This window comes from Ursus arctos, unplaced genomic scaffold, assembly GCF_023065955.2.
Source record: "Ursus arctos isolate Adak ecotype North America unplaced genomic scaffold, UrsArc2.0 scaffold_5, whole genome shotgun sequence".
In the NCBI taxonomy this organism is placed as follows: domain Eukaryota; kingdom Metazoa; phylum Chordata; class Mammalia; order Carnivora; family Ursidae; genus Ursus; species Ursus arctos.
The window spans coordinates 16563668-16707497 of record NW_026623067.1 but is presented as its reverse complement, the minus strand read 5'-3'; the positions used below and the strand labels follow the sequence as shown (position 1 = coordinate 16707497).

General features: G+C 43.3%; 2 protein-coding genes and 1 long non-coding RNA gene across 4 annotated transcripts; all 3 read left to right on the top strand.

Moving 5' to 3' along the window:
* Positions 1-39041: 39041 nt before the first annotated feature.
* On the top strand, positions 39042-69607 carry CCDC112 (coiled-coil domain containing 112). 2 transcript variants are annotated; one of them, XM_026507780.4, is made up of 10 exons: positions 39042-39291; positions 49594-49715; positions 53197-53318; positions 56909-56998; positions 58772-58847; positions 59250-59640; positions 63705-64118; positions 66404-66499; positions 67470-67588; positions 68170-69607. In XM_026507780.4, the coding sequence occupies exons 1-10, from the start codon at positions 39175-39177 to the stop codon at positions 68210-68212; spliced, it is 1590 nt and encodes a 529-aa protein (XP_026363565.1). In that variant the 5' UTR covers positions 39042-39174; the 3' UTR covers positions 68213-69607. The 2 variants fall into 2 exon arrangements, with proteins under 2 accessions (XP_026363565.1, XP_026363566.1); XM_026507781.4 differs by lacking the exon at positions 66404-66499.
* A 1894-nt stretch (positions 69608-71501) lies between these two features.
* On the top strand, positions 71502-120741 carry PGGT1B (protein geranylgeranyltransferase type I subunit beta). The gene is made up of 9 exons (XM_026507779.4): positions 71502-71666; positions 80648-80766; positions 93565-93632; positions 94610-94761; positions 96164-96296; positions 101930-101975; positions 109962-110146; positions 115167-115275; positions 119310-120741. The coding sequence occupies exons 1-9, from the start codon at positions 71527-71529 to the stop codon at positions 119489-119491; spliced, it is 1134 nt and encodes a 377-aa protein (XP_026363564.2). The 5' UTR covers positions 71502-71526; the 3' UTR covers positions 119492-120741.
* Positions 120742-133188: 12447 nt separating this feature from the next.
* LOC130542736 (uncharacterized) lies at positions 133189-141292 on the top strand. The gene is made up of 2 exons (XR_008957494.1): positions 133189-134074; positions 139242-141292. It is a non-coding gene; the product is annotated as an uncharacterized LOC130542736 (long non-coding RNA).
* Positions 141293-143830: the final 2538 nt, after the last annotated feature.

Below are 143830 nucleotides of genomic sequence, written 5' to 3'. Positions count from 1 at the left end.
TGGTTTAGAATAAAGTTCAAAAGCTGATTATCCGCAAAGGGGATGATAGGCTCACCCCTAAGGTTAGTGGGAGGGAGGACTTGCTCGCTGGGTCAGAGAGAGTGGATTTTAGAACAAAAGTCAGAATACGCTCGTTGTCAGTGTTCTCTGGTGAGGACCCAATGAAATCACATGGTCCGTTACTAGAACAGAGTTTGGTTCCCTGACTCACACTGGGTGCTCAGCAGATAGCGGTTAGCAACGTTCAAAACAGTCATAGTGGCGTGACTGTTGTCAAGAACTGTGAAGGGCCTGAGATGCCACACCACTTGCAAGCTTAACAAGTTCGCCTGCCATCGTTTAACGGATCTTGGCAAAGGACGCCACGCTCGAGGGGCAGACCCACAGAATCTCACTGCTGGTAGCAGTAGCCAGAGTATCAGCATTTTCCTGAGTTAGGTCCTTGAGACCCAAGCCCCACAGCATGATTCCAAGAAGAGCCGGCGACCCCTCCATGTGCAGGGAGTTGCATTACAAGAGAGGAACCCTGAGCTTAAGAAAGCCCAATATTTCACACATGGTGCGGGCAACATTCCTGCCCTTTGCTCTGGAGGGAGACAGGATCTCTGTTCTCCAAGGCTGTTCTCTCTACAAACACCCCTGAGAAGCTATTTCAGAACAAAGGCAGCCAGTGCCTCTTTCCACAAGGCACGCAGCATTTTGAGAGACCCCAGGGAAAATTATCTCCCAGCAGTTGTCGTTGGGTGGTAAGTGAGTAGAAAAGTTGGACTATTTTTCCGTAGCAGGAAAGGTTAATTTTTCTTACTTGGAGCGTTTGACGAGTGCTCTGTTAGAGTAAGAATTGACTGTGTATGATATGTTGGTGGGGGACCTAATGTTCCAGGGCCCATATATTAGAAGTCTTTCTTTTTTTAAGATTTTATTTATTTATTTGAGAGAGAGAGCACGAGCAGTGGGAGAGGGAGAAGCAGACACTCCATTGAGCAGGGAGCCCGATGCAGGACTCGATCCCAGGACCCTGGGATCAAGACCTGAGCCAAAGGCAAACTCTTGATGGACTGAGTCACCCAGGTGCCCCTCAGAAGTCTTAATAGATGAGGTGAGCTTATTATGTATAATCAATGTCATGTGGACAACTCACAGTGACGTGCTCACCGATCCCTGGGGCAGCTCTTGCTGGCCTGTCATACAAATGACACAGGCTAGTAGAAACTTGAGTACAATACCCACCTACAACCAGATAATGTCTCCTCCCCTTAGATTAAATGGACATTGGAGAGGTTGGATGAATCTGCAAAGAGGAGGATTGGCTTGTCTGGGAAAAGAGAGCAAGACAGAGAACGTTCAACAGAAGTGATCCGTGGCTACTCAAAACTATTATTTAACAATAAACGAAGAGATAGAAGGTTTTCTGTAGACGTACAACAGCACCAGACCTCTACTCAGTCTCGCGATGAACTTTGCTGCATTGATCCTAGTTCTCAGGACTCGAGGGGACTTTGGAGTCCAACAGACATCCCAGCCTCTGCGGCGTGCCAGCTGTGTGAACGCACGCAGGCTCCACACTAAGGAACATTCCTGTTCTTTCGCTAAAACATAGAACTGATAGCTCCTACCTCATAGGCCATTTTGAAGCGTAAATTCTGAAATTAAGCGGAGCCGAAAGCCAAGCGCACATTATCAGTAAATGGTGGGTGATATGCTTGCTTAAAAAACTTTACCGATGGGGATGCCTGGGTGACACAGTCGGTCAGGTGTCCGACTTGGTTTTGGCTCAGGTCATGATCTCAGGGTCGTGAGATCGAGCCCCGAGTCCAGCTCAGCGCTGAGTGGGGAGTCTGCTTGAGGATTCTCTCTCCCTCTCCCCCTCTCCCTCTGGCCCTCCCACTCCTTTTTTCTCTCTTTCTCTCAAATAAATAAATCGTAAAAGAAACAACTTGACTGGTGACAGTTTTAATAATATATTCAAAAAAACATGCCGTGTCCTTCATCTGTGTTTCTCACCAGACACGTGTGGGACAAAATGGCCATTTCATAAAGCGCGTACCCATGGGGGGCTTAGACTGGTCATCAGAATGATGAGGCATCCCCGAGACTCAGTGCCACCTGTGTGCCACCGTAAAGTCTCTCCGGGTAGTGCATCTCTCCATTTCCCGGACTCTGCATCCGCAGAGCCAGCTCCCAGCTCTGGGAGGCGGGCGTAAGGCTCAGCGATCAAATTCTAGAATGTTGGGTATGCATCACTGTAAACGGATCACCTCGACAAAGAGTTGTAATGCTTAAATAAAACACGTTTATTTTCTTTTTATAAAAAGATTTTATTTATTTATTTGAGAGTCAGAGTGCGTGCACGTGGGCATGCACGTTGGGGGAGGGGCAGAGGGAGAGAATCTCAAGCGGACTCCCCACTGAGCGCAGGGCCCGAAGCGGGACTCAGTTCCCATGACCCTGAAATCCCGACCTGAGCCAAAACCGGGAGTCCGACGCTCAAACAACTGCACCACCCAGGCACCCTTAAAACACATTTATTTTTAACTAGCGCAATTTCTGGCACATTTTACACACTCAATAATTATTCCTTTCTTCCCATCCCTATGAAAACAGAACAGATGTTTTTCTCCAAGAACTTGTCACGCTGTCACTTTTGGGTGGCTAGAAAGGAGCAACCATTTCAGCAAATCTTAAACTCCTTAAATGTTAGGAAGCAGAATCACGTGGGAAGCTAGTTAAAAATGCGTGCCGGCAGGCCCATGCACAGACATGTTGCACGGATAAATCTGGCGCGGTGCCCAGCAGTCTGCATTTTGAGCAGACCGTCCGGGGGGATCCTTCAGGTGTCGGCGATCTGTGGACCACACCTGGAGAAACACTGTCTCTGATGTACCAGACTGTGTGGGGCTCAGAGACCTACCTAGTGTTGCTAATGTCTATTTCTTTCTTTCTTTTTTTTTTTAACCATATTACACAATAAATTTACATATTACACTTTGCTTTTCAAAGTGAGACGTAGAGCCGTGGTGGTGGGGGGCGGGGACCCACCAGGATCAGGGAAGGCCGCTCTCCATTTCTATTTTAGAGTCCTTGTTTGCCCCTCAGGACCTAGAGGTGACCCTGTAGATAAAAAGTGGATTTTCCCATGGTTAGGAGACTTGATCATGGTTGGAAAGAAGAGCAGTGGAGGAGTGTTCTCATTGTAAGTGCACAGAAAGACACAAAAGTAAGGGGTTGTCCAAGACTAACGGAAAGGATTTTCTCAAACAAGAAGAACACAGTCCGGGGGCGCCTGGGTGGCTCAGTCGGTTAAGTGTTCAATTCTTGATCTTGCTCAGGTCTGGATCTCAGGGTCGTGAGTTCAAGCCCCGCGTTGGCCTCTGTGCTGGGCGCAAAGCCTACTTAAAAAAAAAAGAAGAAGGGGGGAGCCTGGGTGGCACAGCGGTTAAGCGTCTGCCTTCGGCTCAGGGCGTGATCCCGGCATTACGGAATCGAGCCCCACATCAGGCTCCTCTGCTATGAGCCTGCTTCTTCCTCTCCCACTCCCCCTGCTTGTGTTCCCTCTCTCGCTGGCTGTTTCTATCTCTGTCAAATAAATAAATAAAATCTTTAAAAAAAAAAAAAAAGAAGAAGAAGAAGAGGGGCGCCTGGGTGGCTCAGTCGTTAAGCGTCTGCCTTTGGCTCAGGGTGTGATCCTGGCGTTCTGGGATCGAGCCCCACATCAGGCTTCTCCTATGGGAGCCTGCTTCTTCCTCTCCCACTCCCCCTGCTTGTCTCTCTCTCACTGGCTGTCTCTCTCACTGGCTGTCTCTGTGTCAAATAAATAAATAAAATCTTAAAAAAAAAAAAAAAGAAGGAGAAGAAAAAGAACACAGTCCATTAATGTGGTCAATGAGTATTTGGGTTATTGTACGGATGAATGTAGGAGTGGTGGTTATGATTTTTCAGGAGTGAACATAGAGCCTCAGTGCCTTACTCTGTTTCTCTACAACATCGATATCTCCTATACTTGAGAAAAATCATATGCAGATAAAGTTGGTAATAAATACCCCACCCTCTTTTAAGATATAATATTGCGTCTACGAGTGCCTGATGGGGAATGGCTGTCCTTCCTTCCCTACAACACGGGCCTTGGGACAAATGGGGTATCGTGCCCTCTTCTCAGCCGGCTCTTTCTAAGAAATGAACCATTTCAGGGACAGAGACTGCGTTCCTGAGGGAAGTTCCCTATTCATTATTCAAATCCATACACATCCCGGGATGAGGCTCAGCAACAGAAGATCCTTTGCTCTAGGATGGGGAAGTATAAATAATTCCGTGGGACTGAATGCCCGTATCATCTCTTGATATCGAAGGCTTTGGAGTGTAGCTGTGACGCAGGTTTCAAGCTGTCGTACCGTTTCTTGAGGGGGAAAATGACTTTGATTCATCCCTCCAAGGGCTAATGAATGTAATTACTTATATTTTGAGCGTAGCTCCCAACAGTACACCCAATTAACCTGGCTATGTTTAAGGGGGGGGGGCAGGAATCATCAGGTCAACTATGAAGGCAACGCTCAGAAACACAAAATGGAAAACAGTTGCTGAAGCCAGCTTTGGAGAGGTGTGGTGACACGGGGAGAAGTGTGACATCTCCAGGCGACCCTCAATTTGAGAGTGACCGTGGACACGGTGATACGGAGTGACTGATTTCCTTCACAGCGCAGAGGGGAGAAGCTGTTTCGACTCGGTCTCTGAAGCAGACGATCCCACACCCCTCTGGCGTCCAAGGGGAGAAACGCCTTCCTCCAGCACCTTCCCAGATTCCATCACAGACGACAGACAGTGCGTGCGCGGTGCTGGAAACAGAGCGCTGTCTGCCAGGCGTCTTCGATCTCTGAAACAACCCCGACTTTCCCTACATACTATTTTGCCCGTGTCCTTAACTTGGATGCGGCTGTCCAGCTGTCTGTCCATCTCCTCCCGTCCACTCAGCATCGCTGTTCCGAGATCTCGCTCCCAGCGCTTTCCCCGTGGTCACTAACATGTCTAACTTCCTGTTCCCACCGTCTGAGACTTATCAGAGGAATGTGACGAAGCCCAGGGGCACCTGCTTCTCTGTGTGTGTTTATGCAAAGCCACGGTGTTGGGACATCAAGCAACGATCACCAGCTGATAAGTTCGGAATGCCTGTCACGTGCCCAGCCTTGTCCTAATGTATTTAATCCTCACATCAGGCCTGCGTTTCTTTCTTTCTTTTATTAAAGTTTTTTTTAAATTTATTTGTCAGAGAGAGAGGCAGAGAGCTCAAGCAGGGGGAGCAGCAGAGGGAGAGGGAGAAGCAGACTCCCCACTGAGCAGGGAGCCCAATGCAGGACTAGATCCCAGGGCCCTGGATCATGACCCGAGCCAAAGGCAGACGCTTAACCAACTGAGCCACCCAGGTGTCCCAGGCCTGCGTTTCTTATATCTGTTTTCCAGAGAAGTAAAGCAAGGAAGGGAGAGGGAGTGTCGCTTGCCCAGGGCCACAGTCTGCAAGGCTCCAACCCAGGCCTGGATTCCTGGATTCCACTATCCACAGGAGATGAAGCGACAAGGTTCGCTCAGCCCTGTTTTCCCGGCCAGACCTGACGTGGACCGTGGATTGTGAACCGTGGACCGTGGACCGTGTGACTTGAAAAAAAAAGCTGGGGAAAGAGAGTGCCATGGCTGCTCCTTAGAGTCAAGAGGACTGACTTGGCTCCCGCCTGAGAACCCCCAGAGGAGGCAGACCTGGGGGTCTGGCAAATAGACATCCTTCTTTCCAGAACACACAAGGCTCTGGAAGAGCACCTTTCGCTGCACTGAGCAGACCTGCTTCTAAGAAGAAGGTTCCATTTCCCTTTGAAGGGTCTAGAACCCCGTCATGCATTGAGGGGGTGGGGAGGGAAGGTCACCATCTTATGTCCTGGCTCAGTGGCCCTAACCCTGCTCAGCTTCATTCCCCAGAGCAGAGGGGCTAGAACTCCCCCTCCAGCGCCCCTGTGGCTGGGCAGTGGTCTAGAGCTGGGAGGCCTTGCTGGTGCAGGGGGAGGATTTCCCTTCTGTGAGCACACGGGCCCCCCCAGGCCCGGTGTGGCAGTGGGAGGGGCTCCCCACACTCACGGGGCCCCCCCGCGGCCCCCACATTCCCCTTAGTTCATATGTCCCAGGGTCAGATTCCGAGCTCAGAGGAGCACGTTAGGCTCTAAGTTACGCCTGTCTCCATCACTTCAGAGATACAAACGCTCAGAAAAATCACTACTTGGGGGGCGCCTGGGTAGCGCAGTCGTTAAAGCGTCTGCCTTCAGCTCAGGGAGTGATCCCGGCGTTCTGGGATCGAGCCCCACATCAGGCTCCTCCGCTATGAGCCTGCTTCTTCCTCTCCCACTCCCCCTGCTGTGTTCCCTCTCTCGCTGGCTGTCTCTCTCTGTCAAATAAATAAATAAAATCTTTAAAAAAAAAAAAAGAAAAGAAAAATCACTACTTGTTGGCTTGCCTGTCTCTGCCTTTTCTTCTCCCGCACAAGGAAAGCCGGGGGTGCCTTCCACTGTGTGCACTCGCCGTTCACCCCCTCCGTGGTGTTTGTCGTCGTAGCACTTCCAGTAATTTCCAAACCGAAACACGAGGCAAAGCTTGCTTATTTCGGACAAGGAGAAAAGCAGTTTTGCAGAAACAGAACCAAACAAAAAAATGCCTATGTATGTTTTGTCCGACGTTTGCATTGACGTGGAGGAGACGGGGGACGAGAACACACCCAGATCACGAACGGTGGTCACCTCGGTGGTGGGGGCAGGGGGTGACAACAGAGACATAATGGGTGGAGTATGTGTGTATATTTTTTTGGTTTTCTGTATGCTTCTTTTTATCATTTTGTTTGTCAGGGTAAATGTATTATGTTGTAAATGAACTCAAAATAGAGAACATTTTTTTCAAAGATTTTATTCATTTATTAGAGAGAAAGAGAGCGGGAGCAGGGGCAGAGGGAGAAGCAGACTCCCCGCTGAGCAGGGAGACTGACGGATGCGGGGCTCGATCCCAGGAGCCTGGAATCAGGACCTGAGCCGAAGGCAGACGCTTAACCAACTGAGCCACCCAGGCGCCACTTAAAGCTTTTTAAAAACACGATATTATGTACTGCATACTCACACGTGATATTTACAGTCCGTACAGGGTTTTTTTTCCCCCCACCGTGACAAATATATCACACAATTATATCATAAATCAGTCACTCTCTTAAGGGACACATTGTCCATGCTCTTTATACAAGTGTACATGTATTTTTCTGGGGACAATATCTAGAATCGGAATTTCCTGATTGAAAATCCTGCACATTGAAAGCGTTGATCCGGGGGCCCCTGGGTGGCTCAGTCGGTTAAGCATCTGCCTTCGGCTCAGATTATGATCTCGGGGTTCTGGGATCGAGCCCTGTGTCGAGCTCCCTGCTCAGCGGGGAGTCTGCTTCTCCCTCTCCCTCTGCCTGCCGCCCCTCCTGTTTGTGCTATCTCTCTCTCTCAAATCAGTAAATGAAATCTTTAAAAAAAAAAAAAGATTTTAAAAAACGAAGTGTTGATCCGTTCTGCCACACGATTGTCGGTGAAGCCTGTACTGATGTATCCTCCCAGTGGTATGTGTCCCCTGTCCCCACATCTAGAACCCAGCATCTCCGAGCTGAGAGCACTGGGCAGAACAGCTACCACCCACCCCTGCGGCAACCTCTCCAGCAGTGTCGCCTGTCAGTCCGGTCCTGTCTTCTTTCTGCCTCCCGGGCAGTGTGCAACACGTCCTCCACGTAATGGCAACTCTTGTCTCCTAGCATTGCTGTAGTACTTATTTTTAAAATCTATATCCTGTTAATTGAAAGGATTTGGAGAGGTGGGCATATGGGCTCAGTCTGACATCATGTTCTCATCTTCCAGCTCTACCAAACAGAGGGCGAGTGGTTCGGAATTGTCAAAAGAGAGAGGCTTGCTCCGAATCTTTACATAGAAACTCTCTAGGAAATTTTCCTCTTTTGGAAATCTCTGACCCTGAAATCCGCCCGTGGGCTCTGTGAAACATCATCTGTACTGTTAGTTTCTCTGGTGAATGCCTCTAGCTGTGGGTCGTGCCGCCGAGGACAGAGATTTTTATATCACCCTAATGGATTAATGGCTGGAAAGCAAATGCTGGCAGAGTATCAAAGGCTCACATCACAACCGCAAGGGTAAAAGTTCTCTCTTGAAAATGTAGAACTTTGAGCTTGTTTTTTTTTTACACTGAGTAGATTTATCATATTCTTTTAATCTAAGAACCCAAAAGAAAACCCCACGGTGCCAGAGAAAGAAAGCCGCCAAAGAATAAAGAATAATTTTTGGAAGCAATGAAATCTCCTTTAAAAGGTTTGCGTGTTTCAAAGAGCCGCTAAATGACCTCATGCTCCATACAAAATTCTCGAATCCGGACACAGGCGTTCTGTTTTCTATTTAAAGTCCTGTACAGGAGACCAAGCAAGCGCTTTGTCCCGCTGGTGTCCTACTGTGAGCTACCACAGGATTTCACCTGCTCAGATTAGCAGGAAGGTTTCTGGCCACAAACCCCACCCTCAAGGCTGGATCTCAGCAAAGCTGTGAAGCAGAGATTTTTTTTTTTTCTTTTAGCACCCTGGTTTTCCAGTTTGGGCAATCTTTTTCTTCTTTGTGTTTTCTTCCGTCTCCCAGCCCTTAAAAGCTTTCAGATTCTTTATTAGATTTAGGTGCAAACGACTGCCATTAGCTGAAACTTTGTGCTTCTTGGAAAATACCCGCGTGTTAACATACGTGCTGTGATTATCGAAGCCTGGGGTGAGCGAGCAGGTGCGGCGGGACTAAGTGGGCACCGGCACGTTCCACGTGCGTGGGCCGGTGAGGAGTGGCTCCTTCAGCTGCACGCCTGGGGGCCCCTTCCAGTGTCTCACCGGGACATTCATCCAGTTGTGGCCAAAACAGGGTGATGCTTTTGTGCCTCTCAGGTTCAGAGAAGAGGGAGGAGGCAGCAGGGCTTCGAGAGTAACTGGGGAAAGACGCCTCCAGGGAAGGCAGGTGGTGAGAATGCGGGGGACACTTAACCAACTGAGCCACCCAAGGTGTCCCTCTCCTCTACCTTCTTCTTCAACCAAAACAATTCCTTGGTTTTTTTTTTCTTTCAGTGTAAAATGTTGAAAAAGGGAGTTCTGTGTCCCAATAAATGTGGAAAGCGAAGGTGATCATGTTTCTGGAATGGAAAAGGGCCCTGCTTCCTGCTTCCTGGAGCTCAGGTGGGTTCTGTATGCAGTGGCTAAGATGACGTAAGTCTCGGTCAAAGAAGACTTTGGCCAAAAGTCACATCGGGCCAAAGGAGATTGTGGCCTACAGCTCCCCCCCCCAGCTCAGGCTGCACATTTGTAGGGAGGGGGCCTGTGCCTTCGTTCTCAGGGCAGGAAAGATAGCGTAGATGAGAGACATTTTCAGTGACCACGGAAAATCAGCCTGTGGCAAATGACATGTTGTATTGTAACCAACTCTCCAAGCCTCCGTGTCCTCATCTGTCAAATGGGAATGAGGACAGGCACCTCGCAGGGCTGTGGGGACAATTGAACAAGTCATATGTGCAAAGTTCTCTGCCCGGCGTTTGACCCGCGGTCAGTGCACATGCGGGCTGTTGTCACTAAACACATGCTGGCCTGTGTCCCTCTCCTGCGTCTTCATGGGGGGACCACGTGGCGCCCGGCTGGACAGGAAGTGCTTGGATAGCATTATTCTTCGCAGCCTACGTCCTGTGTCCTCCCATCTCCCCACCCAGCAGTGTCGGGCATATAGTGAGTTCTCAACAGAGACTTGTCCACTGACTCATAAGCTCTGCCTCTGGGCTCAGGCACCCCCTTTTCTCCCGCAGTCCGTGAGCTCCTGTGGCCCCCCTCCCGCTGCCCTTGTTTCTGTTTGCTCTTTTATAGAGAATGCCACCTGCTTCTAAGCACTTTCTGATTTTTTTCTTTTTTTTTTTTAAGAAAAAGAAGTTTCTGCAATTTGATCTTTTGGTCTACCTACATGAGGTAGAGGGAAAGAAAGGAGAAAAATCAAGTGTTCTGTGGCTTTTTAAAGTGTACCTTTTGAGTCAACCCAGTAAGAGCTTGTTTTTCCTGCTCTTAAACTGTAGGATATTGGGGGAGAAAATTTGGTTTCACTTTGCATTATATTCTCCACTTGTAGAAAGAAAAGGAGAAGATGTTTTTGAATGCAGTGGCGATTGCCTTGTTTTTATAAGATGGTCTCAGTAAAGAGCCACTCCATAAAGCGTATTCAGTAGTAGGGACAGGAAGAGGACACCTTACGTTCTCCTCGACCACTGGCTGAATTTTAAGTTAAAAGTGGATCTGATGTAAGGTGAGTTTTGTAGTTTATCAGATAGCAAAAGACATCATTGAATGAAATATTAAAATATGCATAATAGGTATTACAGTTAATGTTGAACCCACAAAGGAGTTTTCATGTTTAACATATACTTTATTTTTTAAGATTTATTTATTTAGTTGAGGGGGGAGACGGAGAGGGAGAGAAAGAAACCTAAGCAGACTCTCTGCTGAGCGTGGAGCCCAACGTGGGGCTCGATCTTACGCACCTGAGATCATGACCTGAGCCGAAACCAAGAGTCAGATGCTTAACTGACGGAGCCATCCAGGAGCCCCAGTTTAACATATACTTTAAAGATAAATCAAAATGAAATCGTATAGTCACTTGGGAATACACTGTCAGTGTCCTGAAAACGAAACATGCACTTTGCGTCATCTAGCAATCGTGCTTGTGGGTATTTATTCCAGAAAAAAATGGAAATTTATGTTTACACAAAAACTCGCCCATGCATACTCATCCTTGCTTTATTCACAATATTCCCAAACTGGAAATAAACCAAATGTCCTTCCACGGGGAACGGTTGAACAAATCACGCTACGTCCATACCGTGGATCACTCCTCAGCCATAAATAGGATGAATTCCAGACACGTGCATCAGGCATCTCGTGGAGGAAAGAAGCCAGTCTCAAAAGGTTACGTACCGTCTGACTTTACTTATGTAACATTCTTGAAATAACAAAATTACAGAGATGGAGAACAGAGATCACTGGTGGCCAAACGGGAAGCAGAGAGCTCTTAGCTCTAGAAAGGGAGCAGGAGGGAAGCCTGGGTTGAAGAAGCAGTTCTGTATTCTGATTGTGGTGGTGGTGACACTGACCTACACCTGTGATACAATTGCATAGAACTGTACACACACACACACACACACACACACACACCACAGAACACTGCTAACACCTGAATAAGCTCTGTGTCCTCTGCCAACGTCAATGTCCCAGTTTCGGTGTTGAATTCTAGCTCTGCAAGGTGATACGGTTGGAGTAAGCTGGGTGAAGGGCACGTGGGACCTCCCTGCGTAGATATTTTGCGACTTCTTGCAAATCTAATTCTTTAAAAAAAAAAATTTAAAACAAAAATACAAAAAGGAAAGACAGAAAGTTCTGTGCAGAACAAATTTCCATTGCAGACATTAGTCTGTGTCCATTGACACATCTTTTTTTTTTTTTAAAGATTTTATTTATTTATTTGACAGTGATAGACAGCCAGTGAGAGAGGGAACACAAGCAGGGGGAGTGGAAGAGGAAGAAGCAGGCTCCCAGCGGAAGAGCCTGATGTGGGGCTCGATCCCATAACACCAGGATCACGCCCTGAGTCGAAGGCAAACGCTTAACCGCTGTGCCACCCAGGCGCCCCGTCCATTGACACATCTAAAAAGGGAGCCATGTGGTATTAGAAAAGATGTACAGAACGTGAGCCTTGGGGACTCCTGGGGGGCTCAGTCGGTGAAGCGTCTGCCTTTGGCTCAGGTCGTGATCCCAGGGTCCTGGGATGGAGCCCCACAGGCTCAATGGGGAGTTGAGCTCGGTGGGGAGTCTGCTTCTTCCTATCCCTCTGCTCTCTCTCTCTCTTAAATAAATAAATACAATTTTTTTTTTTAAGTGAGATTTGGGGCTTAAAAATGTAACCCAACAAACTTGCTCTTTGACTTCGCTTGTGAACACAGATGGAGTCGATGTGACCGTAAAAAGTTCGCTCTCCAACATAACAACCACATTTAAACTCCCAAGGATTTTGATGAATCTCTTAAAAATCCAGGAGAGCTCCCAGCATAGCTGGTAAAGAACACACACGCTTGTCCATATTTTCAGAGCAAGAACACGAAGCGTAAAGGTTCTCCCTGTATGCATACTCCATACTACAGAATTGCTGTTCAAAGTCCTTATTCTCCACAATCCTCTGTATTTCTTTCTCTTCTGTTTGATCCTTGTAATAATTGCTTGAAGTATGTGGAGGAAAGAACAGAAGCAGAAGAATCCTAGGCTGCTAATACGACCGTTCTTCTGTGCGCTGCCCAGGTGATCACATGTAGCCAGACGCAGGTGTCCTCAGTAACTCAGAGACTGCCTCCCCCCCCCCCCCGGGTATCCCTCACATATTATCCCAAAAAGGACACAAAAATGTGGACTGACTTGACACCTCCTCCAAAACACTGTGCCGGTGTGAACACTGTACTGTCGGGTCCATTCCCTTCCCCAGCATTTTATTCTCCTTATCATCCTGCGAGGGAGGCATCTTCCAGATAAAGAAACCACGTCACTCATAAATTTGCAAGTGAAGCCTGGAGGTGACTGGGTCTGGGGCTCGTCCTGGCCCAGCCACACTCACAGTGACCCGGCTGTCAGCTTCTGGAACCACGCTGCGTCGGTGTGAAGCTCAGCTCCGCCATGTGTGAGTTGTGCTGTCCAGGCCCATGACCTCTCTGTGCCACAGGTCCCCCTCAACTGTAAATTAAGGGCGATAGGAACAACCAGGGCTACGTAAATCACTTAGTCAGGAGTCGACAAGCTATCCAGCCCGCTGCCTGTTTTGGGAAATTGAGTTTTATTGGAACAGACCCACACTTATTCCTTACGTGTTCTCTGTGGCTGCTTTCTCACTCTAACAGCAACATTGAGCCGTTGTGACAGAGATCATGGCCCCCAGAGCCCAGGACATTTGCTAGCTGGTCCTTCCCGGAAGAAGTTTGTCATCACCTGATTTAGTTGAATATGTGACAGAAGTTAAGTGCTATTATCCCTGTTGCTATTAACAGTTACCACTGAAGGCTTGGAGAACAGACTCCCCCACCCAGTGAGGGCCCGGCACAGTTCATACTCCAAGTGATGTGTGTTCCGATCATAATTCACTTACAGTTCCAGTCGGCCACGTCTTAGGCCTGTGTCACGAGGGCAGCCTCCTGTTAGAACAGGTCTCTCCTTACTCAGAAAACTGCAGTCACTTTAGTTAATCTTTGGGCTTTTTGGTTCTTGGGGTTTTTTGGTCAAAAAATCTTGGTTTGGGGCATAGTTGCAGCATGACTTTTCCAGGTCACACCAACCAACGCATTTGCAAGAGAGCATGAGAGAGTGGACCGCTTCACCCCTCACCCCCGCCATGCTGGGTCCCCATGGTCACGTTCTCTGGGGAGGGGAAGCATCATTACCTAAAAGGCCCTGCTGTTTCTGGAGGACAGGTCTAAAGCTGAGGAAGAATAAAGGGGAGGGGTCATAAACTCATCTGGATTTGCAACAGATGGAAAATAAAACTCGGAATCCTGTCCCTGGCCCGGGTGGATCTCCTAGCTGAGTTTGCATCAGCCCCATTCACAAGGCCAAAACAGATCTACTCTTCCCAGGGCCTGCAGAGTGAGCTATGAAAGCACAGGTCAGATTATGTCCCTCCGTTGAGTAAACCCCCTGAGTCACCCACTGACTTCTCATTGTAGCCTATGATCCAAATTCCATGACCCTGCTCCATCTCCTTCTCTGACCTTAGTCTGCCATGCCTCACTCCCCTGGGCTGACCACGGAGGCCTTCTTTGGTTGCTAACCCTTGTGCCTGCTTTGCACCCTCTCCTCCCTGGTTCCTGCTCATGTTTTGGGTCTCAGCCCCAGCCAACTTTCTCTGCAGATCACCCACTCACATTTTCCAGCATTTCTTCCTGTTTGACGTCATTCGTCACCCTCATCACCAGCCGAAAGGATCTTGTTGATTTGCTTGCTGACTCGATAACAGTCTGTTTTCCTGCACTAGCACGTAAGCTATGGGAGAGGCAGGAATTTCTCATAAAATCGACACTTGATAAATAGTTGTTCAGTGAATGAATGAACTGGCAGGGTTTTTAACCCCACAGCTTAAAAAAAAAAAACAAAACAACCTGGCCGAGGTGGAAGATAAGAACGCTTCAGGGAACATTCATTTAGGTCAAGGAGCAGTGTGTGGTTGGAGTGCAATCAAGGGACAGAAGACTCTGTCGGACAGAACTATTTGGAATGTGCTTTCGAAATGCCTTCTTCTGATACATGCATCCTCTCTCCTGCCGTTCAGGCAGCGTACTTGGAAAGTCTGTGGGAATGTGTTTTAACCAGCAGTTACACTCCTTCTTGTTAATCTTCCTCAAACTGCCCGTGAAACCAGCAGACAGATGCATTTGCCCTGAGCACTGAGTCCCCTAAATGCCTGCAAGTCATCGTTCCCTTCAGTGTCTGTGGGACTGTGGTCAAAAAGTCAAGTCCCTCCTTCAGAAGAACGCAAATAACTTCTGAACACTCTTTGCACTTTTTGTTTATGGCTCTGTTTCCTGTATTTTTTAAAAATAGTAAAGTTGCGGCACTTGGGTGGCTCATTCCATTAAGCGTCTGCCTTCTGCTCAGGTCATGATCCTGGGGTCCTGAGATTGAGTCCCGCATCGGGCTCCCTGCTCAGCGGGGAGCCTGCTTCTCCCTCTGCCTGCTGCTTCCCCTGCTTGTGTTCTCTCTCTCTCTGTCTCTGTCAAATAAATAAATAAAATCTTTTAAAAATATATGTAAACGTATTAACATATAAAAAAGACCGTCAAGGAAAATAACCTTGCACCTGAGAATAGTTCTTCAATATCTTCACAAAAACTTAAAGTAGGCTTATTGTAGGGAAGAAATTGTAAGGAAGAAATCGTTAGCCCTTGGAAAACCATCTAACAGACCTCTATTTTTTTAAAGTTTTATTTATTTAAGTAATTTCTACACTGAACGTGGGGCTCAAACTCATGACTCTGAGATCAAGAGTTGCACGCTCTTCCAACGGAGCCAGCCAGGCCCCCTCCAGAGTTTGGTTTTTTTTTCACTAGTACTAAAATTAGGCAACCATTCCACACTCTAGAATGAGAGATCTAAACAGCTCCTTAAATTACCTACACTAAGGCAAACTAGGGCTGCCGTGAAAACAGGTGTCAGGCCCTTCAGGATCCACTCTGAGGACCAAGCATGTCCAGTGCTTTGGTCAACAGTACGTGGGAATCATTCTGAAAATGTATTTAAATCAACATACAACATAAAATGCGCAGGTCCATACATGTGGAAAGCTCTAGATGCACTTCAGAAATGAAAGGAAGGGGAGAATTTAAGATAATTCATTGAATTTAGAGAAAAAATGCATTTTGATGCAAGAAGCTTCTAAATACCAACCTTCTTTTCTAACTCAGACATTGTTTTTTTAGTTGTGCAGTAAAAACCTTGCTGCTTCATTCATTCATTCAACAATGACTTTTTTAAAAATTATTTATTTATTTGAGAGAGTAAGAGTGGCAGTGCTCAGGAGGGGGCCCGACTGGGGGCTTGATCTCAAGACCCTGGGATCATGTCCCGAGCCAGAGGCAGAGCTGAGCCACCCGGGTGCCCCTACGAATGACTTCTTAACTACCAATTATGTACCAGGTGAAATTCCAGGCTCTCCTAGAACTTACGTACTAGCAAAGCGAGACAGGCAGTTATCAAATAGGCAAAAAAAAAAAAATTCCAGATTTTAAAATGGAAGTTCTGAATGTCAAGCAAAATATCTGAAAGAACTATAGTCTTGACTAATCTTTAATATTCTTCAGGTAAATTATTTAAGCTCTATCTGGACAGACCTAGGGAATATTAACTCTGGTGAGAATTCTGAATTTCACACGGACGCAGATTTGAGTGAGAATTTCAAAGTGGGACAGATGAGATGTGTGTCTTCTGGGAGGATTACATTTTTATTGCACCGGAAGGATTGGGCTCAGATTTTATGGAAGCAAATTAAATGTGGAGCATTTGTTCCCAACATGGAACAAAAAGTATTTTCTAAATGGAGTTTATCACATAAAATGGCTTTTTATGTATTTGGTGCATCAGAAAGATTAGTGTTTCGTGGAGCGGGACATTTTGTGTTCTCTACAGAGTGCACACGGAAGGAGAGCCCACCTGTACAGGAAAATGCGGGGACTTGTTTGCAGATTGCTTGGTCTCTGGTAGGTGTGGGGACCTTATTTATAACCTGACCTCACTTAAACCATGGATACGGGAAACAAGGGGGTGGTAACCAGATGGAGAGGGCTTGGGGAGCAGGCAGAATAAGCGAAGGTTATTCTGGATGGTTCAAACCATCCAGTTATAAAGTAAACAAGGCATGGGGATGAAAAATACAGCCTAGGGAATATAGTCAATAATATCGTAATAACTTTGTAAGGTGACAGATATCGACTACACGTATCATGGAGATCATTTTATAATGTGCAAAAATATTGAATCATTATGATGGGCACCTGAAACTAATAGGATGTTATATGTTGATTATACTTCAACTAAAAAAAATTTAATGTATTTATTTCAGAGAGAGAGGACACACGTGCATGAGTAGGGGGAGGGGAAGAGGGCGAGGGAGAGAGAATCTCAAGCAGACTCCCCGCTGAGCACAGAGCCCGATGCGGGGCTCGATCTCGCGACCCTGAGATCACGACCTGAGCTGAAATCAAGAGTTGGCTGCTTAACTGACTAAGTCATCCAGGCGCCCCAATAAAAAATTTTTTAATACATAAATAAACCTGACAAACAACCCAACAAGGCAGGTAGGGAAACAGAGGGAAACAGTTAAGCAATTTGCCCACCGTTTGCCACAGCTAGGAGGTCAGCCAGTTTAGACCCGACTCTGGGGTCCATAAACAATCAACCACTTTCCTGGGGTCTGTGTCTCGGTTGAGAAATGTCCATTACACTTGAATCTGAATCAAGGGGGTGTTATGGTTCATTTGAGTGTTTCTCTAAAGCAAAGTGCTCAGACCCCCTGGACAAAACTCTAGGGCATTCGGAGGGATTGTTTTGACAATGTCCAGCAAAGGTGTTTGGTCCTCATGCCTTAGCTCCTCACTGTGGGTCTTAATGTAAATGACGCGTTGCCATCGAAGAATGCTTTCTGCATCAGGGCAGCCTTCTGGGCAGAGGTATGAGGCATTGACACGAAGGATTTTTCTTTCTTAAAAGATTTCATGCACTATTAGCGCGAGAGAGCACAAGCATGGGAGTAGCAGGCAGAAGGAGAGGGAGAAGCCGGTTGCCCGATGATCTGGGAGCCCGACGTGTGGCTTGATCCCAGGACTCTGGGATCATGACCTGAGCCAAAATTAAGAGTCGGGCGCTTAACCAGCTGAGCCACCCAGGAGCCCTACACTAAGGATTACTTCTGAAACATTTCAAATAAACAGAAGAGTATAGAAAATAATATGACAGATGCCTGTGTGACCACCTCCGGGATTAAGGAGATGCTAAGTCCTGGGGAGAGTGGGTGCGTTCTTATCCAGTCCTAAGATCTCCTTCTCTGTGAAGGATGCCGAGTGACTGGCCCACTCCTGGTGTCTTGCGGATGCCTGTTGCTCCGGCTCATGGGAGATGGAGGGTCTGCCTTCACTGGCAGGCTTGCGAATGGGAACTACTCATGGTGAGGGTTGTTTCTTGCTCCCTCCTTCCTCTTGAAAGCAGGCTTTGTCCTCCGAGAGCAGAAGCTCTCCATTGCTTTCTGCCATGTAACAAGCCAAGTTTCGAAGGCGCCCATGTGGAGGGCCCTTTGGGGTCCAGCCCTGTTGGTAACTGGATCAGCACTTCTATTTCTGGGGCTCGGTATTTAGAATTCCAGAATTCCACATTTCCATCATCTGTTTAATTTAGTCGTAAATGTGATCTTTTGTTATGGATCCGTCTGACTCTTCACCTTTCTTTTATTTGACTCAGAACTTTGGTGGGAAGAGGGGTGCTGTTTGAGGGACCCCTCAAACTGCAGCATTAGAATCTAACTGTGCTAAGAGCCCACCTTCCTAAAATGAGTAACAGTTACAGGGACACCTGGGCGGTTCAGTTCGTTGAGCATCCGACTCTTGATTTCCACTCAGGTCATGGACTCAGGGTCCTGGGATTGAGACCCGCGTCGGGCTCCTCGCTCAGTGGAAAGGCTCCTGGAGATGCTCCCTCTCCCTCTGCCCTTCCCCCCCCCCCATATAAACAAATAAATCTTTTACAAAATGAAAAACGATTACAGTTACAGATAAGCTCCCTGCCCACCTCATTTGCCTTTGCTTCTTTCCCTGGTGCTGACCACTAACCGGAATGCTCCCTTCCCATACATGTTTTTGGTACTTTTGCTATATTGGCATATGTCTGTAAACAATATTATGTTGTTTCATGTGCTTTAAAATTTTATAAGACAATAAAGATGATATCGTCATGTGTACAATTCTTTTGTGACTTGCCTTTTCCAGTCATTATTGTTTTTTGAAATTTTTCCCTGTCGTTATACATGGAGACCTCTCCGTTTCTGACCACTCTGTCCTGTTTCACTGTAAGAGTAAGCTGAAGTTGTGTTTTCCCGTTTATTTTCGTCAGAGTGAACAAGTTTGTTTTAATATGAAGATCTTTTTTTTTTTTTTAAAGATTTTATTTATTTATTAGACAGAGACAGAGACAGCCAGCGAGAGAGGGAACACAAGCAGGGGGAGTGGGAGAGGAAGAAGCAGGCTCCCAGCGGAGGAGCCTGATGTGGGGCTCGATCCCGGAACGCCGGATCACGCCCTGAGCCGAAGGCAGACGCCCAACCGCTGTGCCACCCAGGCGCCCCTTAATATGAAGATCTGATTGGCTTCATTAATTGATTCAGGAGTCAGCCAATAGCGGGGAGCCCCTGAACGACGCCATCATTGATACTCACGTGTGTTCCCGAGCACAGGAGTCACACTAAGGCAGGTACCCAGCACATGCTGGATGGTATAACAGACACACCCTAAAATCTCGATGATGTAACATAAGGAAAGTTTATTTCTTGCTTATGTGAAGTCCCAGGTACGAGGTGGGAGTGAGGAAGGGAGGAGAGAGCTCTGTTCCAACAGAACCGTGTCGAGACCAGGCTGAAGGACGTTCTGCCTCGGTTGGAAATCAGCCTGTTTGTCAGCGTCCAGCGAGAAGACGGAGGAAGGGGAAGAGTGGGGAGGGTACACCAGCTCTTTAGTTTCTTTGGTCCAGATAATACACCCCTGACTTCTACTTACCTTCCACTGGGGAGAACCAGTGCCCCTGCCTACAGGCTGGCCAGAGAATATTGTTGACCCACCGCCTACCGAGAATGGTGTTTCAAATGAAGGATTCGAATCCAATGCAAGTAACTTAGTAACTGTCATTTGTAATTAAGGGAAAAGGGAAGGCACATATGACAAGACCTACCCTCTATTTTTCCTAAGTTAAGTCGGCTCGGTCTGGTTTTGGCCCAACACACTGAGGATATGATCCACTCCATTAAAGAACAGCCACTCCTCCTGAAAGTGATTCTCGGCTCGGGGCTACACATCCCGCCGGACCAAGACAAGTAGCCTTGAACTTGTTCAACGGGCCGCAGGCAAAGGGGAATGGAGGAGCAGAATATTCCCAGAAATGTGATCACAGAATGGTTTCCTTTAGGGAAGCACCTCTTTATGAATTTATGAAACATACTCTTGCAAGAATGATTCACTTGTATCCCCTCTTGTGACCAGTTTAGTTTAGTTTTGTTTTTTTTAAATATGTCTATGTGTTCTGTTTGGGGCAGAGTTCTCTGGCATAGGGCCATCTGGCCAGCTAATGCATTAAAATATTTCTGAGTTGGGGTACCTATTTGGCTCAGTTGGTTGAGCATTGGACTGTTTTTTTTTTTAAGACAGAAAAGAGACAGTAAAGTTTTATTGCCTACAATAAATTTGATACATTTGGCAAAGCAGAAGTTTAACTGCTTTGGTATTACAAATTTCAATATTTTAAAGAGAAAATTTTAACCTGTACCATCAAAAAAATAGCTGTTTGTTAAGTTTATTTTTCTGTTTTGTTAGTCACCATAGAGTACATCCCTAGTTTTTGATGTCGTGTTCTATGATTCGTCGTTTGCATATAACACCCAGTGCTCCATGCATTACGTGCCCTCCTTAATGCCCATCACCGGGCTAACCCTTTCCCCACCCCCTCCCTTCTGAGACCCTCAGTTTGTATCCTGGAGTCCATAGTCTCTCATGGTTCATCTCCCCCTCTGTTCCCCCCGCCTTCATTTTTCCCTTCCTTCTCCTAATGATCTCCCTCCTATTCCTTATGTTCCACAAATAAGTGAAACCATATGAAAATTGTCTTTCTCTGCTTGACTTATTTCACTTAGCATAAGCAGGAGAGCAGCCAACTACATAAGCCAACTCTTAACCAGGATAAAGAGACATATAGATAATAATACGTTAATAGTAGCAGACCTCAACACTCCACTCTCAGCAATAGATAGATCATCTAAGCAGAAAATCAACAAAGAAACAAGAGCTTTGAATGACACACTGGACCGAAAGGACCTCATAAATATATACAAAACATTCCACCCCAAAACAACAGAATACTCATTCTTTTCAAACGCACATGGAACTTTCTCCAGAATAGACCATATCCTGGGTCACAAAACAGGTCTCAACCGATACCAAAAGATTGAGATTATTCCCCCCATATTCTCAGACCACACTGCTTTGAAACTGGAAGTCAATCACAAAGAAAAATTTGGAGGAAACTCAAACACTTGGAAGCTAAGGACCATCCTGCTTAAGAATGTTTGGGTAGGGGCGCCTGGGTGGCACAGCGGTTAAGCGTCTGCCTTCGGCTCAGGGCGTGATCCCGGCGTTATGGGATCGAGCCCCACATCAGGCTCCTCCGCTATGAGCCTGCTTCTTCCTCTCCCACTCCCCCTGCTTGTGTTCCCTCTCTCGCTGGCTGTCTCTATCTCTGTCGAATAAATAAATAAAATCTTTAAAAAAAAAAAAAAGAATGGGTAAACCAGGGACTTAAAGAAGAACTTAAGCAATTTATGGAAACCAATGAGAATGAAAACACATCGGTCCAAACCCTATGGGATACTGCAAAGGCAGTCCTAAGGGGGAAATACATAGCCATCCAAGCCTCACTCAAAAGAATAGAAAAATCTTAAGTACAGACCCTATACTCACACCTGAAACAACTGGAGATGGAACAAAAAAATTGGTCTAAGCCATGCAAGAAAAGAGAACTAATTAAGATTAGAGTAGAGATCAATGAATTAGAAACCAGAAATACAGTAGAGCAGATCAACGAAGCTAGAAGCTGGTTCTTTGAAAGAATTAATAAGATCGATAAACCACTGACCAGACTTATCCAAAAGAAAAGAGAAAGGACCCAAGTTAATAAAATTATGAATGAAAGGGAAGAGATCATGACTAACACCAAGGAAATAGAAACAATGATTAGAAACTATTATCAACAACTATATGCCAATAAATTAAGCAACGTGGAAGAAAAGGATGCCTTCCTGGAAACCTATAAATTACCAAGACTGAAGCAGGAAGAGATTGACAACTTAAATAGGCCAATATCCAGTAATGAGGTTGAAGCAGTGATCAAAAACCTCCCAAAAAACAAGAGCCCGGGACCTGATAGATTCCCTGGGGAATTCTACCAAACATTCAAAGAAGAAATAATACCTATTTTCCTGAAGCTGTTTCAAAAAATAGAAACAGCAGGAAAACTTCCAAACTCGTTCTATGAGGCCAGCATTACCTTGATTCCAAAACCAGGGAAAGACCCCATCATAAAGGAGAATTACAGACCAATATCCCTGATGAATATGGACGCCAAAATTCTCAACAAGATCCTAGCTAATAGGATCCAACAGTACATTAAAAGGATTATCCATCACGACCAAGTGGGATTCATCCCGGGGATGCAAGGGTGGTTCAACATTCACAAATCGATCAGTGTGATAGATCACATTAATAAGAGAAGAGACAGGAACCATATGATCCTCTCAATTGATGCAGAAAAAGCATTTGACAAAATACAGCATGTTTTCCTGATTAAAACCCTTCCGAGTGTAGGGAAAGAGGGTACATTCCTCAATTTCATAAAAACCATCTATGAAAAGCCCACAGTGAATATCATTCCCAATGGGGAAAAGCTGAGAGCCTTTCCCTTAAGATCAGGAACACGACAAGGATGCCCACTCTCGCCATTATTGTTCAACATAATACTAGAAGTCCTTGCAACAGCAATCAGACAATGAAAAAGAATAAAAGGTATTCAGGTTGGCAAAGAAGAAGTCAAACTCTCTCTCTTTGCAGATGACATGATACTTTATGGGGAAAACCCAAAAGACTCCACCCCCAAATTACTAGAGTTCATACGGCATTCAGTAATGTGGCAGGATACGACATCAGGAAGCACTGGACTCTTGATTTCAGCTCAGGTCATGATCTCAGGGTCATGAGATTGAGCCCCAGGGAAGGCTTTGCCTTCATCAGGGAGTCTACAAGAGAGTCTGTCCCTCTCCTTCCCCCTCTGCCCCTACTCTCTGCCAGTCCCCGCTCATGCGCACACACTTTCTCTCTCAAAATAATAAAATAAAATAATAAAAATAAATTTAAAAGTGTCTGAGTAGTCTGACCTAAACCTAGTAGAGTACTCTGTTTCTTTGCCGTCCTAACCTGAAGGGTAACATAGGAGAACCACAGGAAGGAGAGTGGTGATAGTATCCTTTGGTGATTCTTTTTTTTTTTTTTTAAGATTTTATTTATTTATTTGACAGAGATAGAGACAGCCAGCGAGAGAGGGAACACAAGCAGGGGGAGTAGGAGAGGAAGAAGCAGGCTCATAGTGGAGGAGCCTGATGTGGGGCTCGATCCCGTAACGCCGGGATCACGCCCTGAGCTGAAGGCAGACGCTCAACCGCTGTGCCACCCAGGTGCCCCTCCTCTGGTGATTCTGATACACACCCCCACCTAACACCCACACTCACTCACTCAGCCATCGTTGGGGAATCAATGGCTCTAAATCAAAGATGGCTGGTGGCCATTGGCCATGATAACCTTCCACTCAAGAGGGAGTAAAGTTCACCATATTCTTCCTAATGGGCTAGAAGGAAAGAAATCACCACAACAGTTTTAATAATTTGTGATCCTAGTACAATACAGCTGGGATGTAAGTGGTTACTTTAAGGAGTTATGCTCTCCAAGGATTCCGGTGGGTTTTGCCTTACATTTCTGTTTTTCCCATAACTTACTAATCAACCTTATCAAAAGGAAATTCGTGACATAGCTCAACGCTAAGAGACCAGGGAACAAACTTAGGGCCGGAAATAGTGACCTGGTTTCGCTAGATATTGCAGGAAAATTACAGATTTATAGGTCACTGTTTTTTTTTTTTTTTTTTCCTACCAGAAGTGTCTAACTAAATTAGATGATAGCCTGCAGGTCCTTCACCTGTCTCTCATACAAATAAAATTTCCCAAGAGTGCCCTTTCGGCCCTACACGTTGGATGACTGACACAAAGATATTTCAGCCGGGATAAATTACCTTGTTTGTCTGTTTCAGGAGAAACTCGGTTGTCTCGAGTTGGGGGGTGATATGAAAATCCGCTTAAAGCCAAAGGTGAGTGATAAAATGCAATAGTCTCGAAAAGGATCCTTCTGCCTCTGAGACCCCAGAAGCCTATGATTGTAGCATGTGGAATGGAAATCACTGAGAACTGCTCCCTGCAGACGAGCAGATCGAGGATGAGAGGGCTGTCAGAACTGGAAGACAACCTCAGACTTATTTTTAGGTTCCGTGAATCTTTCGAGGTTCTCGATTTCAGAAACAAAACCCGCTGTAGCTAGTTGAAGCAGAAAACAAATTTTGTGACAGGCTTAAAGTAGCTGTCAGGATCTCAGTGAGGGCCATAGACTCAGCCCCGGGTGCTCCGAGACTGGGAGCCACGTGCACGTTACATGGCAGGATGGCTCCGAGGGACACCCCACTGTCCCAGGGCAGGGACAGCCCAGCTCTCACCCCCTGTGGAGGACGCTAGAAGCTACAGCTGGAACCTCTGGCCGTGGTCCCCGGAGGCAGCTGCCTCTCCCTCTCCCTCTCCCTGCCACGATGGCTTCTGCATATAGGTCCCCGTGAGGTGGGTCTGATTGGCAGAACCTGGACCCTCCATCCTCAGATCGAAGATGTCAAGAGGGCTTCCAACTTCTTTGGAGAGCAAATGCTCTGAAATTAGGACATTCTCCAAATATAAAATGGGCTGAAAAGCAATGGGTGGCCAGAAACAAAAAAACCAACCAACCAAACAAAAACACTAAAAAAACCATAAAGCCGTGATAAATGCTCACTTTGGTGAAGTAGTATCACTCCGGCTTCTGCTAGGTGCCTGGAGAGGCTGAGGCACGCCTTGCCGGGAGAGTTAATGACCCACGGGGCAGACTCTCGACCCACGGGACATAGGCAATGGGAAAGAGCCGGCAAAGAAGTTCCTTTCCCTTCCTGTCTCCTGAGGGGCTGCCTGGAGATGCAGTAGTTTCTTTGGTCTTGCTGAGCCCATCCCAGATGGAGCATTCACCTCGCGCAACCAGTCAGAGGCTGACTCCAGCCTCTCTCGCATTTGCCCCGGACTCATTCCCTTGTCCCTCACTCTGGCTTCCCTGGGCTTGCACCTCCCTACAAAGGGGCAGCTCGTAAGCTTTCCCCTTAGGCTCCGGTTTCCCGGGGAACCCGCGCTACTAGAGCGGCTTACTGCAGGTGCAACGCATTGTCCCGACTCCTAGCTGGGCCTCCATGACCAGCTTCCATTACTTTCCTAGGAAACTGACAATAGACGCTCATGCTGATGTATATACCCCAGCCTTCGCCATAGCTGTCGCTCATGCCAGAGGCTTCTCTTCTGCTGTCTCTCATTTAGTGTTGCCTTCTGTGCAAAAAGAGAAATTCCCATTGGGAGATTGGGGTTGGGAGCGTGGGGATGGAGGAATTCGCTTGCCAACTCTCTCAGGGTCCCTGAGAGTCTCCCAGCTTGTGGTCGAAATAGCCTCATGCTTGGTGAGAGCCATGCCAACTTTCTTTAGGTTCCCAAAACCAACCTCTGTGCCCTTCCTCAAGTTGTTCTCTAAAAAGCTCTGCTTCCTCTTCTCTTATTTCTATGACTAAATGCTTCTTGTCCTTGAAAACAAAGCCGGGGTGTGTCCCCCCCTTAGGGAAGCGCTCCCGAAGACCCCCAGCCACGACTCTAATTTCTGTTGAGCTGTGTAATCCTCTAACGCACTGTTTGGCGTATTGATGTGGGCCATAGCGGACTTCAGTGATGGGTCTACTGGCCTGTCTGCCCTCAAAGATGGCCAGCTTCTTGGGGCCAGGACCCTCTCTCATTTGGCTTTGCAGCCCCAGGGTCAAGCAGCGTAACAGGCAGAGAATGGCTATTCAGGAAAAAGCTATTGAATGAATGCCTACAGTTGGTGGGATAACTGACTGAGTAGTCCCAATCCGGGTCCCCATGCGACATCATGGCGGTGCCTGGAAAAATCCCCTTTCTGAGCCCACCTCCCGGTGGAAGAGCTGCTCCACCCTTCCACCCAGCTGTGAAATAGTCATACTGCACTGTTATGTACTCATTCATTTATTCATGGATCCATCTAGCAGCATCGACGCTAACAGTGGGTCTCTACCAGGCCTAGCATTGCAACAGCACAGAGCAAAGATCATCCCTCCCAGACCTTGCGCTCCAATGGGGGAGGGGCACAAACATTGTAATGCGGATTCAGTAATTCTTTCCTTCAACTAATATTTATTAAGTGCTGTTGATTAAACTCCACTGTGGCCAACGAGGCGGAGATACAAGGGTGCCCCATGGAGGAGCTTCCCCTGTAGACCTTATCACACAGAGAGATCATGACCCATGGTGGCATCTGTTTTGAAGGAAAAGCAGATTGGAGGGACCCCAAATCCAAATGGTGCTGGAGGTAGCCAAAGAAGGCTCCCTTGGGAGCTGACCCTCAAGCTGTGTCCAGAAGATTCATGACTAATAAGATAAAGGGAGGGTGGGAGGCTCATTCCAGACCGAGCCCCTAACATAGGCAAAGGGATGCTGGCACATTCTGGGATCTGAAAGACGCCCAGGGCAGTGGGAGAGCCAGCAGGGCAAGAGAGGGAAGCAGGAAAGGTGGCCAGATCATGCCAGGTTTGACAGGTCACGGAAGGAGCGTGGTCACACACAGAAGAAAATAAGATTACAGTGGGGCGCCTGGGTGGCACAGCGGTTAAGCATCTGCCTTCGGCTCAGGGCGTGATCCCGGCGTTGTGGGATCGAGCCCCACGTCAGGCTCCTCCGCTATGAGCCTGCTTCTTCCTCTCCCACTCCCCCTGCTTGTGTTCCCTCTCTCGCTGGCTGTCTCTATCTCTGTCGAATAAATAAATAAAATCTTTAAAAGAAAAAAAGAAAATAAGATTACAGAAAAGGGACTGGGGTTGTCGGTAAAAATTAGTTCACGAACATTGAAGTTACTTGTCTCTATTCTTTGGTTTTACCTTCTGGTGTAAGTAGGTGAGTTTTTGGTTTTTTTAGATCATATGGAAATTGGTAGCATTAAAAACTATTGCAGTGACTTCCACTAAAAAGAACTCTTAGATTGAGTATAACATTTGGGAAACTGAAATCTATTTAGGTGAAACGTCAGTTGACTATATTTGAGAGTCTGAATACATGTGAATGTTTTTACTTATCTGCCACGTTTCCACTGGCATGCACCTTCCTACAAGGAGATTCTAATTCTCATGCCTAAAAGATGAAAATATTTTACTTTTGCAAATAATCAAGCGAAGACTCTTGCTTACTGTTTCTCGGGTGACATCTGGTGGTTAAAAACTGAAATGCAGTTTTATGTAGTTAAAAAAAGTGAGGTTCTCAAATTCTTTTATTTTTAATTTTTAAAATTTTTTATTATGTTCCGTTAGCCACTATATAATACATCATTAGTTTTTGATGTAGTGTTCAATGATTCATGAGTTACAGAGGTTCTCAAATTCTTTGAGTAGGAGATCATTAAAGAATTTGAGTTGAATTGGTTGAAGATTAATTTTTGCTTAAACTTTTGGCATTGTGTGATCCAGAGCGAGTAGGCGTTATGGTATGAGATGTGATGGAAAGATCGGTAGTGCTCCACTGGATCTGGTAGGCTTTCAGCCCTTCTCAAGCCCAACAATTAATAGCTAGATTTGCCTTTGTGTTTGCTTTCCAAAAGCACTCGAAAGAGAGGCGCAACGAGCCAACCGGCTGCACCCAACTGCTTCCAACAGAGTGAATTATGTGGACTCATTCTTGCATTCCTAAGGAGGAAAAAATATCTATTTTTCTCTTAATTCTTCTAAGGTACCTCTGGATTCCGTTCACTAAAACTTTGCTAAACATTTTTTGCAACAGTGTTGATAACTGATTTTCATCAGCAGTTTTCTTTGCGCTCTTGTTGTCAGTTTTTGGTAACAAGCGTATGGTACTTTTACTACTAGAATTTGGAAGCTTGTCTCTTTTGTCTCTGTTCCGGAACAATTTAAAAAGCATCAGAACCCTACTTGTTTCCTAAGATTTGGTTCAGATTAGCCTGTGAAGTCCTCTGGGCCTGCTGTTCTTTGGGAGTCTACCAATTTAACATTTTTTTCCCTTTTTCTTAGTTTTTTCATAGTTAACGTTCAGATGTTTCTCTTACCAATTTTAGTAAATTGTATCTTCTTAGAAAAATTATTCATTTCATCTGGATTTTCAAATTTATTTGCAGGCAATTGAGCAAAATCGTCTCCTATGATTCTTTTACTTTCCTTTGCATTTTATATTACATATATTTGTGCTTTCTTAATTCCTAATCAGGTTAGCTAGTAGTTTACCTATCTTAATTGGTTAAATTTTTTCTTAAGATTTTATTTATTTATTTGAGAGGGGAAGACAGAGATAGCCAGGGAGAGCACAAGCAGGGAGGAGAGGGAGAGGGAGAAGCAGGCTCCTCACTGAGCAGGGAGCCCAATGTAGGGCTTGATCCCAGGACCCTGGGATCATGACCTGAGCTGAAGGCAGCCACTTAACCAACTGAGCCACCCAGGCGCCCCTTAATTGGTTAAATTTATTCATTGAGATCATTTCTCCATTTTAAATTTTATTGTTTTCTGCTTTCACATTTCTCAGTTCATTTTTTCCTTCTTTCCTTGTTTGGCTGTTGATTTTTCCCCTGTCTTCTTGGTTCATTAGTTTACTTTTATTCTTTCTTATTTATTAATATAACTTTTGGCACCGCGAATTTGCTTCTGAGGATTGCTCTAGCTGTATTCCACGGAGACTAATATGTAGCGTCACCAGAATTTTAGTTTCGATGTCCTCTTTGGCTCTAGAGTTTTAGGAGAGTTTTAAAGTTTCACATAACAGGGTCTTTTTGTCTTCTCAATCCATTTTCTTAGTGCTCAGAGAATTATATCTGTGTTCTTTCTGCTTTTTTGGCATTTATTGAGGTTTTTGTGGCCTAAATATATGGTCAGTTTTTGTGAATGTTTCATGAGCGCTAAAAAAAGAAAGTGTTGTCGGGGCGCCTGGGTGGCTCAGCTGGTTAAGCATCTGACTTCAGCTCAGGTCCCGGGATTGAGCCCTGCGTTGGGCTCCCCGCTTAACAGGGAGTCTGCTTCTCCCTCTCCCTCTGCCCCTCCCCCCATTTGCAGGTGCATGCACTCTCTCTCTCTGAAATAAGTAAATAAATAAAATCTTGTTTTTTTAAAGAAAATTTTCCTTTTTTTCTTTCTTTGTCTTTTGATTCTACCAAGGTTTCCACCAGCTACTTCACAGATCCATATAACACCCTCTGAGCAATGTCTCATTACAACCTATTTTCTTGCCCAAATCGGGGTGGGATGTCCACTTCCATGTATTTCCCTGTCCTTGGCACCTGGGCTTGGTGTCTACAGTCTCGCCTCGATAATGGCCCTGACGTTTATAGGTTCTCCTTCCAGCGTGAGCAAGCCCTAAAATGCTTCTGTCAACCAAATTTACTTTTTGTGATATTTTTTAGATACCAGTTAATGGTCAACTGACAGTATCAGGGTTATCTCAGCCTGTGTGTAATAAAAATCCAAAAAAAAAAGCAATGGTATTAAAAAAAAAAAGCCATAGTTTTAAAAATACATGATTGGGGCGCCTGGGTGGCGCAGTCGTTGAGCATCTGCCTTCGGCTCAGGGCGTGATCCCGGCGTTCTGGGATCGAGCCCCACATCAGGCTCCTCCTTTGTGAGCCTGCTTCTTCCTCTCCCACTCCCCCTGCTTGTGTTCCCTCTCTAGCTGGCTGGCTGTCTCTGTTAAATAAAAAAAAAAAATACATGATTGTTTTTCTCAAATAAAAAGAAGCCTAGTATACCTGCTCAAATTAATACATGATAATTATAAAAAAATTTCCAACATTACGGAAGTCCCAACCACTACTTGATGCTCTCTTTATTATTTTCTTGGTGTACAATTTCTTAACTTCTACACTTACGTATAGGGAGATGCTTTTTATTGAAAATTCTCAAGCAAGAGTAAATACTTACGTGAAAAGTTATCTCATTCCTATGCGCTAGAGGTTTCTGGAAAATTTCCTGTAAGTCCAAGGAAATATAGAGATGAGACACGAGTGTCATTTTCTATCGACCTGTAAAAGAATGACCCTGCAATAACATTTTCTGAAATCCATTTTTTCCCCCAAAGTGATAAATTTATGATCATCCCATGGGTTGAAATTCTCAGGGACAAGTGTTCTTTGGAGACTGAGTGTTGCGACCATCGAACTATCTAGCAACCACCTGGAATATTTTTCATTTCCGCAAGGCTGGTATGAGGGATGCCAGCCTAGGACTGCCCGCAGGAGAATCAGCAACCGCCCTTCAAACCCGACCAATGATCTTCTCTATTGTCTACCGGCTGCCAGAAAAAAAACGATCTTCAAAAGGAGAAAAATAGCCTTGGAGGTTCTTGTGGTTGAGGAAATTAAGTATTAATTGTAAAGTCGGGTCCAGGTTTTGTGGTCGGCTCTACCGTATTCAAGCCAAATTGTCTTTAAAAGTTTGTTAGCTGGGGCACCTGGGTGGCTCCGTCGGTTAAGTGCCTGCCTTCGGCTCAGGTCATGATCCCAGGGTCCTGGGATCGAGCCCCACCTCAGGCTCCTTGCTCGGCGGGGGAGTCTGCCTCTCCCTCTCCCCCCTGCCCCTCCCCCTGCCCCTCCCCCCTGCTCGTGCTTGTGTTCTCTCTCTCTCTCAAAGATAAATAAAGAAAAAAATTATTTAAAAAAGTTTGTTAACTAAGGTTCCCCACCTTAATTTATTTATGTACACCAAGGGGTAGCGATGGGGTTAATGAGAGTGTTTGGCACACAACAGGCGATCAAAAAGGGATTATTTTTTGAATACCTGTTTACACTTCCATGCAGACCTGCCCGCAGGGGGCCTTCACAGCCCTACCTGAAGCAAAGGCTGACTGGTTTGGCGGCTCTCGTTGCTGTGACTGGTTAGCGGTAAGTCTTCTGGGGCCATCCTCGGGGAGCTGACTGACTGCTGGAGAGTATCTGGCAGCGAACCCTAACCTTACCCGGAAGTGAAAGAAGAGCTGGAAGACTGAGGACCCTTTATATTACCGTTTCTTTTTAGTTTCCAGAAATCCAGGTAAGATTAAACAATTGAACGTTTTGTATGGAAATAGTCATTTAAAGGTCAACTGTTTGTGTTTGAGAAAGAAAATAGTGGAACGTGTCATCACCCCATGTGCAAATAGTATTGGTTCGCTCTTATTCTGATTTTAGAAGTCAATATGGAGCAACTTTCTAGCATCCCCGTCAATTTATGCAGGTGGATTCTATAGGGTACCCTAACACTATCCCTTTGTTAGTGTATTTATGACAGTAATACAATTATTTTGTTAATAATGATGCCTTTTTTGGGGATGCCTGGGTGGCTTAGTCGGTTAAGTGTCTGCCTTCAGGTCAGGTCGTGATCTCAGGGTCCTGGGATCGAGCCCTGTGTCGGGCTCCCTGCTCAGTGGGGAGCCTGCTTCTCCCTCTGCCTGCTGCTCCCCCTGCTTGTGCCCTCTCTCTTTCTGACAAATAAACAAATACAATCTTTTTTTAAAAAAAAGGTGGTATAAGAAAAGTTCAGTATCTAACAGATTCTTCAGCTTTAAGAGCACAAATATTTTTTTTAACTTTTAAAAAATAATGAAGCCTTTTTAAAAAAAAAGATTTTATTTATTTGAGAGAGAGAAAGAGAACAGGAGGGGGGAGGGGCAGAGGGACGAGGAGACTCCCTGCTGAGCAGGGAGCCTGACAAAAACAGGACGACTGGGCAGAGTGGGGGCTTGATTCCAGGACCCTGAGATCATGACCTGAGCCGAAGGCAGAAGCCCATGAGAGTGCCCCATGAAGTCTTTTTCGAAAGAGCGAATCAGTGCCTGGATATAAGAATGTATTTGATTTTGCTTAAGTCTCTGAATCAGTTCCACGCATGAAATCTTTCATAACTGTTTCACCATCTGTTCAATTTGCAGCAGTGATCTTCAAGGCAGTAGTAAAACAAAACATTTGCCTTAAAACAATACACTTGCAAATCACTAGCTGTAACGCCATGTAACTGGTTTGTTAATCAAGCTGAACTTGGTTAGTTGTAATTGGAAAATAGCCTCTTTTTTTTCCTTAGGGTATTAGAGCAATCTCATCTTCTGGTATTAAAATATCAATGTTGCCTAAATCAATACTATCATATGTCCAGTTTATTGCATCTCCTGACCCAGAATCAGCAAGCAGCAGTGGAAAACGGAGGCCCGTTCTCTCCCCCTTTTCATTGCCCTTCCTCTGCCTCCTTGTCTGCTCCTAGCAGCTCCTGCTGCTACTGGATACCTCAGAGTCAAGGTGAATTGGAGGAGCGAATGGAAAGTTGGGAATTGGTGACAGTAAATATTGAGTATCTTTTTCAAAAAATGACAGTGAATACCAGAAATATAAGATTGCAACTTGGCTCCCATGTTGTCGCAAAGCGGAGTTCAATTATAGGCTACGTGCAAGAGACATACCTATGCAAAGTGATTTTTAGGGGCACCTGGGTGGCTCAGTCATTAAGCATCTGCCTTGGGCTCAGGTCATGATCCCAGGGTCCTGGGATTGAGTCCCACATCCAGCTCCCAGCGGGGAGTCTGCCCCTCCCCCCTGCTCATGCGTGCTTGCATGCGTGTGTGCCCACGCTCACTCTGTCTCTCTCTCTCTCTCAAATAAATCAATAAAATCCTTAGGAAAAAAAGAAGAAAGATTTTTTAAAAAATAAAGAGGACTGGATTCACTGTCATGCTCCTTTTGCACTTTGCCTCTGTAGCAGACATTGCAGCCGTCGCACCTCTGAGTTAACCCATCTACACTGACAGCTTCCCACTCGTGCCCACGCCCTTCTGCTTCTTGCTCAGTGGCTTTCTCTGAGAGCTTGTTTAGTCCGTGTGTGTGGCAGCCTCTATACGCTGGAATTTAATGCCTGCAGAGAAGTCTTCAACCAGGGAGTTTGGGGATCTGTTAGATAGATATGTCAGCTTCTCCATCCCTTGGTGGAGCCGTTGTGAGGAATGTTCTGTGAGCTTCTTTAGGAGGTCCCTAGGTAGAACGAGTCCATGAGTCCACAGCAATAACCACTAAAGCCTCTTTATAGGCTTTCCTCCCTTCCCTCCCCATCTCCATTCCCTCACTTGGCTTCTTGAGACCACCTCCCAAATAAGCCCCCTCCGCGACCCAAGTCCTTGACTCATGATCTGATTTCAGGGGAACCTAAACTTGCAGTGTTCTTCCTTCTTCCTAGTTGGAATATAAGCCTGAGAATTAGAAGGGAAGGTATACCACGATCTCTATTTGCAGATAATATAATAGCATAAGTGGAAACCTAAGAGAATCACTCTAAAAATAGTACCAAAACTAAGAGTTGATTAAAGTAGCAATATAAAAAACTAACAAGAATCTATTATCTTCATATATGCAGAGAATACCTAGTGAGATGATATGAAGGGAGGGGAAATCACACTTATAGTTGCAATGAAAAACTTAGGAATAAGCTTAAAGGAAAATATTTACTCTTCAAAGATGTGAAAGTAGACATGAACAAATGTAAAGGCATACCTTGTTCATGGATAGATAACTTTATATCATACATATGTTAATTCTTCCCAAGTTAATAAATTTAATGTAATTCCAATAAATACCTGGACTTACTTCCCCCCAAAGTAGACTATTAATTCTAAATGAGAGGAACTAAACCTATAAGATATGAAAACATTTTATAAAGACTCTATAATTTTAAAAGTGTATATTCATTGGTACGTAAATAGACAGAGAATGACAGAATAGAAAATTCAGTATAGGAGTGCCTGGGTGGCTGAGTAGAAAATTCAGAATAGGAGCACCTGCGTGGCTGAGTCAGTTCAGGGTCCAACTCTTGATTTAGGCTCAGGTCCTGAATTTAGGGTCATGAGGTTGGGGCCTGTATCAGGTGCTAGGCTCAGCAGGTGGGAGGCGGGAGTTTGCTGGAGATTCTCTCCCTCCTCCTCTGCCCCTCCCTCTACTTGTGCTCTCTCTCTCTCTCAGATAAATAAATCTTCAAAAAAAAAAAAAAAGAAAAAATTCAGAATAGGACAATTATATGTGAAAAGTTAAGTGACACCTAAAATCAGTGGTGAAAATATACTGTTTTTAATAAATGTAGTTGGCATAACTAGATGGCCATTTGGGAAAAAGCAAAATTGGATCCATAGCTCACACTGGATATCAAAATGAAATCCAAATAATCCAGATATCTACATGTAAGAAGTGAAACCACACAAGAAAACAAGAAATCATTTCTTTACAAACTTGGAGTGAAAAAAGCTTTCCCAATTTTCCAACTATGATTATAAATCCAGAAGCATCAAAGACAATTCGAAAATACTGACAAATTTGACTACTTAAAAATAAAAAGAACTTTTTCAAAGCAAAAAAAAAAAGCAAAAGTCACAAAATAAATTAAAAACCTAGAAGAATATATTTGCCATTTATATCACAAAATTCTATCAGAATCACCTAATTGAAAAAGAGCTCTTTAAAAAATGGAAAGAGGAGCCCAAATACCAATGGGGAGAGAATGTGAACAGAGAGTTCAAAGGAAAGGAAAGTTGATGTCCTTCCACTTGTGGAAGAAGGCTGACCTTCACTCGTAAGAGAAAAGCATATTAAAATTACTGAGAGATACAATTTTCCCCCTACTCAGATTGTCAAAATTCCAAAGAGTTGAAAAAATACTGTGATAAAGTGTTAAAGAAATGGGCGTCCTCAGGCTTTGCTAGTGGGAGTGCAAAATAATACAACTGCTGTGGGAAGGAATTTAGCAACACCTGACTGTGTTGTGTTTGCATTCATCTTTAGACTTAGCAGTTCCACTACAGATATGCTTCCCCGATATGAAATACTGATGAATCATTACTTTTAACAGCGAAAGATTGGAAATAACCTGTCCATCTATCCGTAGAGGACTGGTTGAATAAAACAATGGAGTACGATGCCGCCATTAAAAAAAAAAAAAAAAAAAAAAAAGAGGGACTTCAAGTGAGTTCCAGGAGATGTTGTTGGGTGGAAAGCGTAAGGTGTAGAGCATTACATGTAATATGTGTTACGCGGTGAATTGCGTCCTCCAAAGAGACGCTGAAGTGCGAACGCCGAGTACCTGTGAATGTGAACTCATTTGGAAATGGGATCTTTGCAGCTGTAGTCGAGGTAAGGTCCTACTGGATTAGGATGAACCCTAATCCAGTGACTGCTTATAAAGAGGAAAATTTGGACACAGAGAGACGTCGCACGGCGGGGGGTGCGGGGGTGGAGAAGCCCATGCAAAGACAGAGACAGAGACTGAAGTCAGGCTTCCACAAGCCAAGGAATACAGCAGGTTGCTGCTAGGAGCGAGCCATGGGACCCCTATCCCCTCTGAGCCCCAAGAAGATACTTCCAGCCTCCTGAACTGTGAGGGAATAAATTGCTAGAGTTACAAACCACCTGGTGTGTGATACTTTGTCAAGGCAGCCCCAAGACACTAATACAATGTGCTACCTATTTTTGTGAGAAAAAAGGAAAAATAAGAATACCTATAGGAGCACGTGGGTGGCTCACTCAGTTGAGCGCCCGACTCTTGGTTTTGGCTCATATCGTGATGTCAGGGGTCATGGGATCGAGCCCCACTCAGGTCAGGCTCCATGCTCAGCAGGGAGTCTGCTTGAAGAGTCTCTCCTTCTGCCCCTCCCCCCCAATAAATTTTTTTAAAAAGAGTACATATATTAGATTATACATATACTTACATATATCTTATGTATAAATGTATATATCTATATCTGTATATAAACTGATTTTTACAAAAAGAAACTGAAAAGTTGAGCCAGAAATTAATAAAAATGGTTACACGTAGAGGATCATTTGAAATGGCACAGAGAGACTTCTTTAAACAGACCTGGTTGTATTGTTTGGACTTTATGTATGGGACACACGTTTTACATCTTTTTTTTAAAAAGTAAACCAGAAAGAAAATAAAAAAGAGGAAGCCCTGAAACTGAACACAAATACAATCGAAAGAACCCAACTGCATACAAACTGATTCCGTAACCACAGAGAGAAAAGACAGATTTCACAAAACTGTCAAACACAATAAGTACTCTTGATGGGCTTTCTAGTGCAGGACATAGTCTAAGGTCAAAAAGAACACGAAAATGTTACTGTCCACTACTGTTAGTGGACCTATTGGAAAATAATTTGAACGTATGCAGTTGTTGCAAGAAAACACAAAGAAGGGCTATGTTAATAGCGTAAGGAGCCAAGATTTTCAGCGCAAGAGAAAAGAAATGCAAATACAGAAGAGGTTAAGGAAAGACAAACCTCTGATGTTAAATTAGAATTGGTACAAAATGTAAGAAATGAAACCGTATGATACGAATCTGTTCTGGAGCTCTGATCACTGAAAAGGCGCCTGGACGTGAGGTCCCAGGCAGCTGCCTAATCTCATTGCAGAGGTCTGCTCTGGTTTTCTGTTTGTGAGATTCTTAACCACTTCGTGGAATTTTCCGTTGTAATAAATTGCTGAAAGCCTTAAACAGCAGGCATCCTCCTTATGCGTGCATTCTCTTAAAGTATCCATTCCGGTGATGCCCCTCGTAGAGACCCCTGAGCTGAAGTTGTTGATTGACTGATTTCCCCCGAGGCTGCCAGATTTTTCTAGACTAACAGTTACAGGAGCCTGATATAGCAACAGACCTCATTTTGGACAATATGGTGCATCTATAAATTAGAGAGGCTTTACCTTCACAATACACCCAAGCTGCCTACTTCCTCCTACTTAGCGGGAAGAGGAGACCAGGCCGTCTTCTCTCTCCACATCTACCAATGACCTTGGGCTGCAACTCTGCAGTCAGGAAGAGCCCACGTCCACCTGTCCCCTTGTGTCCTGGACTCCAGGCTACAGACCCCCTCCACTAGTCCTCACCTTGGAACACGACACAGCAAAGATCACACACCTTCCAGCGACCATCTCATTTTTCTGATCACCTGTACCGCAAGATCATGGAATCCCTGTCATGTCTATTCCTTACCTGCAGTATCTCCTCAGCCCTCCCAGCGAGGCTTTGGTCCTCACCATCCTACTGGCAGCATTCTTGTTGCGGTGGCCACGGCTTCCCTGTTGCCAAACTCAACCAGCATTTCTGTTTTCATCTCACTCAGGCTCCGGGCGGCAGACCACACAGGGTCTGTGATCATTCTCTCTTCAAAACACTTTTTTCTTCCGTAGACTTCTGGTTTTCCTCCCTTCTCTCGGATCGCTCCTTCTGAGTCTCCCTCCTCCTCATCTTGTCCGTGGTCATCTATGTTGGAAAGCCCTAGGACTCAATTCTCAGACTTCAATTTATCGTCCGCCTGTGTGAGCTCATTCAGAGTTATGTAAAATATTTTCCACATGCAGGGACGCCTGGGTGGCTCAGTCTGCTAAGCAGCTGACTCTTGATTTTGGCTCAGGACATGAACTTGGGATATGAGATCAAGCCCCAGGTAGGGCAGGGAGTCTGCTGCAGGTCTCCGTCACCCTCTCCCCCCACTCTCACTCTCTGTGTGTCTCTCTCTCATATAAATAAATCTTTAAAAATGAAATATTTTCCACACACAGAGGAAGACCAAAATCACATCTGTAGCTCCAGTGTCTCTCCAGGTTCCAGAAGCATTTTATCCAGCTCCCTATTTAACTTCCCCGCCAGGATGGTCTCTGGAGTCAAGCTGCCTAGGTTTGTATCCATATCTGTGAAAAGGAGATTAATAGTAGTACCTACTTCCCTGCGTTACTTAGAACAGTGCAAGCACAAAATAAGAGCTCAGTAAATACCCTATTTGTTTACTTATTCAAATTCCCTAAAAGTTAGAAGGAACTGTGTGTGTGTGTGTGTGTGTGTGTGTGTGTCCCTGCATGCGCCCGCGTGTCTAACTCTACAATGAATTCTAAAGGCCTAGAACAGTGCCTGGCATCTAGTAGGAGCTGGATATTATTGAATGAGTGAAGGGATGAAGGACTGAATCCATTTCTTTAGAGGAGGAAAAGGCGGTGCGTCCGGGAACCAGGCGAACTGCCGCTGGTTGCCTGTGCTTGAACTGCAGGAAACTTCTATGGCTTTTTTCCAACCCCCCCGACACAGTATCTTTGAAATCTCTCTTCTTCTTGACCAAGTGTGGCATTTCTGCCTGTGGTATCTGACAGTGTGGGGCATGCCCTGCTTCGTTTCATTGAAAGTGTGAAATAGAGTTAATCGTTCAAACCCATAAATAAATGCTTTTCCATTTAGACTCAGTTTCGCCAGCGCTTAGTAGAAACCTAGAAAGAAGTTCTATTATGTAAAATATCTTTATGTATCTATAGATAGAGCTACATCCATATATGACACAAATACATTTGACAGGAAAAGGTGGGTAGGGGACCGGAGGTGAATGAGGGGTTTAGAAAGATGTTGCTGAATAAGCGTAGACAAGTGCATGGGAAAAGTTTGCACAAACCCGCAGCAGCACAGAGCGAGGCTCTGGCGGTTCGCCCCGGCCCGCCCCCCGGCCCGCCCCCCGGCCCCGCCCTTTACTGTACCCGGGCCGCGCCCTGCCCGCGCTCCGGCCCCGCTCAGTCCGCATTCCGGCCCCGCCCCGCATCCCGCCTTGGCCCCGCCCCACACTGCTCCTAGGCTCAGTTGCGTCCTGCGCTCCGGCCCCGCCCCACATCTTGGCCCCGCCCCTCCCTGACCCACCCTGCACTCAGGCCCTGCCCCACACCTCGACCCCGCCTGCGCTACCGCCTCGCCCTGAACCCCAGACCCGCTCCTTGCTCCAGCCCCACTTAGCCCTGTGGCCCTGCCTCTCATCCCCGCAGAGTCTCGCCCTATCTCTCGGCCCACCTTGCACTTCGGCCTTACACCGCCCCGACCCCGCCCCACGTCGGCCCCGCACCACACTTCGGCCCCGCCCCACATCTTGGCCCTGACCCACCCTCCTCACAGACCCTGCCCCACGTCTCTACCCCGCCTGCGCTCCCGCCTCGCCCTGAGCCCCCACCCCACCCCTGCTCCTGCCCCGCTCAGCATTCCGGTCCCGCTTTGCATCCCGGCAGAGCCCCACCCTATCCCCCCGACCCCGCCCTGTATGCCGGCAGAGCCCCGCCCTGCCCGCCCTGAACTCCGGCTCGGCGGCGCCCGGCAACCTGGCAGAGCCCCGCCCTGAACTCCGGCCCCGCCCTACGCCCCGGCCCCGCCCCGCGTTTGGGCCCCGCCCCGCATCTCGGCCCCGCCCTGCGCCTTGGCTCTGTTGTGCTTTGCGTCCCGTGGAGCTTCACCGTGCCGGCAGCGGTCTGCAGGACCAGGAGCTCCCGCGGCCGGAACCCCCTGGCCCCGGGTGGCCGCTGCGGCCCGAGCGGCTTGGCGAGGAAAGATGGCCGCCCTGACGACGGTCGTGGTGGCGGCGGCGGCCACCGCGGTAGCCGGGGCTGTGGCGGGGGCGGGCGCGGCCAGCGGGAGCGGAGTGGGAGCAGCGCAGGTGCCGCAACAGGTAAATGGAGAAGGGCCAGAAGCCTCTCTGGCGGCGGGCGTGGGCCTGAGGGGATGTGGGTGCCGGGGGCGGGACGGGGTCCCTGCCCTCGCTGAGCAGGTGTCCTCTGCAGCGCGGTTCCGGAGGCGGGAGGCGCGACGTTAGCCTCCCTTTGCTCGCGGCCTGGCCCACGCCGGGCGTTGTGCTTTGTTGGCTTGTGCGTTTAACTGCTTTTACAGAGCCGCCTCCATGTGGTTTTGGAATCGAGGGAAGATATGGGTGGAAACCCTGGCTCTGCCGCTTCTTAGCCTTGTGATGAGAACATATCATTTCCGCGACTCGGTGCCTTCTCCAAAAACTGGATCTGGTAACTGCACCTTACCGAGCAGGGGTCCTTCTGTCTGGGAAGGTCCTGGCACAGCGCTTGGTTGGAGAGAGATTTGGTGCCCAGTAATTGGTGGCTGCTTCGTTATTGTACCTGAGCTGGGAACACAAGGAGGTATAATAAATAAGGGGTGGTCCGAGGCAGGTGTGTTTCCAGAGATCTGCCAGAAGATCTGACCAGAGGATCGTCAAGAATGGTTGGATCCAGTTGCTTAAGTCAAAGACCTTCACTGCTCTCATTCTCTCACGGTCCATGCCCAAAGCATGGGCATTTCCTCCATGTTCTACCTGCAGAATAAATCGGGAATCCCACTCTTAACACCTCCAGTGCCACTATCCTTGTCCACACCATAATTTCTCCCTGGCTGAAATACTTTCCTAGTTGGGTTCTGTTCTAACGCCCTTGCCTTCCAAAAGTATTCTCAACAGCCAGGGCGATCCAGTCCAATGATGACACTCTTCTGCCCAGAACCCTCCTAGTCAAAGCTGATGTCCTTACCATGGACCACAGGGTCTGTGAGTTACCCCCACAGTCTCCCTGTTAGCTCTTCTCCAGTCCCCTGCTCTGAGTCTTCTGCAGCCATACCCGCCTCCTGGTTGACCCTCAGACATGCCTAGTTCTCTCCTACCTTATAAGCTTTGTAATTGCTTGGAATGCTCTTCCCTCTTGGTTCTATGGCCGTCTGTGTTTCATGTAACTTTGTTCAAATGCCCTCAGCTCAGTGATTCTTTTCATGACCTCCCCAGACCGAATCCCCTTACTCAGCATGCCCTATTCCTTTTTCTGGTTTTATTTTGCTGCATAGCACTTATTACTGTATGCTCTATTACATATTTTCATTTTTCTCCATACCTCCACCCACACCATGGAATGTAAGCTGTATGAAGGCAGAAACTTTTGGAAGCCTTATTCACTATTGTGTTCCCAGTTCCACTCTTGTATTTAGTCCTGGAACATAATAGACTCTCACTAAATATTTAAGGATCAATCCAAACCTGAAGAAAGGTCTTTGTGAGCTGAGGGCAAGTTCCATCTTTTTCTTCCTCTAAGGGAATATAGCAATTTTCTGTCTTTACTTGTATGAGCTCAGGAAATTCCACTTTGGGCAAATGTTTTCACACATCCTCTGTAATTCTCTTTATTATTCCAACTCTGGCCCAAATGTCTCAGGGGGAAAAAAAAGTAAAATATATAAAAATACATAATGCATAAAATATTTTAAAAATAATTTTTAACATTCTGTTTAATGTATGATCCTAGTGGTTTAGCCGTCTTTCTGGCTTTCTCCATGAAACCTCTCTGGCTTACTCTCGTTCAAAGTGATTTGTTCTCTAAATTCCCATAACCGTGTTTTGTCTCCTGATTTGCATTTCTCACAAGTTGCCTACGATTGTTATTGATGAACCCCCCCCCTTTTTTTTAAAGATTTTATTTATTTATTTGACAGAGAGAGACAGCCAGTGAGAGAGGGAACACAAGCAGGGGGAGTGGGAGAGGAAGAAGCAGGCTCATAGCAGAGGAGCCTGATGTGGGGCTCGATCCCATAACGCCTGGATCACGCCCTGAGCCGAAGGCAGACGCTTAACTGCTGTGCCACCCAGGCGCCCCTGATGAACCTTTTTATCAGTCCCTTCTGGTGATCCTCAGAGGTTTGCCCTTCCAGGGCTTGGACCAAAATTGCCTGTGGAACTGTTTCAAATGTTTTATCCGTTCCCCGACATTTGGCAATGTCTGGAGACGTTTTTGGTTGTCACGACTGGGGTCGGGATGGGTTATGTGTCCAACTAGCATCTAGTGGGTAGAAGCCGAAGGACAGCCCCCCACAACAAAAAAATCATCTAGTCCAAAATGTCAGGAGTGAGGTTGAGATACCCTGCTTTATGTGCTCTCATCATTTTAGGGGAGGCACAGCCTTGTAGTTGAAGATGACAGCAGTAAGTAACAGAGAAGAGTCTCTCAAGGGTGTTCCAGCCTTAAAAAAAGGAATTAGAATCACTGCTGTACCCTCTTGTGACGTTTTTGAGGATTTAATCCATCTTCGTACGTCCCTCAGTATACCACACACATACCTACACATTCAAATGCTCAGCCTACCGCTGAACTTGAATATTTGTCACACGATTAAGTGAATGAACATTTCCACTGACTCTGATAGTGAAACCAACTAGTGTTTTCTTGAGGAGAGATTTTCCTGATGGCAACCTCATGATGTAGGAGATGTTCACTAACTACTAGAAGTCCTGTATTAGTCTTTTGGGGTATCCATAACAAAATACCACAGACGGGGTGGCTCACACAATCGAAGTTCATTTTATCACAGTTCTGGAGGCTAGAAGTTCAAGATCAAGGTGCCGCCAGGATTGTTTTGGGGGTGTGAGGTCTCTCTCTGGCGTGTAGATAGCTGCCTTCTCATGTGTCCTCACATGGCCTTTCCTCTGCACACATAGAGATCGATCGATCACCGGTGTCTCTTCCTCTTCTTATAAGGACGCTAGCTCTGTTGGAATAGGACCTCACCCTTATGACCTCATTTAATTACCTCCTCAAAGCCCTGTCTCCAAATATAGTCACGAAGGGGGGTAGGCCCTCAATATATGAATAGAGGGGGACTTACATCAGGCTAGAACAGTTCCTTTAAATTATTTTGGAGAAATTATTTTTGAAGTTTTAGAAACATTTTATATTTTATTTTATTCTACAACCTCCTTAGGGCGTGGAACCCTATAAATGTCTTACCCATAATGAAAAGTAATAACGTGCCCTGTCTGTCCTTTGTCATATTTGTATATTATTTGTTGATAATCCCCCTTACCAATGCCTTTCAAGACTGAAGACCACAGATCTCTCTACCTTCCTCTCAAATGCCATTTCCCTCTTAATCGTTTTAGTAGTTGAATTATGAGTTTTTAAATATATCTCTAGCAGTGTCACACTAGTGGATGGCCCTGCTTTAAACCAGGGTAGGACTGTGTCTTCTGTTTTGTTTCTTTTTTTTTTTTTTTTAAGATTTTATTTATTTATTCGACAGAGAGAGAGACAACCAGTGAGAGAGGGAACACAAGCAGGGGGAGTGGGAGAGGAAGAAGCAGGCTCATAGCGGAGGAGCCTGATGTGGGGCTCGATCCCATAATGCCAGGATCACGCCCTGAGCTGAAGGCAGAGGCTTAACTGCTGTGCCACCCAGGCGCCCCTTCTGTTTTGTTTCTTAAGTGAACTTCCCTCTGATGGCCTAAGTGTTAGGGCCCTTGGCTGCTTGGGGTAGTCCTTCAGTAATAACTACATTTCTTCTCTGACTTGACACGATGACTCATAAGGGATTTCCTCTAGAAAAACACGCACATACATAGGGTTATGTCCATGTTCAGGTGTGGTAGGCTGAATAATGGCCCCCCAAAGATATTCACATTCTAATCCCCAGTATCTGTGACTCTGTGACCTTACGTGGTAAAAGGGACTTTGCAGATGTGATTGAATTAGGACTCTTAAAACGGGGAGATTATCCTGGATTATCTGTGTGAGCCTAATGTATTTACAAAGGTCCTTATAAGAGGACCTTATAAGAGGAAGGCAGAAGGATCAGAGCCAGCGGTAGGAGATGTGACAATGGACACAAGAGGATACGGTGATGTGAGGAAGGGGCATGAGCCAAGGATGAAGGTGGCTTCTAAGAGCTGAAGAAAAGTATGAAAGTAGATTCTCCTCTGAAGTCTCCAGAACGAACACAAACCTGTCAACACCTTTATTATAACTGGGCCTCCAGAACTATGAGAGAATAAATTTGTGTTGTTTAAGCCAGCAAGGTTGTGTTAAACTAATTTGTAGTAAGTTGTTGCCATAGCAGTGGGAAACCAATACACCAGGGAAGACCTGAGAAAGCCCTAAGCCTTCCTCTTTGGCTGGCCTTGAAGCTCTGTGCAAGTGAAGGTGAAGGCTAAGGTCGACCTGTAAACCTCGTGCCTGCATGTTGAAGCTATGTCCCGGTATGCACACAGACCCGCTCAGCGAGGGCTGGGAGATGTACTGTTCATGGCATCTAGCAAAACCTCTGACCGGTCAACCATGAGGTGACAAGTGAGCTAACCCAGCAGACGTTTCAGTGCCACACAAACAAAGAATATAGACTTTGCAGAATTAGTTCAGAAAGTTGACTAACGGCAACAACAGGAAAGCTTGGCGTTGGAAGAGAGTCTCATTTTCAGAGTTAAATTATATTTTCTTAATAATTGTTGTATTTATATCATATAATAATAGTTATATATTAATATAATATTTATATTAACCAAATTATAGTTTTTAAACGTCGAGTTTTTAACAAAAAAAATATGAGACATGCAAAAAAACCAAGGAAGTATGGTTTGCACACAAGATAATTTTTTTTTAAGCAGTAAAAAGAAGCTATCTCAAAGGAAGACTAGATGTTGGAAATAATAGACAAAAACTTTAAATAAGCTCTTTTAAATTCATTCAAAAAACTAAAGGAAGCCATGGCTACAGAACTAAAAGAAAGCATGAGGATGATTTCTCACCAAATTAAAAATACCTATAAGGAGATTAAAATTGTGTTAAAACATCAAATAGAAATCTGGAATTAAAAAGTACAAGAACTCAAATGAAGAGTTCATTAGAGGGGCTCAACATCCGGTTTGAGCTGGCAAAAGGAAAGAGTCAGGAAACTTGAAGATAGGCCAATTCAGATTATCCAGACTGAGGGACAGAAAGAAAAAAAGAAAAATGAACAGAGCCTCAGAGTCCTGTGAGACACCATGAAGAATATTGGAAGAAATAATGGCTGAAATCTTCCCCAATTTTTTGTAAGTATCCTCCACAGCCAGTGTGGAGCCCAGTGCCGGGCTTGAACTCATGATGCTGAGATCAAGACCTGAGCCGAGACTGAGAGTCAGAGGCTTAACTGACTGAGCCACCCAGGTGCCCCGAAAACTTCCCAAATTTGACGAAAAATATTAATCTACATGTCGTTAGAGCCTGATGAACCTCCAAGCCGAGCAAACTCAGAGATCGTACTGGATACATAAGAATCAAACTGTTGAAAGACAAAGACAAAAAGAAAAAAATCTTGAAAGTACCAAAAGAGAAGCAACTTCACACATACAAGGAATCTTCTATAAGATTAACAGCCGACATCTCTTCAGAGAAACCTTGGATTCCAGAAGGCAGTGTGACGAATAGTCAAAGGGCTGAAAGAAAAGGACTGTCAACCAAGAATTCTATGTCCACCAAAATTATTCTCTAAAAATGGAAAAATTAAGACATTTCCAGACAAACACTAACATATATGCCAGCATATATGCCTTACAAGAAATATTAAAGGAAGTCCTTTAAACTGAAATAAAAAGACTACATAGAAATTCAAATCCACATGAAGAGGAATGTGAATAAACAGTACTTGTAAGTAAATGGGAAGGTAAATACAGAAATCAGTATCAATGTATCTTTTTGTTTTGTAACAAACTTTTTTCAGAAGATAGAGTAGGGAACATTTTTCAACTCATTCAACTTTTTTTTTTTAAAGATTTTATTTATTTATGTGACAGAGAGACAGCCAGTGAGAGAGGGAACACAGCAGGGGAGTGGGAGAGGAAGAAGCAGGCTCCCAGCGGAGGAGCCCGATGTGGGACTCGATCCCGGAATGCCAGGATCACGCCCTGAGCCGAAGGCAGACGCTTTAATGACTGCGCTACTCAGGTGCCCCCAACATTTTTCAACTCATTATTATTACCCTGATACCACAATCATCATCAGACAATCAGACAAAGAAATCACAAGAAAGAAAATAACAGACTAGTGTGTCTTATGAATACAGATGCAAATTCCCCAACAAAATAGGAGCAACCCAAATCTAACAACATATAAAAAGAATTACATACCATGATTAGTTGGGATTTGTTCCAGACATGCAAGATTGGTTCAGCATATGAAAATTAATCAATATAATAGAACTTACTAATAGAATAAAGGACAAACTACATGATCATCTCAATAGATTTAGAAAGAGCAATTGACAAGATCTAATACCTTTTCATGATAAAAAAACATTCAACAAACTAGCAATATAAGGGTACTCCTCAATCTGATACAGGCATCTATAAAATGCCCACAGCTGACATAATACTTAATGACAAAGGATTAAAAGCTTTCCACAGGGGTGCCTGGGTGGCTCAGTCCACTAAGTGTCTGCCTTCAACTCAGGTCATGATCTCAGGGTCCTGGGATCGAGTCCCATGTTGGGCTCCCTGCTCAGCAGGGAGTCTGCTTCTCCCTCTCCCTCTGCCCCTCCTCCCTGCTTGTGCTCTCTCTCTCATCTAAATAAAATAAATAAATAATAAATAAATAAATAATAAAAAATTTTAAAAATTAAAAAAAAGCTTCCCGTATAAGCTAAGGAACAAGACAAGAATGTCCATTCTCACCACTTATCTACTGGATATTCTAGCAAGGGCAGTTAGGCAAGAGAAACAAATTGGAAAAGAAGAAGTAAAACTATCCTTATTTGCAGCTGGCATGATTTGTATATAAAAAACTTAAAGGATCCATGTAAAAACTAGAGCAAATAAACTCAGTAAGATTGAAGGATAAAAAAGCAATTAATAAAAATCGGTTTTAATTCTATATACTAGCAATGGACAATTCAAAAATGGAATTAAGAAAATAATTCTGTTTACAGTCGTATCACAAGAATAAAATACGTAGAAATGAATTGAACGAAAGAAGTGCAAAGCTTATACTCTAAAAATTCCAGAACATCATTGAAAGGAAGGAAGGAAGACCTACATCATTGGATATTTTAGGTTTATGAATATGAAGAGTTAAGATGGCAATACTCCCCAGACTGGTTTACAGAATCAGTGCAGTCCCTGTGAAAATCTCAGTTGCCTTTTTTGTGCATAAAGTGGTAAACTGATCCTAAAATTCATACGGTAAATGCAAGGGGCCCCAAAATAGCCAAAACACTCTTGAAGAACAAAGTTGGAGGACTCACACTTCCTAATTTCAAAACGTACTATGAAGCTACGGTAATCAGCGGTGTGGTACTGGCACAAGGATAGACGTACAGATCAGTAAGAGTGGAGAGGTAAACCCTATGTTTATGAGCAATTGATTTTCAACAAGGGTGCCAAGATAAGTCAATAAGGAAAGAAGATTCTTTTCCACAAGTGGCGTTGGGATAAGTGGATATGTACATACAAAACAACAAAGTTGGACCTCTGCCACACACCATATACAGACATTAACCCTAAATAGATGGAAACCTAAATGTAAGAGATAAAACTATAAAATTCTTAGAAAAAAATGTAGATGTGAGTCTTCATGACCTTTGGATCTTTCTTCCTTAGGATATCTAATGCACAAGTAGCCAAAGATAAAATGGATAAATTGGGCTTTATCAAAATTGAAAATGTTTGTGCTTTGAAGGATGTTACGAAGAAAGTGGGAAGATGGCTCAGGGAAATTGGGAAAATATTTGCAGGTCTTTTATCTGATAAGGGAGTTGTATCCCAAATATATAAAGAATGCTTCCAACTCGATAATAAAAAGACAACCCAGTTTTTATCTTTTTATTTTTATTTTTTAAAGATTTTATTTATTTGAGAGAGAGAGAACACGAGCTGGGCGGAGGGGCAGAGAAAGAGGGAGAAGCAGACTCCCTACTGAGCAAGGAGCCCCACTCAGGGCTCAGTCCCACGACCATGGGATCATGACCCGAGCTCAAGGCAGATGCTTAACTGAGTCACCCAGGTGCCTCAGGACAACCCAATTTTTTTTTTAATTTTTTAAAAAGATTTTATTTATTTGAGAGCGAGCGAGCGAGCGAGAGAAAGCATGAGTCAGAGGGAGAGGGAGAAGCGGACTCCCTGCCGAGCAGGGAGCCTGATTCGGGACTCGGATCCCAGGACCCTGAGATCATGACCTGAGCCAAAGGCAGACGCTTAACTGACTGAGCCATCCAGGCACCCCAACAACCCAATTTTTAAAACAAGAAAGTAAAACGTAGAATTAACCTTATGATCCGAAAATTCCACTGAGTTGTATGCTCAAGAGAAAGCAGATTCATACTAAAACTTGCACACGAATATTCATAGTAGCATTATTCATATTGGCCATATAGTGGAAATAGCCCATTGTCCATCAACTGATGAACAGATAACATATGGTAGATCTGTATAATAGAATATTATTCAGCCATAAGGAGAAATGAAACACAGATTTATGGTACAACGTGAATGAATATTGAAAACATTATGCTAAGTGAAAGAAGCCAGACACAAAAGGTTACACATTGTGTGACCCCATTTATATTAATTGTCCAGAACAGGCAAATCCATGGAGTAAAAAATAGATAAATGGTTGCCAGGGGTTTGTAGGGAAGACGGGTGGGGAGTGACTGCTGACGGGTATGGGATTTCTTTCTGGTATGATGGAAATTTTCCAGAATTAGAGAGTAGTGATGTTTGCACACGTTTGTGAATATCTTAAAAACCATTGAATTGTACACTTTAGATAGACATACTATATGGTAATGTGAATTACATCTCAGTGAAAAAAATATTTCCTAAATTCATTACCTTTTTTTTTTTTTTTTTGCTTGCTCTTAGAAATGTAAAGCCTTGTTTCCTTTCTCTCTCATCTCCTACATCAATCTGTCATCAATTCCTCTTGGTTATAGATCTAAAGTGTATTTAGTCTTACTTCTTTTTTTTTTTTTTAAGATTTTATTTATTTGAGAGAGAAAGCACGGGGAGGGCAAAAGGGGAGGGGGAAGGACAAGCAGACTCTGCACTGAGCGTGGAGCCTGATGTGGGGCTCAGTCCCAGGACCTGGAGATCAGGACTGGAGCCAAAACCAGGAGTTGGATATTCAACCGACTGAGCCACCCAGCCGCCCCTCGTCTTACTTCTTTTTCTATCTGCCACCACCCCAGTGGTCCGAGACACCATCCTTCCTCATCCGTGTTGCTGTACCAGCTGCCTCCTCGATCCTTTTGCTTCCAGTCCTGCTGTACCTCCTACCCCACCACCCACCAACTGATCCTCCGAAAATGGCCAGAAAGAGTTTCTTGAAAAATTACGTGTATCATGGTATTCTGCTCAAAACGCTTGAGTAAAATCCACACCCCCTAAGTGACTTTAAAATGCCAATGTGACAGGCCACGTACCTGCCTGCCTACCTTCCTCTCCTATCAAGCTCCCCACCTTTACCGACATCATGTCCCCATGGCTCTCTCTCTGCTTGAACCAGCCAAGGTCTTTCCGGTCCTGAGGCTTTTGCACATGCTGGGCCCTCTGCCTGGGACCCCGTTCCTTACTGTTTTTGACAGGGCTGGCTCCCATCTTCCTTAAGCCTCATCCCCTCAATAGAACTTCTATGGCCATTCTAACTGAAAAAACAGTCCTTTAACCCATTATTGCCTTTTCAGTCCTGTTTATTTCTTAAGTAGCACTTATTGCAAGTGGTGTTTTTTTTTTTTTATTCATCGTTTACTCTTTTCTTTGTAAATCTGCCCCCCGCCCTGCCGGGGCCATATTGATGTGGGTCGTCATGGTTTCCCTGGTGTCTGGCACCCCACAGGTCATGTCATAAGCGTTTAATACATATTGCTAAATGACTGAAATAATTAGATCTTTTTGTAAAAATCCCCCAGAGACTTAATATTTCTTAATGTAGCATTTTCAGGTATATATTCCTTCTTCCACAAAATGTATTTTATCTTTATTTATTTATTTATTTATTTATTTATTTATTTATTTTTATTATGGTATGTTAGTCACCATATAGTATGTATTTTTTTTAATTAAATGAGATGGGCCCCCAAATTACCCCCCAAGAGACTTCATTACTGACTTTCTCTCTGAAAAGAATTCTGCCTTCATCTCTTGCCATTTTTATTACTGACGGTGACTTTGCTTTTGTTCTCTGTGTAGAATGATAGCTGTTTTGGTACTTCAGGTGGGATGCGTCCTTTTCAGCTTCAAAACTGGAAGCAGAAAGTTAGCCGGACAAGGAAAGCAGAGTTCATACGCACAGCGGAAAAATTAAAAAATCAGTAAGTACAAGAACAGTATCTTCAATTAGCATTACTAGCCGTATTATTGTGGACAGCATGAAGTTAATTCTACTCCACCCTATCCAGTCCCACATTAAGTTACAAAATGCTAGTCACTGGATGAGCGAGAAAGGCAGGGGTGTGAAAAAGACAAGTGACGACAGACTATTTAATACAAAGCTTTCAGTAGCGTTATTTCGATTTCACATGCTATTTTGAATCAGTGTATTTCAAAGGAAACAAAACAGTTCTTTCTTTAGCTCGCTTACGTCAGCATATTTTCATCGACCAGTGTAAGCACCTGGTAAATATTTTTGAGGGAGTCAGTCGTTTTAATGAAGAGTCTGTACCCTCGAGTTATTTTTCTTGAAATGGCCTTTTGGTCTCTCCCCTTTCACATCTGTCCTGCACACCGTGACTAGCGTAATTGAGAAGTTGGCCTTTTATTTTAACTTGTAGCGTCTGTGTATTTTTTTCTTTTAATAGCCAGTGCTATCTGTTGAATGTCCAACATCGTCAGCCGCACCGTGGTGGGATAAGTATAGTGAAGGGTGGTCAAAAGCATTAGAACTCATAGCACCCAACCCTACCCTGCAACTGAGAGCTTTATCCAAACCCTGCTTTGAATTTGTACAATACCAATTTGCTAAAGCAATCAGGAGAAACGGAGCCTGTTGTAAGGAATGGTCTCTGGACTGAGATTAGGGGCAGTTCTGTTTTGAAGTTCTGCCAGCAAAAAAAGCATACTGTTTGAATTCTGACCCGTTATACCATATTGTATCTTTGGGAGATTAAGTGCTCTCCGCATTGATATGATGCTTACATGTTTAATACTCAGAATTTGGGAAAATGCCATTTTATTTTATTTTTTATTTCTGAAATGCATGACTTTCGGTAGGACTGGACTGTAGGTGAAGGGTCTCTAGATAGGTAATCGGCCAAGTGGCTAATGGCCATGTCTGTAGCAAACCAGTAGATTATGGTGCTATAGATGCTTTCTTTACCAGTATGTGTTGGCTTTACAGCTCTGACGAGGCTTTTTCATCTTATCAATAAGATTTTGGACAAACTCATGGAAACAATATTAGAAAAATCCATTAATACTATGTCTCTGGCCAACAATTTTCATTGAATACAAAAAAACACAGCTTAGAATATGATTCTGTTTTTTCTCAGCACGGGAAATAATGCATTCACATGGTTCAAAATTCAACACACATTGAGGGGTACACAGGGGAAAGCCTCTGTTTCACCCCGGGCCCCAGCCACCCACTTCTCTTCCCTGCAGACAGCCATTATTTTTAGTTTCTTATGTATCCTTCCACAGGATTTTTATATGCTTAGGAGAAAATAAAAATACATATTCCGATTTTTTCCTTTCTTTATATAAATGGGAGCATACAGTACACACTACTCTGCATCTTTTGTTTTGTTTTGCTTTATTTTTAACTGAAGAGTCTATCTTAGATACCAGGGGATTGTTGATTTTGTCAGACAGGATCATGGCATTATCGTCAAGTTTCCATCATCTCCAGAGATGCTGAGGTGAAATTATATAATGTAGTGGATTTACTTTAGAATGCTTTAAAGAGAGAGAGATTAAAAAAGGAAAAGAGCTAGTGAACCAAGAGAGGTCAAATTGTCAAATCAGAGTGGTGTGCGGGTACGTGGGGGGAGTCACTGGGTCACTCCCTACTTTTGGGTCTAACGTTTTCATATAAAACCTTTGTTAGAAGAGGAGGGTGTCTTGGGAGCTCTTTCCCTGTCAGCACACAGACCACGGTACTGCTCTACTGTGTCCCTGGGCGTGAGTGCACCATAATTTGTGTAACCCGCCCACAGCGATGGACATTTAGGTTATATTCGCTCTTTGGCCATGACGAATCGCAGTACCTACGTAGGGCCACATCATTTTGTACACGTGTAAGTGCATCTTCAGGAGAAATTCCTAGAGATAGAAAAGCTCAGTCAAAGGCACTCGGGTTTGCATATGTAATAAATCTCGTTCAGTTGCCCTCCCTAGGTAATTTGCAATTCCACCAATAATGTGTGAGAGGACCTATCTCCCCACAGTTGTGTCAACAGAATAGGTGTTTACACTTGTGATTTTTGCCAGTCTGGCAGGTGTTCGGTGTTACTCTGGTCTAGTTTGGCTTTGCATCTCTCTCCTGTTATGAGCGATGTTGAGCATCTTTTCCTGTGGGTAGCCGTTTGTCTCCACTGGTACATTTTCAGTGTCTCTACAGGTGACTGTTTCTAATCCGGGAATCACAAAACATAACTTACTGGCTGTCCTAGCATATCCCGTGTATATGCAGACATTTCTGTCTGATCCTAGAATTCCCCCACCTGGAGCCAGAGTCTGGATGGGCTTCCGGTTCTCAGCACGGGACTCCAGTAGCCACGCTCAGTCCTTAAGAGCTGACGTGTAGGCTGAGATATGTTTGACAGCTCTGTTCTACCCTTTGCCTCCTCTCCCAAACCCACGTACTACGGTATGATCTTCTCAGCCTTTGAGGCAGCCCAGGGCAGTCCCATCTCTTTACCCCACTGAACTTTACAGATATTAACTTTTTTTTTTTAATAGATGACAGAGTGGAAAACATCGGGAAACTCTCCCTAAGATAGTTACCCTTCAGGTTGTATGAAATTAAGTCAACGGCCAGACACCATGCATTAAATACAGGATTCCTGGAGAAGAATTTGTGTTGATTTCTGGAAGCAGAAAATAGATTGCTTCGTCCAACCAGAAAATCTTGCTTGTATCTGTTTTGTCTTTACCCCGGGGTTTGAACTAACACTGGAGCTCCTTACTGGTAGATGGACTAAATCCAGGGAGCAAAGATGACGCAGAAGTTTTGAAGTCCTCGTAGATGATTTCCCTAAATATACCAAAATGCCCGTCTATGCGGATCGTTTGCGTCTTGAAATCTTTGTTTTATTAGTTATATTAATAACACATTTCCATAGTACATTTTTACTGCACGAAGGTGTGCGCTCATATAATTTAATCACAGCCCTGCTTAGGTCGTAGAGAGCTGCCATTATTCACATTTTAGTGAGGACGAGGTTCACCCCAGGCGAGGTTAAAGGTCTTGGCTCAGTTTTCAAGGCTAACTGTATCTCCTATTGAAAGCAGCCCATCAGCAATGGTGGCCGTTTTGAGGCCACAGTAAGACTGACTTGGAATCAAGAGCCAAATCACTACTGCATTTCCAAAGCAAGGGCATGACTGCCTTTTCTGAAACTCACATTTTGTAAATTAAACAGCAATTCAAATTACTCATGAGTCTAGTTGAACTTGACCCTTTTCTAACTACTGTTTTGACTCCTTAACCCTTATTGATTCTAATAATTATATTTGGGCTCCTTAGTTGAATTAATGCATCTGTAAGTACTGATGATAATGAGTGTCTTCATATTTTAAGCAATGAAACATATATTTAAATCATGTTTATGCCATTTGTTTCTTTTCCTAAAGAGTTATTAACATAGAAAAAGATAAACACAGCCATTTCTACAACCAAAAAAGCGACTTCAGAAGTGAGCACAGTATGCTGGAAGAATTGGAAAATAAATTGATTAACAGCAGGAGAACAGAAAGTAAGTTGAGTTCACGATGAGCTACAAACTGTTGAGTGACGTCAAGGTGTAGTTGTTTCGCTCTGTCTTTGTGCGTTGACTGTGTTATATTCTCTATCGAAATGCTTTCTTGTTGGTAATACGTCTGCCTTTTAGGGATGTGTATCGATTTTTTTCAGGTCGCGATTTGGTTGTTCGAACTGGATTGTTTTCTGTGTACATTTCTTTCTATTTAAGAGGAAAAAGAGGGTTTTGGTTTTTGGTTGCCAAACCAGTTAATGCTATTAAAATTTCTTAAAATGAAAGGAAATCGGTTCCTGGGCTCTCTGGTATTACAGCTCGTCACCCTAGTACTGTTGACTGAATAAGTCGACATCAATGGATGCAGAAGCTGTACTTAGTAGTGGTATGAAGTGGGGAAGGCACACAGCTGCTTAAACCTGAGTTCACTTGTCTGTGATAGAAAACCTACCATTTCCGCCTTGGGGGAGCTGTCTGTGCATCCGGTGAGGTAATATATGAGAAAGCACCGTATAAAGTGCGCAATGAATACGTTTGTTGTTTGTTATGAGTATTAGTCATTGTTAACAGGGTACTAAGTGTTGCCCTTAAGAAAAGGATTCTATAAAAATATCTTGTTTTGTTGTAGATTTTATACGTTGCAAAATCCTTATGTTATAATGAAAAAAAAAACTGCTTAGCATTGTATAAAGGAAAAATTATGGTTATCAACTAAGCTTTATGAACTATTAAGACTTACATAAAAATTACACTGCCTCTGCTCCCTTATAGCCAATTAAAAGAAATTCTTAATGAATGTTTTCTTTCAAAATGTAAGACTATAGTATTGTAAAAAGTCATCTGTCAGGTAGTGGCAAGAACCATTCTTTGTCTTCTGTTGGGATGATACAGGACCTAATATAATTATCAAATGTCCAGTTCTCCTCTCTGATTTACGGAGAAATCTAAACATCCCTAGTTTAGTATGTCTTACTTTCTCTCAGTTCTTTTATAGATGACTAAGAGACTGATCTTTTTTTTTTAAGATTTTATTTATTTATTTACTTATTTATTTATTTATCTATCTATCTATCTATCTATCTATTCATTTTAGAGAGAGAGCAAGAGTGTGAGCAGGGGGAGGGGAGGAGGGAGAGAGAGAATCTCAAGCAGACTCCCCACTGAGCCAAAATCAAGAGTCAGACTCTTTTTTTTTTTTTTTTAAAGATTTTATTTATTTATTTGACAGAGATAGAGAGACAGCCAGCGAGAGAGGGAACACAAGCAGGGGGAGTGGGAGAGGAAGAAGCAGGCTCCTAGCGGAGGAGCCTGATGTGGGGCTCGATCCCATAACGCCGGGATCACGCCCTGAGCCGAAGGCAGACGCTTAACCGCTGTGCCACCCAGGTGCCCCAAGAGTCAGACTCTTAACTGACTGAGCCACCCAGGCGCCCCGAGACTGATCTTTCTATCTCGTGGTCATGCCATTACTGGAGTGTCTCCCTTCTGTGCATTCATTCCCTTTTGTAAGGCAATTTTATTTCTATCTTTTCTTTTCCCATTGTTGTACAGTTTTGCCTCCCTTTAGTCACACTCTGTGTTTATCTTATCTAGGAGAGGAAGGAATGCACTGTCTCAGTATAAGTTTATAGAAGTTTCTTCTTGCCATATTACAACGTAGAAGTAGTAAATACCTTTTCCTTGCCTCAAATATCATGCCACAATTTTGGCCTGCGTTGGTGTAATACTTAATGGGTGGCCCATACATACTGTCCGTTCCAAATGAGTAATTAAGGGACCATTTGCCCTACGGCAGTATCACTGTAGTTGGTCAAACTGCGGCAAAACAAAATAAGAGAACTGTTTCCTAGTTACTACACTTTGCTAGAGAAGTTGCCCGACCTAGAGTTCCAACAGTGAACGAATGAGACCTTGTAATATACATTGGATATGTTTCTGCTTTTATGGAACTCTTGAATTTTAATAGGAAATAGAGCAAACCCTGGGGCACCTGGCTGGTTCAGTGGGAAGAGCACTCTTGATCTCAGGGCTGTGAGTTCAAGCCCCACGTTGGGTGTAGAGATTACTTACATAAATAAATAAATAAATAAATAAATAAATAAATAAATAAATAACTTAAAAAGAACAAGCCAAAGTCACATATACATGTGTGAGGTTTGTTTTGGGTATTAGCACTGGCTCTGGGCCTATAAGTAAACTTAAAAAAAAAAAAAAAAGATTTTAAGGGGCACCTGGGTGGCTCAGTCAGTTAAGCATCTGCCTTCAGCTCAAGTCATGATCCCGGGGTCCTGGGATGGTGTCCCGCATCGGGCTCCCTGCTCAGGGAGGAGTCTGCTTCTCCCTCTGCCTCTGCCTGCTGCTCCCCCTGCTTGTGCTCTCTCTCTCTCTCTCTGACAAATCAATAAATAAAGTATTTTTTAAAAAATGATTGGTTTTAAGGACTTTTGGACAGCTGTTTGGTGCTTCATGCTTATTTGTGGAAAAGTTGCAAAAAAAGAAGAGGGGGCACATAAAGTACTCAATGATGATAAAGTAATACTATTATATGAATATGTATATATATATATATAAATGTGAATATATGATATTAGCTTAATAATTTAAATAAACATAAAAGTAAGGTTATTACTTCAGAAAGAAAATATGAAGGAAGAGTCCAGTCTTTCTGCTGCTGATACTGAACATCTGGAAGTGTCTTTAAGACCTTCATCTGGATTCTGTTGTGGACCGAGCATGTTCCTTCAGGCTCGCCCCTCGGTTGAACCTGGCAGCCTGTCGCATAGGTACCACTACCCAGCAGCTGGGCACCTCTTCAAGGCCATGACCGTGACACCAGCGGGTCTCACCAACCCCCTGTCAGGGAGGATGTGGTTAGATGACATTAACTCTCATCAGGAGGTTTGTCGCTATTCATAGACTTAATATTGGGTAGACAGTTTTAATATTCCAACAGTAGAGATCAAATTCTATTTCTATAAATTATAACAAAAAGAAAAAAAACTTTTTTAGAACAAAACGTGATTACATCTGAGCTACTGGTCCATGTATTTAGAACAGTGTCCAATCATCACTCTCCAAAGAGTTAAAAAATAGAGAGAGAGAGAGAATGAACATTTCCTTTTCTGGTAAGATTTAACCCATTGTGCCTTTAAGTATTGGAGGAAATTAGGAGATGCTTTAGTTAGAGCAAGGGTACTTACCAAGTTGAGGCTGTTTTGGGGCGCCTGGGTGGCACAGCGGTTAAGCGTCTGCCTTCGGCTCAGGGCGTGATCCCGGCGTTATGGGATCGAGCCCCACATCAGGCTCCTCCGCTATGAGCCTGCTTCTTCCTCTCCCACTCCCCCTGCTGTGTTCCCTCTCTCGCTGGCTGTCTCTATCTCTGTCGAATAAATAAATAAAATCTTAAAAAAAAAAACAAAAAAAAAAACCAAGTTGAGGCTGTTTTGACACAAATAACCATCTTTCGTCCTTTATTTAATAGCTCTTGGCTATCTTCTACTAAGCGATAGTGGTCAGTCTTATGTGTAGAGCCCTGAGTTGTAACCACCTTTGTCACAGAGTTATTTAAAAGTACGTACTTCTCCTTGTAGGAGCAAAAATCCAGCAACAATTGGCCAAAATACATAACAACGTAAAGAAACTTCAGCACCAGTTAAAAGATGTGAAGCCTACACCCGACTGTGAGTGAATTTAGATTTCATGTTCTGTCTTTTGTATTAGCATTTGCTATTGCTTGTTAGAAATATTTATATACTCTGCTAATAAGCACTTTTTCTGTTTGGCCTTAATGAAGCTAGGCCAGACTGTATTATTGGTTAGGGATCAGTAAAGATATATTAGATAATTAACTGTGACAGGTGGTGTTTATGAAGTTGCTTTACCTTTAAAATGCTTATCGCATCCTCACAAATTCCGCGGTTGGTAGAACAGATAATAGTGTCATGGACAGGATGGAAACTGTGATACAGAGGAGTTCACATTCAGCTAACAAAGAGGAAAAAGACCAATTTCCTGATTCCTAGCCTAGTGCTTTTCCCACCATTTGCTTTCGGAAATAATCGCCTTTCAAATAATTGCATTTCGAATACATAAGGAAAAGGTTAACAGTATTGGGACGAAGGCTAGCCATTTGGAAAAAAATGAAATGGCATCCTCACCTCCCTGCATACACCAACATCCATTCCTGAAGGATCAAATCACTTATTAGTACGTGATTTTAGGCAAGTTACTTGACCTCTCTGAGCTTTTATTTCCTTAGCTGTAAAATGGAGATAATCATAGGTCCTACCTCAGGATTCTTGGGGAGATAAAGTGAGACAATGCATGTAAAGCACTTTTCCAGTGTTGATAACCCAGGAAGCACTGAAAAATGGTAACTATGACTATCCTAATTATTATTTATTAAATTAATACGTGAAGCCGTAAAAATCCTAGAAAAAATATGAGTTCATATTTTTATAAGTGTATTCTAGTTTTTAAGAACGACAATCAGAACCCACAGAGTCAAAAGTAGACATAACTGACTATGTCACCAAAAAAACCCCCGAAACCATAAAGTTGACAATTTAGGAAAGTAGCAGCAATACATACGTAACTTAAAAAACTGATGTCCATAACATGTAAAGATTGCTGACAAATTGGAGCAACGAAGGTAAATAACCTAATGGAAAAAAACGGGTGAAGATGATCGGGGGCTCGTTTATAGCAAAAGAAATACAAAACACATAGGAAAAAAAAATGCTCAGGCTCATTAATGATCACAAAAATGTCCGTGAAATCAGTCAGGATCCATTTCGCCACCCAATTTGGAAACGGTTCAAGGTGCATGGGAAGGGGGCGCTCGGGAACCGTAAGTGGGGAGAGCCTCCCTGCAGGACAGCGCGTCAGTGTCGTCCATACCGTAAAGCGTGCATACTTTTTAATTTGGCATTTCAAACTTTTCCGTTATTGTCTAAAGACACTTGAGCATGCGAAATCGTGACACAAAAATATTTACCACAGCATCGTATCTACTGAAAGGTTCATCACTTGGAGAATTAATGAAATGACTTAGGGTAGCTGTAGACAATGAAATACCATGAAGCCATGAAAAGAATGAGAGGGGACATACGGATATTGACACGGGAAGTGAACCACATGTATTTAACCCCATTTTGTTAAACGAAGACTGCTTGTCACAAGGCAGTGTGTGTAGTATAAAACATTTCTGTGGGAAAAATAACGATAGTACGGTTTAATAATACGTGAGCACAGGAATAAATCTATCATTGGAAAAAAACTGCAGTCATAAACATTAGCTTTATAAAAGCACAACCGTCTTATCCTTTAGGTTAAGAACTGTTTTTAAATTAAGGCAACATTCCATTTTCTCCTGACATTTTATTCTTAGTCCTACTAAAATATGACATAACAGTCTTTCCATGTTCTTTTTGTTCTGTTTTGTTTTTTTACAGTTGTTGAAAAGCTCAGAGAAATGATGGAAGAAATTGAAAATGCGATTAACACTTTTAAGGAAGAGCAGAGGTTGATGTATGTTTTAAATTCATTTTGATATAAAATTTTGACCTTTATCTTTCATTACCTCTCCACTAGGTTGTACACAAGACATTTTATTTTTCTGTATTTAATATTAGTCTTACACAAGAGCAGTATAACACCTCTCTTCTTTTGTTTTGGGTTTTAGATTGCTTTCTATGTTTAAAGTGAATTTTCACTTATATTTGGACAAGATAGAAAACCCAAATAAGAATTGGAAGATGGCTTTTTACCCCCTCTGAGGAAACTCTTTGAAGGCTTAGATTTATAATGTTAATAATTTTAAGTCGAGAAGATGACACGAAAAGGGGAATATTGAAATTTGAGGGGGAAAAAGGCAAGGTCAATATGGATGGTTTGTACCTTATTATTCAAAGTTTACCTTTAAAATTTTAGATATGAAGAGCTTATTAAAGAAGAGAAAACCACCAATAATGAGTTGAGTGCCATATCAAGAAAAATCGACACATGGGCTTTGAGTAATCCAGGAGCAGAGACGGCTTTCAGAGCCGTGCCCGGCAAGCTTCCTGCAGACACAGTAATGCCAAGCACTCTTCCAGAAGAAGTGGTAGATTTTGAAAAATTCCTTCAGCAAACAGGAGGGCGACAAGGGGGCTGGGACGACTGTGACCACCAGAACTTTGTGAAGGTGAGAAACAAACATAAAGGGAAGCCAACGTTTATGGGAGAAGTTCTAGAAAACCTTCCTGGAAGAACACAGGATGAAGTTCAGCAGCACGAGAAATGGTATCAAAAATTTCTGGCCCTGGAAGAAAGAAAAAAAGAGGTAATAATCATGACAATAGCTATTTTTTGTTGTGTGTTTCTTGTTCCTGTCTTTTAGGTGCTGTGCTCTTAGACTCTTTAACATGGATCATTAATTTGACACCACTCATGAAGTGTGTTTATAGTCCCCCCCGCACTGTCCCATAGAAGGGAAACTGAGGCAGTGAGAAGTTAAGTAATTTTATCCAACTAATGGCGCTCCAGTTGAACTTTCGCAGGGCCAAACATTTCTACCCTCAGAAATACAACAGCGGGCCAGAGGGCTTCTGACGGTGGGCACAACCCTCCGTGTCTGCCTGAAATGTGGGAAATCCAGAGCCGCTTGGGCTTATGGTACAAGTCATCTTACCACCAAGGCCAGATTGTTTTCAACAGAAAATAAAGAGGCAGTAGGGAAAGACTCTTTGGTTCTTAAGAGTTTCTTGGAGTTTTGGAGCTGAAGCCTTGTTTATTTTAAAAGACTCAAGATGTTGGCTACCCCGGAGAAAAGAGTAACTCTTACTGGCAGCAAATACCAAACAGGTTCCATTTTCACAATAATATTATTCTGGCTTTGGTTGAAATCAGGCCTTTTCACCCTTGGCACCGTGGACTCTTTGGGCTGGAGACTTCTTTGCTTTCCTGTACGTTGTAGATGGTTAACAGTGTTTCTAGTGCCAGGAACACCCCCTCCGTTGTGATCATCGGTGATGTCTCCAGACATTGCCCGGTGTCCCCTGGAGAGCAAGAATTGCCCCTGGTTGAGTCCTGTGGGTTTAGGTAGTCTGAGTCTGAGTCCCTTTTTTGTAGACTTCCGCTGTAATAAACATCAGCTGGCTTGGCTTGACAGCAAAAGTATGACTGTCCAACAGAGGACGTACCGAAGGAGCATTAAAGAAATGTCGATGCCACGTTTAATTTAAAATTTTAGAGAAAATAATTAGGGTTCATTTGTTGTTTTTTTTCCTTTCAAAACAAGTTGAATGTGGGAAAATTGACATTTGGGACTTGAAGAAAAATTTTTAAAGTAAGTCATCTTTTTTTTAGAGAGAGAGAGGGCACACATGCGTGCTCATGGTGGGGGCGGGGAGAGGAGGAGGGGCTGGGGGAGAGGGAGAGAGAGAATCTTAAGCAGGCTCCACATCCTGCATGGAACCCGTCACGGGGCTCAATCTCATGACCTTGAAACCGTGACCTGAGCCGAAATCAAGAGTCAGATGCTTAACCGACTGAGCCACCCAGGTGCCCCGAAACAAGTCATTTTTAAAAACTCAAAATAATGAGCTGTTAAGAATTATTTGGGCTTTTTTTCCCCCAGGATACTGAAAACACGGGGTCCCTGGACCAGCAAAGTCAGCATCACCTGGGGACTTGTTAGAACTGCCCAGGCCCCAACCCCAGCCCTAATCTGAACGCTGGGTGTAGGGAGCAATCTGTGTTTTCACAGGGCTGCTAGGGTATTCCGTTACGAGCTCAGCCACCTCTCTAGGGAAGGGGAGCAGGCACAGGGCTTTCTTGTAATAAAGGCGAACCACCTGGATTCTAGCTCAGTCTTCTTCTCGGTCTATTTCCTGGTGTTTGATGCCTGATTGAATGTAGGAGTAAGGTGGGTGGGGTGTCAGGTTGAGGAGAAGAGGGAACTTTGGGGGAGAGCATCAGGAATGTAGTTTTAACTCTACAGAGTTTAAGGTGATGAGTGGGAGAGGTGCCTGCCTGGCCCAGTGAGAGGGGCGTGCGACTCCACATCTCAGGGTTGGGAGGTCGAGCCCCATGCTGGGTGTAGAGATTACTTAAAAATAAAATCTTTTTAAAAAAAGATGATGAGGGACGCCTGGGTGGCTCAGTCCGTCAAGGGTCTGCCTTCAACTCAGGTCACGATCCCAGGGTCCTGGGATCAAGCCCCGCATCGGGCTCCCTGCTCAGTGGGAAGCCTGCTTCTGCCTCTGCCTGCTGCTCCCCCTGCTTGTGCTCTCTCTCTCTGACAAATAAATAAATAAAATCTTTTAAAAAAAAAAAGGTGATGAGTAGGAAATTTTCCATTTTTATCTCCCACTTCCCTTAACACGTCCTGTGTTTTGCCCAACTGAGGATAATGATTTTCAGACATGCTCTGAACTTTCCGGCCCGAGTACCCTTGCTTGTCTTCTTCTTTCTGGAGCTTCCATTCTTTCTTTTCTCCTCCACTCCCAGCCCATCAAAATCTGCCCAAATCAGATGCTACTTCTTGCTTGCCCACTCAGACACAGGAAGTCCCCTCAGAATTCAGAGACAGCTCATGTATACCTCTTTTTTTTTTTTTTTCTTTTTGAGAGAGAGAGTGAGTGTGAGGAGGGGGTTGGGGGAGGGGAGAGGGAGAGAGAACCTCAAGCAGGCTCCACACCCAGCGCTGAGCCCGGGGCTCGATCCCACGACCCTGAGATCATGACTGGAGCCGAAATCAAGAGTCAGACACTTAAGTAACTGAGCCACCCAGGCGCCCCTTGTTTATACCTCTTTTGAGACGTGTTGCGGCACGTAGGGGTGCTAGCGTTTGTGCATGTTATCTGATGTCCCCTGGAGCCCTGCTCTTCAAACTTAGTCCGTGGACTGGACGTTCATTTGCAAACTGTTGCTGGTTTCCAGTAGGATACATTGCACAGAATCCAGTACTCAGCAAGCATGCTGTTCAGCTCAGGTCACTTTTTTTTTCCTTAGTAAACTTTCTCATTGAAGGAAGCAGTACGCTGATTTACAGTCTGGCGCGAATCCCTGATATTTTTGTGGACCTGCGCTTTGAGAGACTCTGTTCTCGATGGCACTTGGTGTTGTTTTAATTATCACACCGCCTGGCATACGCTTCACACACCGGAGGGGTCTATTTCCTCGTGAGAAAAGATGAAGAAACAGTTTCCTGACTCGAGGGGAAAGTAATTCAGGAGATGTATCCTTTATGGCTGCTAGCAGGCTGCTGGAATTTTAAATAATATTTACATACCCGTACATGCAATATAGCAATGTTCCTTTTTTTTTTTTTTGTCACACTTGGGAATCCTGGTGTGCCAGGCACTGACTCACCGACTCTTCACAACAGCCCTGCTTGAGAGCTACTGCCCGCCGCTCCTACCGACGAGCGACGTGAGGTCCGAGAAGTTTCATGGCTCAGCCAAGCGCACATCTCCTGAATGGCAGAGCCAGGCTTTGGGCCCAACCGCTGGCTTCAGGCCCCGTGCTCTCAAGCAGCCCACTTTCAGTTCCTCTTCTGATAGTTTTTTTTTTTTAAGATTTTATTTATTTATGTGACAGAGAGACAGCCAGCGAGAGAGGGAACACAAGCAGGGGGAGTGGGGGAGGAAGAAGCAGGCTCCCAGCGGAGGAGCCTGATGTGGGGCTCGATCTCATAACGCTGGGATCACGCCCTGAGCCGAAGGCAGACGCTTAAGGACCGAGCCACCCAGGCGCCCCCCCCTTCTGATATTTGACCAGAGAAAAGTCACTCAGGAAGTATTCTAAGCCTAGACAGAGGGTTTGGAAGCAGAGTGAGATGATCAGAAGAAAGAGCTGTTCCCCATGAATGCAAATGAAGGGGTAATGGAGAGGAGGCTACTTGATGAGGCCCAGTCCCTGTGAACCTGGGGATTCAGAGAGGAAGATGAAGGCCAAAAGAATAAACCACTACTCAGTGTTTAAAAGATAGAATTTTTTTTTTCAAAAAAATGAAGTACAAAAAAAAATTGCATTTGCTTAGGGAAAAAAAATGCTTTAAAACCTAAGCAACCAGCATCCTGCAAACAATATTCTTTCTAGAAAGATGGATTTGAGGGGCGCCTGGGTGGCACAGCGGTTAAGCGCCTGCCTTCGGCTCAGGGCGTGATCCCGGCGTTATGGGATCGAGCCCCACATCAGGCTCCTCCGCTATGAGCCTGCTTCTTCCTCTCCCACTCCCCCTGCTTGTGTTCCCTCTCTTGCTGGCTGTCTCTATCTCTGTCCAATAAATAAATAAAATCTTTAAAAAAAAAAAAAAGAAAGATGGATTTGAGGTTGCCTTTTCAAGTGCTCTTGGTTATTAATAATGTTTTTCTCTTGCTGTCTTTTTTTTTAATCATTTAGTCTATCCAGAACTGGAAAACCAAAAAGCAGCAAAAGAAGGAGGAAATGTTCAAGTTAAAGGAAAAGGCGGAGAACATCTCTCTGCTCTTTCACAGTAAAAAAGAAGAAAATCAAAAGCGAAAAGAGGAGCAAAGAAAGAAGCAGAAACTGGCAGTGGAAGCGTGGAAGAAGCAGAAGAGTCTAGAAAGGTCAGTGAGGCGCGCCTCCCAGGTGAAGGAAGAAGAAGAGAAAGAGAAGAAGCAGCAGAAAGAGCGCCGACGCCAGTTTAAACTAAAATTGCTCCTGGAGAGTTACGCCCAGCAGAAGAAAGAGCAGGAAGAACTTCTGAGACTTGAAAAGGAGAAGAGGGAAAAGACAGAAAAGGCAGAAAAGAGGAAAACCGCTGCCGAGGAGATCTCCAGGTTTCAAGAACGAGTGAGTGAATAATGGTTCCTGGATACGCCTCCAGGGCCCCACGTAGAGGTGTGACCTCCAGACTGAGGTCAGCAAAAAGGGGCTCACACCCGGCATTCGTATGGTCAAAACTAAGTCCTGATTTCTAGTAGAGGATAGTCTCCAGGGAGAGACAGGAAGTAGGGGTGATGGAGGTGGGGTGATGGAGGTGGTGGGCTGGGGACTGCCGGAGGTAGGCAGTGAGGAAAGCGTCCCAGAGCTGCAGGTGTCAGACAGAAGGTGATGCTGGCGGGGAGCCTTGAAGGAGAAGAAGGGGGGGCATCCTTCCTGGCAGAGGGAACAGCATGAATGCAGCTCACAGGAGGGTCACGGTGTGGTTTGGGGGGAAACCTGTAAGAACGGCAGCAGTCTCAGGGCACCAAACAGGAGATGGGGAGCAGCAGGGGACGAGGCTGGAAAGGTAGCCACGGGCCAGGCCACGCAGGTCCTGTCTTCTCTGCCAGACGGGCTGGCCCTACCCCCCTGGTGATTTGCTTACTTGTTCACTGTCCATCTCCCCACCATCATGAAAGTTCCATGAGAGCACAGGTTTTGTCCTTTTTGTTCATCCTTGCACCCTAGGATCTGGTACAGTGTAGAAATTCAGTATATACTTAAGGGAATCAAGGTTACTGCTGAGAGCTAGGGGATAATAGTGGATAAAAAAAGCACATACAAGAAAAACGCTAATCGAAGAAAGAGTTTACGATTTTACTATTAAAGTGTAATACAGTCCAAAAAGTATTTTAAAAAATAAGGAAGATTATTTCTTTTCTTTTCTTTTCTTTTTTTTTTTTTTTAAGATTTTATTTATTTATTTGACAGAGAGAGAGACAGCCAGCAAGAGAGGGAACACAAGCAGGGGGAGTGGGAGAGGAAGAAGCAGGCTCCCAGTGGAGCATGGAGCCCGATGTGGGGCTTGATCCCAGGACCCCGGGATCACGCCCTGAGCCAAAGGCAGACGCTTAACGACTGAGCCGCCCAGGCGCCCCAGGAAGATTCTTTCTTTATTTTTTCAAGATTTATTTATTAGAGAGAGGGGGGATGGGGGCATGTGCATGTGCGCAAAGGGGGTGGAGGGGCAGGCAGAGGGGGAGAGAATCTCCAGCAGACTCTCTGCTGAGCATAGAGCCCAATGCAGAGCTCAGCCTCATGACCCTGAGATCATGACCTGAAACCAGGAGTCAGGCGCTTAGCCAACTCCACCACCCAGACACCCCAGGAAGGATACTTTAAAATGAAAAAGGGTTCAAATGAAATATAACTGGGGGCGCCTGGGTGGCTCAGTCAGTTAAGCGTCTGCCTTCGACTCGGGTCATGATCTCAGGGTCCCGGGATCGAGCCCCGTGTCAGGCTCTCTGCTCAGAGGGGAGTCTGCTTCTCCCTCTGCCTGCTGCTCCCCCTGCTTGTATTCTCTCTCTCTGTCAAATTAATAAAGAAAATCTTTGTAAAAAATGAGATATGACTGTTATGAAATAATGCTTATGAATTGCTATATGCATCAAAAGACATAGCCGCAACTGTCATAAAGCAAAAAATAAGGGCAATACAAAGAAAAATAATAGATAAAAACACATTAATGGAATTTCCCCTAGTCCGTATGTAAAAATCTTCCTAAATAACAAAATATCCCATGCATTCTCCCCACCGCCCACCACCCAAAAAAAGGCAGCAGGCCTCACAATAAAAAACCAAGAAAAAAAAAAAAAAGAAATCCTGTAAAACAGAAAATATGTGAGAGATCTAAAACCAGACATAGCTGTATCAAAAAGTGAAAATGGAGGGGCGCCTGGGTGGCACAGCGGTTAAGCGTCTGCCTTCGGCTCAGGGCGTGATCCCGGCGTTATGGGATCGAGCCCCACATCAGGCTCCTCCGCTGTGAGCCTGCTTCTTCCTCTCCCACTCCCCCTGCTTGTGTTCCCTCTCTCGCTGGCTGTCTCTATCTCTGTCAAATAAATAAATAAAATCTTTAAAAAAAAAAAAAAAGTGAAAATGGACTTAGCTCAACTATTAAAAGGGGTCTTAGCTTGAACTATAAAATAAAACAAGAGATAGCTAAAGAAAGTGCGTTTCAGAAAGGATGTGCGTGTGTTACATTTATATGCAGGATAAATACAGCTCTTAGCCTTTGGTGGAAAAGGTTAATATTGAAGTATTGGTATTTAGGGTAATTTAATTTTACTTGCAAGCGACTGACCTTTGAAACAAATTCTAATGATTTTTATTTTCTTAACGTTACCCTGCTTTTGTTGGTGTATTTTTTTTAGGATTTACATAAACTCGAACTGAAAATTCTAGATCGACAGTTAAAGGAAGATGAAAACGCAGAAAAACAAAGAAAACTGGCAAAATTAAAAGACAAGGTGCCGTGTGCTGAGATTTATTTTTATTGTTACTGCCCCAACTCCTGATTTGTATGGAGACAAGCATAAAAACCATCTTCTTTATATCCAGAACTCTGTTTCTATATGACTTCCTCTAGATTTCGTCCTTGGGTATTTACATATTACAAAGCACAGCTTAGCACAACTCAAGCAACTGTTGTTGGAATTCTGCCATTTCACATTCTAAGCACCTTATTTTCTCTTACCCTGAATTAATTTTCTCTTCCTACTCTTCATTCTGTTCTTCATTTTTTCTCTGTATGCCTCTGTTTTAGACCTGTGGCAGCTGGGAGCATTGCTTAATCTCCCTGGTAGTACACGGAACTACAGATCTTGGTGACTCATGGGAACGAAGGACTTCTAGTGGTTATTTATCCTACATTTATTGTCTGGCTATCCCACTGTCATACTTGGCTGCATTACATTTCCCTCAGCATAGAAACAAAAAATAGAACAACAGTGGAAACAGAATAAAATAATTGAACTAGAAAAAGGGAACTAAATTAACAGTTTACTAATAGATTGATGGAGTCCAGGGGCACCTGGGTGGCTTAGTCGGGCAAGTGTCTGCCTTCAACTCAGGTCACAATCCCAGGACCCTGGGCTGGAGCCCCGTGTCGGACTCCCAGCTCAGTGGGGAGCCTGCTTCTCCCTCTCCCTCTGCCTGCCTGCCACTCTGTTACTTGTGCTCTCTCTCTCCTCTCAAATAAATAAATAAAATCTAAAAAAAAAAAGAAAAAAAAAAGATCGATGGAGTCCGGATCTCATGTTAGCTCTGGAACACAATCAGAAGTTTGCTGAAAAGGTTATTAACAGTTTTTTTGCTGTTCAGCTAATTTCAAGGATGTTTCTTATAACTGCTTGCCGTTGTTACTAAGGATCTCACTCGCTAGTCCAAACTTAATAGTTCATATAAATTAACTGGCACTCATTTTCTCTCTGATTACAGGTTGAAAACAACGTTAGTAGAGATCCCTCTAGGCTTTACAGAGCTACGAAAGGTTGGGAGGAACGGACCAAAAAGATGGGACCCACAGGCTCTGGGCCACTTCTGCATATCCCACACAGGTAACAAGGAGTTAGAGTGCGTGTCCACTTTATAATAATTTTTTTTAAAGATTTTATTTATTTATCTGACAGAGAGAGAGACAGCCAGCGAGAGAGGGAACACAAGCAGGGGGAGCGGGGGAGGAAGAAGCAGGCTCCCAGCGGAGAAGGGAGCCTGATGCGGGGCTCGATCCCAGGACCCCGGGATCATGTCCTGAGTCGAAGGCAGAAGCTTAACGACTGAGCCACCCGGGCGCCCCACTTTATAATAATTTAATAACTACGTGTTTATATTTTATATAATTTCTCTATATATGCTATGTTTTACACTGAAAAGTGGATAAAAGTTGCTAAATAATGTTGTCGTGTAGGTGTTCTGTCGTGCCTATACGTGGAAAACTTGAGCTACTTTTACATGGGGGTTAGATTCTGTCGTGCATACTTCGACAAGCTTCTGTGGCCAGAATCACCCCTGAAAAGCCTTTTACTTATCTCGGAGGCATATTATATTATCTCTCAGTGAGTCCCCCATAGAATTTAATTAATTAGGATTGTTTTAAAACTCCCTTTGTATTTATAATTGCCCTCCTTCTTCTCCCCAGGGCTATTCCAACCTGGAGACAAGGACTTGACAAAAGAATATGAGATAACGAAGTTGGTATTCAAGTTGAGAATGTCAGCATATCCATACCAGGAGAGAGTCCCTAACCATGTTCTTTAAATAGTACTAGCCCCAGTCAGATTGATAACTGTGTTGTATGTGGATTGACAGGCACTGAGTTTCATGCAGCGTTGTCATAGTTCTATTTATGCTTAGAGGGTATTTCAGTGTGATGTTGGCTCATTATGGATGTAAACGTTTTCTGATTAAGTGTATGTTACAAACATGATTTCATTTAAATACTCAGAACATTTCAAAGATATTTTGTTTTTTGTCATGGCATAGCAAAGTGGGACAATCATAGAGTAACATTTTTTTTTTTAAACAAAAATTTTGTACCATTTATAACTTGGAGGTGAATTAGCTCAAGTAACAAAAATGTAAAGGTTTTCCTTTTTGGGGGGAAATAAGTTAGTACTTTTCTAAGTTTAACACATTGGTCATTTGTCAGTTGCTACATTTTTGTGTAATAAATATTTTGTATCTGTTGGAAGCATGCTTTGTTTTATATAGAGAATATTTATTTTAAAAATATGCCTCACCTCATGTATATCCCATTATTTGTATTATCGTTATCTTTTTGGTTCCCTTTAGCTATTCCAAATTTCCCTTTAGCCTTTCTGGATGTCACACATTTATAAAACCTTGTGTCTTTCACATCCTGGCTGGTGCAGTTTTCTTTACTGCTTCTGTGTGGCTCAAAATATTTGGTCAAAAGAATTAACTTTAAAATTTCCAAACTTTTGTACATGAAAACACAATTGAACTTAATTTGACTCAACTTTTCATATTATAAAATCTCAGTTCCTAACTTTCATCAGTTCCCGTCTTATAGGAAAGGTACCGTATATGTAATAAATATAGGAAACTTGTTTCTTTTACCTTTTATCTTAGAATATCTTTAATTATAACTTGATACATCTAGGTCAAGTGACTCAGAAATGTACTATTAGCAGTAACTTTTACTTATTTCACAGTTAATCATCAAAGTAGATGGCTTCCAAATTTTGGAAACCGAATTCTGATTACACAACTATGGGTGCAAAATGAGAGAAATAACATAAAACATCCTTAATCAGGAATGCCTGTTTTATTTGTAGTCCTTGTTCTCTATTATTTTTTTTTAAACGATTGGAGGCAATTTAGAAATAAAATATTGAATGGGACAACAGATTTTTAAAACAGAATGAAACTACTACAAGATACACAAAAGAAGGTTTCTTACATATGGTGTTTGAACATGTTGCTTTTTCTTGCACGCAAAGGCACCTTACCATTTCCTGCATCTAAGGGGAGTATACCGGGTAGTGTGATTTTATGGCTTTTTGTCTGTTTTTTCGTTTGTTTCTTAATAAAAGTATGGAATTTTCTTGACAAAACCAGTCCTTCTAACTGAATCTAAAATAAATGAGGGGTTTACTGTATGGGTCCTCTCTATAAAAGGTACAGAATAAGCATAATTAATAGTATCTTCAGTTACAGGCTCATAGAAGAGAGAAATAAACATTTCTTATACTGGTTTAAAAAGGATGTGAGTAAGAAATTTAGAAAAAATCCTAAAGGGAAAATGTTAATAAAGCACCCATACTTCCATCACTCCGGGTAACTTTTTCCAAAAATATACCTGCATATTTTAAAATAGCTACAGTCATAGAGAACATCTTATTTACTATACTTAATTACTTTACATTATACATTCCTATGTTTCTATAGAATTCAAACATTATTGTTTAATGGCTAAGTAATGTTCAATTATATAGATGTTTTATCGTTCCTATACTTAGAAAACTTGAGCTCTTCTTACCTAATAACATAGAGTGGCATTTTACATGGAGGTTGGATTCTGTCATGCATATATCAACAATCCTGTGTGGTCAAAAGCACCCATGAAAACCCTTTTATGTACCTTGGAGGCATATTATATTATCTCTCAGTGAGTCCACTGTAGAATTTGGATCAGATTGGTGGTTCTGGAGCTGAGAATCAGATGAAACATTTGGGTTCCCTTCAGTGGCCCAGTTGAATAGGATTCTCTAGCATATATGGCATATATCGACTGCAACGTTCATCCTGGTAAATTAAATGTGTGCTATGACCCCACTTTGAACATGCTCAGACATTTGGCGGTGCATGTTTGTAAGTGAGAGAGAAAGATCTTAACCATAACAGTGAAAACTCCTCTAGACTGGGCATACCCGAAAAGCAAGGAGTGTGGCCTCCCTGTTTGTAAGGAAGCCCCAAGGACAGCCCTCCGCCCATACCCAGCCCTTTGGTAATGCAGTATTTCTTAAAGACATACAGGAATACCTGTGAATAAGTAGTTACTAGTACCTAAAGTTAGGTGCTTTGGATTATTAAATAGGTAGAAGATAACTCCAGCCCGCACAGTGTGTATTTTAAGTAGATTTTTCTAAGAAAGCTAACAATTAAAATTACATTCAAACAGCTTATCTGACTGTAGAGAACCCAGGTTTGAGCCTGATCTTTTGGTGGATTTTTTCCCCAAAGACTGCCTCGTGAACTTTTAAAGGGAATAATATATGGCTGAAGCAAATTAAGTTCCTCTTAAAAAAAAAAAAAAAAGCTAGAAGCATGTTATTTCATTTTTTAATATACGGCTGGTTGGAGAACATTTGAGCTGGTTTGCTCTGGCATATTGATGCAACATTGATGCTAGATGAACACAGCCTCAAGCATTAAGAGTACAGTCTTGCAAAAGAAAATGATGCAGTCACATATGTGAATATGTGTATATTGTGTGTGTGTATTTTTTTAAGTGATTTTTGGTATCCTAAAGAGGATTAGGAACGTCTCTGAATTTAGGAAGCGTCAACAATTATTTAACGAACATTTATCTCCACAGCTTGATTTGAAGGTCCAGCCTCCCCATCCATTCAGTTTAAAACTGGGGCCTTCCAAAAAGGATTTATTCTGATCCATCCATTTTCATATATACCATCGTTTGGGGCCGTGATTGTCTCAAAGCGAACTAGAAGCTTTTGATCTTGCACTTCCTCTCAAATATCAGAGGAGGATAAAAGTTCTGCAGGGATTTGTGGGCTCAGTTTTACAAGGCTTGAGAGGGGTCTCCAAGCCGGTGGGGCTCAGAATAGAAAAGGTGGGGCCTAGAGAAAAATCCGAGGCATAAAGCGCTGCATAAAACTGTTAACAGCGAGGGGTTTCCAGCACGGACCGGCCGGCCCACCCCCGCGCGCCAGCCTCGGGTCGCCCCTCGGGGTTCCTTCTCGCCGCGCGCCAACTGCTTCCGGGTCGCGGCGGACGTCGCTTCCGCAGCAGCATGGCGGCCACGGAGGATGAGCGGCCGGCGGGGAGCGGCGAGGGAGAGCGCCTGGATTTCCTGCGAGACCGGCACGTGCGGTTCTTCCAGCGCTGCCTCCAGGTCTTGCCCGAGCGTTATTCTTCGCTCGAGACCAGCAGGTAACTGGTGGCCACGAGCAACGGGGTGGGCACGAGGCCCCGGCCCCAGCGGAAAGGCACCGGCAGTGCCGGGTGTCTCTCCTCTCGGGCGGGTCTGCAGTCACCCTCACTCCCCCGAGCTATGGCGGGAGGGTTGGGGCAGCAGTAAGTCGAGGGCTTGCGGAACCTCCAGTTTCTGCCTTTTTCACTTGCCAACCATTTTTTCTGTCAACTCTGAGCTTCCTTTTTCTTCCCATTACGAGGCTGTGAATCACTTGGCCTCATTACTTCCGAGTATAGAAGGAGAAAGACAAATCATTTTGTCTTCGTATTTTAGGTAAATAGCCTCTCCTGTGCTACCCTTTCCTCTAAAACGTTATTAACTCTGAATTGAATATCTGTATGCTGTTTGATGTATAGGAGCGGCGCAGAGCCTGTAAGGTTTGAGTAGAAATTAACTTTCCAGGAATTGTAAATGTAAGGGTAGGAGAAGGTTGGCGGAAGAGGTGCAGTGTTCCGTGAAGCAGCCTGTTAAAAGTGTATTTGCTGTAGCCTTGTGAGTTGGAGTTGCTGAGGAGTGTGATTTGGCTGCGGCTAAAAAACTGTGAATTAGTCATTCAGAGTAAAAGTCTCGGGATGAGAAAAAGAAGGAGGCGGTCCTTGCTCTGCAGTGCTGTGTTTTGAAGTGAGATTCCAACGCTGCATAGGACTGGATAAGAAGAGAGCCTATTGGTTTTGCTCTAATCTCTGCGTATTTTTTGAACTCTGATTCTCTGACGTATTTTGAACATTGCATGGCTGGGTCACATTTGTAAGTTTATAGATTACTTCTGCCGAGTGCTCTAGAAATCTGGTATAATAGTTGCTGGAGTACGGCTGAACAAGACGAGTGGTTTCAGTAGAGTTCTGTGCCACAGAGGGTTAATGTGTGTTAATAGTGTGTTAGCGAAGGGTTAGTGGGAGCCTGTAGGAAGGGCAGATACCTAATCCACATTTCTTTAGAGAGGCCTTCCCAAAAAAGATGCACACCTTCCAATCACCCACCTGAAATTATATATTTATTGGTTTATTTGTTTAATATTTTTGTTCCAGGCGGGATTGTAAACTTCACGAAAGATCTTTCTCTAGTTTACCTGTATGATACTAGAGCTGCCCTGTCTGATGTAGTAGTCACTAGCCACATTTGGCTGTTTAAATTTGAATTCATTAAAATTAAAATATTAAAAATTCAGTTCTGGTTGCAGTAGCCACTGCATTTCGAGCGCTCAGTCACCACATTGGGCAGTAGCTTTTGTTGCTATTTCAACATTTCCATCGTCCCGGAAAGTCTTTCGGGCAGTACTGCACTAAGACCTTGAATAGTATCTGGCATGTAAGAGGCACGAAGTAAATATTTGTTGAATAATGTGAGCTGAGCCCTGAATAATGAACACATTCTTGCAAAAGAAAGAGTGAAGCATTATTTATATTCCTTTCTCTATCCACAGCTGTTGATTGACTGGTAGAGCACATCCCTAAACCTAAATTAAGATTTCCAAAACTCACTCCGTTGATTGGAATGATATGCGATGAAACCAACGATGTTAATAGATCACACATTTTATGGGGATTAATTTTATGTGAATTCGAAGCATTTGGATAAAAAAAAAATCTTCCATCTTATGGTGCTTGTTAAACAGTTGAACTTTGCTAGTAGCTATCATTTGAGGTCTGTGCCTAAATTCAAAATGCCAGTGTTTGATGGCTCTACTTAGAATTCCAGCATGGACAAAACCATATATACTAATGCACGTTGGTAAGCTGTGTAATGGTGCTCGTAGCATAAGTACGACTGCAAAAATTGTCTGATTGAACAACTAATTTAATAATTTCAATATAATCTTAGAATCTACACCAGGCATTATGTATTAGCTGATAGTGTATAATGCCATGGTGCATTAGTTAAGAAATATTAATTATATCCTTTTTATGCCTAACGCTTATCACTTGAGTAGAATATTTTTTACTTCCTGTTTTCTTATGGCACACTTAATAACCACATTTAAGCTAATGTGCACATAGCAGTTTTTGTAGTGATTTTTTAAAGTTTTTCAGCTTTTCTCTATCCTGATTCAGTCTTCCCTTAGTTTAGCGTTAAGTACTTGTGGTCTGTATGATTTATAATTGTGTGCTTATGAAGGAGCTTGGAGTTTAGTTTTCAGATAAAACAATGTGTTTGCTAAGTCACAGATCTGAACTTGGTATTGCTATCTAATTCCGTAGACATTCATTGAGTGCCTACTGTTTGGGTACAGGGATGCAGTGCGAACCCGGTGATTTTTGGTGTGCCTTCTTACGGATAGAGGTGACAAAGGTGACTCTAAGGAAGGCTGATAACGGACTAGACATTTAGACACTTATTTTCTGACCCACCATTTTGGCAAAATTACTTCATTTCCCTGTTGCTTTTAGTCTGACAAATAGGACCAAATAATTTTATATTTTTCTAATAACAGTGGCTTTATGAAAATAAAGTATTTGTTGTTTCACCTGTGGCTTTTTCCATATTACCTTCTGAAAGGCAGTAGTTACTGGTTACCTCATGTGAATATTAAACCTGGGAGTGTGAGCTTTGTGCATTCACAGGTTTCTTTTTTGTGAGTGGCTTAGAGAGTTTTTTGGTCATAAGTTGTCATTGCCATTTGTGTTTGGGTAATGGAAGTTAAAGGAGGTTTTTTAATCGAAGAACAAAATACTGACCATTTTCTATGTATGTTATTTTTACAGATCCAGCTGCTGTCAGAGAAGGGTTTAGATGTTTGGTTTCTATTTTACAGGACATCACAGTCTACTTAGTCTTTCTGTTCACGTGTCCTTCCGTATTCCCCTGTGCAGCCTGTTTTCTGACTGCTCAGCTGACTACCATCTAGCAGCTACTCTGCTTTTTCATTCGCTCCCTCATCTGAAATACATTGCAGTTCCGGCAGCGTGTTTCTCAGAGCGTGATGTGTGGGCGGGAGGCTCTAAGTCAGTGACCTCATCACATGCTTGTAAGAATGCAAGTACCCGGGCCCCTCTCCGGTTCTGTGCAGGCCTGCCAGTGTGCATTGTGACAGGCATCCCAGGTGGTCCTCATGCACACTGAAGTTGGAGACTGTTTGCCTGCTCGGAGACAGATGTACAAACAGATCCGTAAAAGTGCCTCCCAACTCTAAGGTGCCTGTAAATCACCTGGGGATCCTGTTAAAGTGCGGATTCTGATTGCATAGTTCTGGGAGGGGTCTAAGGTCCTGCAGGTCTAGCGGGTTCGCAGGTGATGCTGATACTGCTGATCCCCTGACCACACTTGAATTAGTTTGCACTATGATTGTGGTATTCACAGGATATTCTGGAAGCACCTAGGTTCAACCTGAAGAGAGAGGCGTGTCTCAGAGATGGCTTCTTGGAAGAAGGAACCTTGAAGCTAAATATTAAAGAATGTGTTTAGTTTGGGGAGTTGGGGGATGGATTATAGGCAAATGGACAAGACAATAAAGGTAGGCAAGTGAGTGTTGAGCAGAGAAACCGCAATCATTTGTCTAATAGTGGTTCAAACCGTAAGGCAGGTGTGGTAGGAATTTACTCTGGAGGGCAGGCATGGGCCAGATTACAGAAGGCTTTGTGTGCCAGGTCAAGAAACTTGAATTTGATATCACATAAGTGATGGAAAGTTGCCAAGCAGTGGATCTTCCTAGTTAGATATGCATTTCAGAGTGATTGTCGAATTTGAGATTGGTTGTTGTAGTAGTAAGTGGGACCAGACCAGCACCAGGAAGACCAGTTAGGGAGCTGTTGTAGTGTGCAGTAGGCTGGGAGCCAGATGCTGGGGCAGAATGGGATAGAATGAAGGAGTACAGGAAAAAGGAGGAGTTCAGGATCCTAGGATTGGAACTGCTATCTGATCTAGAAAGCAAGAGGCAAAAGGATTAGGTTTAGAAAGGAAGATGATTTCTTTTTTTTTTTTTTTTTTTTTGACAGCAAGAGCGCTACTGGCTTGGGAAGGGAGGGTGGAAACGTGGAGGGGAGAAGAGAGAGAGAAAATCTTGAGCAAGTTCCATGCCCGCCACCAAGTGAGGCAGGGCTCTATTTCACGACCCTGAGATCAAAAGTCAGACACTTAACCGACTGAGCCACCCAGGCGCCCTGAAGGTGATTTCTATAATAGTACTTATTATGTAGCTACTTATTTTTTCCCATAATTTAACCTGCTTAAGGTTAGGAGGCTTGTTTTGTTCGTTTTTGTCATGACACCTAGTCTGTAGTAGATGTTCAGTAAACATTTCTTACTGAAAAATTATTTTGCATGTAAAATAATTCCAAAGATGTGTGACTGTACTTAAAAATACTTACCATCAAGCCAGCGACTGAAAAATATTAGAGATAAGTAGTAATTACAATTCTAGCATTTCTGCAGGCTTTCAGTCATTCATTCCACCGTGTTACTGGGGCCTCTGTGTGTTGTGTATTTTAACTTCATGATTAATTTCCATCTGTCCTCTAAGGCTCTCTCATCATTTCCACTTTTACCAATTTTATTGAGCACTTGTGTTCCTGTTTCTAAATATTACCTACTTCTAAATGCTCGTTCATAATTTTAGAACTCTTTGCAGTATGATTTAGTTATAGCCCCAGCTGAGAGCTAGGCAGGAATGCAGTCACGTGTTAAAGACACTTGGAGATGCCGGCAGAGAGACTGTACTGGCAGAAAGGGGCCGAGCACGTGATCCAAAGTTAGGGAGTCTAGTCAGTGCCCATACATCAGTGTGTCCCGTACACTCGCAAATGGTCGCTTACCTGCTCCAGCCTGACGGTACACTCCTCCTTTACCGGCACAGGAAATTTGTTACTATCCCTCAATTCTTTTTTCCACTGCAGACTGGTTTTCCTTTCTCCCCGCCCCCCTGCCATTTAATCATTGGCGGTGGCGGGGGGTAGTGTTGGTGCTGTGTTTTAAGCCTGAAATTTTTATTCTGAAGTCTGGATAATTGGAGATCTGGACACATCGTTTAGTTGATGCCTCCCGTCCGTGAATTGATCCAGTGGGGCAGCAACTTGATTTAGAGGGGACAAACTTTACTGTCAAACTTTACTGTCTCATCCATGGAAGACACACTCTTCATAGGTGTTGTTCAGAGTGGAAGAAGGGGCAGGAAGATGTGGCTGGCTTATTTTGCTTTTTCAGGTTAGCATTTCAGAGTTCCATTCTAGGGAAGAGAAGAAAGGAGAAGAACAAACAGATGCTCTCCAAAGTTAGCAAAGTTGAAGTACCTTCGCTGGCCTGATTTTAGGCACGTGTCTTCGCACGATTTCCCCTCTAGACCCCTGCCCCCAGGTGGGTTGCCAGCAGTCCAAACCCCAGGTAGCACCCACTGGGGCACCATAAAACCCTCCCTTATTTCTCTAGAGGCCCACAGCCCAAAATTGCTTTGTTTTTCTAATGCCTCACTTAATTCTCTTCCTCTCAGAGTTTTAGTACTGCTTGAGAATTCTGGTGTGGTGAGAAAGGAGTATTTTCCCAGCCTGTCTTACAGGAAGGCCAGACATTCGCTCCAAATTGACTTCTTGGTTCTGTCTGCCAGCCGCCACCGGGTGCCTCACTTCATAAGCATAAGCTTTTCACTAGAGCTGTGTTAATCCTATAAACCTTAGTCTCACCTGCTAGGAGTGGAAAATACTGGACTCTCAGAAGCCTTTAATAATTAAGTAGGCAAGATTTTAAAGTAGTATACCAGCAACCGACTTGATTTCTGGTATTTGCATCCATATTCAGAAGCAAGTAAAATGAAAAACAGATCATTCATAGAACACTTTGTGTAGGTGACAGTGTGACCGGAGCAGGGTTACTTACCCTTAGCACTGCTGACATTTTGTTGAAGGGCGCTGTCCTGTGCATTGTAGGTGGGACATTTAGCAGCATCCCTGGCATTTACCAGCTAGCTGCCATTGGCACCCTAGTCCTCTAGCGACAACCAAAAATGTCTTTAGAATGTCCCCTGGGGCATCACTGCTCTAAAGCAGTGCCTTTTTTTTTTTTTTTTTTTTTTCTTGTTTAAACAGGCTCCATACCCAGCATGGAGCCCAACATAGGGCTTGAACTCACGACCCTGAGATCAAGACCTGAGCTGAGAATAAGAGTCACAGGCTTGGGCTGCGTGGGTGGCTCAGTTGGTTAAGTGTCTGCCTTGGGCTCAGGTCATGATCCCAGGGTCCTGGGATCGGGCGCCCACATTGGGCTCCCTGCTCATCAGGGAGCCTCTTCTTCCTCTGCCTCTGCTGTTCCCCCTGCTTGTGCTCTCTCCCCCGCTCTCTCAAATAAATAAAATCTTTAAAAAGAAAAATGTCATCCGCTTAACTGACTGAGCCACCCAGGCGCCCCTAGAGCAGTGCTTTTAAAGCCTGGCTGCACATGACCCTCACCTGGGAAGCTTCCCACACCTGCCCCCCCCCAGTATCAGGTACACAGACCCCACTTCCACCTAGAATTTCCGTTTCATTATCATAGAGTTAGACCTAGGCCTCTCTGTGTTTTATTAGTGGTGTTTTAGGTGTTTGTTTTGTTTTTAAAGATTTTATTTATTTATTTGACAGAGAGAGACAGCCAGCGAGAGAGGGAACACAAGCAGGGGGAGTGGGAGAGGAAGAAGCAGGCTCCCAGCGGAGGAGCCTGATGTGGGGCTCGATCCCACGCCCTGAGCCGAAGGCAGCCACTTAACGACTGAGCCACCCAGGCGCTCCTAGATGTTTGTTTTTAAGCTGATTCTCATGGGCAGCCGGGTTTGAGAAACGCCCCTGTGGCGAACACCACCCTGCGACTCAGAGTTCCAAAGTACTGTTCACTGGTTATCGTGCGTGGAAATCTCCAGCAAATTACTTGAATTCTTTGGACTTCATGATTTTGAGCTAAAAAAATGTAAGAGAGTACTTAACTTAGAAAAGAATACGAGGTTATTTTTATAGCCCTTTTGATGTTTTCTAATCATATATTTTTTATTGGCAGGAAGATCTTTGATTTATCCAGCCTCTGTAGGTTGTCGTATGGACAACCTCATGTTGTTCTCCACTTTTCTCTGGCTTCCGTTTGTTTTTCTATAATAATGCTTTAACAAACTAAATTATTAAATAATTTTAATTAATTATATCTGACTCTGACCATTTACAGCAAAACTGAAAACCCCAGTGAGAGCTCTCCAGGGGGGTTAGATAAAGTACTGCAGGTCTTTTATGTGTTAGTTCCTTCAGTAAGTACTTGAGTACTTAACCACCACAAGGCAGCCTTATCTCCTGACCCGTCATTATCACGAAGAGCCCTGATTCTCCAGCATGGCTGCTGTTGGATAGAAGTTCTTCCCGTTTCTAAAGTATTTTGTTTTGGCAAAGAGCAGGGTTGTCTGGGGGGAAGAAGGTTGCCAGCCAGTGACCTGGAGAAAAGGCTGTAGCGTGACAGCTTGTTTAGATCCTGAGGTTGTCATTAACTGTGTCCAATCAGGGAAAATACCAGGGGTGATAGCTTCTGTTTGTTGAGTGCTTGCTTGTGGGCAGGTAGTGCAGGGACCGTGAGGGGTAGTAATTTATAGGTGAGGAAGCGGACTTTGAAAAGACTTAGAAAAGGGCCTGCCCAGGTTATAAATGGCTATAAATCAGCCAGCCTAGGATTTGAACCTAGCTCCTTCGAGGGCAAAGTCTGAACTCTGAACTGTAGCTAATCTGTATTTAATCCTGATCTTGCTCAGATCAATCACCTCCCGAATTCTGGTGGCTCGCAGTGGTTTGTAAGAACTAAATTTAGCTAGTATATAAGAAATTTTCTAGCTCCATGTCTAGTACATAGTAATAGTCTCTCAGTAATGTAAGTTTCCCAAAATCTGTTGTTCTTAAGTGTACCGGTATTGCATTAGTTTTAGTTTTTGCCCTTAGCGTTGGTTAGAATTAAATTACTCTCTGATTTCTCCTCCTGTAATCTAATGTATGCCAGCCTTTTTCAACCAGGGATCAAAGAGAATTGCACCCTTAAAAAAGAAAAAAAGTGACTTCTCTCATTTTCCTTAGTTGGTAATATCTTCTAGATGCACGGGAAAGAAGTTAACTTATTAAACACAGTGCATGCCTTAGGGCATTGAGGCTTATTTCTCTTTTGGAATCTTAGTCGAAAAGGTTACAGAATGTGCCCAGTGACTTTGCTGTCAGATTTTAGACCAGATGATTTGAAGTATTAATTTGTTGTGTTAGTCATAGGAATTGTTAGACTACAGAGACGAGATAACCATTCTCAGACGGCAGTAGAGCGTGCATTTCAGCCTGAAAAGAATTATATATAACCAACTCTTTTTGTAAAAAGTAATCACTAAAGTACTAGTTTTTATATGAAAACAAAGTTTACATTTCTCATCTCATGTGCAGTCTTGGAGCGGAGTGTTGCCTTCCAGTTCTGCGTTCCATCGAAGATTCCTCTCTGGGAAAATAGAGTTGAAATGCATGTGTATTTTTAAAGCACTATTTCCCAAAATTCATTTTAAGTTTTTTCCAGTCACATTATTTGTAAACAAATTTGAATACAGATGGATTTATTCTAACATTCCTTAAGAATTAAGCACCAACTGTGGGCATAGTTGCTCTTGGGAAATGGGTGGAAATAGGGATTTTATGTATTTTCCAGTCTTTTGAACCTGTGTTAATTAGGTGCAGGGAATTCTTTTTTAAATCTGCTTTAGCCTTCAGATTGCTTTAGCGAGTCCACGCGTGCTTCAGGTGAGCAGGACTGGTTTTTTTTAACCGCGAAATGTTCCTTTTTACAAATGAAACAAAGGTTTGATTGATATTAAACTATAAGTTTAAATAGGGCTTTTTGGCTTTTGCAAAATGAGAGTACTGTTTGAATTAATTTTAAAATTAGAAAGACCTTATTATTTTTCGGAACCAGAAAGACTTCAGTGTTTTGACAGTTGAGATGAAATTTTACGTTTTTGTTTTTTTTTTTTTTCTTTTAGGCTGACAATTGCGTTTTTTGCGCTCTCCGGGCTGGATATGTTGGACTCCTTAGATGTGGTGAACAAAGATGATATAATAGAGTGGATTTACTCCCTGCAGGTCCTTCCCACAGAAGACAGTGAGTGAGTTTTTAGCATTTTATTTTTAGTGTGACTAGTTAGTGGTACTTGGCATAACATGTGTCAGACTAGCAAATCTCCACGTTAATTCATGAACTGTTACCATATTTGATTCGTCCATGTTTTCCTTCCAATGTTGCGCTCCCGTCCTGTTCAGATACCACACCTGAGAAGTCTAACCGTTGGGGCGCCCGGCTGGCTCAGTCAGTGGAGCCTGCGACTCTTGGTCTCAGGGTCGGGAGTTCGAGCCCCACGTTGAGGGTAGAGATTACTTAAAAAATACATAAATAAATAAATAATTAAGAAGCCCGATCATTAATCTCTTGAGAGAACAACAGTGCAGTTGCCTGGGATTCGAGAGTTGCAGTTGTGGCCACATGTTATGTCTGCACTTCCGCATCGATGACTGCTTGGCAGTTATTTGTACCTGGTATTTTTGTGTGATCAGTTGCGTAGCATTTGCCGTGTTTTTCGTTTCCAGCCATTCTTTTTGTCTTTTCAGTGAACTCTTGGCTGTCAAAAAGTTTCATTTCAGTCTCCTTGGTTTTCCCTCTCGTGTTTCATTAGCTTTTCTCTGATGGTTTCTTAGAACTCTTACTAACACTGCTTCTTAAACTTCATAAATTTTGGTCACTTAAATTCTTTTTCTTTTTTTTAAATTAATTTTCAAACTTTATGGCACCCGATCAACTAAGTGCACACAAGCTTTATACACCTTATCGTTCACTCTGTTAAGTGTAGCGTGCCTAACCTTGATTTCACTTGTAGGTGTTAGCAGTTCTAACCTTGAAAAGAGAAGCAGATGAACTCCCAGAAAATAGCACAGGTTTTATCATGGTCACCACTTACTGGCTTTAGAGAGCCAATATTTATAAATCGACCCGTGTGTTTTGTTGGTTGGAGTAAACATTTGTAAATGTCTCACCTGGATGACCTTTAGGGAAATAGTAAGGTAAAAGCTTTGTTGAGAAAGAAAGAAGTGTGATCTATTAGCAGATGTTCTTGGACATAATTTTAGGTCTTTCTACTTTATTGTTCTTGGATTTCATAGTGTTTGTGTTTATATAGTGTTTAAAATCAGTGCCTGTTGTGAATTCTTGTTTAAAAATGAATAAGCATTTTTATTATTTTTTATTTTTTTAAAGATTTTATTTGTTTATTCATTTGACAGAGATAGAGACAGCCAGCGAGAGAGGGAACACAAGGAGGGGGAGTGGGAGAGGAAGAAGCAGGCTCCCAGCGGAGGAGCCTGATGTGGGGCTCGATCCCATAACGCCGGGATCACGCCCTGAGCCGAAGGCAGACGCTTAACTGCTGTGCCACCCAGGCGCCCCAAAAATGAATAAGCATTTTGATCTAGATCTGTCACACATAAGTATCTACTCACTTTTCACCAGCTGCATGAAGCCGCGTACGCGATATACTGCTCAGTAGTTAGAGATTCTGGCACGTTGGTGAGTAGGATTTATCGAATGTTCTGCTAACCCTGTGGAGAAGGGCTGTGATAATTACAAGATATGCTGCTCATTCTCATGGAGCTTGTGGCTGAGGTGAGGTCACAGTTCCAGACACCTGAAAGTAGAAGTGATTTGTGTTTTCCCCTTTCACTAGATTTTTTTTTTTTTTTTTTAGATTTTATTTATTTATTTGTCAGAGAGAGAGAGAGAGAGAGAGAGCACAAGCAGGGGGAGCGGCGGGCAGAGGGAGAACCAGGCTCCCAGCCGAGCAAGGAACCCGAGGCAGGACTCGATCCCAGGACCCTGGGATCACAACCTGAGCCAAAGGTGGATGCTGAACTGACTGAGCCACCCAGCTGTCCTTAGATATTTTTGTTAACTAGTGTAAGTGAGTCTGGTTTTTTTTTAAACTTCAAAAGTTAAAAATTAGATATAGTATTATTATAGCTGCTAATTTTTGATTTTTTATTAAAAATACATGTCCTGATTAAATTATTCACTGTAGTTTCCTAAAGGGATGTGTCTCACACAGTACACTTAGGAAATGATACAGTGTGAGTCGTAGAAAAACGATTCTGTATATTTTTTGCTAAAATATATTATTTTTAGAAAAAATTTACTGATACTCATTTCCCTGAAATAAAATAGCCATCGCTACTCTAGAAAAATATGGATCATATGTTTTCAGTGAGAGAAATCATACTACAGGTTTTAGTTACCAGTAATTTGTCATGTATTCACCGTGCTTTCTACTTTCTGTCTTCATATTTCTCCCCACTCTTGAGGATTCTTTGCTGGCCTCTGTGATTGAGCTGTGCTGTTGTCTTGTCTTAAAATATGTTTATTTTCTTCTCCCATTTTATTGTAAGCTTTTCACAACAGCTTGATACCCATTAATACACGTATTCTTTTTTTTTTTTTTTTTTAGTGTAACGTACAGAATGGTTAAGATAACTGGTTAGTTCTTCTTCTGGTGGAAAAGCAGTGACTACAAAATAATAAGCTGCTGTTTTTATGCTCTTAAACATGGACTTTATACATATTTTGTTATCCCTCGGGCATGTGACTAAACAAGTCCATGAACTTTTTTTGTGTGCATTTAGTTTGATTAAAACCCATATTCTTGGGGCGTCTGGGTGGCTCAGTGGGTTGGGCATCCAGCTCTTGGTTTCGGCTCAGGTCATGATGGCGGGGATCATGGGACTGAGCCCCACCTCCAGCTCAGCGCCCAGTGGGGAATCTGCAGGAGTTTCTCTCCCTGTGCCCCTCCCCCCTCATTCCCACGGGCTTCCGCCCGCTCTCTCACACTCTCAAATAAACAAGTAAATCTTTTTAAAAACAAAAAACCCACATTCTCTCTAAAGACTGCTTTGTTGTGAGAGATTTGCTGTTATCTGAACTTTCACATTATAATAATTGTGTTCGCTATGTATGCGCTAGAATGGCTAAAATGGAAAAGGTGGAAAATAACAGTTGTTGGTGAGAATGCAGCACAACTGGAACTCTCACAGGGAGCTGAAGGAAAACTATCCAGCAGTTTTCCAGCTCCTTCGGAAAACTGGCAGGGCTTACTAAAGCTCAGCGTCCCTGCAGTCCGTGCCCTAGCACGTCTGCTCCCCAGTCCACACCCAAGAGAAGTGAAAATGTGTTCACCAGAAGATACATACTAGAATGTTCACAGCAGTGTTTTTCACAAGAGTCCAGAAGTAGAAACCATAGAAACTACCCATCACTGGTATAATGGGTGAGTGATGTGTTTTCACACAACGGAATACTATACAGTGGGAAATGGGAAAGAACAGCCTGTAAGCAGAAATTTTGATGAATGTCACAAGCATGTTTGGGGAGAAGGAAGTACCTAGCGTAGTGTTCTCTTTATACAAAGTGTAAGAATAGACCAAAGCGATGGGAGCTTTTGGGGAGTGAAGGAAGGCAGTAGGCAGAAAGGAAGGTAGCACCTAGAGGTGCTGCCATGTGCTCTTCTTGAGCTGAGCACTGGTTATGTGGGTAAGTTTACTTTGCAAAGTTCATTGAGTTGTTTCATTATGATAATGTGCTTTTCTTACGTTTATTATAGTTCCATGGAAGTTTTAAAATTTCCGTTGAATTCATATTGGTACTCACCATCTCTTATGGGACCCATCAGAATTCTCTTTCGCGTTGTACTGTCAACTCCACGGATTGCATTGATTTGAAGCCCGTGGCTTTTTTTTTTCCCATCTGTCGCTGCTTAACTGTTACTTAAAATATTTTTGCTTGCGTCTGAGTTGTAAACTTCTAGAGGGGAGAGAATGTGTCTGTCTTAGATTTTTCTTTCAGTGCCTAAAGCTTCGTTGTGTCTCAGGAGTTGCTTCTCTGTATTTTCACGTTTGGTCTACAGCATCACGATACTGTGATTTATAAGTAATACATATTTGGTCTTCAGTCACAGTTCCGGGCTCACAGCTTCCAAAGCCCTTGACATTTCCCAAGTGTTGAGAGTGGTGAAAGTTGTCTTTTTGTTTTGTTAATGAGGCAGCCTTTGGAAAGCACCTGAGGATCAGGGCTGCTGGCCGTGGAGCCAGCCAGTGTTGAGAGGGTTGCAGGGGAGGGGAGGGGAGGGGAGCCAGAGGTTGAAGCAATTGCCAGTGGCCAGTGATTTCATTAACCTTGCCTCTGTCCTGTAGCCTGCATAAAAACCCAGAAGGATGGGGTTCAGAGCTCTTCCTGATTGGCAGACACGTGGAGGTGCCGTGAGAGCAGGGCTCGTGGAGAGGGCTTGGAAGCTGCCGGCCCCTTCCCCATGCCTTGCCCTAAGCATCTCTTCCATGGGGCTGTTCTTGAGTTCAGTTCTTTTACTAGCAAGTAACAGGTTGAGTTCTGTGAGCTCTGGCAAATTAATTGTACCCCAGGAGAAGGGCTCATGAGAGCCTCCAGTCCATGTCCCATCGGTCAGAAGCAGCACGGCTGCATCTGGTGCCTGAAGCTCGGGGCGGGGTGGGGTGCTTTGCAGTCCTGACCCACCGAGCCCCTCAGCCTGTGGAATCCGATGCTGTCTCTGCATCATATCACAACTGAGTTGATGGTGTTGAGTTGTATTCAGTTAAGTTGAATGAGTGGCTCGTGTTCCGAGAATTGCTTGTTGGAAATCACATCTCAGAACACCTAATTTAAGCATCCTCTGGCTCCTCAGATCTTTTCTCATTCATAAGGCATTTGCAGACTGAGTAGAAGGTGCTTGCTGTAACTCATAGGTCTGTGTTTGTCCTACTTTGTGATATCACAAAAAATCTTAGGGAATTAAAAAATCTAGACATGTTGAAAACCCAGGACCGTAAAAGAAAAACTTGATAAGTTTGATTAAATAAATATTTTTAAATGTTGTGTAGTAAGAGGTAAGGTTGAATAAGTGACAGGCTTGGAAATTGTGGCAGTATATATAATAAAATATTAATATCCAGATTGTGAAGAATTCTTAAAGGTTGAGAGGCAAATGACACATCACCGTTTAGAAAATGACAAAATTTAAGAATACGAGGATCTCAAAAGAAGTCAGTAACTACACGAAACAGGATTAACCTTACTAGAAAAGTCAGGGAGATGCAGTAGAAACAATGGTGCATTATTTTTTACCTAACACGTCAATTTAGCAGGAAGTTTTAAAAGTTGGCAAGAGTACGGGGAAAGAGCACCTTAATATCATTTTGGTGAAACCTTTTGTGAGGCCTTTTCTCATATAATCTTTTCTCGCATCTGACATATTCTCGTGTGGGTTGTAGTGGGTTGAATAATGGCCCTGAAAAGATAGGTCCGCTCAGAACCTCAGGATATGACCTTCGTTGGAAGAAGGGCCTTTGCAGGTGTAATAAAGGTAAGCATCTCCAGATCCGCGACGGGTGTCCTTCCAGGAGAAGGGAGGTTCCAGACACTGAGGGGAAGGCCCTGTGAGGGCAGAGGCGGAGGTTAGAGTGATGCTTACTGCGCCGAGGAGAGCCAGGATTGCCTGGAGCCACCAGAAACTGAGAGCAGCGTGCAAGGGTTCTCCTGCAGAGCCTCCGGGAGAACCCGCCCTGCCAGCACCTTGATTTTGGACTTCTGGTTTCCAGAACTCCGAGAGAAGAAATCTCCATTGTTGAAATCCTCCACGTTTGTGGTAATTTGATACCTCAGGAAACTAGTAACACGTGCACAAACATAAAAATCTGTGTGGAGTGTGCTTTGGCACTGTTCATTACACCGCCCGATTAGAAGGGGAGTAAATGTTCCCGGAAGTGAAAGCGTTAACTGAACTATGGTCCGCCAAGAATACTAGGCAGTAGTAAAGGGATTGAGGTAGGTCTGTGTATATGCTGATGTGAAACTGTTGGTATATGGTTAAGTTATAAATACCAACATCTACAGAGATTTTTAGTCATCTTTGACTGTCAGTATATGGGGAAAACTCTGACAGGACACATAGAAAATCTGGAGGGGGAGGTAGATGGGAGCAGACATGGGGAGATGGCAGGATAAGGTAGTACTTTAAGTTTATTCTATATACCTGCATTGTTTGTGTATTCACAGTTACGTTTCCGTATTTAAAAATTTAAGTTAGAAAAAGCTTTAACCTCTCTTCATAACAAAAATAAAAAACTAAGTTTAATGTTACATGGTTATACACAAATATTGATATGTTGCTAATGCAGAAATAATGCTGTACGTTAATTAAAATTTTAAGATTTTTAAGGCACTGTCAAATACATTGTCAAATTTGTTCTTCCCCTAATCTGCTTTCCCCAGAAGAGGAATGTGAGAGACGGTGATTAAGAGACCTGCCTGAGGCCACACAAAGCTATTAAGTGATAGAGTCGGACTGAAATCGCAGGCTTCTGACACCCAGGCCCCAGTGTGGCTTTCCTGGGGAAGTACAGAGGTCCCTGGTGGAGAGTATCATGTGTGGCACTTAAATACGGTATGAATATTTAATCAGAATTAACCCTGACTTTTCACTTAACCCCAGGGTTGTAAAGACCCCACTGGTATCTCAGTAGAAGTGTGTGGTCAGACCACTGGGGGGTTTGGGCCCTTCCCATCAACGTCTGGATGTGTTGAGGAAACACAGGGGGTCAGGCTGGGAGTTGTGTGTTTCCTTCTCTCATCAAGGGCACAGCAGAGAATTTTGGAGCTAGAACAAAGCAAGGAATATTATAGTCTGTCATTTTACAAATGAGGATATTAAGATCCAAAGGGATGAATAATTTGTCCATAATAATATAGCTCGTTAATGCTAGAGGCAAAATTAGAGTACAGTTTTCCGTTTTCTAGTCCTTTGAGATTCCCATTCCTGGAGATTTCCAGTACCGATTCCGTACGATAGGCGCTCTGTTTATCATGTGTGTTTTCCTGTGAGATATTTTTTGAGTAGATTTTTAAGTCCCATTGCTGCCTTTTTAAATAACATGCTTACATGTTATAGTGTAACATGTGTAGGTATAGTTATATGTGGCTAAACCGAGCATGTTGCACATTTCAAAAATGATAGCATGTCCGTTTTGAAGAATTATAGGTCAAGAATTTTTTTTGCAGAGATAGCCCTGCAGTGATTATGTGCCCAACTGTCCCTGACTGTGTGTCTGGTAGGCTTCACCACAGATCTTGTCACAGTCCAGCTGCAGTTCTCAATTCTCCGTTTACTGTTTTGGTGCATGAAGCTATTAAGTCTCTATCTATGAAAGGAAGTCTCCCACCTGTCTTTTCCTTAGTTGGCCTAGATCTGACTCTGAAACTAATCTGTGAAATTTAAAAAATAGGTATTCAAACCCATTTTGTAGGCTCTAGAATGTTCTGTCTGGGTCTCTTGAAATCTGAAACAAGCAGTTGTGTAAGGGGTATCTAGATGGTTATGATGCATTGCTGTCTAAACTACTTCCCTGTAACAAGATAACTAATTTGACTCTGGCTCTTGATGGTAGAGGATACATTCACCACATCAGTGGCTCTCGATTCTGACTTGTCTGTCAAACAGGGATTGTTTTTCTTTTTATATACGATTGTCCAGGCCCTACTCTGAGGGTTTGGCTGTGGGCCTGAGTTCGGACCCAAGAGGCCTGTATATTTTTTCAGACTATTGCAATTGACCCTGTTGGGACCCAGACCCACCCTTCCAGATTATTTTGCCGCTATGGAATAGGAACACTAGATGGCGCCGTCTAACAACCTCCAGGGAAGCTTAGGCTATCTGGACTCTGCTTCCAGTTGTAAATTTGGAATGAATTGTGCATTTATACTTAATAATTATCATGAATAGAGAAGCTTACTAGAATTATAAAGGAGAGCACAACAGCAGGCAAATCTTGGCAAGAATCAGAAAGGATCGCCTAATGAATTTTTTTTCAGTGACAGTATACACTCCTTTGAAAAGGGGGATGAGGAAGGCGTTTTTATTTTAAAGAAACTTTTCTTGGGGTGCCTGGGTGGCTCAGTCGGTTAAGCGTCTGCCTTCGGCTCAGGTCATGATCTCAGGGTCCTGGGATCGAGTCCTGCGTCAGGCTCCCTCAGCGTGGAGTCTGCTTCTCCTTGTACCTTTCCCTCCCTTTCCCCTCATGTTTGCAGGCACGGGCTCGCACTCTCTCAATCAACCAATCAGTAAATATATATGTATATATATATGTATATATATATATATATATATACATATATATATTCTTTAAACTTTTCTTGATTAATTACAACAGAAGCGGTTACTTTCCTCCTAAAAATCTAATGAATCCGTTTGAACTGGTTACTGTTGATTGTGCCTTAGTGACTGTTCTGAGCATAATCTGCCCGTGTCCCTTAAACCTTACAAGAACCCTGCAAAATACTGCTTGCTCTACATTACTGTTCCTCGTTCAGAAATGGAGAGGAACTAGCTCAGAGAGGGTGTTATTTGCCCATAGAACACAGAGCTAGTTAAGAGTAGAATCTTGAGTTTGACTCCCAAGTGTCCATGCCACAGTCTCCTAACCTTTGGTGATATTTTTGAACATGAGTATTTTTGATGCTTTTCAGAAAAGTTATTGATGTAAATAAGCTAAAAACATAGAAACGCACAACTAGAAGTGCCATGTAGTCATTTACCTGTAAGGAAATGGTATTTCATTCAGAAAGAGATTTGTTAAACCCTGACTCGCGGGCGTTCCTCATTTTGTTGCACTGCACTTTTATATGCTGTGCAGATACTGCATGTTTCACAGATGGGAGGTTTGTGGCAGCTCTGTGTGGCGCAACTCTATTGGTGCCATTTTTCTAACAGCATTTGCTCACTTCAGGTCTCTTTCACATTTTGGTGATTTTCGCAGTAGTTCATACTTTTTCATTATATTTGCTATGGTGATCAGTGATCTTTGATGCTATTCTTTTTTTTTTTTTTTTTTAGAGATTTTATTTATTTGACAGAGAGAGACACAGCCAGCGAGAGAGGGAACACAAGCAGGGGGAGTGGGAGAAGAAGAAGCAGGCTCCCAGCAGAGCAGGGAGCCCGATGTGGGTCTTGACCAGCCCTGAGCCGAAGGCAGACGCTTAACGACTGAGCCACCCAGGGGCTTGACCAACCCTGAGCCGAAGGCAGACGCTTAACGACTGAGCCACCCAGGCGCCCCTGATGTCATTATTCTGATTGTTTGGGGGCACGACAAACTGCCCATATAGGACGGTGCACTTAATTGATAAATGCATGTGTTGTGACTGCTCCACTGACCAGCGGTTCCTGTTCATCCCTCTCCTCAGGGCTCCTTAATTCCTGAGACACAACAGTGTTGAAATTAGGCCAATTAGTAACCCACAATGACCTCTAAGTGTTCAAGTGAAGGGAAGAGGTGCGCATCTCTCACACTAAATCAGGAGCTAGAAATGATTAAGCTTGGTGAGGAAGGCATGTCAGAAGCCTAGACAGGCTGAAAGCTAGGCCTCTTATGCCAGTTGGCCACGTTGTGAATGCAAAGGAAAAGTTCTTGAAGGAAATTAAAAGTGCTACTCCAGAGGTGCCTGGCTGGCTCAGTTGGAAAAGCATGTGACTCTTGATCTCAGGGTTGTGAGTTTGACCCCGTGTTGGGTGTAGAGATTACTTAAATAAAAATAAAACTTAAAAAAAAAAAAATGATACCCCAGTGAACACACGAATGATGAGAAAGCAAAACAGCCTTATTGTTGATGTGGCAAAAGTTTTATTGGTTTTAGTGGTTGTTCAGACGCTAAGGCACTATGGACTTTGAAGATGAAGTTAAGGTTACTAATCAGCTGATGTCAAAATAGATTATCTGCAGGTGTTTCATGTCAGGTGGGGGGTTGCCTGGTACACCCATATGAGCCCTTTCAAGGAGAAGAAGGCGGGAGAGTCAGAGAGATGCTGCAGAGGGGGAACCTGGAGAGAATCTCAGCGCAAGGATTTCAGCCGTGTTGCAGGCCCTGCGGCACAGGGGCCAGAAGCAAGCAATGGCAAGAGTGGCCTCCAGGAGCTCTGGGGCCCCAGCCGACAGCAGTGAGCACACACGTGGAGCCCTCACTCGCACACCTGCCAAACAAGCTGAAGGAACTTGGGGGGGATTGTTCCCCAGAGCCTCCAGTGCGGAGTGCAGCCCCCACAAGCACTCCAGTCTAGCCTGGAGGACCTGTCTCGGACTTTGGAACTTACAGAACTGTGCGATAATAAATGGGTGTGGTTTCAAGGTAATAAGTTTGCGATAATTTGTTAGGGCAAAAATGACTCATACGAAGAACAAAATTCACTCTCCTGTCTTTCCACACAATATTATTTTGTTTATTCCCTTCTGGGTTTTGTTGATAAGCATCCTTTGCTTAATTAGAAACATAATCACATAAATGTTTGTGTCCTACTTTTTCTCTTGATCATTTCTCCATGTTGCTACATAGTTTTCCCTAAGTATTTTAGCAGAAGTGTAATGTTCCTTTGAGGAGATAGAGTGTTGCATTTAACCTGTTGGGCTTCTATTTGCTTCTGGGTTTTCACCGGTGTGATACTGTATTGGGTGTTTCTGAGCATGTGACCTTTCTTACATTGGATGTTACTGGAGTTAATTCTCAGATGTATCATTGCCCAGTCAGAGTCTGAGCCTTTTTATTACTCTTAGTATATATTGGCAAGTCTTAAGTGGTTTACCCATTTAAAAGTCTTCAGCAAAGATGGGAGAACTGTGTTCCTTAATATCATCACCATTAGATAATACCCTTTTTCAAATTTTTTGTTAATGGGGAAAGGTGGTTAGTGGAAAGTTTTACATTTAGTGGTTCCCTAAATTGTTCAGGAATTAATGTTTGAGCGACTATTCTAAGTACTATTGGAGATATAAAGCTGAATAGAGTAATAGAAGAGTAAAAACCAATTATTATGAATTAGTCATGCTCCAGTTGTAAGAGATATGAAACTAGTTTCTCACATCAAAACATATTTATAAATCTACTTGATTTTTTTTAAAGATTTATTTTATTTATTTTTAGAGAGAGTGAGAAAGTGCAGGGGGAGGGGCAGAGGGAGAGGGAGAGAGAAACACAAGCAGACTCCGTGCTGGGTGTGGAGCTGGATGTGGGGCTTGATCTCATGACCCTGAGGTCACACTTGAGCTGAAACCAGGAGTCAGGCGCTCCACCAGCTGTGCCACCCGGCGCCCCAAATCACCTTGACGTTTTATTACCAATGCACGTACGTTCTGCGGATACTACGTTTCTGTCCTCTACATCTGTCATGCTGATTTCCTAATAGCTATCAAAACCATAATTCCTTTCTTACTGTGGGTGTAACTAGTTTTTCATTTATAGTTTTCTTTTTTCCAGCTTTATAGAGGTATTATTGACATATATATGTAAGCGTAAGGTATACAACGTGATGATTTGGTACATGAGTATATTGCAAAATGATTTCACAATCCCCTCACGTAATTTCCTTTTGTGTGTGTGTGGTGACAACATTTAAGATTTCTCCTTACAACTTTCAAGGATATAATACGGTCCTATGAATTATAGTCATCATGCGTACATTAGATCCCCAGAACTTACTCATCTTACAGGTAGATGTTTGTACTTTTGACCAACATCTCCCTGTGTCTCTCAGCCCCTGACAACCTCTAATCTACTCTGTTTCTGTGAGTTCAGCCTTTTTAAATTCCACATATAGGTGAGAACAGAAAGTATTACGGTATATGTTTCTCTCTCTAACCTACTTCACGTGGCATAATGCCCTCAGGTTCCATCTAGTATGTCACATAAGGCAGACTTTCCTCTTTTGTGGCTGAATAACATTCTGGTTGTGTGTGTGTGTGTGTGTGTGTGTGTGTGTGTGTGTGAGAGAGAGAGAGAGAGAGAGAAAGAGAGAGAGAGAGAGAGAGAAAGAGAGAGAGAAATTTTCTTTGTCCACTCATCTGGCATTGGATGCTTTGGTTGTTCCCATGTCTTGGCGATTATAAATCGTGTTGCAGTGATTACAGGGCTGCAGACATATCTTCGAGATAGTGATCTTGTTTCCTTTGGGTATATACCCAGTAGTGGGATTGCTGGATCATATGGTAGTTCTATTTATAACTTTTTGAAGAACCTCCATACTATTTTCCATAATGGCTGTACCAACTTATATTCCCACCACCAGTGCACAGGGCTCCCTTTTCATGGATGTGACTAAAGTTTCCAGCTTCAGAGCGAAGTGGGTTATTAGACTCAGAATGAAGGTTTGTCCAATACGAAAATACAAAGTACATATACTTTCTGCAGCTAGAGCGGCTTATACCTTTAGTTTGCTCACATATAAAGAAGCAGTGAATTAAAGTAAAAAGACACTGGATGGGAAATTAGAATTCCAGATTCTGATACGTGACCTTGAACATGTCACTCCACCTCTGGGCTTCTGCTTTCTGTTCTTCAGCATGGGGATTGAATATGTTGATCACATGAAAAATGATCATATAGAAAAGGCATGGAAGCATTTTGTATGCGGTGGGGTAGGCTGTAAACTAAAGGTACATGGTAGGAAATCATTATTTTGTCTCTGACTGGTTTGAAAATTAATGGAGAAGGGCGTCTGGCTGGCTCGGTGGGAAGAATGTGTGACTCTTGGTCTTGGGGTTGTGAGTTTCGAGCCCCATGTTGGGTGTGGAGATGGCTTTAAAATAAATAAACTTAAAAATACCTTTGAAAAGTAAATGAGGAAATTCCCATAAAGAGAGAACAGCCATGGCACATGGTGAGCACTCACCGTTAGCTAGAATGAAAATGGACACAGTGACAGAGCTTTGGTACTAAAATGCCCAGTTTCTGACAGAATGTTCACTTGAACTGCTTTAGAGTCTGTACAAAAATAAAGTATCCTCTAAATAAGCACATGCTTTTGTTTTCCAGGGTCAAATCTAAGTCGCTGTGGTTTCCGAGGCTCTTCGTACCTGGGTATCCCGTTCAATCCATCGAAGGTGAGTTACTGTCTGGGTCGGGAGGAGGGAGAAGGGAGGCGGGTGGTAAAATGAGTGAGAAAGAGAACTAAGAAGTTATCCAGACGGAACCAAGCTTCCGTGTTTCGATGTAGCTCAGTGCTGTCTCCTGACGTACCCCGTACCTGCAGCTGCTGACAGGAGGCTCGTACGCGCCTCCCTTCCTGGCAGCATGCACGGTCCAGATGCACGCAGCCATCCGTGCTGCCCCGAGTATCCTGTCTCTCCTCCTGTCGTTTGCGTGTGTAAAACGTATTGGCGATTTCCTGGAGAACTGGAGATAAAGCACTCGCGCTAGGTGCTTGCTCTCTAGGAAGCCAGAGAACTTCGAGTGACAGACTGCTTTCGACTCACCTTTCTTCGGCATAAGAGAAAAAGCTCTGGGCAAGGCAGTGATTGAAGACCCGAGCAGTGATGAATTCGAGGACATCTGTGGCAACAGGCAGACCATCTTCCGGGGTCCAGCCAGGGGCTTGGCTCCAGCACACGCCGTGTAGAAGGCAGGGACCCCTCACAAAGGGGGGAGCTTCAGGCTCCTTCAGAGCAGCAGACCCCGAGCCAGCTCCGAAGGTGTTTGCCTCTCGGCACAAAATAACAGTATTTTTCTATAGTAGAAGCGGAGAGAAAGGCTGTATGCTTTTCTAACTTCCTGAGACTTACGTTATAAGTAATAAGGTTGACTGCATGTGGAGTTCAGACAATTTGGTTTATTTGTGGATCACAACTGCTTCCATAAAGCTTGAGGTTGGTAGGATAAATTTAAAAATTGTGTCGCCTGGAAAGCATGCAGTCGTACTTCTTTTGGAACCTACAAAATGGAGGTTTTTTTCCATCAGGTGTCGGTACAAATCAGTACAAACACTTAATTTTACTAGTTCTTGAAACCTCATGTCAGATTACTTGATGAAATAAGTTTTCAGTTCACCAGTTAATTAACACTGTGTTAATTTTGAATTTAGAATCCTGGAACGGCTCATCCTTACGATAGTGGCCACATAGCAATGACCTACACTGGCCTTTCCTGCTTAGTTATTCTTGGAGACGACCTAAGCCGGGTAAATAAGGAAGCTTGCTTAGCAGGCTTGAGAGCCCTTCAGCTGGAAGATGGAAGGTACAGGTCACCCTTTGGTTTTTTCCCTTTTCGTTCGTTCTTTTTTTTTTTTCTTTTCTGGAAAAATTTTATAGAACTGAAATATGGGTAAAATACTATACTACTGTACTAGAACTTCAGAGTTTATCGTAAACCCTTTTAGAACCCTTTAAAGTTCACTGTATGTACAATCCCTAATCAAAAAAATAATCCAAGATTTCTTATTTCAGTAAAAAGCAATCACAATAGCAGAGCTCCTTGTTTTTTCTCTTGTTTTAACTGAGACAGTGAATACATTCATAAATGAGTGGTTGAGTGGTTTTAATATTAGAACGGACTTTCATTTACCTTCTGGGTGAAAAAAAAGGGATGTTTTGAAGTAAGCATACATTTAGTCTGAATTTCTATTCCTTAAGACATAGTGACTGGGGGAGAAAGGGATGAACATTGACTATTATATTCTAGTGTTGGTAGTTTCAGTGCCGTTTGTAAAGGATGGAGAAAGAACTTAGTTCAGTAGTATTTGCTGGTTTGTACGGTAGGTCTAAAGAATGTTCCTAGGGTTTGAAGGTGAAACTTTAGTTTTTCCCCCAAATCTAGGAAGTGGCAAAGCAGTAGTGATACCGTCTAGGGAAAAGATTTTGCAAACCAGTTCTGCTGTATTGTTATGTCAGTGCTCCATCAGCTGATAGCTCTTGTTTTCCTTTCAGTGTTGAAACACTGCTCTTGATGAGAGCGAAATTAATATAGACTCGTAAGATAAATTGTCATTAATTGGAAATACTGTAGACCGGAATCTTTACCTCAGCCGGTGTATGCGATTAATATCTCAAAGTTTCCATATAGTGTTTGTTTACTGCCACTTTTTCCTTCTTTTTTACAAAGGAATAGACAGATACCAGACTCAGACTGTTACCTCTCTAAAACTAATGAAATAGGTAAAAAAAAAATTACCACACAATATTGTCAGTTAGTTAGTGGTTATGTACATATTCATTTAGAAGAAATTTCACCTGTCAAAACTGGGGCTTGGGAATTTCTTAACTACTCTGGGTCCTAGGTGCCTTTTTCCCCATTAATTCTCCAGCTAGTGTGCCGCGACTGTCCATGACAGGGAGCAAAGAGACTGTGAGCGGTGCCATCTGGGACGGAGTAACTGGTGGGGTGTAAAGGTACCCAGAAATCAGAACTTCAAAATAGAGTGGTGATTTAGGGCTCATTTTCTATTACTCAGGTTAATAGTCATGTTCTTTATTGACTAATACAAGTAGCGTATGGTTTTTAAATCCATCTTTAATAATAGGTTTTTCTGTGAGTAAAGACATGAAGTAGGTGTTTCTCACCCCTCCCCCCCCCGCAAAAAAAATAAAAACAAAATTACAGTGCTCATACTGTTCGTAAATCATACTGTTCCTCCTTTCAGCTTCTGTGCCGTCCCTGAAGGCAGTGAAAATGATATGCGCTTTGTATACTGTGCCTCCTGTATTTGCTATATGCTCAACAACTGGTCTGGCATGGACATGAAAAAAGCCATCAGTTATATTAGAAGAAGTATGGTGAGTTACGTAGATAAATGGACTATTTTAGGTTCTCATTGTTGCTCTGTGGAGACTGCAGTATAATGCACGACTCCTCTCTCTTCCACCAGGAATCTAGAAATAAGGGCAGTAAGCTTGCTTTTTGGATACGTTGTGTAATCAGAATGGCCACATAGATAAAACTGTGAAGGACAGATTGATTCGTCGGCCATTAGAATTCGAAACTCATTTGATTGTATCTAAGGAAACAAATGTCTTTACTAGAAAGAGATTGGTCAGCGCTAGCAGCAAAAAAAAAAAAAAAAAAAAAAAAAAAAGAAGTAAAATCTCATAGGCACATGTTTGACAGCCTTTGCTAGCAATGGTCAGTGCAGAGCCCTGGCCAAGCATAATGGAAAATTATGGTTTCTTCAATAAGCCTCTTTCTATATTTGGTGTGAGGTGGGAGTTCTGTAAGTCAGTTGACTAGCGAGAACCAAATATAACAAGATTGACTGGGCTAACAATAGATTTTTAGATCTTTTTGTTAATACTTGTATGTGTGCTTTTTTTTCTTTAACCTAAGGTTTATTTTAAGGCGAGTATCAAATAGAAGTGCTATTCTTTCACGATACAACTTAATCTTTTCGTTGGCAGTAGTAAGGAAAGCTTAGTCTCAGCCAGAATTATCCTTTGCTCTACTTATTCGTCTCTTATATGAAACTGAGACATAGAAATGTTGCTTCCCAGGTTTATTACTTCCCAAATCTGAAGGTTTGGTTTTATAGATTAGACTATTTTAGGCTGTTATTTCAACTTTTACTAGTCAGTATTTCAAAATGAAAATTAAGTTCTTAGAGGACTGAGATGTTTTTAACTGAATGTGTGAATATGGGTCAGATTTTGTACAATCTGCAATAGCCCAAATTTTGGAGCACCTTGGAGCAGAAAGAACAGGCCCTTCAAGGAGTTTCAGAGGAAAGGGAGGTTTGTGATGAGTGTTTTGGCGTGACTGCTGCAGTGGTAACGCTGTGTTCTTCGCAGTGTGTCGTATTCGGAAGTACAGCGTACTGATTGGCCCTGCTACCAGTGATGGTGACTTTGGGTCACCTGTTAAGGTGGCGTATGCCACACCTTTCTCTCTAAAGTTAGCATTTCTCCGCTTGTCATTATTCAGTCTCCTGTGGCGAGGGATTTGGAGACTGGTAAATAACCTGTCCCTCATCAGACTTTTATCCACCGGTGGCGGTATGCTGTTGGTGGTTTTCCAGCTCTGTCGTTCCTTCTGTAATTTTCAGTTGAAATCCTGCTTTTAGAAAAAGCTTTCTCTTTACATCTGTCTGTATCACTTTGAACTCCAGATTCTTGTTTTATCCAGTGGGTTATTACCTGTTACTGTCATTACTTATTCTGGTGGTCAGATTGTCCCAGATTCAGCCAGTGCGAGCCCCTTCAAGCAGACGCTTGTGTTTTTTTTTGTCTCACCCCCTTCATTCCTCGAGCAGCAATTGGCTTTCCGGCACAAGATTTTCCAGATTCATCTTTTACTTTCCTAGCCGTAGCCCTGGAATGTGTCATTTTGGCAAGGAGCCCTGGTTCTTACTGGAGGGTGATGTGTGGAAACGAGGATTTGGGCGTGATAGCTGTGCTCACTGGTGTTGGGATATCGTGGCTTCTAGTCCCCGTCTCGGCAGGGCGAGCTAGGAAATGTATGTATGCGTGCGTCTGCGCAGATACCCCCCTTATACGCACCTGCCCCCCTCTATTTCTTTATCTATGTATGTATTAAAAACCACGAGTCCTATTGATACCTCAAATTTCAGTCCAACACCACAGTTCTCTTTTATCGTCCTCCTTTCTTTTTGTAACTCCCTTCTCGGATAGTGACCAGCCTGGTTCCAGTTATCCAGGATACATCGGCTCTTTTTGTTTTGAACCTGAGGGTATAAAGTCAAAATACCATATTTAAGAAATCCTCGAGGGGCTCCTGGCTGGCTCAGTTGGTAGAGCATGCCCCTCTTGATCTCGTGGTTGTGAGTTGGAGCCCCACATTGGGTGTAGAGATTACTTAAAAATTAAATCTTAAAAAAAAAAGAAAGAAATACTTGAGTTACTCCTTTTATTTCCCCCCCTTCAGTATGGTTATATTATTTATTTAAAATACCTCTAAGTTTGTTTGTGTTTGGGCTCCATTTTAGCATTTTCCCCCAATGTTGTTGGTTTTTTAAAATGTACTTAATATGCGAAATACTGACTTGGTTCTGAAAGTCAGAACTGTACGAAAGGGGATATTCCAAGACGTGTTACTCCTCACCTCCTGTCCCTTCTGTCTCGCCCCCGTCCTCACTCCCGTGTTTGCCACCTTGTTCCCGCTCACTCTGTAGGGAACCAGTCTCATTAGCATTTGCTCTGTCCTTCCTGCATTTGTTCTCGATGAGCAGATACGTACGTTTTTGTTTCTCCACCCTCCTTCCTGACGAGGTAGCACACCACACATACTTAGTTTCGTAGTACTCCATTGTGTGCCCGTGCCTGGTTTTTTGAACTCTTCTGTACATGGAACACATATTTTCCAAAGACAAACGGTGTTGAAATTAATAGCCATCTGCCTATGCACGTATGTGTTTTTGGAGACAGATCTTCAGAGTGAGTTCCTAGTAGTGCACGTGCTTGATCAAAAGCTAAATGCATATGTAATTTTACTAGATGGTGCCCATTTTCTCTCCAACAAGGGTGGACCAGTTTCTCTTCCCACCAGCGTAGGAGAGTGCCTGTTTCCACATCACCTCGCCAAAGGAATGTGTCGTCATCCTCTTTAATTTTGATCAGTCCAAAGGGTGAACAATGATCTTTCAGTGTATTTATTTTTAATTTGTATTTCTTTTATTATGAGTGAGCTTGACCATTTTCTTCACTCCAGACTGGTACAGAACCAGGCCGCAAACACCTGTAGCCTGCAGCCCAGTTTGCTAAGCCCGAGGTCCAGTCCACTAGTTTGCTTTTTCCTGTAGGAACCCCCGTTTTGTGTATGCTCTTTCTTCTTTGCTTGTCTTTGATTTCAGTCACTTTCTCTGTGACCCTTTTTACTGCTGTATCTGATTTTTAGTCTCTTGGCTGTTTTCTGCCTTTTTGTTAGCATCCCGTACTGTCTTTTCTTTTGCGACTGTTACTCCTTGGTCTGATTATTCCCTATTTTCTTCCGTTTCTTTCCGGAAGTCATTGAACCCTGTTCATTTCTTCCTACTGTTTGTCCTTTCTGTTTTTAACTTTCATACTCCCAGGTGCTTGCTTGACAGTATGCAGTTGAGTTTCGGCTGCTGTATTACAGTTTTCTTCTGCTTTATGGCCATTTTGGGGAGGTGGGGGCAGATTTTCATACACTGGGAAGTTTTCATTCCATTTGCTGTGTTTTCATTTCATAGTTACTTTATATAGATGTCTGTTTGTTTGGTGGTTTCGCGGATGTTCTTTTTTTCTTAGAAAAATTTCTGTTTCAGAGGACACTCTTTTCAGTCCTCAGAGTACGATTTCTTTAATGAGTTTTTGTGTGGTTTGATTTTGTCATATTGGGGAAAGTGTGTGTTTCGTGATTTTCTGGTAGGAGAGAGGTTCTCTTCTTTTTCATGTCTCTAAGTGTTGCTCCTTTGAGTGTCCTTTATTACTTGATCTCGGAGGGCCTTTCTCCTTCCTTGTTAACTTGATTCATCAAAGTCGTGCCCTCTGAGCACTGCACCCTCTGAAGTCCCTTCCCTGCGGTCAGCGCTCTGTTGTAGCGGAACTCCCGCAGTCCCGGCAGTGCTCGCTTGGCATGGTGGAGCCGGCCTGTGACCGTGACCGTGACCGTGAGTGAGTCCCAGTGATCTGAGTCATCAGGGGGGAGATCACGACTGCTCTGGGGCCTGTACAGCTTTTTGCCGTAACATTAAAAACTCTGGGAGAATTTTTAAGCAGTAAAACCAGTATTTATTTTGTACATTGTAATATTAAAACATTAGAAATATTGAGAGTTAAAGTATTTTGTTAAAAAAATATAGTTAGGACAGTATTTGCCTTGTTTTCCTATGTAACTTAGGAGAGGGAGCGAGCATCTGTTCTGTCTTGGTAAATAATCAGACTCCTTCCCAAGTTTATAGCAGCTTCCAACACTTTCTCCTTTTGTGTTCATTGCTGTGAAACATCTCCTAGGATTCCTCTCCCGTGACGGGTTTTGGCAGCACCCTCATCCTTAGCGTCACAGCCGCGGTCCGCGCTCACGTAGGTACCTGCCTTCGCGTAGTTCTTTGACGGCAGCGCCGGCAGCCTTCCCGGGATCAGCCATTCCGTCTGTGACTCTGGGCTTGAGCTGTTCCCACTTCTAGCACTGCTGCTTCTCATGTCTTGGTGGCACTTTCGTCTTTGGTGGCCCGTCTGTTCGTTTGGTTCTGCCTTTTCAGAGAACGTCATGTGGGTCTATTACTAAGACGAAGGAAGAGACAACACAGCCATACATTTTGCTGTCTGTGCATGAGCTGACTCACGTGTGCGCTGACCAGTTACGCACAGACCCTGACAAAAGCAGTGGGACTGGTTACTGATGAGGATGCGCGTGTGTGGTTTACGTAGCGATTTGTGAACTGAGATGCTCTGTGCAGTTGCTCATAGTTAACAGACCGTGGTTGCGGAGATTGGAACCATCTCGCGTTGTTAGCTGAAGAATGGTACCTGGAATTTGTGCTTATCGGAACTGCACAAAGCAAGGACTGCCTGAATTTCGCCTTAGGGTGGACCTTCTCCTCCTCCCCCCCCCCCCCCCCGCAGTAATTTTAGATCTGTCTCCGGCCTACCCTTGGCTCCCCCCGTCTCCCTTCCTCCTGATTTTCCACAGACTTCCCTTGCTGTCTGCAAAAGGATGTCAGGAGTGGGAGAAGCGGCCTGCTGGGATTTGAGGTTTCTTTTTCTATAGACAGGTAATTTAGAACTTGCACGTGTCTCCTAGCATTGTTAAGGTTTCGGTTTTATATAGTTGTATTGTTCTTTTTTTTTTTTTTTGAAGATTTTATTTATTTATTCGACAGAGATAGCGACAGCCAGCCAAAGAGGGAACACAAGCAGGGGAAGTGGGAGAGGAAGAAGCAGGCTCACAGCAGAGGAGCCTGATGTGGGGCTCGATCCCATAACGCCGGGATCACGCCCTGAGCCGAAGGCAGACGCTTAACCGCTGTGCCACCCAGGCGCCCCAGCTGTATTGTTCTTCTGTTTTGATTTTGTAGGATATGTGGGGAGATCCAAATTTAGGCAGGAGCTATTATCCTCGGCTACCCACAAGCCTCAAAATAGACTTGTTCCATGTTTATAATACTTTATCAGTACAGCATCTTTCCATTTTCCTTAAACTTGTAAGTAGGAAAAGAATAAGGGTGGGGGCTTTCCTATTGGGTAGAAATTGAATATATAGATGCCATCTTTGAACAATCTGCCTTAGAATGTGCCTGCTGTATGTATTTAGTGATTTGACTTGATGAATCAAGCCGAGACCAGGTACTTGAAAATGCCTACAAACTCCTTTGTGGGAAAGAGTATTTTAGAAGATATCACGGCGAAAGCCAAATGGATCAAGAGACTAAAAATTAGCATAATGAGGACTTATTTATTATCATTTCCCTATTAAACTGAACAATGTTTTTCTTTTTCAGTCCTATGACAATGGGCTGGCACAGGGAGCTGGACTTGAATCTCATGGTAAGACATCTTAAAGTAAATGAACGTGTAGTTGCTTTTGTTCCTTTAAATAACATAATGGCGTCTGTGACAAGGAGGACCCCGGAAGTTTGCCTCAACCCGTGGTGGTTGTCCCTCCTGCTTCTCTCTTTTGACACTGTATGCCGCTCTGAACGTCTTCTGGGTCAGTAATCGGTCAGAGAATGTTCAGACTAGGATATTCATACTTTTCTAGTATTTTCGGGTTACCTGTTTGAGTGTCAGCTGTATGAAAATATCCTGGGGTGATTTCTTAAGCTAGCACCAGAAGACAGCAAGCTTTCTTTCTTGGCATAACACTGAAAGGCTAGATGCACAATATTAAGCATGAATCAATGGATTTGTGAAGAAATGAAAATGTTTTATTTACCTTGTAGTCATTGCCATAAAACATTTTGCTGCGTAGCGTATGTTCAGTACATAAATTAATACAATTTTTCCTTTCACCCTTTTCTCCACCTTGGGCCAGATTAGACAGATCATATACTTAGTCCATCAGCCCATCAGTAGCTCGAAGTTTTTCAAATTGAGTATTTCCATGTAGGAAATGGAGTAAGTAAGGTGTAGGAGTAAGTAAGCTGCCATGCTCCTTTTTAATTTTTTTTTAATTTTTTTTTTTTTAAGTTTATTTTTAAGTAATCTCTATGACTAGCGTAGGGCTCGAGCTCACAATTAAGAGGTGCACGCTCTATGACTGAGCCAGGCTCCCCAGCAATGTGCCTTTATTAAGAAGAAAGAGCCTAGATCAAGGAGGCTGGCTGAGTGAACTCCGTCTTAAGTTTCCTCTTTATTACGGCAATCTCTTTGTGCTCGTCTTTTGTGTCCGTCCCTCTGGCACCAGGATAGAGTGGCAAGAACAGACCTCAGGAAGGACGGGTCTCAGCCCTGATACCTGCTTGGCACCTGGCCCCTCCCCTAATCTCTCTGGGGGTTTCCTTGTTGACGGACGAGAAATAATTAGACCTTCCTTTAATTTTAAAATTGTTGCTAGGATTATAAGAGGTAAGGGGGGAAGTGGTTTGGAAACCATAAAACACGTATAAAAAGATATTTTTAACATATACTCCTTGACCCCATATCCTTGTACTTCCCCTGAGACCTTGTCCTATCTGGTCTTCTCCCTCTCACACATCTTGACTCTCTCCTTCAGTGTAGGTATTTGGAGAGTGCATATCACGAAGGGCCAGGTAGAAGCCTGTCTCGGTGTTTCCTCTGAGGCCGTCCTGTAATCAGGACACCGTAATTCCTGTGTGTGCCTGCATTCGGATGAGATTGGGCTTGGGGCAAGCTGCCGTAGCTGTTCTGTCACTGGTCAGCACCACTTGGTGAGGAGGGTGACACTCGTAGGCGCACAGAGCGGAAATCTGGTGTCTTGAGAATTTCCGAGAAGGCAGGGTCTCGGGCTCGGTATTGGAGAGGGTGTTAGTGGGCACTGTGGCCGAGGAGACACGTCACCAGTACGGGAGACCTGTGGAACAGATGCCGTGGGTCCCAGGAAGGTGGGATTGCATTTGCTGGGACAGGAAACAGAGGGCTGCTCAGACATGAGTCTCTCTGACAGATCCTGTCAGGAAAACATCTTGCTGAGTCACACTAGGAGTGATTTTAAGTCTGTGTGACTTGAGTAGGATTACACCCATTGAGATCATCAGTCATGGACTGTGGTTCATGCAGAAAGCTGACATCTATCCTCCTTTTCCCTCTGAACTTGTTTGGTGGGCTTGAGACCCAAAGCTCTAGAGGACGGCGTCCTACTCAGGGTGCCACAGTGGGCTGGTGTCCCGCAGGTGGGCTCCAGGAGCGCTCAGATACGGCTCCCTCCACCTTGGGAGCAGCTGAGCAGCGCTGGGTGTCCGGAGCCCCCTCTGAGGGGACCACAGCGTGCGCACGCAGGTCAGGTATCCTGTGCTGTGTGTGCTGTGAGGTCACACAGGCTGAGGGGACTGCTCTGGAGGCTGTTGGTGCAGCCTTCCTTCCCCTCCTTCTCTCCTCTCTGCGCGGGGAAGCGAGACCTCCGGCTCAGAAGTCAGCCTGCAGTTTGGCCGCCCCTGCAAGCCTTTGTCTTCTCCCTTCTTCTTTCTCGTGTTGATCTTTTCAGAGTAGTCGTCCAAATACACTCCGTGCCCTTCTCCACAAGTGGCTTGTTCTTCAACTTTCTGTTTAAGCCTCAACAGCTTCGGGAGTTTCTCTTGAAAGTCATGACTGATCGACATTTCAAACCCAGTGTCGCCTTCCCACTCCTCACCTTGTGTTTCCTGAAGCGCTTTGAAAGCTGTTAGCCTCTCCCCTGCTTTCTGGAAGCATCAGGTTCCTCTTGCCCCGCTTCCTCACAAGTTATTTCTGCCTCCTTCACCATGCTGTGTCTTCCTCGCCCCCTTACCTGGACCCACCTTTCTTCTTGCCTTCGGGTAGTTCCTCTTTCTGAATCTCAGGGCTCCTCTGGTACTTGCTGTTCTTTGTACCTAGAACCCTCCACCCTCACCCCTAGCTTACACTGGGCACTGTTTCATATCTCTCAGGTCTTGGCTCAGATGTTTGCTTTTCATTATCATTTTTGAGATTGCAAACCACCCACACACACTCTGTTCCCTATCCCCTTTCCTGCCTTTGTTTTTCTCTATATTCTGTTTTATGATTTGTGTATTATCTGACTGTCCCCACATGAGAACAGAGATCTTTGCCTGTTTCAGTCACTGTTGTGTCCCCCACACCTAGAACATGGGACGTGCGTTGGGAGGAACTACTGGGTGGTTTTGTTAGTCACCCCTGTGCTGGTGGCATGCAGAACTCTGTTCCAGATCTGTCCTCTTGCTTCTGAGCTGCACCTGCCTGCCGGGCAGATCTCTCTCCACAGCCCTCAGCGGCGTCCCACGCTGTGCATTTTTAAAACCGTCGTTTTTTCTTTCCTTCTTCCCATGCCTGCATTTGCTCTTCAGGAATGTGGAAGAACTACTTCCAGATCTACTGGTCTTTCAGTCCATAGAAGCCAGAAGTCCAGAATTCGGGCGTTTGAGCTCGTGTTCTGCTTGGTTTTGTTTGTTTTGTTTTTTTTGTTTGCAGTTACACTGGTGTTCTCCCGTAGGTCACCTGTTTATAATCCTTGATCTGCAGACTGAAAGGACTGGAATTCGTGATGAAGCAGCTGCTGTATGCCTGCTACCAGTTAGTCTCATTTAATCCTCACACCAGGCCTCTCGAAGTAGGCACCTTTGTATGACTCAGGTTCCATCAGAGACGCAAAACCACCATGAATAGTAAAGAACAGGGATTTATCCTAGGAATAAGACTGTACACAACTGTGGAAGAATATGAAGAAGTAAGGGCCCGAAGGGGAAGTTGGTGGATTGGGAGAAAGTCACTGACAAGCCATCTTGCAGCCCTGGCTCAGGTGGACAGCGAGAGACCTCACAGGAGAATCTGGAAGGCCCGGTGCGTCCAGCAGCGGGAGCAGGACTGTGGTCGAGGAGTCTGGCGGGGGCTGTTGCTCTGGCAGCTGACTGTGGGACTTGGGTCACCAGGGCAAGAAGTAAAGCGACTTGCAATCCAAGTATGTGGGAGGATGAGGGCAAGGTGCAGTCTTCCGGCACCTCTGCCTTTGTCTCTTTTAGCTCCTTGAACCCCAGCTGGGGTAGTGGCTGCTGCTTCTCTTCCTCCAGCGGATCCCACCCAGGCTTCTCGGACTGCAGACCATACAGGGAAACCCTTCTGGCCTAGCCAGCTGGACACGGTACCAAACCGCCACAGTAACCATTATCATTTTTCTCAGAGCTGTGACTTCCCTCGTGGGCTCATATATACTCGGGTATGTGGCGTAGCCCACTTGAAACCCTGTGTGTGCTCAGCAGTGCCTTTCTGCCCACGTTTGCATCCCTCACTTTCATTCTCAGTGTCCACTTCCAGCCTCGCTTTGTAGACACACACGTGAGCCACCCCTTCTGTGTGTTCCAGGCAAGTGTTCCCCAGATGTTCTCACGTGCCTTTTCACCTTGGGACGCAGCTGACATTCTTCCCTTGCCTGAAATGCTTCCCCTTCCAACTGCTTCTCCTCTTTTTCCTCTTCCTAACCTTCTAAATTTTGCCAATTTTCCTATGGTTGGTTCCATTCTCTAAAACTCTCCATCGTCTGTCGTCCCCCAGCCCTAAGCAATTCCTCCCTTTTCTGTATTCCAGCCATACTTGGCTCATACCACCTTCGTGGCCCTTCCTGTTTGCCTTAGTGTCTCTGCTACATCGTAAACCAGTAGGTCTTATTTGTGGCCAACTCCGCTTGCCCTCATACCGTGGGTTGTCCCACAGGTATTGGAGTTGGCCGTCCTCTCTCCCACTCGGCACCCCGAAGCTCGGGAGGCTGAGTGTGGGTTGCGTCTTCCTACCACAGTTCATCGGCTCTTCTCCCACGACTGCTTAGCTGAGAGCCCATTGGTCCTGCAGACCAGACAGGCACACAGTACGCTTCTAGGCCGTGATCGTCAGGTGTGAGGATTCCTTCTTATCCTAGCGAGTCTCTTAAGTGCTGGCACAGTTGTAGGGTAAAGTGTTCGTGCGTGTGGAAGAATTGGGTTTTCCTGCTGTGCTAGGACTAAAGCTATTTTTTCCTAAAACTAATAGTTCAAATAAATTAATTTGATTCCATCGTTCTTCAAAAATATCTGTATTCCTTAATTCAGAAGAGAAATATTCAACTCTGTGGCCTGATTCCATGTAAGCATTCAGCTCCTTGAATTTTCCTCACTTTACCTTTTCCATGGGGTGTTGAAATGTGAATGGTGTACTTTTATTTATATACCTATTTTTAGCTTTCTGTTTCATCTCTAGCTGTATAATTGTTAACTTTCTTAAATTATATATTTCAGAGCACATGGACTCCTTCAGATAATTTGGTCCATGCAAATAAATACAAGAGAATGCTTAAAATTGGGCTTTAAAACCTTATGGAGCAGTAAGTTAACTTACACCTGTTAAACACTGTTAAAATGTTAAGTCAGTCCTAGTGTCCAGGACTAGAGTCAGGAACGCCTCCTTCACCTGCCCCCAGGAGCACCGAGGTCAGTTGGTCCAGAGAACGAACCTCAGTGGTCCCTTCCATCTGTGTTATCTCGTAACTGCGGTATTCTGCACACAGGACTGATCCATATGACGGGAGCATCTGACCTCAGGGGACAAACTCAGCAGTTGCAGCCTTTCTTTCATTTGCACGTGCCTTAGTATGTCTTGCTAGAAGAGCCTTCAGTACAGAAGCTTCTTTTCATACCTTCTTCACCCAAGGCAGAATGAACACAACTTAACCTTTTCTTGATGAATTCAGAAAATTATGAGCAGTTTTGTATTGTACTTTAATGTAGTGATGTGATATTCTTTTTTTTTTTTTTTTTAGGATTTTATTTATTTGAGAGAGTGTGCTTGCAAAGGGGGGGAGGAGCAGAGGGAGAGGAGCAGACTCCCCGCTGAGTGCCAAAGCCCAAGGTGGGGCTTGACTTCCTGACCCTGAGATCAGAACCTGAGCCTAGTCAGACTGAGCCAGCCAGGTGCCCCTGTAATTATGTAATATTCTTGAAATTTTTTGAAGCTTGTGGGAATCCTTGGTGTAACCTTAGTTAGCCCCTTTTGATGTTATACAGAGTATGAGTTCCTGTGCCTACTTTTTTATAGTATTTCTTAATTGACTTATTAAGATGTTACCTGTCTTTTCTTGCTGTTGGTATCTCTAACACTCCTAACTTAATACTTGTTAGCCCAGGTTTTTGGAATTAGTTTTTAAGAATTTTGTGTAAAATAAGAACCTCTCAGGGGTAAATGTTGGTAAATGAATTTTAGCTTAGAACAAAGACTTTACAAAGTGTTTTTGGCTACTCAAAAAAAAAAAAAGAGCTCAAATTTACTTTGGAAGTTATTATTGTGCAAAGCTGGTGATTTGGGCAAAGTAGAGAGTATTTTTATTTTGAATTGTGCCAGTTTGCTTTAAAGAATCCTAGCAAGTAATTTGCAGAGTAACAATTAAATGCCTCTTTTAACCTTTTGGTAGTTGTTTTTTTTTTTTAATAAGTTCGATTTATTTAAGTAATCTCTGCACCCAACGTGGGACTCGAACTCATGACCCTGAGATCAAGAGTTGTGTGCTCTTCCAATTGAGCCAGCCAGGCACCCCTACTTTTTGGTGTTTAATGAGTACATATTATCTGTTGGAGACTTTATATTTAATGGTGTAATAATACCTGAAGTCATGGCCAGGTTGTCATGAAAGAGAAATTAAAATTGCTGGGTCACTGAAGAGGAAATAAGATTCGTGGTTACTTAATAGGAATTATTCTAAAAGGTTGTTATAAATTTGTTTTATTTTTCTGTTTTCATTAACTCGTGACTGACATAGATCTCCCAAGTAAGTGGGAAAAATTCTGAAGATTAAGTAGTTCTTACTGACAGTGATCTTTTTAATGTGATGGCTGCCTTGAGTTTTCTAGAGGGAATGCTCGCTTTTCTTTTTTTTTTTTTCTTTAAGATTTTTATTTATTTATTTGACAGAGAGACAGCCAGTGAGAGAGGGAACACAAGCAGGGGGAATGGGAGAGAAAGAAGCAGGTTCCCAGCGGCGTAGGGATCCCGATGCGGGGCTCCATCCCAGAGTGCTGGGATCATGCCCTGAGCCGAAGGCAGACGCTTAATGACCGAACCACCCAGGTCTTTTGCCAGAGTATGCATCCAAGACATAACAGTAAAAGGGAAGTTGTAGGATGAAGCATATTACAAACCATTTCCATAGCTGAAATTGATCAGTAGGTGAAGTCATGATAAATTGGAAATATAAATATTTTCATATTGTTTGGACTTGACAACAAATAGTGCCAGTGGAAAGTGTTGTTTCTTCTCCTTTGTGGAAAATACAGACTTTTCAGTTCCTGAGGAGCGGAATCAGTTTTGCGAGTGTATTGGTTTCCTGTTGCTCCTGTAACATATTGCTGCGGACTTAGGGGTATTCAACAACACAGGCCTGTTCTCTTACAGTTCTGGAAGACAGAAGTCTGTACTGCACTTTACAGGGCTGGTTCCTTCTGGAGGCTCCAAGGGAAAGTCTGTTCCTTTGCCTCTGCCAATTTCTGGTGGCTGCCGACCTTCCCGGCGTGTTGCCAAGTCACTCCAGTCTCTGCTTCACAGTCCCATCGCCACCTCTTCCTGTAATCCCCTCTGCCCCCTTTGTAAGGACACTTGTGGTTGCACTCAGGGCCCACCCAGATAATCCAGGACTCTCCGTCTCAAAATCCGTAGTCACATTTGCAAAGTCCCTTTTGCCATAGGCGATAACATTGACGTGTTCCAGGGATTTGGGCCTGGACTCCCGAATCTTTGCGGCCGTTGTTCAGTCTGCCGCGGGGAATGGGTTCTCTCCGCGTGGTTCCTTCCTGATAGGCTCTTCTCTCCCCGCCTCCAACACCATCTCTCCCTCATCCCTCGCTCAGATTTAGCTTCTTAAATGTTTTAAGCTGAGTAGGTACCATGTCTGCATATCCCCTTCTAGCTTGTCTGTGTTACATGTGAAGACGAGTCTCTGGTCTCAGGCAGAGTGAACCGCAGTTCCCGAGCACTGTGCGGTCTTGGAGGGAATGTCAGACTAGGGTGACCGAGTCCTGGACAGGGAGCAGTCCTCCGTGTTAGTGTGAGCTCTCCCATTAAACGATCTAATTTTGAACACATTCCTTAACCTCCGAAGTCTTTTTTTTTTTTTTCCGTAAGTAAAGTATTTCTTACATCTTTAAATTATTTTAAATTCTTGTCTGTTTGATCAAATTAATATTGAAGACTTCAGTGCCTTGTGGTTATTTTAAAGGTATCATTGTCTTCTAAATTTGCTTTATATTTCTGATTTCCAGAATTATGTAACCATTGTGTTTTGTTTTTTTTCCCTCCAGCCATTTTATACTATTTTCCTGGGTGTCTGATTTGATGTTTGAAATATTGTGTGGTTTCGATTAACAGGAGGCTCGACTTTTTGTGGCATTGCGTCCCTGTGTCTGATGGATAAACTAGAAGAAGTTTTTTCGGAAAAAGAATTGAACCGGATAAAGAGGTGGTGTATAATGAGGCAACAAAACGGTTATCATGGAAGACCTAATAAGCCCGTAGACACGTGTTACTCTTTTTGGGTGGGAGCGACTCTAAAGGTAAGTGAAAGAATAACATTGCGAAACCTAGACTCTGTGTTGATACTAACTGGGCTTTAAAAGGTCCGGTCTTTGTCATGCTCATTAAATACTGTTGAATTTAGGCTGCCGAGTGTTTTCTGTTGCTCTGGCAAAGCTCATCTCTGTGTGGTTTTTCCACAGAATCCAGGTATCTGTTGTGCTGCTTGAAAATGGCCATTCTTCTAAAACTTAAGTGGCCCAGAACATAGATAAGAAAGGATAAGGTGTAAGGCATAAAGGTTGTAAAAATCTTGTTACCAGAACTGACCGGTAGTGTACCTAGAGCAGGGATCTGTCTGAACCTGAGAGCAGTAAAGGCGTTATGGGAAGTTCCTCGTCTTAAAAGATAAACCATGGGTCATTTCTTTGAAAATGGTTTGTGGTTTTTAATTTTTTACTGATTTATCTGTCTAACCCTTCTGTATAGCTTACTGATTGACACATTTGCACATTTCTCTCCATCTCTTACCTTCGACATGCCTCATTTCATAAGCGTATTAACCACTAAATACCCACAAGTTTGCTGTATCTTAAAATTGCCTTTTGCCTTTAAAATGTGTCACCCAAGTCTGATATTCGGAAATCTGACAAAAGTCTGTGTTCATCTTCTATGTAATGTCCTGATTTTTTCTCTTAAATTCTGAAATAAATTCTGAAAACAGAATGATTTAAGATGAAGGCAGTATATGTCCCTCTCTCTCCTCACTCCTAGTGCCGCTTCTCAACTGTACTGCTTTAATTTTTTCAATTATGGAAAATTTCAAACATACTGTAAAGTAGAAGAGTGTAATGAACCCCTGTAGGTCCACAGCTGGACTCACCAGCTTTTATCCCAAAGCCCGCCTCAGTCTTACCCGTATTCCAACTCCCGGCCCTCCCCCTCACTGTATTATTTTAGGGCAGATCCCAGCTACCATTTTTTATATTGTCTGGAAATTTTTCTGTATAGTTCCTAACCAAAAATAATTTTCTAAGAAACAGAACTGTAGTGTCATCATCTTATCTGAAAAATCGGCCATAGTTCCTTGATACCTTTAAATATCTAGTCAGTGATTATATGTATTTCCTTCTGCATCACATCAAGAGGCACATAATCCCTGGTTATCTCCTTTTTCTTTTTTTTTTTAAGATTTTCTATTTATTTGAGAGAGAGAGAGGGAGATGCAGACTCCCATGCTGAGCAGGGAGCCCGATGTGGGACTCAATCCCAGGACCCCCAAATCATGACCTGAGCCGAAGGCAGATGCTTAACCAACTGAGCCACCCAGGCGCCCTGGTTATCTCCTTTTGATCAAAGGGCTCCAGAGCCGTCAAATCTGATTTATCCAGTGTAAAGTCCCCCATCAGCTTTTTATTTGTGATGGCAAAATATACATAATTATGTAAGCTGATAATCAATTATAATTGATATACAAATATCAATTTGTATAACTTGGTGGCATTAATTACATTCACTATGTTATGTAACCCTCACCACTATGTATACCCAGAGCTTTCGTTCTCCTCAGTATAAACTCTGTACTCATTACCGTTCTCCTCTCCCTCTAGTCCCTGGTCATCTCTGTTATACTTTTTGTCTTTATGAATTTGCCTGTTCCTTCTGCATCATTTAAGTGGAATCACACAATGTGTGGCCTTCTATGTCTGGCTTATTTTGCTTATTAGCATAATGCTTTCAAGGTCCATCCATGTTGTAGCATGTATGAACATTTCATTCCTTTTTATGGCTGAGTAATATGCTATTGTATGTTTATACCACGTTTTGTTTATCCATTTATCTGCTGAGGGACATGGGTTATTTCCACGTTTTAGCTGTTGTGAATAAGGCAGCTCTGAACATAGGTGTACGAATAACTGAGTTTGTGTTTTCATTTCTTTCGTGTATTTACCTAGGAGTGGAACTGCTGGATCATATGGTAGTTCTGTTTTGAACTTTGTGAGGTACCGCCATGCTTTCTCCACAGTGAGGGTGTGCGCCATTTTACATTCCTGCCAGCAGAATACCAGGTTCCCTCAACAGCGCTTGATCTGTTTGGATTTGGTTTTTATCATAGCCATCCCAGTGTGTGGTATGAAGCGCTATCTCGTTGTGGTTTTGATTTGCATTTCCCTGATGATCAGTGATCTTGAGCGTCGTTTGATGTGCTTATTGGCCATTTCTGTATCTTCTTTGGAGAAATGTCAATTCAGGTCCTTCACCCATTGTTTTAATCATGTTTTTTGTTCTTCAAGTGTTCTGGATATTAATCCCTTATCAAGATAGATGGCATGCATATAATTTTTCCCATTCTGTGGTTGCCTTTCACTCTGTAGATAACGTCCTTTGATGTACAGAAGTTTTTAATTGTAATCGAGTCCATTTTATCTGGTTTTTTTTTTTGGGCTGCCTGCGCTTTTGATTGTCACAGCCATGAAATCATTGCCAAAGCCAGTGTGGTTAAAGGTTTTCCCTGGTATATTCTTCCAGCAGTTTTACAGTTTTAGCCCTTGAGTTCAGATCTTCAGTTCATTTTGAGTTAATTTTTGTGTGTGGCATAAATTAAGGGTTCAACTTCATTATTCTGCATGTGGACATCCTGCTTTCCCAGGATTGTTGTTGACTCTTCTTTGCCCCATTGAATGGTCTTGGCACCCTTGTGGAAAATCAATTGACCACATACACATGGGTGTTTCTTTTTAATGGGTTCTCACTTCTGTTCCATTGGTCCATGTGTCTGTCCGTATGCCAGTACCGTCCTGATTTAATTCTTGCAGCTTTTGTAGTAAGTTTCAGAGCCAGGAACTGTGAGTCCTTCAACTTTGTTCTTTTTCACCATTGTCTGGCCTTTTCGGGGCCCCTTGCAATTTCATAGGAATTTGAGAATTGGTTTTTCCATTTTTTACAAAAAGGCTATTGCATTGAATCTGAAGATCACTTTGGGTAATATTACTTTTAACAGTTTAAGTTCTCCTGCAGTGAGCATGGGATGTCTTTCCATTTATTTAGATCTTTAATTTCTTTTAGCAGTATTTTGTAGTTTTCAGCATACAAGTCTCTCATGTCCTGGATCAGATTTATTCCTAAATATTTAATTCTTCTTTGTTGTTGTTGTTTGTATTTTCTTTGTTTATTTATTTATTGATCTATTTATTATTAACATATAATGTATTATTAGTTTCGGGGGTACAGGTCTGTGATTCATCAGTCTTACACAATACGCACATACCCTCACCACAACACATACCCTCCCCAGTGTCCATCACCCAGCCACCCGGTCCCTCCCACCCCCTCCACTCTGTAAATATTTAATTCTTTTATATGCCGTTGTAAATGGAATTGCGTTCTTAATTTCTTTTTGGATTGTTGGTGGTTGTTGTATAAAAACCTCATCATGTTTTTTTACAAAATCATTTTAGTAGCCATTGAGGTTAACATGTTTTAATCTGTTACATTGTTCTTTTTGAAGCTCCAAATATCCCATTTTTAGCCAAAGCCTCTTCAAGTAGGCTCTGGAGTCTTTTGGATATGACCTTGGTAGTCTTTGACAACTTTCTGAAGGCAGCCATTTTTAAACATTTTTTAAATTGTTGATTCTTATGGATATCACCATAAGTTTAACTGATTTTTTTTTTGTTTTTAGAAATATTTTCTGTTTTATTTTTTTAAGTAAGTTCTATATCCAACGTGGGGCATGAGCTTACGACCCTGAGATCAAGAGTCACATGCTGTACTGACTGAGCCAGCCAGGCACCCCAGCTTTAAGTGATTTCTTGATTTCTCTGTAGACATTATCTTTGATTCCCAACTATGAAGAATGAAGATTTAGGCTCCCTTTTTTTAAGCAGATTGTTACTGGTTATATATTTTTTAGTCCTGAATCTTTCCTCTTCCACCTTCTAATTCTGTCCTATTACCTTTACTTTTATAATGTCAAGTTAAATAACATTCATATTTTATTTAGTAACAATATTCACATATTTTATGCTTTGCCTATAGGTTGATTCTAAAATTTAAAAACCAAGAATCAGCACTTACTATGATCATGTAAATATTGTTTATTGCTGAACCAAGTACAGTCTTAAGATTAGTTTCTTCTTATGTAATGACCCATATGCCACTTGATGGAAAGTGTTTCTAGCTGATGGATTCTAAAGAGTTTCTTTCCTGTTAATTGTATTGACTAAATTAAAATGAATGAGTAAGTTTCTTATTTGTATCATAATTCTTTTAGGCTTTGTTTTTCTTTTTGAGAAATAATGCTTCTTTTATCACTAATATCTTCTCTGGCTCTTTGATTCATTAACATACTTTCAGCTGCTTTGTGTCTTAACAGAAATTTTTTAACTCTCTTGTCTACTGTTCCACCCCCCCCCACACACACCCTTTCTCATAGTTTGATTTATCCTTTATTTTTTTCTATTTAATGGGATCTTGAGAGAATAAATAGATATCCTAAATCTTAAAGCTACCTAGTTTTTTATGCTAAAATTATATTTGTCTCACCTTTTACCTTTCCTGACTCAAAAGCTAAGGTGTTTTTTTTTTTTTTACTGCTCTCAAATAAAAACTGTCTCTAGTCATCTGGTTAATAATTTCTGTTGCTCTTTTTTGAGATATTTTTGGTTCAAGTTACTACCGGTTTGTAAGTAATAGCTCAAAAGCCTATCATAAGAATTAAAATATGGGTAGATAACATTGTCCTTTTTAAAATGACTGATTAAGTTGAAGGGATTGGCAGAGTTGTGTTTTGAACCTAGCTAAACATGGTGCAACGGGATTAGTTGGGCGTGGTTCAAAGAAGGAAATAGCAAGATCAAGGAAAGGAGAGTAGTTGTGATCAGATGATAAAAATGATAATAATGTGGTTGACTGACAGTTAAGTGCTCAGATCCCCGGAGGCTGGCTTTGAGAACCTTAGCTAAAGAAAAGCATATTTAATTGATGTATATCTGAAAATTGAGCCCAAGGTCAATATGAAAGTTTGATGTCAGTAAATTTATATTTGTCCTGTCATTTCAGCTTCTGAAAATTTTTCAGTACACCAACTTTGAGAAAAACAGAAATTACATCTTATCAACTCAAGATCGCCTCGTTGGGGGGTTTGCCAAGTGGCCAGATAGTCATCCAGGTAATTTATTTTTTGTATGAATCTGGAACAACTTTACTTTTGTTTATTTCTTAAGCAGACCCTCACGCATCTGTTCAGAAAGGGCCTAAGATAGAAAATTCAGCTACAGTTGGAAACTTTACTGTGTTTTCTAAGAAGGTAAATTGTTTAAGTTTAGGGGAAGTTTAGCATGTGGAGGGGTTTAAGGGACGGATTGGATTATCAAGATGTATTGCTATCGTATGCCTTTTTTTCCATGTATTTCACTTACCAGTGTTTTATTTCATTTGAGGCAGTAAGGCAGGTGGTCTGAATGGGCCCCGTCCAAAATAGAGTATCATTTGGTCCATCCAGAATCTTTAGGATTATTAGCTGTCATATCTCTGATTCTGAAGATAGATGTCCCTCACTGTCCATACCTTTGTTCTCTGAATCTCAGCAAATTCAGGTAATTTTTTTAGAAGGATACTTTGCTATCTGAACTCTTATCGTTCACTGCCTAAAACTCAAGAACCAAGTGGATTCAGACAATGTGATATTCATTTTTTTCCAAACTGAGGAATGGCAGAGAAGAACAAAAGACTCTTGGATTTAATAAGTACAGTTGATCCTTGAACCACACAGGTTTGAACTGTGCCTGTCCACTTATAAATGGATTTTTTCGATAAATATTATATTGTACTGTAAATGTATTTTCTCCTCTTAGATGCTTTTAATTTCTAAAGCCAAAGAATATTTTTTTTCCAGTTTTATTGAGAAATCACTGACTTACGTCTGTGTGTAAGTTGAAGGCACACAGCGTGATGGTTTGATGTATGTCTGTTGTGAAATGGCTACCAGAGTGGGCTCAGCTAGCACCCTTCTTCTCATAGAGATACAGAAGAAAAGGAGAAAATAGTAAAGGGCAAACAATTTATTTTTGTGATGAGAAATCATAGGGTTAACTTTCTTAACGCGTTTCCTGTATATCGTACAGCGTATGAGCTGTAGTCCTCATATTGTGCACTACGCCCCCAATACTTATTTATTAGTGGAAGTTTGTGCCTTTTTACCCCCTTCCTCCAGCTTCCCCTCCCCCCGCCCCCATCCCAGCTAAGCAGGTCCGATCTCTTTTTTTCCTATGAGTTTGGTTTTTTTGTTTTCATTGTTTAGATTCTACATGTAAGTGAGATCACACAGTATTTGTCTTTGCCTGACTTACTGCACTTAGCATTACGCCTTCAGGGTCCATCCATGTTGTTGCAAATAGGATTTTCTCATTTTATGGCCGACTCATGTGCCATTGCATGTGTGTATGCCACGAATTCTTTATCCATTCATCCATCGATGGACACGTAGGTTATTTCTGTATCTTGGCTATTGTGCATAATTCTGCTGTGAACATGGTATAGATACCATGTTAGTGTTTTCATTTCCTTTGGGGATATTACTGGATTGTATGGTAGTTCTGTTTTTTAATTTTTTGAGCCTTCTCCATACTTTTTTCCATAGGGGCTGTACCAATTTACATTCCCACCAACAGTGCACAGGACTCCCTTTCTCCACATACACGCCGACATTTGTTATTGCTTGTCCTTTTGATGATGACCGTTCTAGCAGGAGTGACATAGTGTCTCGCCGTGGTTTTAATTTGCATGTCCCTCGTGGGTATTGATGTCGGACATTTATTCATGTACTGGTTGGCCTTTTATATCTTCTTTGGAGAAAGAGCTATTCAGATCCTTTGCCCCTTTTTCAGTTGGATTACTTGTTTTTGTTTTTGTTTTTTTCCTGTTGGGTTATAGGGTTCTTCTTGTTTTTTTTTTTTTTTTTTTTACGTTCTAATTTCTAAAGCAAAACAATATTTTTAAATTTCGGTATGTGTAACCATAGCTATAAATATGTTAGAGCAGTACCTCAAGAAGACTGAGAATTGTCTAGATGACATTGTTTTTCATCAGGGCTTGTACTATTTTAACAAATAATGTATTATTTAAAAAAATAGGAATAGAGAAATGACAGTATCTTGGAAAGCACGTCTGGCATAAACATACTTGAAACACATTCTGAGTATTTACAGTAGATTTTTTTAAAGATTTATTTATTTATCTTAGAGAGTGAGCAAGGGCTAGTGGGGGGAGGGGGCCGAGGGAGAAAATCTTCAAGCAGACTCCCCGCTGGGTGCAGAGCTGGGACGGGCCTGAGATTATGACCTGAGCCAGAATTAAGAGTCGGATGCTTAACCGACTGAGCCACCCAGGTGCCCCTCAGTAGATTTTTTATTTTTAATTCTTGAAGCTTTTTTCTAGCACTTAGTTGCTAACCTTAATATTTGTGTAAATACTCGGATGTAATATTTTTTACAGATATGGTAAAGTGTCTTCAGAACCAATAAACCGCAGAGCATAGAAAGTCTGTGTGTCATAAATTGAGTTTATGTGGAAAGACCTGTTTAACCGGGCCTTTGGGAAAGTCGTTTTTTGAGAGTCTTTAAAATTAGCTTATTCTTGGTTCTAGTAAATTTAGTAGCAGATTTGACACAAAGCAGTTTTATATACATTCACAGAAGAAACTTATGAAAAGAATGAACTTTTATTATGAAGAAACTATATATTTCAGCATTTGATATGCTTGAATACCCCTACAGATAAGGAAGTTAAAAAAAAAAAAAAAGCTTTGACATTTGAAGCAATTGAGTTCTGGTTCATTGGCTTTTACAAAAAGCTTTTTGAGAAAAAAATGTTTTATTTTTACATTACGTGGAAAGTAGAAGATCCTATTTTATGTTGTTTTGGATGGATTTTTATTTCTCTTTCAGTTGAATTTTTTCCTAGAAAAGTTTCCTCATTTCTAGTCAATAAAATATAATGTTGCTTTGTGTCTTCTGTAATTTTAGAATAACTACACGGAAAATTTCATGGTACAGGGGAACTCAGATTTATTTTTTGTGGTCTGAAAATGAGAGAAAAGTGAGCCCGAAGAAACCTAAGCATTCTCTTGTGAAGACATGAAAGGGGATTGACATGGGCCTCCATTAGTGATATGACTTTTTCACAAATAATCTTGACTAAGCACAACTAGCTGTCCCTCCCTTTTGCAAAGTAAATGGTACTCCTATAAGTAAAATTTTCTGTTTAGTTCTTCTGACAGAGGTTGCGTCCCCAAGGTGTTCTGAACTTCAGTAGCTCTTGAGGCCATAAATGATGGCCAGTACAAAGTAGGAAGAATGCTTGATGGCTGCAAGATCTGTTTTTTGTCGTATGCCCGTAACTGCAGAGCTCTGAGCTCCTCAGAGTCCGTATAAGGCTGTCCAGAAGGCAGCAGCCACGTGATTTCTGCGGCCACTTGAATGGAGGAGGGTCGCTGCCCCCCCCCCCCCCCGAAAGACTTTGGGAAACAGTAGTGAGGCCAGTATCGAAGAAAGGTTACGGTATTTATAACCACAGAGAATGTGAGTTTGTTTTTACTGTCAGGTCAGACATTTTTTGGATGACTGACATTCCCCTAAATAGGAAAACTAAATTTGGTACAGCATTCCACAGCGGATTATTCTGTTTGGGCATCTTTCGCCGGACACAGTACTGTAGTGGTACTGGTTACGGAAATGTCAGAGGTAAAACTTAGTGGGGAGGGGTATTGCTACTTAGAGTCAGAGGTTTATTTTCATTTTTCAGGAAAATTTTTCCTTTTATAATACAGAGCTAAAGCGCCTTATTTCTGTATTCCGTAGTAGGCAAAGGGGGAGCCCCCTAAGTGAGACGTCTTGTATTAGTGCTACTCTACTTTGTTTTTTAATCACAGAGGGTGTTGGAAATGTCACCTTTTCATTTGAGAACAGTTTTCCTTTGTTAATGATATTTTCTTGGATAAAATATCTGATTTCGATCATCTGGGTTTTTTTTTTTTAATTGGTGTTTTGAGACTTTGAGAAAGTACATGTTTCAAAACCTGTATTTAACATTTTTCTAAATTTAATTTTAACGTGATGGACTAATAGATACGTAGCTACAGTGCTTTGCAGCATGTGCAAATAAGAGTGCCTGTTATGATAAAAAAAAAAAATACCTCGTTTTCAGATGCTTTGCATGCATACTTTGGGATCTGTGGCCTGTCACTAATGGAGGAAAGTGGAATTTGTAAAGTTCATCCTGCCCTGAATGTAAGCACACGGACTTCTGAACGCCTGCGAGATCTCCATCAGAGCTGGAAAACCAAGGACTCCAAACAGTGCCCAGAGAATGTGCACATCTCCACATGACTGACTTCATTTAGGTCGGGAGGGCGGGGCGTTTGTAGCATAACTGTAGCTCAAGGTTAAAAGCCATGTATAACCAAGCGTGCTCTTTCTTTAAGAGGTAGAGTCTCACAATCCCATCTCGTGCCGGTGTCACTTTGGAGCGTGGTCTTGAGCCAGTAACCTTTATACTGGGCTTCAAGAAGATCTTTGTTGAAGCTTGAACCACAGTGGACTCTGTTGCGGTTCTTAAATGTTTATACTGTATTTCTAAGAAGTTCTTTGAGGCAAATTAACTATATGTATGTAGGTTATCTTTTTAAAAAGCTCTTCAGTACAAGTTGTATCATACTCTAAAATGGACACAAATCTTTAAAACAAGTTTACAGTTCACATAGCATTGATCATCTTTGGGTGAACACCTAGTGATTTAAAAAGCCTGATAGCTGATGGTAGAAAATTGCTTTAATGAATTAAGTATCTAGATTCTTCTTTGAGAACAGATGATTCCCTAGTTTTTAAAAGGAAAAATGACTTATTTTGTCTGATTAAGTGTGCCAGTTAAACTTATGTGGCCTATATAAATGAGATTAACTTCATAGCAAGGATGAATAGGCTTAACTAATACAGTAATTTTCTAAAGGGACATTGATTTAAGGAGACTATTATGTAATTGAGGGAAAATAATTTAACTGTATGTGATTGTGAATGAGAACGTTTTGTGCCGTGTGGGTCATTTATTTAGATGTTGCGAGGGTGAATAACAGTTGTGTTTGATTGTAATTTCATTAGTTGCTTTTTCTTCTTTCTGGGGAGAAAAATGTTTGTCTAGAAGGAAAGAGACATTTAGTGGTTTTGTTTATTTTTCTGAAATATGTGATATTGTAAATTACACTTGTACTTTTATAACGGAGTTATTTTTAGCCATTTGAATTTTTTTTTTTTTTAGTTTGTTGCCTCCAGTGTGTTAGTGGTTCTGATTTCAAAATGACAGTTTTCTAATTTTTTCAAAGTAAATAAGTAAAACTCTCAGTAAAAAACCAGAACCACTAAAGTAAACTTAATGGTGCAGCTCCATACATGGTCATTTATATTTTTATATTTTCAGGTAAGTGGAAGGGAAATGTTCTATTTAGGGGTTAAAGACTGGGGTGTTGCTTTTTTCTTTTTGTTTTCTTCATTCTGTGAACTAGCTAACTGTAAAGGAAATAGTGTAAAAACTCATCTTCATTAGTAACCAGTTTATCAATAAATCTCATCCATCACTTGTTGAATGACGTTCAAAGATGTGAGACATGTACTAAAATGGAGAAGAAAATCTCTTCACTGAAGGAGCTGGGTTTAAGTTAAGTCTTGGTGATAATAAATGTTGAATTATTCTACAACTATCAGTATAAAAACTAAATTACTAGTATTACTGTTTAGGAATTATAATATTTAAATTTTAATTTCTTTCCTAAATTTGAGGGGAAAATGCCCTTAAATAATGGTCCCTCGAAAGGGTAATCTGGTATGTGCTTGGAGAAATGATTCATTTGTTGTTGGCATCCTTAGTTTTAAAACTCCTCTTGCCAAAGTCAACTTTATTATTTTTTTAATTAGAAATAAAAGCCGTTTTCTGATTGTGGGGAAAATATAAGCTTAACAGCAGATGTTATCTTTCAACGAGTTATTTCAGTTGCTTCTATTTAAATCCTGGCAAATTAAGACATCCCTATCTCAAACTAAGTCACTTCCTAGACATCGGGAGTTAAAATAGCATATATGGAATGGCTTTAGAGCTATTATAAAAAAAAAAACAAAACCAAAACCCAGATTGTTTTTCCTGAATTGCCGCTAGCGGTTAGAAGGTAAGAAAGTTAGTAATAACAGTAACCGTATCCGTAAATGGAAGAGAATTCCAAGTTTAAAAGTATTTCATAAAACTACTCAGAAATATTTCCTAACTGATTGTATGATTTAATAGCATAAGATTATAAATTACAGTATGATTCTAAACGGTACATGTGTGAGGGACCTTTTTATGAAGTCTTGTGGCCCCGTGAGTGCCGACCAAAACACAGGCCAGGGAACTGCAGAGAGACGACTCTTGTTTCTAAACAGTTATTTACAAGAGCAGTATTTATTAATAAACTAAATTATAAGTAATATTTCATATACTTACTCCTGGCAGTGGTATTATAACAAGCAGGGAAGTAGGAAGTCCAAAATCTCAAATAGCTCTGTGTTCCACCCCCACCCTCATTATGGTATTTTTCAAAGTTAGTAGGAGAAGCTTGAAAACAAGATTAATCAGGTCATACGACACACTTCAGTGTATTCGTCATCTCCGGTATTTTAGATTTGACCTGTAATATGTGTACATTTTTCTCAGATCTTCAAATAGTTACTATTTAATTTCAGTTCACATAGAGGTTTTGCTTACAGTGGCCCATAGTTTGGAAACGGTCGGACCTGATGATATTTGAGAGTCGGTGAAGTAAGGAGGTGCTCTGGAGTCTGATGACTTGGGTTTAAATCCCAGATCTGCAAGTTCAGCAGTGTGATCTTGGACCCTAACTTCCCCATCCATAAAATGGGGGGTCAGAGGGGGTACGCCAACTCCTGAGGATTTTTGAGGATGAAATGAGATAATGTGTGTAAAGCACTTGGCATAGTACCTGAAATACAGTAAATTCCTAATTGTGATTTATGACGGTCATAACCGTCATAAAATGATTGTTATTAAAATTTCTCTTCTGTAATAGAGATCCCACAGGGGTTAAGCTCGCGGACGATGATGGCAATAGTGTACTTTCTGAACCTTCCAGTAAGAATACAGAATAACCAGGGTAGCCCCAGACCCTGCTCTGCAAAACTAGGTGACTGTTGTCCCCATGAACTTGAAAGTACAAGTAAGGAAGGACAGACCACTGGCCGACGTAGTTTTAGCATCTGCGTGTGGGGACAGGGAGAGCAGGCAGCTGTGTTCTGACAGCCCCCCGTTTCTCAGCCAACTGGCAGGGGGCCGTCAACAGAAGCTGGGACTGGGCAGGCTTCGTTCGGCAGATTGCATTTGCGAGGGAGGATCACAGCAGCGTAGCAAGGTCTGACGAGTGTGCTGACGCAGTCTGGGCTCAGTGCTGTAGGTGTCTCAGAGCTGAGGAGAAACTGCTAGAATTAGAATTCCAGCTTGACAGGACAGGTACGGTAAGGACAAAGAGGAGAGAAAGTCCAGGTAAACGTTGGCAAGGAAGGTCAATAGCGATGTCCTGTCAGTCGCTTTGTCAAAATGAAAATGGTAAAGCTTTAGGGCAGTGGAGCTAAGAAGAGTCATCGTAGAGCACACCCCTCCTTAAAAAGTACGGGAGAACTGTCTTCGGAAGAAAAACCCAAAACAAAACTGTGAGATTACAATCAAATCTCATTCAGAAGTTAGAAGAAGTAAGAGAATAAGCAAGCCAGCATCCCCAAAGACGGTGAGAGCACACCAGAAAGACATGACCACAAGACCGACGAAAACCTCATTTTTTTTTTTAAAAGCAGTTATGACAGGAGACTTATAGTATTTAGCACTGTATCATTAAAAATGGGAGAAGCTGAAAATTACACAACCGAGCCTTAAAAACTGGAGGAAAAAAGCAAATCGGAAGAAAACATTGGAAGGAATTCCTAAAAAAGAGGAAGGGAGCGAACTTAAATAAATAGACAAACCACCAGCTAACCCATTCAAGAAAAAAGAGAGGCTGCAGAAATGCACATTGACATGACAATGGGAGAAATAACCACAAACCAGGAAATTTTTCAAAATTATAAGACCAATTTTATATAACAAATTAGAAAAATGCAGATTGCCAGGATTTACCCTTGTAGACACAGAAATTTAAAAAGAACCAATTATCATAGAAGAAACTAATAAAGGAGTCCTTACCAAAAAAAGTGTCAGGCCTTGATGGTTTCACGGGATTTCTACTAAACCTTTAAGATTAAATAATCTCAATGTTGTTGATAACAATTCCAGAAGCTAGAAAAAGAATCCTGAACCTCAAAAGTGCCAAAAAAAATTTTTTTAAGACTTCTGAATTGATTTGTAAAGTGAATACAATAGCATTTCCAAAACTTGGCAAAAGACTGTACCAAAGAGAAAGTTATAGATCACTCAGAAATATCAGTGCAAAAACCTTAACAGTGTATTAGCAAACACTCCAACAGCACTTTAAAAAAGTAATAAATCATGATAAAGTTGGGTGTATTGTAGGAATGCAAGGATAATTCAACAGTGGACAATCCATTAATATCCATCATGTTAGAAGAGTTAAGGAGAAACTCATTCTCCATTTTTCAGAAAAGGCATTTGACGGAATTGAGCATTCAGTTCATGCTGAATGTACCCGAAAAACAGAAACTGATGAGTAATTCATTCACATCGGACCTCTGCCCAAGCGTCTTCCTGTTAAAAGAGGATTTCCACGCAGTGAAACAAGACGTGCCCCTCTCTCTCTCCACCACTTACCATTGTGTTGGTTTTAGCCAATGCAGTTTGACAAAGCCATGTGAATTTCATGGAAAGGAGGCCGTATGTGCAGCTCTGCATTTATATCTGGAAAACCCGAAGACATTTGTTGAAAAACTATAAGAGAACCTACCAAAGTAGCGATGACAAATACACATTCAAATATCATACTTGCACGTAAGTATCAGCACTCGCCAGACACAAGAGTGCATGTAACTCTGATTCCATTTAAATGAAGTTGAAAACAGGCAAAACTTACTGTAGGTGTCAAAAATCAGCATCCGTTTTCAGTCACTACCCCCCTCCCCAAAGGTACGCACTATCACGACTAAATCGCCATCGGTTTCGTCTGTTTTTAACCTTTGTGTGAGTGGAATCGTATACGTTATTTTTCATCTGGCTTCTTTAGCTCAGCAAGACTGGGGAGAGTACAAGGCAGCTTCTGTGGTGCTGATTACATAGGTGCATTCATTTTTTGACTACTTACCAAGCTATACACTTAATGATTTGTGCGCTTTTCTGTATGTATAATTACAGTTCAATAAAAATGTTTACTAAAAAGGATAAAAGACTATCTATCTACGCAAACCTAGTTAGAAGATGCCCTTGAAGAGAAGACCCCTTTTATGATTACAAAAAGAAACTTACGTGTAAACCTTTTTAAAATAAACTTTATGTTTTCAATCTCTACACCCAATGTGGGGCTCTAACTCACGAACCCGAGGTCAAGACTCGCACGTTCTCCCGACTGAGCCAGCCAGGTGCCCCTATGGGGAAAACTAAAAAAAAAAAAAAAAAACTCTTGATAGAAAATTAGAATTTAACAATTAAAAAGATGTATCATATTCTTAAGACTGGACATGAAAACATGTTTTTCTCCCAATAAAAATGGTCATGTTTGCTTCTATTTGAGAGAACATCCAAGAAAAGCTATGGAAACTGAAAAGAATGAGAAGGACTAGCCCTACCGGACATTAAAACACACTATTATTAAATCATAATTAAAAGTTTGGTATTGGCACATGAAAAGGACAGAGGAGAGATTCCAGGAATGGACCCAATGGTAGCCATACAATAAAGGTAGCATCTCAACTCAGTGAGAAAATGAACTTTTTTTCTTATTGTTGTTTTTTTAAAGATTTTATTTTTACATAATCTACACCCAACGTGGGACTTGAACTCAAAACCCCAAGATGAAGAGTCGCGTGCTCTACCCACTGAGGCTGCCAGGCCCCCTGAGAAGATGAACTTTTAAAATAAGTCGTATGGGAATGACCAGTGATTGATTACTCCGATAACTACATATATTGTTAAAGAATTTATAGCTTCTTTCACTTTGAGCCTTTTTTTTTTACAGTGAACATTTATTGTTCTTTTAATTTAAAAAATATGAAAAACAGTGATAGTCCTCACCCCACCCCACTCCCAACCTATAATTCCTGAAGTTAATAATCACCACTGTTGTATAAATCTTCAATCCTTTCATCCCTCTCCTTACACGTGTATGTTTCTATATCTGTATTATTTAAGCTCTGGTCTTTCCAACACTACACACATACGTACACAATTACATAGGGGTTGACATATAAACATGAGATACGATATATTAGGTATTGTAACTTGTTTCCATTCAGTGATACATTATGAATGTCTTTCAATATCCACACTTTGTTTTCAACAGTTGTGTAATATTAACAGTATTAGCATTATGTTGCGTAAATGTATCATGATTAGTATCTTATTTCTCACAACTACAAAAATATTGCTGTAAGATCCTTGAAAATGTATCATCGTCTCCTTGGGTGACTCCTCCAGCTAAATTTATGGATGTGGAATGGCTGGGGCAAAGAGTATGCATGTTTTAAGTTCCAACAGCTTTTCCGGAAAAAGACATTGTTTTCAAAGACTGTGCTGGGACATGCTTCCACCTTGATACTGAGATTTTAAATACCAGAAAATAATCTTCTGATAATAAAATACCATCTTGTAATTCAGAATCGTGGCATGGGAAAAGACCTTAGTGGCTTCATTCCTCACCCTCATCTTAAAAACTATAAATCTGAGGCCCAAAGATGGAAGATCTCATGCAAGATCATGTATGCACCATATTCGTAGATAAGAGCGTATCTATCTCTAGAACATATCATTTATCTACATATAGAGACATGGAAGACAGAGATAGATGTGTTTTCTAACATAAAGTCTGCGGCAGCGCTTTCCATCTCCAGGACGGGCAATCTCTCCCGCAGTGGCATTCCTTTGACCGAGGTATGTGTCCTCTCACCCACTGTCACATTTTTCCAGATGTCCAATTCTAATAACTTCATTGAGGCTCCCAAGGCTTTGACTAAGGGTCACCATTAAAAGTGTACGTGAGATTCCCTGAACTGACATGAGGCTGTTCTCCACCGTGGACGGAGCTGGGTGGTGATGGGTGCACGGGGCCTCTTCATAACTGGCTCACAACCTACTGTGAGCCTCTGAACATTTCCAGAAGTTTTTTAAAGTGTCTGTGAGAACATGAAAGGCATGTAAAATTCACTGGAGGACCTCCAAGCCCCTTTTGCTTTCCTGTAATCCTAGATGTGCAAGCCAGGCAGCTTGGTAGGGCTTTGCGAAGTCTCTGAGGAGTAAGAGAAAATCACTAAAAGAATCCATGTGATAAAGTACAGAAGTCGCTTGCCTGAATGTTAATGGATTTTCACCTTGCGTTTGAATTTCAGCGGTTGCCTTCCACACGAGAATATCCACCAGCGGTATTCTGCCACAGAGTATCTTCTTTTCTGCTACAGAAGGTACTGTAGAAAATTATTCAGTGGTTAAATTATAGAGACATGCGTAGAAGCAGCAGCATTCAGGTAATACCTTTTACTTTTATGACTTGGTACTGATTTTAACACTTCTCATTCAGGGACGTTTGACTCTTTCCAACTTACGGGTGTTGCTGTGAACGTCATATATATATTTACCTGTGGGATTTCTAGCAGGCAATTTCTGGATTAAAGGATGCGTACTGAAAAAGTATTGGTAGTTACTGTTAAATTGGATCCAAAAAGAGGGGCGCCTGGGTGGCACAGCGGTTAAGCGTCTGCCTTCGGCTCAGGGCGTGATCCTGGCGTTACGGGATCGAGCCCCACATCAGGCTCCTCCGCTATGAGCCTGCTTCTTCCTCTCCCACTTCCCCTGCTTGTGTTCCCTCTCTCGCTGGCTGTCTCTATCTCTGTCGAATAAATAAATAAAATCTTAAAAAAAAAAAAAAAGAGGGTAGCCATTCATAAGCTCCCCAACAGGAGATGGGACTGCCTCTTCCTCATATCTTCTGCAGCGCTGCATAGTATCAGTCTTAAAGTTTTCCCGTCCTGCACAGGAAAAAAAATCGGCGTTCCCTTGTTGATACAACAGTACATGTAGCCGGCAAGCCCTGCTAAGTTTGGGGGAGGTTGATGTGTGCCCTAAGAGTCAAGGCTCCTTGTTCCATGTGTGTAAGAGTGAGATCAGAATAATGAGATCAGAATAACGTGTCTCCATCAGCGTAGGCTTTTAGCAATGGTTTTCAAAGTGTGTGGCCTGCGGACTGGAGCGATGGCATCATCTAGGAACTTTTAGAAATGCAAATCCTCTGGTCGCACTTGAGACCTGAATCAGAAGGGGGTAGGGTGGGAAGGAGCAGCCGTCCATGTTTTAACAAGGCCTCTGCGTGGTTCTGCTGCGCTGTCGAGTTTGAGAACCAGTCACTGATGTAGAAAAAGCAACTTGGGCAGGAGAAGCAAATGAGAACCCCGTAAGTAATTGTAAATATCATTTTTAAAAGACAGGTGTTATTTTTTTTTTAAGTTTTATTTATTTAAGTAATCTCCGCACCCAACATGGGGCTTGTACTCAAGACCCCAAGATCAAGTCGCATGCTCCACCCACTGAACCAGCCAAGCGCCCCTAAAAAGATAGGGGTTTGAGTCAGCAGTAAGCTCAGTATGTTTCAATAACGTGATCTTCATTCCCAGCCCAAAAAGTTGATACTTTTTGGTATCACAAAAAGTCTTTGTGTGTGGTAGCAAATGCAGTTAATGCTCAGATGTGCAAAGAAAACATTCCTTTTCTCAAATGGACCCAGTCCTCCTTTGCCGATAACTTCGGCTCTCGGGGTAGGGCAGGCCCGGGCGTGGGGCCATTTATATCCCTCAACCGACAGTTTCAGTCTTGGCTGACATCAGTGGTTGCTTCTTACTGGCCGGATATATGTGCCACCTGGAGGTTGACGGGGTCTCTCTTGCAGGTTGCTGCTCTGATCCGGTCCCTCACCTGGTGCCCCCTGAGTGTCTGCTGGTCTAATGTGTCCATTCCAGGTGTGTCACTGCCGTTTGCCTCTGAGGACACCGTCCCAGCACCGTGGCCTCTTCGCTGTCAGGCCAGTCCTCGATCTGTATGCCCAAATCTCTGTCCCCATTTCGTATTATCTAGCTCCCTCCCCTCCCATTTCAGTGCTGGACGTGGAGCTAAGGTGAGTGTGTTTCTTCTAGGACTCAGCCTCTTGGAGACTCTACCTGGGGAAGCAGGTCACAAGGCCACCCCATGACCCCACGTGTAAATATCTAAGAGTTACAAAGCCAGCTTAGAAAATTACAATGTTCTTCCTGGGTGACAAAGACACATAATGACAGATTTGGAAAAATAGCAGGCCGTACAAGTCACTGTGAATAATACAAATCCATAATTAACGTCAGTTTCCACCCTGGGCCACGGTCTGGCAGTGGTGGTTGCTGACCTGGAACAGAGTGGACCGCGTGCAAAGCTTTTTCCCTGGACTGCTGGTTGGTCAGTCCTGGCCTCCTGCAGCCCCTGGGGAGAGCCACAGAGCAGCATGGGCTTTCTCCTCTTATTTTATGTATTTAGTTTTTAAGTGAACTCTGCCCAACATGGGACTTGAACTCACAATCTCGAGATCAAGAACTGTATGCCCTACCTACTAAAGCAGCCAGGGACCCCAGCTTTTCTTCTTGCAGGGGGTATGGGGGCAGCGCTTTGCCCACCTGCACCCTCTCCATCTGAGATGCCACACGGTCTGAGTCAGGCCATCTTTGCTCCCATGTCCCCAGCCTCCTACCTCACCAACATCACCCTTTCAGGTGCCTCCGAGGAACGTGGCCTGGAAGGCCGGGCTCAAATGTAGAAATCTGGGCCTCCTCGGAGTTCCTGGCCTGTGTCCGGCCCTCCTCTCCCTCTCCTAGGTGCCCTCCCACACCTTGAGAAGCTTCCCTCCATCACATCCTGGACGTGGGGTACACACCCTGACGAGCACGGTCCAAAAAGTACGCAAGGAAGAAGCCTGTGCAGAGCCAGGAAGCGGGTTCAGGTAGGAGCTCCAGGATCTTTGGTACCTGGAGCATGGTCTAGAAAGGGGCCTCACTGGTTCCTCATCTTATGGGAGTGTTGGGACGGGGTCCCCTAAAGTGCGGGGGGGGGGGGTTGATCTCAGGGCGGGGCGGTACTGGCAGACTGCCAGCCCCCATGTTCATGCCTGTTGGGACCTTGGGCATCCTGTCACCTCCACTCCTCTGTCCCTGCCTTCCACCCTTTCCACACCATCCCGGGGCTGGGGCGTCTGTGGCAGGGCCTGGCCTTTCTTCACTTCCCGGGTGCTCTCTGCCACTGACCTGACGTGTTCATTAGACTTGTAGGAAATCTGGAAAATCCTCTTCCCACGGGACAAAAGCCTGGCTTTAGGATTCTCGTTTTGGCGTCACCTCAAAAGCTGCCCCTTTCTTCCCCTTTCTCCACACCGAAATACTCTAAACCTTTCAAAGCAAATGAGTGCCTCTGGAGAAACAGGAAATGCCAAGGCAGATGCATTAAAATGTTTCAGAGTCGGCTGGAACGAGGGGCAGAGGTGACACGAGCGTGGTCTGTACTGTCAGGACACCACAGTCCCTTCAGGCTACCGTACATTCGAAAGGTCAGAGGTGGGAAGATCAGGTTTTGGGGGAAGGGGTAGGAAGCAGGGAAAAAATAGCTATTTGTCATATTCAAATATACAAAGGGCTGTTCTGTGGAAAGAGGTTAGCAGATTCATTGGCAACTCCAGGATTTCTCTTACTGATGGCAGGGCCATCAGCAAGCAGGTGAGGCCTGGAGGACTTGCCTGGAAGGAGATTTGCATATCATTTGTGCTCTGTTTATTTACTAGGTATTTATGTCAGGTTGCTTTAGAGGAAGCAGGTGAAGAGTCAGGTCAGTCTTAACCGTACACTCTGGCTCCCTCAGTCACGGCTGCTGCAAACTCGAACCACACCAACAAATAACACTTGTGGAGTAATGGAATTAATACAGGAATAGCTATGTGAGAAGCCTACAGAACTTGGGGGCACGGGAAGCCGGACCAGGAAGCCCCAGTAAACTTCCTGGTGGTGGAGAAGGGGAGGCTCGGCGGGAAAGCAGGAATGGAGCGCAGGTCCACAGGCTGGCAGGGCACAGCGAGACCCACTTGCAGATGGCATTCAGTCTGGACAGGGCGGCGTTTATTTTTTTCTAATAGTCTTTTTTTTTTTAAGATTTTATTTATTTATTTGACAGAGAGGGCACAAGCAGGGGGAGCAGCAGAGGGAGATGGGGGAGCAGCAGAGGGAGGCGGGGAAGAACACTCCCCACTGAGCGAGGACCCCGATGCGGGACTCGATCCGAGGACCCTGAGATCATGACCTGAACTGAAGGCAGCCGCTTAACGGACTGAGCCACCCAGGCACCCCCGGACAGGGCGGTGTTTAACATTTATTTCCCTAAAAAGCAAGCATTTAGATTTCTGCTCTGAACAAACTGCGTTTTCAGAGCAAACAGAGTATCCTCATTGGTGAGGGGAAGTTCTCTTTTTCAGAAAAAAACGCTCAGGACATGTAGGAAGAATAGTGGGGGTTAAAAAGAACTGTTTTGCAAATGCTAATGAGGTCTGGGCCACAGGCATCACTGGATACCATAACCGGTAGGAAAGAAGTGGATGGAGAGCTTTACAGTGGAAGGCCAATGCCAGCGCCTGGGTCCCTCAGCCTCCGAGAGAACAGGTGGACATTACGTGCCTCCCGGTATAATGCTCTCTGAGGTAAAGAGTATTATCTATGAGTATTGCTGCCCAAAAAAGTCAAGACTGTTCATCAGTCTGCTAGACCTAACTTTTCACAAGGGAAATGGGAAATGGTACCACACAGAAGCCATCAGCCATACCCAGAAGGCAGGACATCCTCAAGACAAGCGTGGTTTCTTCAACAAGTCAATAGCATAAAAAATACGGAGGGTCAGGGATAAGGTAGGCAGCTCTTGATGAAAAGAAATAAAAGAGACAAAACAAGCAAATGCAACATGTGGAGTTTGTTTGGGTCCTCATCTGTATAAATTATTCTTTTCTTTAAAGATTTATTTCTTTGAAAGCGAGAGAACCTCCAGCAGGCTCCCTGCTTAGCCTGGAGCCCGACTCAGGGCTGGAGCTCATGACCCTGAGATCATGACCCGAGCTGAAGTCAAGAGTCAGACGCGCTACCCACGCAGCCCTGTACAAACTAACTTTTAAAAGCCATTTCTTAGATGGTTAGGGAAATTTGGTTGTAAATTAGATCTTAGAGAATATTAAAGAATTTTTAATTTCGTTAGTTGTGACAATGGCTTGTTATATAAAAATTTTCTCTTATTTTAGAGATATATACCAAATTTGGATTGACACATACAGAACTTTGCTTTATTTTTTTTTAAGGTTTTATTTACTTATTTGAGAGAGAGAGCGAGAGAGCCCACACAAGTGGGGGGAAGGGCAGAGGGTTAGAGGGGAGCAGACCCTGCTGGCTGGGAGCCCGATGCGGGGCTTGATCCCAGGACCCTGAGATCATGACCTGAGCCGAAGGCAGACGTTTAACCAACCAAGCCACCCAGGCGCCCCCAGAACTTTGCTTTAAAAAGACTATGGGGCATGGGACAGGTGCCTGGGTGGTGTAGTTGGTTGGGTATCTGACTCTCGGTTTCTGCTTGGGTCTTGATCTCGGGTCTGGGATCAAGTCCTGCATCCGGCTCCATGCTCAGAGGCAAGTCTGCTTGGGATTCTCTCTCCCTCTCCCTTTGCCCCTCCCTCCCCCATGTGCTCCTACATGCTTGCTCTCTCGCTCGCTCGCTCTCTCTCTCAAGTAAAGCTTTAAAAAAAGGAGTATGGGGCACCTAGGTGGCTCATTCAGTTGAGCATCTGCCTTCAGCTTGGGATGGTCTCAGGGTCCTGGGATCGAGCCTCCCTTTCCCTCTGCCCCCCCCTTGTGTTCTCTCTTTCTCAAATAAATAAAATCTTTTTTTTTTCTTCCCTCCCACCCCTCAAATAAATAAAATCTTAAAAAAAAAAAAAACAAAAAACAAAAAAAAAGACTATACAGTGGGGTGTGCCCGGCTGGCTCAGTTGATGGAGCATGAAACTCTTGATCTTGGGGTTGTGAGTTTGAGCCCCACATTGGGTGTAGAGAGTACTTAAAATTAAAATCTTTTTTAAAAAAATTAAAAATAAAAACCTAGTGGGACTCACCTCCAAAGCTTCTTATTCAGAAAATTACAGTAGGGAGAGGAATCTTTTGGTTCTTTTAAGCTCTGTGGGCAACTTTGATGAGAAGCCCGGTTTAGGAATCATTGCATTAAATAATTCAAAAGGTCCCTCTAACAAGGAGAGTGTATGGCCTTAAGGTGACCTCAGGCTGGTAAACGCGCTGTCTCTTAAAACAGTGGTTGGGAGCCGTGGCTTTAGGAAGCCGTTAAGTTTCTAGCAAAAGGATCCCTTTCCCGGAGGGGGCATCAAGAGTAGGAAGCCTAGAGATTTAAAAAAAAAACAGAAGCCCAGCGGCTTTCACTTTTCCACTTGAGGCCTCGCTGGTCTACACGATGTCCACCACTGGAAAAGGAAGATGCCGTTACTGAAAACATTTCACAGTGGGGGATGGCTCTGTGATATTTGTCAACAGAAAACATTAGTCTTTTATCTCTACACAGCTCATAGATGGAACCGGCAAGAGTAGGAAGCATGTCTAAATGGAAGGCCTATTTAATACATAAATAGACAAATACAGTTTCAGGAAGCATGGCTCTCAAGTGTCCTCCCTACCAGGAGGCGGGGGGGCTAGGGGACAGCATGACAGAGCTCCAAACCGAATTATTTCAGCACCTGTTTCTTTTTCTTTTTTTTTTTTTTTAAGATTTTATTTATTTATTCGACAGAGATAGAGACAGCCAGCGAGAGAGGGAACACAAGCAGGGGGAGTGGGAGAGGAAGAAGCAGGCTCATAGCAGAAGAGCCTGATGTGGGGCTCGATCCCATAACGCCGGATCACGCCCTGAGCCGAAGGCAGACGCTTAACCGCTGTGCCACCCAGGCGCCCCTTCAGCACCTGTTTCTACAACAGGAACAGACTCACGTTACTGGAGAGTCTAGAGGAGTTCATGAAGCTCATTCCAGTTTATTAAAATGAGCTCGTATTTAAGTCCTAGAGAATTACAAAGTGGGTTATAGCCATTGAATGTTTGTCGTGTTTATGAGACGCAATAATGCCTTTTGCCTGCTTATAAATATATAATAACATAAAGCAGGTTATCCATTAAATGCTAAGAGCAAAGATGGCTTATCTCTGGGCTGTGCTTCTCCCCACAGTTCTGCGACAGTGTATTTGGGGGCGGAGAGAGGGTGGCGGGGAGGGCAGCAAGGAAGATGCTTGCTTGCCTTAAACCCAAATGTTCTCCCTCCAGTTCCTTTTTATTTTGTAATATTGTATCTCGTTTCGCTTATGTTTCACCGCTGTCTGAAGAGAGGGCAGAAATTGTCAGCTGGGGACAGAACTAAAAACCAATTCTGACTTACGGGGAATTTGTAATTTCAAAGGTTTATTTCCTCGAACAGACTCCGGATAATGCAGCAGCGTGGGTTCAAACACAGGAGACGTAAGGACTTTCATCTTTCCCCTGAAACCCACGGAAGAGGAAGAGCCTTGAGCCGAGATGCACCAGGAGGAAAGCGAGTGTTTGACCCAAACCAGCACAACCAGGGGCTGCTGCAGATGTCCTCGTGCTTTCCGCACAGCAGCGCGGCGCTGGCTTCTCTGTGATTTTTACAAAAGGTAAGCAATCATATCAGAAAAGCTGTAAGCACGACAAAAGTCACTGTTGACAAGAAGGCCTCCGGCTGGCTCAGTGGGTGGAGCGAGAGACCCTTGATCTCAGGGTTGTGAGTTCGAGCCCCCACGCTGGGTGTAAAGATGACTTAAAAAGAAAATCTTTTTTTTAAAAAGTGGGGGAGGTCCCTGGGTGGCTCAGTTGGATAAGTGTTCAGCTATTGATTTCGGCTCAGGTTATGATCTCAGGGTCGTGAGATCGAGCCCGAGGTCAGTCACCACACTCAGCACAGAGCCTGGTTGGGATTTTCTCTGTCCCTCTCCCCCTGCTCTCTCGCTCTCTCAAATAAATACATAGAATCTTTAAAAAACAAAACAAAACAAAAAAGAACTCCCTCCCATTTCTTTTCTAGAAACGGACCTGCAGATATAACCAGCTATGTGTGAATGTTTATTCTCACACACTTTCTTACAACAGTGACCCAAAGACCGGTGGATTCAGCAGAAATTCAGACTGGCGTTCATTTGACACAGGCTGGCATTTTGCTATGTTGATGGATGTCTATTAATGTCATTAGGAGAAATGGCCAACCTAATCATCTTGCTTCCGTTTTGAGGATGGACAAAGAAATGACTTAAGGGTACCTGGGTGGCTCAGTCGGTTAAGCATCTGCCTTCGGCTCAAGTCATGATCTCGAAGTCCTGGGATCGAGTCCCGCATCGGGCTCGCTGCTCCGAGGGGAGTCTGCTTCTCCCTCTGCCCCTCTGCCCCGCTTGTGTGCTCGCTCTCTCTCTCTCTTTCTCAAATAAATAAAATCTTAAAAAAAAAAAAGAAAGAAATGGCTTAACATAACGTATAAAGCCATAAATATAATAATGATACACTGAGAACTGGAAGGTCCCAGAATGGAATTCTGTGTTTTCAGTCCATCATTCCTTGGCTGCCACCACACAGCAGGGTCTTGCCACTTTGAGACGGACACAGAGGCTGCGACAGAAACCACCACAGGCTGGGATGAACTCAGCCCCACCGGCAGAGATGATTAGGAGTTGAGATTTCAGTCTCCAAACGCTGAATGCTTAAGGAGAGAAGGCCGTGGGCCATGCATGCCGACAGCCCCTGTCAGCTGCTTTGGGCAGCAGGAGCTGTTGCCACACTGTGGGTTCTTAGCAGAAAGCCAGGCTATGGCTCTGACCGCACACACCTGCTTGCTCGAGCAGGCACGGCTTCCCCCTTTGCTTCCCATCACAGAATGCGCGGAAAATATTGCTTGTAGTGCACCTGCCGTACACCCAGGATGCAGCTTGTGGGCACAGCCCACCAGCCTGGAGGCTCTGCTGGCCCAGGCCCCAGTGCGCACCCCTCCTCCCAAAGGGCAGAAGGTATCAGAACTTAGCACACACAAGAAGTCCATTCCCGGTGCTGGAATCTGTAATCACGTGCTCCATCAGCGAGGCTTATAGATCACTTGGCTGCAGCCGCACAGCCCCTGGGGCTCCTTAGAAACAGGACACTCAGAACCCATCCAGTGTCGTTTTATTTATCTTTACTTTTTATTTTTTGAAAATTTATCCATTTTAGAGAGGGAGCAAGCAAGCAGGGAGAGAGGCAGAGGGACAGAGAGAATCCTGAGGCCCATTCCCCACTGAGCACAGAGCCCAATGCAGGGCGCGATGTGGGGCTCGATCCCAGGACCCCGAGGTCATGACCTGAATCAAAATCAAAAGTCGGCGGCCCAACCGACTGAGCCACCCAGGCGGCCCCACCGAGTGTTGTTTTATTTTGTTTAATTGTATTGATTTTTTTTGAGTGTCATTTTAAAGGAGCTCCCCAAGGGTGCCTTGTGGGTGCTGAGGTTTGAGAAGTGTTGGTCTACCGGGTGACGTCTAACGTCCACCTCCTTCGCGCACTCTATCAGGCCCAATATGAGGAGAGCTAGGCCCCGCCGAACTTCACAGCAGCATCTTTGGTCATTCTTCCTCCCCAGCCCAGTCACAGTGAAGTGTCTCTAGCCCCTGAATGCACTCTGCCCTCTATTCTTCGCACGGCTGATTCTCTGCCCAGAACGCGCTTTACCTGCCCTCTTGCTTACCTCTTGCTTATGCTTCAGCTGTCAATTTATGAGTCAGGGGTCACCAGCCCCAGCTGAATTAGGCAGAGCAGGACCCTGGCCCCTTATAGTCTTCTTTCCACCTGGTGCTCCCATGGTCTGTGTGACTATTAGAGACCACATCCTATTGGACAATAATTATCTGTTTACCGTCTCTTCTCTCAAGCAGACTGCGAGCTCTTGGTGTTAGCAGCTCGGATTTACTCATCTCCGAATTTCTAGGAGGTAACACAGCACGTCGTAGGGACGAAAGTCATGCTTATTGGATCCATCAGTCAGGGACTCTTGCTGGCCATTTTCTTCCAGAAAACCATTTCCTCTAAAAGCAATAGCGTCATGTATGATACGTATAAATCCGTTAAAAATAATTCTGTTTGTATTCCTCTGATTTGCAGCCAGTTTCATAAAATGCAAAATACCATGTAAACCCATTTCTTATCCCTCAGGCCAGATGTAAAATTATGGCCTATCTTTTCAAGACTGAATATATTTTAACTGTAATAAAGGTATTGCAAGGAGAAGTTAAATCACATCTAAGGAACTTATAGAAGAAAAACATCTTCTGATATGACCCCTATCTACTCAATCACTGTTCGGTGTTTGTTTTTTTTTTTTTTTTAGAACTGTAAGCCTAAGTATTGATCACGGTTTATCTTTCCTTGAAGATACTAAGAAATCCTTATGCTAGCTGATCTGTATCTGCTTTAAAAAATCGCATTCTCGAAAAAAACAAAAAACAAAAATATCACGTTCTCCTACTATGTCCTTTTCCTTCCTCAGTAATTATAAACTTATCTCCACACACATCCTCAGCCGGCCTTCTCCACACACCACTTTTTTTTTTTTTTTAAGGTTTTATTTATTTATTTGACACAGCACAAGCAGGGGGAGCAGCAGGGACCCTGTTGTGGGGCTCGATCCCAGGACCCTGAGATCATGACCTGAGCCGAAGGCAGACGCTTAACCGACTGAGCCGCCCAGGCGTCCCAAACACACACCACTTTCTAAGTCTTCATCTGGGTACTGGGGCCATTCCACCATGTTGGGGAGATCCATGAAAGGAAGAGGTCACAAAAGACCAATCCCCCCCTCCATGGCTGGACAATTAGTGGTGTAATTTACCAAAGAATTATAGCGTGAGTGTCCACACCGTGTGCTGCATAAAGCCAAGCAGATAGAGTTTCTTTCCTCTTCCGAGTTTAGGAAAGCGGGTAGGAAGGGGAAGGACGTTGACTCTGTTGGGAGATGATGTGAGCATCCATCTTTGAGAGGGAGAACTCTGGGACATGAGAAGGGGATGGGGTGATGGCAGTGAGGACTCCAAGCAGAGAGAGAAGAGGACCCAATAGGGGGCTGCCCACCAGCCCTCAGAAGACATGGAAAGGGAGGAAGTAATTTCAAAACGTGTAGAATAAAACTTAGCACAGATGACTGGTGGAGAACCCGCAGTTTAGGAAACTGCTTCTTTTAATGCAGAGACTCACTATTAAAAAGAAAGAAAAAAAAGAATCTCTCACATGTGCAAAGTGGGCTTGTAAAGAGCATTGACCGAGGCTGAGAGGCCTAAGGAGTAAACGAGTAAAGGTGGGTCCTTTAACCCCCCCTCCCCCCCAGAGAGCCGGGGGGCCCAGGGAGCGTCTCCCAGATCTGGTTCACAGCCTGAAGGAGAAAGGGCTCTGCTTTACTATATCACAGGATAGAAGAAAATAGCACTCATCTCCCTTGTCCTGTCTAGCTAATCTGTCTCTAAAAGCCTATACAGAAAATCCCCGGCTGTCCCTCTATCCTAGGAGCATAACATATTTCACAGACAGGAACTCCTGCAAAAATCTCCCTTCTCCTTTCGCATTTCAGAGACACAGGGGTAAGCTCCCTCCAGGCTCTTCACGCGTTGGCCAAGGCACTTCCCTTCTTGTACTGAAATTACCTATTTGACAGAGAACATGAGCTGGGGAAGCAGCTGAGCAGGGAGCCTGATGCAGGACTCGATCCCAGGACCCTGAGATCATGACCTGAGCCGAAGGCAGACGCTTAACCAACTGAGCCACCCAGGTGCCCCTGAAATGACCTATTAATACTATTATTTTGCTACCCAACTCTAGCACAGAGCCCTTGAGCAGACAACTGAATCTTGCTTGGTTTCAGATTTCTGGTGCTTCCAATACCTAAGAGGGGCTAGTTCATTTATGTTGAATTGAACAGAACTGAATTCCGCCCAGTTTCCCTGCACGGCCTGCAGTGGGTCCTGGGAAAGGTAAACAGACAGGGCTCCCCACCCAGCTATGCCCTGGTCCTGGCAACTTTTAGCACGCCCTTCCCCGTGTCAGATCTCATTACTGTGCAACAATGAGAATCATAAAATGTGCCACCTGGATCAGCAGAGACAATAAAAACCAGTGTGTCCTTGTCTGGAAAGTGCCCAAAGCTCTTCAGAGTTGAGAGGGTGTTTGGTTCAGGGTTTTTATACTAAGGACAGCACGTCAGCCAGCCCAGGCAAATCTCAGAGAGAACAGTTCTGACTTGCGTCTTGTTTCTCTTCAGTAAACTTTTTTATTTTAGAAGTTTTAGATTTATAGAAAAATGGCAAAGATAATACCGAGTTCCCAAATACCCCGCACCCAGTTTCCCCTATTTTTTTTTTTAAGATTTTGTTTTTAAGGGGCGCCTGGGTGGCACAGCGGTTAAGCGTCTGCCTTCAGCTCAGGGCGTGATTCCGGCGTTCTGGGATCGAGCCCCACATCAGGCTCCTCCGCTATGAGCCTGCTTCTTCCTCTCCCACTCCCCCTGCTTGTGTTCCCTCTCTCGCTGGCTGTCTCTCTCTCTGTCAAATAAATAAATAAAATCTTAAAAAAAAAAAAAAAGATTTTGTTTTTAAGTAATCTCTACACCCACCATGCGACGCTTTACTGACAGAGCCAGCCAGGCACCCCAGTTTCCCTGTTATTAACATCTGGCATTAGCGTGATACACTAGCTACAATTAATTAACTGCTATCAGTGCATTATTATTACCTATATTCCGATCTCCTTAGGTTTTACGTGGTGTCCTTTTTTCTGTTCCAGGATCCCACGCAGGATAATGTATTCCATTTAGTTATCATCTCTCCTCTTGTTGGGACAGTTTCCAGACCCCAGATGTTCCTTGTTCTTGACGACTTCGACAGTTTCGAGGAACACCGGTCAGGTATTTTGTAGAATGCCCCTCAGTTGGCCTGTGTCTAATGTTTTTCTCCATATTAGATGGATTTGGGGTTTGGGCAGGCAGATCACAGAAGGAAAATGCATTTTTTGTACCTTTCTCCTTTTTAAAAATCCTGTCAGTCCCCACCCCCTCCCCCCATCTTTACGCCCACCTGCCCCACCCCCACAAAAAGCTGTTATTGCATGGAGAGTGCCTGTGAGGACCAAGGCAATGAGGTTTTCTTCTAGTAAGTATTCCAGGGAGTTATTCTCAGCCAGTTGGGATATCCCTAGCAGGAGTGGCTCCTCAGAAAACAATTTCTTGTGGAGCAGGGTGGGCTCAGAGCCACAGACCAGAGGCCCTCGTGGGCTTTGGACAGGGAGCTTAGCCAAAGGACCAAGCAAAGGTAACAAGCCTCTGGCATAGAGAACAGACTTGTTCTTGTAGTTGCGGGCCTGGTAGGAGACACTGCCCGAGGGACGTTACAGTCCTTTGTGAGCAATGAGAGACTGGAATGCAGAGCCACAAGTGATGAAAATGTGGCCACCATCAGAAGTGCCTGATCCGAGAGCCATCCCCTCTTCCCCGGGGGGGGGGGGGGGGGGGGCTGAGGCCTTGAAAAGGAAGGAGGAAGGTGGAGAGGTTATAAATATGACGGGTCCTGCATGGTGACAAAGAGCCCGGGCTTTCTCCTGGCTCTGCTGCCACCTCCCCCGGTGACATTCTGTTAGTGTGTCTCCGGGTGCCCGTCTCCGAGGGCGGACGTAACAGTACACGGTCGTCCAGTTCTGCGGAGACCCAAGTGGATGACATAATTGATGGCATGTGGGGGCCAGCAGCAGAGGGTCAGGAAAGAATTCTCGAGACACTTTTGGTGCAAAAACGTGGCTTTATTAAAGCACGGCGACAGGACCCATGGGTAAAAGGAGCTACGCTGGGTTTGTAAGGAACGATTGATGATACACTTTTAAATTGGGGGGATGGGTAGAGATAAAGGAAGTTTCCAAAGGGATTTTCATACATTAAAGAAAACTTCTGCAGGAGCCTGGAGGTCTGGCTGTTGTTGAGCTAAAGTGGCTTTTTGCCTCTAGCAGAGCATTAGCAAGAAGGCAGTTTTGAACTCCTTGAAGAATGTCCTATTCTGCCTGTCTCAAGTATTTGTCCACGGGCTGCAAGTTGTGAGGAAACTTAATTTTATCTGCATTTCTTTGGCCTTTGTTCTCCTCATTAGTAACTACTCAAAACAGTGCATGACCCATAGTGAGCACTCAATATATATTATTATCATATCAATACTATTATTTTTATTATTATATGAAGATCGGAGTGAAAGTAATCTGGCAGTCATCCTAGAGTTCAAACCCTAAGGCTCAGAAGGCTTCTAAATAAACTAGCTGAAAAAAAAAATTCAGATTTCTGGAAAAGATTCAGGAAGCTGCTCTCTTTAAAAAAAGAAAAGAAAAAGGGTTCTACTTACAACCCACCTGTGCACCTGCTGGTGGGTGGGGAAAGCTTAGAGGGTTAGGGTTTCTCCAGAGCATGGCTGGGTTAGACTTCCGCATGTCCCCTCCCACATGATTTAAACTTGGAATTATGTTCAGAGGGCAGTTAACCAGGGCTAAGTACGCTGCACTGTGTAGGGCCGTGAAATGGAACCAAGCCAACTGGCCCTCATTGGAACAGTGAACTTGGATATCAGCCCCTGAGCCAGCAAGCGAATGACTTACCAACGCAAACAAGCTCCAGCCTTCACTTCCTCCTAGAGCTCTGGGAAGGAGAGGAACTGTGGTTTCTGAAAGCTGCTCGGTATCATCTGTAAAGCGCTTTTATTTACTTGCTTATTTTGGCTATATAGTTTCTTAATTTATTTTTTAAATTCCAGTGTAATTAGCATTACGAATAAATTCACATTGTTAATTAACAATGTTACACAGTTTCAGGTGTACAATACAGTGATTTGACAATTCTATGCATGGCTCAATGCTCTTCATGGTAAGTATACTTTTAATCCCCTGCACCTGTTTTCCCCATCCCCCTCACCCCCTCCCCTCTGGTAACCACCAGTTTGTTCTCTAGAGTTAAGAGTCTGCTTCTTGTCTCTTTTTTGCTTTGTTCATTCATTTTGTTTCTTAAATTCCAATGTGAGTGAAATCATATGGTGTCTTTCTCTGACTTATTTTCAGCATTATACTCCCTGGATCCATCTATGTTGTTGCAAATGGCAACATTTCATTCTTTTTGTGTATACACACCACCTCTTCTCTATCCATTCTTCTCTCGATGGACACTCAGGCTGCTTCTGTATCTTGGTTATTGCAAATGATGCTGCGATAAACACCGGGGTGCATGTATCCTTTAGATTTAGTGTTTTCTTATTCTTTAGGTAAACCCAGTAGTGGAATTACTGGGTCATATGATAATTCTATTTTCAATTTTTTGAGGAACCTCCCTACTGTTTTCCAGAGTGGCTGCACCAGTTTGCGTTCCCACGAGCAGAGTAGGAGGGCTCCCTTTTCTCCACGTTCTTGCCAACACTTGTTGTTTCTTGTGTTTTTGATTTTAGCCGTTCTGACAGGGGTGAGGTGGTATCTCATTGTGGTTTTGATTTGCATTTCCCTGATGATGATTGCTGTTGAGTTCTTTTCATGTCTGTGGGCCATCTGGATGTCTTCTTTGGAGAAATGTCTGTTCATGTCTTCTGCCCATTTTCTAATTGGATTATTTGTGGGGTTTTTTGGTGTTGCGTTGTATAAGTTCTTTATATATTCTGGATACTAACCCCTTATCAGATATATCATTCATTTGCAGATATCTTCTCCCATTCAGTAGGTTGTCTTTTTGTCTTGTCCATTGTTTCTTTTGCTGTGCAGAAGCCTTTTATTTTGATTTAGTCCCAGTAGTTTATTTTTTTGAGATTATTTTTCAATAATCTCTACACACAGCATGGGGCTCAAATTTACAACCCCGAGATCAAAAGTTACATGCTCCACGGACTGAGCCAGCCAGGCGCCCCTCTGTAGTTTATTTGTTATTTTGTTTCCCTTGCCTCAGGAGACATATCTAGAAAAGTGTTGCTACCACCAATATCAGAGACATTACCGTCTGTCCTCTCTTCTAGGATTTTTATGGTTTGAAGTCTCACATTTGGATTTTTAATCATATTTTTAGTTTATTTTTCTGTTTGGTATAAGAAAGTGGTCCGTTTCATTCTTTGCCATGTAGCTGTGCAGTTTTCCTAGCACCATTTATTGAAAAGACTGTCTTTTCCCTATTGTAGATTCTTATCTCCTTTGTCGTAGATCAATTGACCATATAATCGTGGGTTTGTTTCTGGGCTCTCTATTCTGCCCCATTGATCGATGTATCTCTTTTTGTGCCAGTCCCATACTGTCTTGAGGACTGCAGCTTTGCCATGGAACTTGAAATCTGGCATTGTGACACCTCCAGTTGTGTTCTTCTCCTTCAGGAGTGCTGTGGCTATTTGGGGTCTTGTGTGGTTCTGTACAAATTTTAGGATGTAAAGTGCTTTTAATTGGGAAGTATTATCAGTGTTCTGTTAAGCTCTTTGCCCAGGTCTCTGCCTCTAAAGAATATGACAGCAAACAAACACAGTGATTTCTCCTCTTCATACACCCTTTGCTTTCACATTTATACTCCAGGTGTTACCCTGGTGCAATTGAATAACAATAACAGAGAGGATTCATTGAGCCGTCTGTCTGCGCTGCTAACACTGCTAAGCTCTTTACACATGTTAATTCATGTAATCCTGATAACTCTCCGGAGCCCCTGCTATTATAATACGCCCATTTGCATAGAGGAGTAAACTGAGACAGGAGAAGTTAAATTAATTGCCAAAGGTCAAATAGCTATCACGTGGTTCTATCAGTAGGGACCGGGTTTAGTTGCAAGTAACAGAAAACTCAAATAACAGGGTTTAAATGGGTGAAGGGGAGTGGGGCGTACAGGCTTCCAGTGACACAATGTAAGTCATGAGGATGAAAGGTACAGCATAGACAAGACAGTCAGTGGTATTGTCGTGGCCTTGTGCGGTGACACGTGGTAGCGATACTTGTGAGCGTCTCGGAATGTATACAAATGTTGGATCACTGTGTGGTACACCTGAAACTGATAGAACGCTGTGCGTCAGCTGTACTTGCAAAGCTGGAACGGCAGCCCCACCATTCCTAGAGACTCAGGCTCACCTCTCCTTCTTCTCTGGTCATCTTAGCACGTGACTTCTATCCTCGGGCTCTCCTCAGGAGCCCAAGGTGGGGATTCCCTGGAGTGCCAAACATCAGAACTGTGTGTCAATCAGAAGAGGGGGAAGGAGGGGCGCCTGGCTGGCTCCCTTGGTAGAGTATGTGACTCTTGATCTCAGGAGTATGAGTTCGAGCCCCACATTAGGCGTCGCATTAACTTAAAAAAATAATTATAAAATAAAATATTTGTTTAAAAAAGAGAGAGAGAGGGA

Coding starts and splice junctions, on each gene's coding strand:
- PGGT1B (XM_026507779.4), top strand. CDS start 71,527: ATGGCGGCCACGGAGGATGAGCGGCCGGCGGGGAGCGGCGAGGGAGAG. Junction 93,633..94,609: donor TCCCGTTCAATCCATCGAAG/GTGAGTTACTGT, acceptor TTTTGAATTTAG/AATCCTGGAACGGCTCATCC. Junction 115,276..119,309: donor GTGGCCAGATAGTCATCCAG/GTAATTTATTTT, acceptor CCTCGTTTTCAG/ATGCTTTGCATGCATACTTT.
- CCDC112 (XM_026507780.4), top strand. CDS start 39,175: ATGGCCGCCCTGACGACGGTCGTGGTGGCGGCGGCGGCCACCGCGGTA. Junction 49,716..53,196: donor GCGGAAAAATTAAAAAATCA/GTAAGTACAAGA, acceptor CTTTTCCTAAAG/AGTTATTAACATAGAAAAAG. Junction 67,589..68,169: donor CTTCTGCATATCCCACACAG/GTAACAAGGAGT, acceptor TCTTCTCCCCAG/GGCTATTCCAACCTGGAGAC.